The 109,924-nt window shown below is 37.5% G+C and overlaps 1 protein-coding gene, 1 long non-coding RNA gene and 1 other non-coding gene across 5 annotated transcripts; 1 reads left to right on the top strand and 2 right to left on the bottom strand.

The window, feature by feature from the left end:
- Nucleotides 1–10,233: 10,233 nt before the first annotated feature.
- On the bottom strand, nucleotides 10,234–108,205 carry LOC116275289. 3 transcript variants are annotated; one of them, XR_004184290.1, is made up of 5 exons: nucleotides 106,349–108,205; nucleotides 105,227–105,387; nucleotides 54,298–54,376; nucleotides 48,328–48,396; nucleotides 10,234–10,312 (listed from the first exon to the last, which is right to left on the bottom strand). It is a non-coding gene; the product is annotated as an uncharacterized LOC116275289 (long non-coding RNA). The 3 variants fall into 3 exon arrangements; XR_004184292.1 differs by lacking the exon at nucleotides 106,349–108,205 and adding an exon at nucleotides 105,676–106,320; XR_004184291.1 differs by lacking the exon at nucleotides 105,227–105,387 and having other exon boundaries at nucleotides 106,349–108,197.
- On the top strand, nucleotides 40,127–68,047 carry LOC116275288 (patched domain-containing protein 4-like). Its single transcript, XM_031667114.1, has one exon. The coding sequence runs from the start codon at nucleotides 44,849–44,851 to the stop codon at nucleotides 46,379–46,381; it is 1,533 nt and encodes a 510-aa protein (XP_031522974.1). The 5' UTR covers nucleotides 40,127–44,848; the 3' UTR covers nucleotides 46,382–68,047.
- LOC116275622 lies at nucleotides 100,789–100,952 on the bottom strand. The gene has a single exon (XR_004184725.1). It is a non-coding gene; the product is annotated as a U1 spliceosomal RNA (small nuclear RNA).
- Nucleotides 108,206–109,924: the final 1,719 nt, after the last annotated feature.

Here is a 109,924-nt window from a genome sequence, read left to right as displayed (position 1 = left end):
ACAGCGCGAGACTCTGTCTCAAAAAAAAAAAAAAAAAAAAAGATAAGGAGAAAGAAACTGATGGGAAATGCTATTTTATATAAGGTTGCTGGGGAGGGGGTCTTCGTGAGGAAGCAACATTTGATTAGAGGCTTGAATTAATTGAGTAAAAGGAGAGAAAAAAGTTAGACTCAAAGGATTGTATTTGCATTCTTAAAAACATATTACAACCTGCTCTCAACTGGTTTTGAACAAAGTCTCAGTGAAAATTGCTTAGAAGCCCAAGGCCAAAGTTCTTGAACCTGTTGTTTTGAGCTACTAGTTACAGAATGCCTGTTATGGGTGGAGCACTATGCTAAGTGCATCACATCCCTCATGTCTGTAATCCACACAAGTCTATAAGGGAGATATTATGTTCCCCATTTTACAAATGAGATAATTGAGACTCACAGAGTTTAAGGAATCAGCCCATGATACTCGAAAAAAAGTGACAAGCTTGGATTCACTCTGGGGTCTTTACCCACTTGCCCTTAACCTCCACACCTACTCCCTCATTTTGAATGTCTCTGTGCCACTGAGTTTCAAAGTCATCTTAATCTTCACTTTGATAATAACCCGAAATAGCCTATTAGACATCCCTCTCTTTCTCTCTCCTCCTTCGTGTTCGCTATAAAGTGAATCTTGACTCTGGGCTTTTCCACGTAGTCGTGACTCGGTTACACTGGGCAGCAGCAGGACAGTGCCGGCCAGCAACGGCCTGGATCAAGTTTCTGGACGAGCAGCAGAGACAGCAGCTCCGGAGAAGGGTGAGGCTCATAAGAACCAGCTGGCAACATTGACCAAGATAGTGAATTCCATGTAGAAATAAATCAGGGAATAAAGGATGTAGCCAGCAAAATGCAAAGCCCAGACAGGTAGAAATATTTAGGGCAGTGTCAATAAGTACTGGAAATGTCAAGGGGAGTGCTGACCATCCAGAGTTACTTTTTTGTTCCCCATTCATATTTTGTGAGTATTGTTAGCCTCAGCCAAGCACTGTGAAGTGTCGCTCAGAAAGCAGAGGATTTTAAGGAATCACTGCCCCTAGCTGGGACAAGAAGCACGTGCCAAGAGAACTGAGGTGACATTCACCATTCACCTGAGCTGATTCCAGAGAACCTCTTTAACCTATGCAACTAAGCATTCTTACATGTTCAAACTCATTTTTATGTCCAACAAATGAAAGTTCAGATGAGAAAAACCCAACAAGGAGCCTATACCGTTTACAGTGGTTTTATAGTCACCATTGTCATTGACATGAAATATAAATCACCAACTTGACATCATCCATGCTCTTTGCATTTGGAACAAGAAAAGAAATCAAATGAAGGGCACAGAAATCACCCTGTAAGCTTATATCAAGTGGAGAAAACAATAATAACATCAGTTTTATTCTTAACCTTAAAGACATCTGGTTGGAAACGACATGGAGGTCTAAGCAACATCGATCTGTGCAACTTAAGTTTCTTTTTATATGTGAGGACTCTGGAAAAATAAAATATAAAAAGTGCTTAGTGCTATAACTTGAGTAAGGCCAAGAGCTCTTTGATTGTGTTGGTGGAAAGAGTAGTCAGACTATAAGAATTCCTAATGAAATACAGTATATAATATACTTCCAAATTCCAGAAATTAGAAAAAAGAAAGCCTGTAAAGAAAATGAGACTGCACTGCCTAAAACACATAGGGAACTCTTTTTATCAAGTATTTTGATTTTCTCTTTTATACTTTAAATTTGAAGAATATTTTAAATGTTATTTTTATAATAACATATTTACCTAATGACTGACAGAAGAGTCAGTATATTTGATGAATTTTCCAGCTATTAATAATTTCTGATATCATTTTCTCTCTATACTCCTGTCCAGCACTAGTCAGTAAGACATCAGCACAAGAGAAAACTGAGAACTCAGATAAGAACGAAATATGTACCAAGCGCTTCAAAAAGCAAAATAAATATCCAGAGAGACAAGCTTTGGTAACTTCTACCAAAAACAGTGTCAGCAATAAAGATATATGCATTCAGCAATGGAATCCCAGTAGGACTCAGCAGTAATTGGGAATCAGGCACGTAAAAAGAGTCCATTTTTAGGCAAGGAAAACGAGTAACAAAAATAATACTCGATACTGAATCCAAGGGACTGAGCTCTGAGCTAGGGAACCCTTATATGTTTCCTTGTATCACAGAGTCCTGTTGCAGATGAGCTGAGCCTGCTAAAGAATGACCAGCCAGCTGTGAACATGCACAGAGAGTTCATTGAACAAGGGCACCCAGTCAAGGGAATGAAAGGGATTGAAACCAAGCCCAGATTCCACCTGCCAAGTTATATGATCTGTGTGGCTCTGGATCCACCTGGAGGAAGGGATACCTTTATCTGGTCCCCACAATCAGCCCTCTCACCAAGTTGTGAACTGATGGGAACTGCAGCCACTTAAAGAATCACCTCTTTCTAATTCCCACAAAGAAGCCAGTTGGGCCAGCAGGGGGCTGGTAAAGGAAACTAGACATTCATATCCACAATGGGAAGGTGGTGGCGAAGAGGGAAAGGAATGGAGATGGTAAAAAAGGAAAGAGTCAGAAGGAAGAGTGAAGTCAAGACACTAAATCTGGAATTCAATAAAATAAGTTTACTTCATGATGTCTTCCAGCAACTACCTTGTATTCAAGGAGTCTCTTAAAACTGGTGTTCAGTTGAAAATGAAAATTTGAATTTAATAACTACATTAGTTAAAATTAAGCTTAGCTATGAGTAACAGAAATCTACAAAATAGTAACTTTTTTTATTTTTATTTTTTTAAAGACAGGGTCTTACTCTGTGGCGAGGCTGAAGTGCAGTGGTGCGATACTACGTCACTGCAGCCTCACACTCCTGGGCTCAAGCAATCCTCCCACCTCAGCCCCCCAAGTAACTGGGGCTCAGACATGCACCACCATGCCTGGCTAGTTTCTTTTCTTTCTTCTTCTTTTTTTTTTTTTTTTTATACACAAGGTGTCTTGCTATGCTGCCCAGGCTGGTCTCAAATTCCTGGTCTCAAGTGTTCCTCCCACCTCGGCCTCCCAAAATGCCGGGATTATAGGCATGGGCCTATTTTGCTGCCAGAATAGCAACTTAAACAAAATAAAAATATATTCTTCTCTCAAGTAAAAGTTTGAATGTGGACAATCCAAGGTTGGCATAGTGACTCCTCTTCTGAAACCCAGTGTGATTCTTGGCAGCCAGCTACAGAAGATGTCCTTGTCTTCATGGTCCAAGAAGGGGATGAAGTCATTGTGTTCATATTTTAAGGACAGGGATAAAAGGAGTGGTAAAGGGCTCATGCCACTGTCTCTTAAAGAAATTTCCCAGAAGTTGCTATACTATGTTTCAACTAATAGGGCATTGTCTAGGGCTTAGTCACATGGCCACACCTAGCTGCAAAAGAGGATGGGAAATATTGTCTTATTTCAAGTGGCCTTAAGCACAGCTGAAAATTAGGGGTAGCAAGAGGGAGAGAATGGATATTTGGGTAGAAGATTAATAGTCTTTAATAGAGAGACAAAAGCTGATTTTTAAAAACAAAGCCAAAGGACAAGATCATTTAATTAACAAAAGATAAATATAAGTGGATAGCAAATAGGAGGGTGAATGTGTAATGCACTATTAACCAAAAGTGTAAAACAAACCAAAGAAATGGCTCTTTCTCCTATCAAATTAACTCTTAAAAAGAAAAAAATGCTGAATAATTTATAGAAAAGTGTCAGAGTTAATAATAACTATCTTGAAGCAGTGGTATTACAAATTTATTTTTGTCATAAGATCATATTTTATATTTAGAGTAGTGACAATAATATTTTCTTTAAATGTTAGCCAGTTGTTTTGCTTTGTTTTTTGTGTGTGTGTGTGTTTTTTTTTTTAATCGATATCTCTTTGTTTAGCTGTTGCTGCAGACAGCTTCAGTCCTTGTCTCAACGGCCTAAGCTGACAGTGTGGTAAATGGAATTAGACTCCAATGATCACCTTTTCTTCCTTCCTCTTTCTATAATCTCAGCAATAATCAGCAGAATCTATTTAGCTGTTCTCAAGAGGTTCCCAATTTCCTTATCTTATCCTTTTCTTTAACACTTGGGTGGCAGCCATCATTCTCTTAGGAATGGAATTTTACCTTTTTTAAACCTATATGTCTATCCGTGAGCTAATTCTTTACACAAAGTGTACTTGTTTGTCCAGACTTATGTTTTTCTGACATTCTTCTCTAATACAACTGTATGGGTGGATCTTTGTAAGTGTTGTGGAGCAAAGCAGTACACATTGGTAAGGGATAGGCATGTTTATGAGAAACAACCAATTCTGTGGACAGGATTGTGACTGCAAATGTTGGCTGAATCCACATCCTATATTGGATGATAATTTCAACTTTTATCTTGAAGTCTTCTTTCTCTTCTGGAATACAGATTCATGCATCCAACATTTTCATTTGATGGAAATTAAGTATCTCAGAATGTATCCAATTCAGAATACAATGCTTAATTTCCCTCACTCTGCATATAATTGCTAATTCCCAGGTTTCCGCATCTGGACCCCCACCCTACAGTTAATGAAATCACAAGCCACACAATCAACTCAGGTAAAAATCTAAATCATCATCATATATACATACACATTTTCTGCCTTCGCTAGCTCCATCCTATCCTCAGTAAGTTATATTTGACCCACTTTCAAATTATATCCCAAATCCAATCTCTTCGCATATGTCTTGTGCTACCTTTGGTCCAAGCCACTATCATTTCTTGTTCAGTTACCTCACTAGCAGTCTGTGTTAGTCAGTTTAGGCTGACTGTTTAAACAATCAATACTCGAACTTCCAGCTTAACACAGTAAAGGATTATTTCTAACAGGGAGGCTCTGCTCCATACAATCATTCAGGGACAGGGTTCCTTCAAGCAGTGACACCACCATCACCTAAGTCCTCAAAGTACAGCACAATCACATGAGGAGTTGTAGGGTTCAGGTCCTATAGTGGCCTCTCTCATTTCCACCCACATTCCATTGGCCAGAAGTCAATCCCATGACTCTACCTAATTGCAAGGCAAACTCAACAACATAGCCTTTCTGTCTGACCAGGAGGAAAATAAAACATGTTTTGGTGAAAACCCAGCATTGTTTTTGTCAGACATATATCCTGCTTCGACAACAGAATGTCTTTTGGAAAAATTAAAAATCACAGCCTAACACTGCCCTGTTTAAAGCCTTTTAATAGTCGTCTTCTGCGATTACACAAAATGCAAACTTCTTATCCTGATTACAATATCCTACATGATCTGACACTTCCTTTTATTTATAATTTTCTCCTCTCTCTAAGCACACTCATGGCCTGGGGCTTTGGTAAAAACCAGTCTCTCTGCTAGAACTCTCTTCTTTCATATCTTTAGATATTTAAACTCCTTCTTGTCATTCTGATTTCCTAATTGTCAGCTCCTCAAAGAGGCTGTCCATAATCAACTGATTGAAAGTTCTCTCCTTACATAATCAATGGCTCACTGTCTAATTACTATATTTTGTTTATAGCATTTATTATTATGAAATTATCTTATATATTGTTTTATTTTTATTATTTTCTGAAGCCCTTCACTCTGTTAAGAGCAGGGATCCGGTATGTTTTGTTTTCCATCAAATTCATCATTAGAACAGAGACTGATATATGACAGGCTTAAAATACCAATTCAATTTGTTGAATGATTGAATACCTATTTTAGTTGAATGTGAGTTTGGGTTCAATGTCTCTAAAAGAACCCAAAATAATGGTGCTTATGATCAAAGCTTATTTCTCTCTCAAGTAAATAATTTGGGTATAAGAAGCCCAAATTCAAGCAGTCCCAGACAATTATACTGTCTTCACAGAGCTAAACTCCTAGATCCCTTCAACCTCATTGCTTGGCTATCACTAGGGGTTTGGTCTAATCTAACTAGTTCACTATGGCTCACACCTCATCCGTATTCCAGCCAGCAGATGGGAGAAAATAGGATCCAACCTTCTTTATCCAGGACTCAGAAGCTGAACATATCATTTTCTCTTACATCTCATTGCCCAGAATTTAGTCATGTGATTACACCTAGCAGTTAGAGTACATGAAAATTTCAAAGTTAACCTATGTAACCATTTTAGCGTTGTACCAAGATAAAAACTGGAGTTCTGTTATTGTAGAAGAGGGAATGATATACTGGGAGAAAACTAAGTCTCTTCCATAGTATTTGAAGTGATTTTTTTTCCACTTAGAATTTTATAAGGGAAAAAGTCCACTGAAAAGAATTGAATCTACAGTAATGAATGACCACCATAGCATCTGGAATAGCTAAATATGTCTATAGCTAGCCAACTACAAATATTGTGCAAATATTCTAACATTACCAATCCTTTTCTTTTAATTATCCATAATATCCTAGCAAAAATGGCATAGGTCAATATCTGACTTATTTCTTACTCAACTTTTTTGGTACTTGATTGTCCTGGTTCTTGCCTCTTACTCCAAGATCCCACACCATTTTATTTCCCCAGGTTGATCTGGATTTTTTTTCCTAGTTTAGAGTTAATAGACTAATTGCAAAGAACTCAATTTCAGGTTGGATCTTTAAAATACACAGGCATTCTATCTTTACTACATTTACTTTACCAATAGCATTTCTATTGATTTAGCTGTTCTTGTTCTCCTTAGAAATACACTAATATGCACAAAATGAAAATTCAGAAAGGGTGGCTTTCTAGTGCAAACATGAAATTTTTTAGGTCCAAATGTCTGTGAATGCCCTCTGCAGCTGCTATTGGAGGTATAAAAAAATTCCTAGGATTTTGTGTGGAAAATATAACATCTGTGTTGAGTGTAAGATAGAAAACATGTACTTAGAAGCTCTTTCTTCTACTGATTTCTCCCCTCTCCTCTTGGCAAATCATCTTCCTAGACCCATCCATCCCCCAACCACCTCTAGGCTCTACTGCTTCACCAACTTAAGTTTGACGTTATGCCTGGAGATGAAATTCTGCTCAACTGCAGTTTAAATTTTTCTATTTCTTGTACACTTTTTCATGGTTACAACTATATGATCCAACATCTTGCTACTGGGATTTTTTTTCTATGAGGGTCTTTAGCACTATCAGGATAGAAATCAACTGCAGGTATGTCTATCTTCAAGAAAGTATGATGAAATCCCCAGAAATATTTTGAACTTCCAGTAACTCTACATAAGAGACATACATACTGTACATTCATTTGGCAATTGTAAGATTTCAATCCTTTTTTCTCCAGTGAATGTCTCAATTTATTTGAGTTTGAGGAAATTTATAAAAGTATGTGCATAGTAGAATCAAGTGTTTTCTTCAAGATGGTTCATGAGCTAAAAGGGTTATGGGATACTTAAAGAAGGAATAGTAAAGAAAACATTTCAAGACTAGCATGAGGTGGTTTATAGTGTGTTTGTGTTTTTGAGCATCTACCTGTTTAGTAACACACATGTTTTGTATATGTGAGAGCCATTGTCCATTTCACTGATCATGCATTTTCATCAACCTGACTTTTGTTATTTAGACTGTGTAGGGTGACTGATGATGCTTTCAGTTCTAAACCAGTTTAAAACATGACCTTGAGCAATTTACTTACCTTCTTTGTGGCATAGGAATTTTGAAAGGAATGACTGATTCTTTTACTCTGATTCTTTCAAAACATAGTGGTTGTTTTGCCCAAAAGTAGTGTTATTGAAAAAAATATAAATTAAATTTTGAAAAATATAACTATGTTTTAGATACAAAAATATAATCAGATTTTGCTTTGCCCAAAAGTAGTATTATTGGAAAAAAGATATGAATTAAATTTTGAAAAATATAATCATGTTTTAGATACAGTTATCCACTATATGTTACTTTATATTATAGTTGTAGTTTAGAGAATGAATCTCTAAAAGACAAATAAACAACTTGATTTTATTTAAATGAAGATCTTATTAAACCAGAGAATTTCTTTAAAAGAATAACTGAGAAGTACCACCCCAGGAAGTTGTAAATGTAAAGTTGTTTTATTTTTCTCTAATTATTTTCTCCAACTCAACTTTAACATTTTGGACAGATTCTATAACTTTAGGTGAAAAACTTTTTAGTTATTACAATTCACCCTGTTTCACAATAAGTCATCAATTTCCTGGCCCATTAGCCATTATCAACTAGCCTTGTAGGAGGAGGCATGTTATATTCCTCCGGTTCTAACACCTTAGAGTGTATGTGTGTGTGTGTGTTTGTGTGTGTGTGTATGTGTGTGTGTGAACTGGGGGTGGGAAAGAAAGTTTGGTTCAGGGCTGCCTGTTTCTGCCCCATCTTCTAGGTCTAGCTCTTTCATAATTGGGAATGGAGATAAGAGGGGCAGATCTTCCTAATCAACTGCTTATTTGTAGGTGGTGGGGAGAGAGCCTTTTCTTGCTCTGGCTCAAAATGGTCCATCCTGCTGCTGGAAGCCTCAGCAGTTGTGGTAGTCTTCGCCTGGATGACAGGAGTGGTTTGCTGAGGATTCCCTCAAAGAGGGTCAGCAGTACCAATGCTTGGATTCTGGGGTGGGGTATAACCTCATTTGGCCAGTTTCCATCTAGGCAATTTGTGTCCTGCCTCCTCCATTAACATTTCTGCTCCTTCACTGAAACTAGACAGACTGCTAAGGTCCTTTCCCATCTACTGAGAGAGCCACAGGGACCCAGAGGAGAATATCAGCATCCTCTTATCCTGAGCCACACTACACAGTCCCTTCTCACTCTGCTGATGTCAGGTCCTCTAGCAGCCTTCAGCACTTTCTGGGACTGGCAGACCAGAAGCAGCCGTCAGTCTTTGTTCACACTCACAGCTTCAGGGCATGCACACACACCACACTCTGTCAAGAAACCTCTCACCATCCACTGGGTGATAACACTGAAACAGGATTCAGATTCTGCAGCTCAGAAATCTTTCAGCAGTGTGCGTAAAGGATTCTTAGAGTATCACCACCCAGTCCACCCTCACTCCCCCAAAATTCCTCACTTTCTCTTTTGCACTGAGACACTCAATGGTTTCTTTCAGCCTTTGTTACTGATTTTATGAAGTTAGGGGTGTTCTCAGGTACTTTGTGCTTCTTTGTCCCAGTAAGGGGCAATGCTGAGGCAATGCAAAAAGTCCTAGTCTATGTTTATAATAAGGATGGTAATTATAAATGTCAAGAACTGTAATTTATTATCAAATGTATTACAAATAAAATAGCATTACAAAGAAACTAACTTCCAGGTGTGTCTTTTAGTTTTCACTCTTTCTCAGCTTCAGTTTTCTTATATGCAAAAAAAAAAAAAATCTGTCTTCTATATTCTGTGAGTCTCTTCTACCACCTGAGAGCCTTTTGGAACTTTCCACCATTTTCTTCAGAGCTGATGTAACCACCATTAATCTGTGAAAGATGCTTAGGACTTTCAATGCCAACCAATAATTTTTCTCTCTACCCAGGAATTGTCAGCATCTTGAAGTGATCGCCATAAAGAATTTTCTTATACTTTGTCATAAACTTGAATTCTGACTATGCCTCAATAATGGTTAATATTACAATATAAACCTAATACATAAATCAACATACCTTGCAATGTAAAAAAATGCTGACAAAATAAATATGTCATTTTCTTAAATAAATAAGTGCTTAAAGATTTAACATCAGCTTTTACAATCCATATTGACAAGCATTTTGGAGAGCCTGAGGCAACCCTCTTTATGGCTTTACTTTTTAAAGCACAGAAGTAGTAAAAAGCCTGTGACATTTAATTAGGTTTCTTTTCCATGGAATTACCACTGTAGACCTTTCAACATGGATGGTTAATCACTACCTCAGGCAGACATATTTTATTGCCCCAACTTTGAAATGAATTCTAATAAAGTTTCAGGAAGTAGCTTTGGAGAAATTTGAAAAAGTTGATGAAAGAGGAGAGGAGAAAGAACATTATGATAAATAATAGATCATTTTCATGCTCCCTTTTGACTGATTTACACGGTACTCGCTCTTTTATTTCTTCTTTCTTTATTGATTTACTTGACTGTATTAATCAAGGTTCTCCAGAAGAAAAGAACCAATAGGAGATGGTACAAATATAGATAGATAGATAGATACATACATACATACATAGACTCTATTATATATAAAAATCTTTTTCTATATTTTAATTATAATAACATATTAATACTAATTAGAGAGAGAAAGATTAACTATAAAGAACTTCTCACATGATCCTGGAGACTGAGAGGTCCCATAGTATGTCTTCTGGAAGATGAATACCTAGGAGGGATGATGGTGTAAGTTGAAGTCCAAGTATAGGAGAAAATGATGTCCAAGCTCAAAAACATTCAGTCAGAGACAGCAGATTCTCCCTTCCCTTGCCTTTTGTTTTACTCTCACCTCTACCGGATTGGATAAGGCCCATCCACATTGAGGAGAGCAATCTGCTGTACTCAGTATACTAATTCAAATGCAAGTCTCATCCAGAATCACCCTCACAGACATGCCCAGAACAACAGTCAAGTTGACACATGAAGTTAATTGTCACAATGACAGTAAGAAAACACTTAAATGTCTGCTAAAACAAACACAAAACATACTGGTAAAGAAAACAAAAAGATTCTATCATCCATGCAGATATTTTGTGTACCATAATACTAAACATAAGGATATTTGAATGTATTTTGTAAATTAACTAAATTTTCCCGCTGTTATTCATATTTTTGGTATGGCATAGCCAGATCATTTAACAATAACAAACATGAGAGAAAAAAAATCACTATTATGTTAACACTTGTGCATCACATATATTCAGAAATAGAGTCCAGCAGTCTGGATACAGAGTTTGCCAATATCTACCTCAGAGAAAACCTGCATCAGAATTGCCTAGATGCTTGTTAAAAGAGCAAGTTTCTGAACTCCAACTCAATCTACAGAAAAATGTCTAGAAAAGGGACATTAGAATCTACATTTTAACAACCTCTGCAGCATCAGCCTCCTCCAGCATTCTTCAGTTCCAGCATCTCCGCTCATAGACTTTTTCTTTGAAATAACTGGAGCCTCGAAATGAGAAGCGGTTAGAAAATAATTTGGGCTCTGTTTGTTTTTGTTCACTGACCCCACTACTTACAGTGATAGTGCTTTTCAAAGGGGTTTCAACTTCTACTTTTACCTACTCCAATCTAACCCAGAATATATACTATTTTCCCCATTGTGAATCAATACTTTATCTCATCAAGCACTAGTTTGCCCCGAAAGTGCAAAACCTTTACTCAAAATTCAATCATTTTCTTTCTCTGATTTTTTACCAGAGTGAAAAAATAAGTTATGACATAAAAGAGAAACACATTGTTTCAGTTTCTGGAAATGAGGATTGGGATTGCAAGTCACCCAAATCGAAAGAAGTTAAATAGTGTGAGATACTTGTCCTCATTAGAGGAAATAAATATGACTTTTTCTTGGTGTGCAAAGTGATATTCCATGAACCTCATTTTATAGTGCTCCCCATTGGGATACTGTCATTATAAACAGAATATTATTTAATCCTCATGAAAACACTATGAGATTAGTACTACTGTTGAATTCCCATTTTACAGATGAAGAAAACTGAAGCATAGAAAGCTAAGTGCCTGGCACAAAGTGACACAACCAATATGAGGTAGGGCCAGGACTGGACCCAGCACCCAAACAGAATGACAGAAACTCAAGTTTTTAACAAATCCAAACTGTAAAATTGGGGATAAATTAGCTTTTAGCAGTACTGGTCACTCAGAACTAGAGATGACTGTCTAAGATGACTTTAAGAGAGATTCTTACTCTCATCTTGAGCAATCATATGGGGAAGCAAGGCAAAAGATAGACAAGCTAGACTAAAAAGAACATTTTAAAGATTATTCAGAGGAAGAGGAGGGAGAAATAGGAGTTGCTCAGCATTTCCACTGAAATTCAAGTCACCAAAATTTCCCATTTTGCACTCTGTGCTGTTCTTGGAACAAAGCCTTGCAGATAATATTTTTTTAATGTATGGTTCAATGAATTACATTATTTGACAAGATGAAGGGTTTATTTTACCTTATATTATCTCCCTGCTATTGTTACAGTTCATCAATTATTGATCCCAATAATAATGTCACTAATTCTTATTCATTTGAATTATTAAATGCCTGAAAAAGAAAACATTCAAAGAAGGTGTGAAGGAAAGTAATAGTGAAACTGAGGAAATGGAAATATGGTTGGTAACAATGAAAAGCATGTAGAGAGGAGAGCATTAAAAAGCAAGTGTAACTATTTTGGCATTTAGGTTTAGGGGACGCAATGGTCAAGGATACCAAAAGTCTTGTAATGCATTGGCAGAGTCCGGTTTTACAGAATTCTCCTACTCAAAATGTCATAACCTGTCCAACTGAGAACTTCTGGCCCAGAATTACAGGACAAGGTATCGTAAGTTTTTCTAATTTCAGAAACTTATTCTCCATTGGGATGGGATTTGGTGGGGGATGGATTGGGAGTGGGAATTGCTTCTTTTTCTAGATCAAGAAGGTGTCTATTGTCTAGTTGAGTGAAGGATTTGTTTTCTGCTTTGGTTTTCCAGATCTGCTGCCTTTTGTCCCTTGAGCAAAACCCCACTACCATCGTCACAGATGCTGCAGGGCAGTGGCTAATAACTCTAATCAAATAATCAATTCTCCATTCTCTTCTTTATCAGCCTCAGAGCAACATTTGACACAATTGATCATGCCCTCCACTTGAAACACTTGTGTCACTTGACTTCTTGTTGCCACATTTTTCCAGTTATTTTTCTACCTCCCTGGATGTTGCTTCTCAGTCTATTTCATTGAATCCTCCTCCACTATCAACCTTCTAAATATTGAATTGCTCCAAGGTTTAGTCCAAGGGTCTCTTTGACATTTACCCTCTAGATCTCATCCAGTCTCCCAGCTGTCTATACATTAATGATTCCTAGAATTCATCTCTAGCCCAGTCTTCTCCCTGGGACTCTGGAAATACATGTTTAAATGCCTACTTGACATCAGAATTTAGATGTCTACTCTACTGGGCATCTCAAATTTAACATATGCAAAATAAAATTATTGGTTCCTGCCATCCTCAGAGCCCTTTCCATGACTATTCCTCATAAAGTCTTTACCAACTCAGTCAATGTCATCACTGCCCATGGGGTTGCCAAGGCTCAAAACCTGGACATCATCCTTTACTCTCTTCCTCCAACTTCATTGCACTGTGTCACACAAAGTCCTATATGGAAAAAGAATCCACAGTAAATGACCCAAAAGAAGAGTTGTGATGTAAAGAAATAGTAATAAAGGAGTTGGAAGAAGCAGCATAGAGATTAGAAACAAATAGGAAATTGCTAAAACTTTAGTGCTTGAGGGAGAAAGTGAGACAGCCTCACCAGAGCACAAGAGCTGCCCTTGGGTAGGGAGTGGTAGATTTACATAGTGGCTTACTTAGAGAAGATAGGTGGCTTATCTAGAAGAGATGCAGCCATTGTAGGATACACTGCCTGAAAAAGGAAGAAGAGAAAATAAATACTCTGGATTTTTTTTCTCCCCTTGCTCTCCAGTCTCCTGTTAGTTCTTCCCTTTGATATTTAGGTTTGGGGGACGCAGTGGTCAAGGATACCAAAAGTCTTGTAATGCATTGGCAGAGTCCAGTTTTACAGAATTCTCCTACTCAAAATGTCATAACCTGTCCAACTGGACATAACCTGTCCAAAGCTAGCTGGGGACCAGAGTGCAAGGAACCTTCGGGAATATATTTTCCAGGGGAAAAACTGGGAATGGATCCAAGAACAGTAAGCAAGTGACGACCACAAGCACTAATCATTCTTTGGCTTTATTTTTATATACAGATACTTGCTGTTGTTGTTGATGATGTTGGATATTTGTCTTCTCTATTAGGTAATGAGCTTCACTAAGAAGATGTGCTTTGACAATTTTGTTCTCTCCTATATGTCTGGTGCCTAAAACAGTGCCCGACACACTGCACCGTGAATAAAATAGTGAGGAGAAGGAGAAGGCGTAGATTTTAACTAAAAATATTTAGAACATATTCTTCTATCCAAAGTCTCAATGAGGGTGTTATTGCTTTTCAAAACCCCTTAATATCTTAAAATCATATGGTTATATCTTACCAAGAGAGGAGACTACACGTCTCTTGGAATGATGGATATTTAGAGAGTGGATACTAAGATTCAGGAGGGAGGGCTATAAATGATGCCATACCAGAGAGTAAAAAAAATGTAGACTCACAAGGAGTCAGTAGCTTACAAGGGCTATCATGATTTAAAGAACCAAAAGAGTTTCTAGCAGAACTGAAAGAATGTATTTTTCTAACACATTCTTTTTATTATTTATATGGCAATGTATAGCAAGAAAAAATTAGCTTAGACTGGAAAACTGTTTCTAAACGGTTTTATCAAGGTGATTCCATTATTTAGGGGAAGATAGGAAAAAAATAAACACTCAAATGAGAAATAAGACTCTGCTTTTATGAACAGAAATATACAACATAATATGGCTTCCCTCTGTGCTGTGTTTGTTCAAGTTACAGAGGGCTAACAGACACAGGTTTGAACTAAACTAATGAATTCTCCATCCTGTGGAGGTGTTTTGAGTAGCTCAATACGGCAATGGACACCTTGAGTAGGTGAAGCAAGAGGTAAACAGTGTCTCTTCTGCTGGTCCATTATATCATAAAGGGAATAAATGATAAAAACAAAACACCAAAATATTAGCTAATTAAGGAAGATGACATTATATCAATGTCTACAACCAGGAAAGTCCTAGAGGGGAAAGAAGTGCTTTACACATCCAATGAAGAGCAATGGTGGTAGTGCCAAGATCCTGATTATCTCCTACTAAACTCACTGCTTTTGGTCAGATTTTATAAACGTTAATCAGTTATTAATGACCTCCTAAAAACAGCTGAAAAGAAACACATTTATATAAATTTAATAGCAAGTTATTACAAATTCCTCCCCAAAACATTGAAGATATAAACTTTAGATACCGACCCTGACATTTCTCATGCCAAACCATAGCCAAGGGCTATGATGTATAATGTTGTAATGTCAAGAATTAGAAGAGAAGGTCAGAAGGGAGTGAGGAAGAAAGGAAAAAAGGAAGGATGGACTTTGTCAAGAAAATCTAAAAGAAGCCAAAAGAAAGAAAAAATAAGACCAGGTATGGTGGCTCATGCCTGTAATCCCAACATTTTGGAGGCCGAGGCAGAAGGAGCATCTGAGGCCAGAAGTTTGCAACCAGCCTGGGCAATATAGTGATACCCTGTCCCTACAAAAAAATAAAAATAAAAAAATTATCCAGGGTGTGGTAGTCCTAGCTACTCAAGAGGCCAAGAGAGAAGGACCACTTGAGCCAGGAAGTCAAGGATACAGTGAGCTATGATCACACCACTGCACTCCAGCCTGGGCAACAGAGCAAGACCCTGTCTCACAAAAAGGAAAAAAGAAAGACTGAAAGAAAGAAGAGAAAGACAAAAACAAAATTGGGAAGAGATAGAAGAATGAAATGGATTGCAGAAGGAAATCAGACCAATGAAGAAAGAAATGAATGAGATTGAGATGTCTGAGTTCTATCTGCAGTTGGTTGATAGTGTAGGATTTAGAGTGGGAGGAGAAAATGGCTAGCGTTGTTCTTCCACTGAAGTCTTTAAACACAGTGATTGTTGATGTGGCAGAGTGAGCTTGTCACTGACAATCCAGATGTTTCTAATCCAAAGAATGCCAGAAATGAATCGCGTGCCTCTGGTTTTATTTGTTTATTGTTTTCTGAGGTGATCATGGAATAGCCTGTCCTAAAGAAAAGATGTTACAAATATTTGGGATCAGAAAACCAGGTGCTATTCAGTTTGCTTTGTTCTACTTAGCTTCCAGGACTTAGTTTCAAACCGAATACATGCTTTGAGGGAAAGATAAAGAGGTAGCTGAAAAATAAATAAAAATTTGATTAACACAGAAGGAGAATAGCTCCTTGAAACGAAAAAGAGTATATAACTCCACGTCGCAACCAAGTTATAAGTGCCTGACTAAAATTTGGAATGAGTCTGTATGTCTCCACATGGCCTGTGTATGTGCATCCAAGCCTATGCAATACATGTCAACATGTGTCTGTGCAATTCGCTTGACCTCACCCTGACTTTTTAGCTACTCCTGTAGCCTCGCTGTCAAGATCTCAATAGGTCCCTCTACTCGAAGGAGTAGATCAGAGAAGTCAATACTAGGTAAGATCTTACAAACCGTTTAATGTAAAATTCCAGATACAAAAATTGAAGGTCAAAAAAGTTAAGTAACTGCTTCTTTCCCATTTGACCAGAAGGAAGTAGATCATTTTTTCTTGGAGGAGATACTGAGCCAGATCCTCCCATTACAATAGCTGTGTTTCCCATGTGGAGAGATGGCCCACTACTTATATTCTGAGGAATAGTGTGTATTTGTGGTTCTGATGTGATAAATGCAATGCCTGCCAGTGCTACAAGGCAGCCGACACCAGAACCTAGCAGGGTTAAGGTTTACGGAGTTCAGTTACTCATCTATATTGCCACTGTTAACCTCTTGGCCCAGTCAGTTCATTGTTAGTGCTTGTTTATTCATCTGTAAAAAAGCGGGGAGATAGTGTCACTGGCTCGTTTCAAGGAATCCAAGACATGAAATAATAAAGAACAAAAATGGCATAGTGATTGAGTTTGAACTATAAGCTATTGAATCATCATTAGACAATTGAGGGTAACAAAAATATTTGTCATATGCCTTATAGTAATTATTTTCTTAGCTAGTTTTAAAACCCTGACATCAAAATCAAAGAAAGTACTGCATCTTAATACTAGAAAAATTAAAATCTTCAAATTTTTATTCAATATTAATAATGTTTTGAGCATATAACTTTTGTCTCTACTTTAAATATATTAAGAAAATGTGCATTGCATTCTTAGTGGTTTATGATGATATCATGTGAGCAAAACCTTTCAATTTCTCCATTTTAGGTTAGCATTTGGTATTTATATACTAATCTACAACATATCATATGAAGAAAAGATTTAACCTAATATTTCTCAGAGATTGGAGAGCTGGCATGACTTTGCAGAATCTATAGTCTCTAGGTGTTTGATGTGTATTCTCTCTGGTATTTAAACTACCTCAAACTACAATAATAACTTTTATCTCAGGATTACAGCTCATTTCTAGATTTCTTTTGACCATCCTGACTAAAGTAGCATTAAGCCCATATATTAGTGTGAACAAATCTTTCAAAACATAATTTGTGGTTTTAATTTTAGTAAATATATATTATTACCCACTGTATACCTGGTAACCTGTTAAGTAGTTTGATATTTCATTTATGCAATATTCCTGAGAGGCTTTTTAAATGAGCAAACCATTATGTCTTTTCTATTTACATCATTATTATTATTTCATTATTCCATATTGTAATCTCTTCAGATGGATCATTAGCCACCTACAGTTTTACATTTACTCTCAAGGAAGAATCTTATTAAAATGAATATTTCATAATTGTAGTTAGTAGGAATGATATGGGCCCTAGGCAGCTGAATTTATAGTCAGGGCATAATTAGATACAACCAAAAGATTTGGTGACTTACATTTGTCATTTCTGCTAAAAACCATGACATTCCTTAAGAAAACATTGGTAGAAACCATGATGAAATCTCAATAAGATGCGTTAGTGAGAGGTGGTGACTTCCAACCCAGAATAGATTGACAAAGAGTGGCATGAGGGAAACTGACTTAGCTCTCAGGCTCCTTTGGGCATTATGTTCAGAAGGACCCCCACAATGGGGTAATATCATATTTATATCAGCTGATCCATTCACTAGAGTCCATTCATTGCAGAGGCCATGTGGAGCAGAATCAGCTGTCTCTGCTAGAGGCATTAGTCAATGCACATGATGCTTGAGTTGGAATCACGACTTTGAGTTCTAGGCAGGGAAAGGGAGACAAAATCCCAATTCATGGGCAAGAGCTGGAGGGTGAGGGGCAGACTGAGAATTGATTGATGGCCATTGGAGAGTTCAGTGCTCACCCCAATAGTAATAGTAACTGGACATTTGGAGCACCATGTTATAAGACCATGTTATAGATCCTAGTTTTCTTTTAGCTGAGTCCCTCTATAGACTCATCATGGAGGTTCTGGTGTGCCTTTTGGGGCTGTGGTTCCAATGACAACTCAGTTTTCACAGCCTTTGCAGTGTTTTTGGGTCTGCTTTGTGTGGGGGCTAATCAGAGGCCAATCCATAGCTTGGGCAGTATTCTATACTGTAACTCTTCTCAAACGTTTTACAGTGTGAATTCTAATCAATTTCATGTAAGGGTTACTAAGCATCGGCCCATATAAAGGTTTAAAGAAACCCTTTCTCCAGCTTCCTCCTCTCCAAAATCCTCCCCTTCTAACTAATTGGCAGAGGGAAAAACATAGCTTGAGGTGGAAGTAGGGGAGTCCAGGTTTCCCCTACAGTCTGCTGACACCATCCTGGCTACAGGGGATTCTGAAAGCTGTGTGCTCTCTTGCCATGGGTGGAATTAGAAGTCCAGGCTCCCTGCTCAACCTTCTCCAGCAGCAGAGGGGAATAGAGGCAGGCATGTTTTTTTTCATGGTGTTTGGCTGGAATAGGGTGACTATTGTCAAAAATATTGGTATCCTGCTGGACCAGCTATTTTCTGGTCCTTTGGTGATGGAGAGCAGACTTTTAATAGGACTTTTTGGCTGTGCCTTTTGGCATTTCTAAGTCATGGGCTTCTCCAGTACCAAGCCTAGGGGGTATGGAAGGCAAAAAGAAAACAAGGCATTCATCCCGTGCTGTTAAAATCCCTGGCTCCTTAGTCTCTCTACTCTCTTCATTCCTCCTTTCACAGTTTCTTCTTCTTGTCTCTTGTATTATGGCCAGGGTTTTATAATTATATTTAGTGGGAGATAGAGAATGAAATGAGTCTTTTCCATCTTGCACAAAACCAGAAGTCTCACACTATTTATTATAATGATTAACAAAGCCCATTCTACACAGTGGTTGTGCGTCTGGGACCCTGGACTAATGTAAAATAATACCAAGACCATTTGGCTGCAGAATCTCAGGAAATTTTACTGGCCTCATGAGGAGGCAGCCTTCTACTGAGAAAAGTTTTCTCTGTTCCAAGGTACAGTCGTTTCCAAAATCCCTTCCCACCAATTCCACTGGGCCACTAGAGACTTGTAGCTCCATCCAAGATTTAAAAACAGGTTCGTTTCAGACGGTGTTCTATGTGGAAAGAACAAAATGCAGGCATTCTGCTGATGTATATCATTTAAAATGGTCCTACTTTGAAAAACAAAGATGGGAGAAAGCATGTCAGGTTGACATTTCCTGTCTGTTTACTAAACTGACTTATGATTAAGTTTCTGCATGAGTAATAATTATATCTCAATAAACAACAATATAGTAAATTCAAAATAACTCTATAAGTGGTGTCCCAAAAAGTGAAGGTCTCACTTCTGTAAAGTTAGTGAAATGATGAGAGTGAGCCTTCTGTGGGAAACTGCCAATCCCCTTATATCCAAAATGTGCAAAATACAAAAATGTCACCGCAGGGATTTCACCATAACTACCACTTATCTAACACCGGTATTATGTCAAGATACACACTAAGGATTTTATCCTGGGTAGAAGATTTTGCTATTCACTTTCTATAAATGGAGAAATTGGGTTTTAGGGAAGCTAAGAAATCTGCCCACATCATGTAGTCTGAATATAGAGGTGCAAAAAGAGAAAATGAGAAGATCTAGATTCCAAACCCTTTTCTTTAATCAGTACTCTATCCTGCCCCACCCCTCAAAAGAACCAGAGTATATGGCTCATGGCCTAATACCAGGCTTCATCTCTTGAATGTGAGTAAAGTTTGCAATATGGCTCATGCTGAGTGAGACTGATCAGACAAGTGGAAATGATTCCAGCTTGGAGGGCAAGGAAAAGACTGAGGCTTGGCAGACTCTCTCTCTAGCAGCAGGAAAACATCCTTGAATAGTCTTCACTGTGTGCAATGACAGCTGTGAACTAGCCTAACTGAAACTTCACCACAGCTTGCTTTTTATTTTTTGATTTAACTAATATTCATTAAACTTTTAGTGTGTATAGGCACTCTTGGAATGGCTGGGACTCCACAGCTCTCATAGAGATCCAACCTGAATTGAATAAGACAGGGTACATTTGTGAGATCCTGGACTTCTGTGCAGTATTTCAACTTTATTTGGAATCTTCATTTCTTATTCTTGGCTTCTTTTCACACTGTGAAGCCAGGCACAGATTGACAGATAGGAGGAAAGTTGATGGACCCCCAGGGGCCCAACACACAACAAGCAACAAGCAATGGAGTCCAGCAAGCTGCTAGCTCAGTGGGGGACACAGTTGTCCTGGCAGGCTGTCTGATCATGGCCTCAGGAGGGGCTGGTGGCAAGCCGTAGGCCAACTGCTAGCAACAAGAATAAGTGTAGAAAGGAGCTCAGGTTGAGAGATGCAGTTGCAGAAATTGCTGTGCTTGGAAACAATTAGACAAGAGTTCAGTGACATGATCAAGGACTTTATCCCAGTATTTCCCAAGCCTTTACTGTGTGTGATGTGTCGATGTATTGTGCACATTGGGGATACAGTAATAACTAAATTTCCTCACCAATCAAGCTAATAGAAAATTTCCTTCCTTTGGGCTCCACTAGTTCCAAGTATTCATATAGAATTTATAATTTATCATAGTAGGCTACGTGTAACAAGTATTTGCATACTTTTCTTACACTTCAGAGCTAGTTTATTGAAAGCACAGGGAGTTTTCATTTCTCTTTGCTACTCCCAATATAGAACCAAGAATAATATTTAGTTCATAGTAACAATAAAGTTTGCTAAATTAAACTATAGACACAAACTTAGTCTAAGCCACCATTATCATCTACTAAGCCACTGCAAACCAGCTCTTGACTAGTCAGTCCCTGGACATCAATTAGTGGCCCATTTCAATTCATACTCTTTACTGCAGCCAGAATGGTATATAACAGGTAAAACCTACCATGTTTTTGCCTATATCCTTCAATGACTTTGACTTACAATAAAATTAAAACACCTTCACATGATCTACAAAGCCCAGTATTTTTCAAACAACTCATCATCTCCAGCCGCATTCTATGACTGTTTCCACATTGCTGTCAAAAGTCTATTCGTTCATTTATGCGTGTGTGTGTGTGTGTGATGGCTGCATTTTCTTCCTGGTTCTTCTACTTCGAATTCTCTATTTTACCGCCTTTTCACATCATTTCTTGTGCATGAAATAATTCTTCGCCATCTTCTCACCACTTCACGTCTTAACTCAAATGGCATTTCCATTGGCCTCCTCTAATGTAAACTATTTTCCTTGTTTTCTCACCATTGAACTCTAAGCCTTTTCTTCACAGCATTTAGAGCTTTTGTAATTTATACTTACTAAGGGTTTATGTATTTGATACCTCTCTAGCACATTAAACTTTGAAATGAAAACATTGCTAAATGTTTTCAAAGAATATTGAGTGAACGTATGAATGATATTCATTATCTCTTATTAAAAACTAATCATATTTTCATACTGAACCATTTACTAGAACCCAGAAATAATCCTCTTTACCTTCTGCAAAGTTTGTACACAATTGTAATGGTTTGCTCCTGTGCTATTTTGCACATAGGAGATAGTTTTACTACTATAATCCTCTTTCCAGGACATTCTAAGTCAGAGGTGGGCAAACTTTTTCTGTGAAGAGCCAGATACTAAATATTTTCAACTTCACTAGGCATATGGTCTATGTCACAACTGCTCAACTCTGCTATTGTAGGGGGAAAGCAGCCATAGGCAATAGGTAAATGAATGAGTGTGACCATGTTCCAATAAAATTTATTTCCAAAACAGTCCACAAGCTGGTTTTGGACCACCGACTCTAGTTTGCCAACCTCTGCACTAAATGCCTAGAGACACAGCTTTAGATAACACATCTATAATGCCTGGGTTATCCTAACTGGCACTGACTCTTCATCACTTTTATCCCTGCCTTCTATTCTCATGATAGCGACCAAGTTGATCTTATCTAATGGCCTCCCATCTTACTCCATGCAAAATCGAAGGTTCTTGCTGTGATTTACAAGGCTCCGTCTGCCCCTCACCATTATCTCTCTGAGCTCATCTCCTATCAATCCCCCCTTCTTTCAGTCCACTCCAGCCACACTGGCTTTGGGCCGCTCCTTGAACATTTGAGGCAGGCTCCTGCCTCAGTGCCTTTGCCCTTGAGGTTTTCTCTATCAGGAATATGCTTCTTCTGAAGACATTACAGCCAGCTTCCTCCCTTCTTTCAGGCCATCTTATAAAAGTGATCTTCATGGTGAGACCTTTCTTGGCTGCCCTATCAAAAATCCACCACGCATACCCCAGATGCTTCTAACCCCTCTGTTCTGCTTCAGTTTCAAAATTCATCAATATATAACATATTAAATACTGTGCTTATTTATCTTATTTATACTTTGTCTTTTTCACTAGAATGTAAGTCCCATGAGGGCAGGGACTTGCTCTGTCTTGATTATTGCTGTATTCTTAATGCCTAGAACTGTGCCTGACACATAGTATACATTCAATAAACATATATTGAATTAAATAATGAATGAATGGGCCAGGCATGGTGACTTACACGTGTAATCCCAGCACCTTGGGAGGCCAAGGCAGCCAGATCGCTTGGGCCCAGGAGTTTGAGACCAGCCTAGGCAACATTTCAAAATTCCATCTCTACAAAAAATACAAGAAAGTCTGGCATGGTTATGCATGCCTAGAGTCCCAACTACTTGGGAGGCAGAGGTGAGAGGATCACTTGAGCCAGGGAGGTTGAGGCTGCAGTGAACTGAGATTGTGCCACTGCACTCCAACCTGGGTGACAGAGGGAGATCTTGTCTCGAAAAAACAAAAAGAAAAAAATGAGTGAATGAATGAATGAATGAATGAACAGATCATCTCCCCCTATAGACACCTCTGTACCTGAACCAAGATACTATCACAAGTAATTTTTTCTTTTCTTTCTCTTTTAATATTCAAGAAACTAGTCAAGCTGAAAAAAAGTTTGTACACATTGTACTCATCTTTGTGCTCAAAATAAGAATACTTCAGAGTTGCATTTTGGCCACTTCTTTCCTTCTAAACTATCTCTCTCCATTGACAGGATAGATTTGAAGGGAAGGAAATTAAGTTACAAAACAGAGACAAGATGTACCTTTTTCCCTCAAATAAATGCATGCACAAAAATTTGATATTGAGAAGTTTTGCTTAAATTATCTGTGCTGACCAGACCTTCAGTCCTGGGTCATCATGATGCCAAAAGCTCTTTTTAGAGAGCTCCAAGACAATTTATTTCATAACTTTAAAAGGAAGCTATTATATGAATGTATGTTTACACTTCGGAACAAGGAAAACCATCAAAATTTTTAATATTCAAAAGTGTACATGGGTTATTTATGGGCATACAAAATTGGCTCAAGGTAAGACGTATTTTACAATGACCCCTCCATGGAAAAGGAAAGATTAGAACATGAATTCATTTATATGTAATTCAAAGGAGACCACAGTAGTTGAAATTTTTAAAATTGGTTGCTTTGTTCGAAATGGAAGTGAAAACTATTGCTAATTAATCTTCTAATTGAACTTTTCACTAAATGTCTCCCATTTCATTATTAATTTAAATCGTTTTCACCTTTCTGGGTTCTAGAATCATTTCCCTTACATGAACTTTCACATTTATGTATTTCCCTGAGCTCTTGTAGTTTTACCCCTGAATTTTATGCAGTACCTTGAACATAGTGGGTAGGGACACAGATACCAAATTTCCTATTTTAAAGTGCCTTCAAAGTATCTTGAATTCTTATTTAAGTATTGCTTGAATATATACCTTCACCCAGTGAGACTGTAAACTCCTCAAAATAGAATGTATCTGAACCTCCCTCTCTGTAATTCCTCAAAACCCAGAGCATGTGAGTACTGAGTAAATACCTGTTTAACTTGATTTTTTAAAAAGAAATATTGACGTGTATCAAACATTTAAGAATTAAAATAATGTAATTTTATAATATTTAAAATGTTAAGTATTGTATTGTCTAGTATTGTGAGAGGGACATGAAGATGTTGATTCACCTAGAATCAGATAGGTTATTATGTGATTGCTGTTGTTGTTGATGATGATGATAACTCTTCAGTCCCCCAGTGTTTGTACTATGCTAAGTGGGAAATATGCGTTAGGCTAGAAATATAACATTACTTTTGCTACTGACTTGCTTATACTGTTTTTAAGGCATCAGTGGGTTTTCTCCACTGAATTTACCTCAAGCTAGAAACAAATTTAGTTTGGAAGAAAGAAAGGAGAGAAGGTGGGAGAGAAAAAACTAGAGAGAAGGAGAAAAATGTCACATTTGGAAGATTACATTTTAAGACTCCCTAGAGTACAATAAAATCATCATCATCGTCATCATCATCATCACCACCACTACCATCAGAGCAATCCGAGAGTTTAGTCTAAGACACTATCTCTCTGTTTTTTTGGAGGATAAATATCCTCCAGGTATTTCTTTCCTCCCTGTGCTTAACAGCTGTGTGTCTGTAACCCATACTGTCTTTTCTATCTCCCACCTGGCTCCTCTAATGAGAAACTAAATTGATTTAAATCATATGGAAGCATTATAAGTACTATTTAGTGATGAGAATAAATTGATTCAAATCATGTAGGCACTTTCCTAAATACTGACTGATGAGGAAGTTTAGATGTGTTGTAATTTATAAATAAAATGAAGGAGGTTACCTGGCAAGATGTGAGAGGGAGGAACAGTTATTGTATTCGAGATTTAAAGGAAAGAGTAATGAACACTTCCCAAATAATTCTATGAGATAAGTATTACCCTGATACTAAAACCAGACAAAAACATCACAAAGAAGGAAAACTACAGGTTAGTATCTCAATGAACTTAAGTGTAAAAATTCTCAAAAAATACTAGCAAGCCAAATTCAATAAACAAATGAGGTTTATTTTATAAATGCAAGAGTGGTTTAACATTTGAAAATCAATTAATATAATATACCATCAATAGAATTAAGGTCAAAAACCACATGATCATCTCAATAGACACAGAAAGAGCATTTGACAAACTCTAACATCCTTTTATGACAACAAAATAACTCTCAACAAACTAGTAATGGAAGGGAACTTGCTTAATCTGATATAGGTATCCATAAAAACCCAAAGCTTATCTCATATTTAATGGAGAAAGAATGAATTTAAAACTTTTGTACTTCAATGAATACCATCAAGAAAGTGAACAAACAAATCACAGAATGGGAGAAAATATTTTCAAATTATCTACCTGATAAGAGACTTGTATCCAGAATATTTAAAGAACTATTACAGCTTAATAATAAAAAGACAATTCAATTTCAAAGTGGACAGAGGATTCGAATAGACATTTATTCTAAGAAGATAAACAAGTGGCCAAAATTATATTAAAAATACTCAAAATAATGAGTTATTAGAGAAATGCAAATCAAAACCACATTGAGCACATCATATCCATTAGGATGACTAAAATCAAGAAGTAAGGCAATAACAAGTATTGATGAATTAGGATTGGAACCCTTTACACATTGCTGATGAAAATGCAAATGACGCAGCTCTTTTGGAAAATAGTCTGACAGTTCCTAAAAATGCTAAACTTAGTGTTACCATTTTGATTCAGTAATTGCACTGCTAGGTATATACTCAAGAGAAATGAAAATATTTATCCACAGAAAACTGTACAAATGTTCATAGAAACATTATTCATAATGGCAAAAGGTAGACACAATCCAAATGTCCATCATCTGATGAATGGAAACATAAAAAGTGGTATATGCATACAATGGAATATTATTCAGCCATATAAAGGAAAGAAGTGCTGATACATGCTCCAACATGGATGAACATTGAAAAGATTTTGATAAGTGAAAGAAGTCATGAAAATGTACATAATTGCATGATTCTAGAGATATGAAATGTTCAGAGTAGGCAAATATATAAAGAAAGGAAGTAGATGAGTAGTTGCCAAGGATTGGTGGGTTAGGGGATGAAGCCAGGGAATGGAGTCACTGCTAATGATACAAAAATTATTTCAGGGTGATGAAGTATTCTGAAATTGATTATGGCAATCACTGCACAACTCTGTAGTATACTAGAAACTTTTAAATTGTTCACTTTTAATGGATGAATTGCTCGGCATCATATCACAATAAAGCTGTTAAAAACAGAAGGAAGGGGTTCGCCTTCCATTACTTTTTTTCTTTTTTTTTTTTTTTTTTTTTTTTTGGCGGGGTCTGGGCTTTTTTGCCCTGGTGGGGAGTGGGCGGGCGTCAGTTCACTGCAAGCCCTGCCTCCTGGGTTCACGCCATTCTCCTGCCTCAGCCTCCCGAGTAGCTGGGAGTACAGGCGCCCGCCACCTCGCCCGGCTAATTTTTTTTGTATTTTAGTAGAGACGGGGTTTCACCCTGTTAGCCAGGATGGTCTCGATCTCCTGAACTCGTGATCCGCCCGTCTCGGCCTCCCAAAGTGCTGGGATTACAGGCTTGAGCCACCGCGCCCGGCCCATTACTTTTTTTCTACTTCATTTGCAAACCTTATTAGGACAACATGCGAAGTTATTTCAGCAAATACCTGCTCGCTAGACTCATTTTCTGTCCCCAGTAAAATGAATTCAAACTCAAGAATCTTAAACAGCTGTACAACATTGCATCTATGTTATGGAGCACAATAGAGGATTACTGTTCCCACAGCCATCTCACAAATACTGTCTCATTCGGTGCCCGTCAGGGGAAATATTTGTATTCAATCTGTCAAAAACATGTCCTAAGCACCTACGATAATCATAGTACAGTGAAAGCTCAGGTGTTTGGGGAAAAAAGAGACATCAGACGTTATTTCATGGAGTTGGCGAAATAAGTGAAATGGCAAGACCAAGATAGGAGCAACTAAGAAATATCTAACTATGCATTACGTGGGAAAATTCCTGTGAGAATCCCAGGATTTGTGGTGGATGTGATATTTTATAGCCTTGCTATTGAAAGAAGAGTTTCTCCTAGACCTGTATCTGCTTTAGTATCTATCCCTTGCCTCTGGTAGGAGCAAATACTTTTCCACTTATGGATACTTCTAGTCTTCTCCCTGAAGAAAGAGTGTAAGAGGAAAGCCTTCCATTTCATCATGAAAACCAATCACTGGATTTTTCTCCAGGGAGAGCATAACCCCTTTCATTGGAGAAACAGAGAGAATCTGACACTCAATGTCCCCAAAACCAGTGGGGACTTAAAAAGGAAGGACACTTGCTTCTTTTCCTCCTCTCTCTTTTCTTCTTTCCCCTTCTCTCTCTTTCCTTTGTTCTTACACCTCTTCATTTTCTCACTGGTGGCATGACCTCTCTCCTCTTGCAAGGGATGCATCTCTCTCTGAAGTGACTTTGATTTTAAATACTAGTCATCTACATCAGGTTGGGGGATAGAAGTATACTTCTATCTAGTTTTACCACAAGCAAACTGATCAATTCATTGCTGCTTAGCTCAGGTCTTTGTGTTTACTTTATTTACAAGAATCCTTGAAAAAATGTGAGTGGTAGCATGTAAACATTAAATTGTTGCTGAATTTCCAGCATTACTCATAAGATTGTCTTTTGCTGGCCCCATGCTTTCATTCTTGTTCAATGAGTAAAGTTCCTAAACACAGTATATGTTTTATAGTTTTGAGTAATTACTGTGTAGAGGAAATCACTGAGAAGCACAGGATCGGGTCTAATAATGGGAGAGGTGCTTTTTATGCAGAAATTTAAAAATTAATATTACACCAGAAGTCTCTGGAGGTTACCTAAAATTTTAGATATGGGATTATGATAGTTTAAAATGCAGTTTTTAAAATATAGAATGATGTTTTGAAAGGATGAAATGATGGCTGGGTGCAGTGACTCACGCCTGTAATCCCAGCACTTTGAGAGGCCGAGGCAGGCAGATTATGAGGTCAGGAGATCGAGACCATCCTGGCTAACACGGTGAAACCCTATCTCTACTAAAAATACAAAAAATTAGCCAGGCATGGTGGCAGGCACCTGTAGTCCCAGCTACTCAAGCGGGTGAGGCAGGAGAATCACTTGAACCCAAGAGGCAGAGGGTGCAGAGTGCCACTGCACTCCAGCCTGGGCAACAGAGCGAGACTCTGTCTCAAAAAAAAAAAAAAAAGAAAAGAAAAGAAAGGATGAAATGATAACAGATATAGAATAAAAAACTGCAGCTTCAATGTGGTATATTTATGGCATGTCTATTAAGTTAGAGATGTACTCTCACTAGTCATCGCATAAATATTGTGTGGCAATCCATCATCTCAATCAATCAACTATCCTCCTTGCTGGGCTTTTTGTAGTAGAGAATACACCAAAGAAGCTAAATAAGAGTCAAGCTGTCATCCTTATAAATAAAAGCACAGTGTTTCCCAGAGTCTTTGGAAAAGCTGGAATCGAGACCTTATTTGGGACCAGAAGCCAATGTAGGAATCTCCACCTAACAAATCCAAAATCCAGATTTTCTTCCCTCACCTGAAGGGAGAATTAGGTCTTAATGGCATCTCCCTCCCCAGGAATTACTTAGCAGCCAAGTACATGGAGGACTGTGGTTTGCCTCATAAATTCAGTTGCTGTTGGAAACAGAATGCCAGAGACCAATGTTAAGAGACGGGTGACTGGCATCCTTTTACAACATAGGACCAGGACTGCCTCACGCATGGAATGAGAAAGCTGAGAGCAAGCCTTGGCACTTCTTACTTGTCTGTTATGCAAGTAGTGCAGGAGACAGAAATGAGATTCCACTTACTTACTGTTTTAGAGGAATAGCAGCCAACCTATTGATAAATTGTGGCAAGGGGTTATCAGACTCTCATCATCAGATCAGCAGTTCCCAGTGCTTGGAGAAGAATAGTTAAAGAGTGAAAAGAAGGAGTAGAAATGTACTCTTTAGCACTCCCCAAATGAAAGTGGAGTAGGGGGTACCCTCTTCGTGGAAACACAGGAATTAGAGAACAATCATCTTGATCTAAAAATTCTCGAACACCAGAAAACATGGGAGCTCAGAGGCACACATTCATTCCTCAATTTTACAAAAAAATTTATATTTACTGAGTGCCAAGTACTGACGTAAGAAAAGATGATACAGGAATGATGGCAAGACACAGTCATTGCCCTCAAGACTGATCCTCAAGGAGATCAGTCTCCTTACACTGGAGTAAGAGTCTGATGATTTGGGTTTTGGTTCTGTCTACCAAAAGAACTCTGTACATTTGCATGTCTCTGATTCTTCCGAGCCTCCATTTCTTAACCATTAAATGAGAGGAGAGCGTAATATGCCTGCCTCACAGGGAGTTAATGGGATTCAGATACAGCGGTGTTCCCCAGGATCCCTTTGTGTACATCTCCCCGTTTAGTGGGTTCTTCCTTTGTACCTAGCCTACTTTATCAATACCTTAGGAAAGAATATGAAAAACTCATTCACCCAAAGAAATAAAAAAACTACTGTGCTTGTAAAATGAGTCTTCCCAGGAGTATTTACATTTTCATGGAAGATTAACTCCTAAAATTGAATATGGAAATAATTTTCACTTATACACTTCCATGTAGTAACATCTTTTCTTAGCATTAAAGTGGCAGGCAACTCCACTAACAAATCAAACTAACGCTTCTTCATGGAAAACAGTGATCTGGAGAAAACCTATTTTTTAAAGCATTTATTAGTTCATTCATAGACTTGGTAAACGTATCCAAAAAGTATTATTAGGATACTCTGCCTCATAAGAGAGAAGCGGGTTTCTTTCCTTTGAGGATCTCCACTGTTGGTGAAGACAGAATTTGTGCAGTACTGACTGGACCACATCTGTCGCAGAAATCATCTCAATCATCGCATTAGAAGAGAGTGTCACTACCCACTACAGTACAGAAGATGAAAGAAGTGTAACAATTCGCAGCATGTAAATGTTCATCTCTCTCTGCCATCTTCCTTAACTGTAGTTAAGAGATGATCACAAAGTTATCATCTGCTACTCCCCAAAACCTCAGTCTGCTTTTGAGCTTAGCAAGTTTATCTACAAAACATCTTAGCACTAGATTCAAAAATATTTATTTAGTGCCCATTATCCCCATGACACTGCTAGGTACTGAAGGGCAAATGAAAGACACAGGCTTTGGTTTCAAGGCACTTTCACTGCTATATGACACTCCAAGTGGAATCCTATGCAGATGGCATCTGAGTAAAAGTTAAAGTAATGAGACGATTGACCTGGAGTAGACGGAACATACCATGCTACTATCTCCAGTATCTGAAGTATGGGTATGTGGCAAAATATTTGGCATACAAGGATACAACTGGGAGCAAATTTTGGAAATTTCAAGGTAACGAATTCCAATTCTAAATATGGAAGAACTTTCCAAATTCTAGAAAATACCTGTGCAGCTTATGTACTTGTTGGGCACGTGGAAGGAGGATACATATGTTAGGGAAAAAGTTGAATGTTCTCTCAGGTAGCACCATGACTTGCATATGGTAGGTGCTTAATTAGTATCTGCTGATTTGTTGTTTGATTTCTTTGAAAGGCAGGCTATCTTATTGAAGTTTCCATGTCAATGTTGAATAATCTACCTCTTGAGAAATCTCAAGGAGTATCAAAGAGAAAGTTTACAAGCTGCTAACATGCTTTTATCGGCTCTTTATTTAACATTTCTAAACCCTAGGTTGTTGTCAGTTAATTATAAGTGAATATGATCTGAAAAGAAACGATGTGGACCTGTTTTGTTTTGCTCTGTAACTACTGGAAAAACCCTAGAGTTTTTTATAGTTTTAGACGCCTTCAGATCATTTGTCTAAACTTTCTGGTAGTCACAAGGCCAAGCTTATCTTTCCCTAAGGTCCAGTTAGCTATTTTATAATCATAGCTGTCTGGGTGGGTCTTCATTTGACTGTTTCTTATTATTGTTTCTTTTTTTTTTTCTTTTTTGAGACAGAGTCTCACTCTGTCGCCAGGCTGTAGTACAGTGGCACAATCTCAGCTCACTGCAACCTCCATCTCACAGGTTCAAGTGATTCCCCTGCCTCAGCCTCCCCCAGTAGCTGGGATTACAGGCATGCACCACCACGCCCAGCTAATTTTTTTTGTATTTTTAGTGGAGACGAGGTTTCACTATGTTGGCCAGGCTGGTCTCGAACTCCTGACCTCAGATTATCTACCTGCCTCAGCCTCCCAAAGTGCTGTGATTACAGGCATGAGCCACCACACCCAGCCTTTAGTATTGTTTCTTGATGAATCTTTGCCTAATGCAAATGAGCAGGACAAAGTCCATGGACATTATCAAGATGGAAAGAAAGAATAAAATTTATCACAAGAGACCAATAAATATTCTGGCATGTTATCATGATTGACTTCATTTCTATTGATAACTTCAAGAAAGAATCTTAGAAGTGTATTTTGATATACTGCAAGTATATAGCTAAGATCCCAAATTAATGTTCATCCATAAATAAAAATGATAGCTAACATTTATTGACTGTTTAGTGAGTGCCAAGGGCACTTTATACAGATTATCTCATTTACTATACTCTGCAACACAGTAAGATAGGAGTTTGCATTCTTTGTCCTGCATATGAGGAAGACTACATGGAGCAGTTTCTTGTTGAAGGGTATCTAGTTGGGAAGTAATGCATATGGGGACTGAACCAGGCATAAAAACCAGAACTGGTGCTCCAGACCTCTCTGCCATGCTGCTATCTTCCCCACACCCTATCCTCAATTCCCTGACTTCAAGAATTAACACCAAATATTTTTTGAAAGAACTTCTGTTTATAAATTTATGTTGTAATAAGGCCAAGGCTAAGCTGTGGACTGCTGAAAGGGAACTGACTGCAGCAAACGATGGCCTTTTCCATTTGAAAGGAAGCCTGGACTGTACTCGTCAGGAATAAGTTCAATTGACTTCTGCTCCTGTCACTTCTGAGAGAGTCCTCTGGCCAAGGTCTTCCTGCCCCATGGGCTGATAGAACTCAGCTGGCTGCCCAGCAGCTCGACTGTGTTCTCCTCCTGAGTGTGACTGGTTTGCTGTTATTTGCAGAATAAATTAGAGACAAGAAAGCTCTCTTTCAGCTTCTCCCTGCTAAATGAAACCAACTCTATCAGCTTATTCTGAATAAGAACATACATATAAGGAATGCCTCAATTGGTTTAATCCAGTTAACTAAACCCTTTGTTAACGAGCATTTTTCCACAATTAACTTCTAAGGACAAAAAAGGCAAATTTCAAAATAATCAGAGAAGAAAACTTTAAAACTCTGCTCTAGGCCTGATACACATTCAATTTAAATCCCTATGCTGCTACAACTATATAATATTACTCACTAATAGTTAACATTGAAGGGAGCACAGTAATTGTGTACCAGATATTTGGACTAAGGGACTCATGTATGTGTGTTTCCTTTAACACAGCAAGTCTTTGAAGCAGACACTGTTATTCTCTCTTTTGCAGGTTAGCAAATCGAGCCATGGAGTAGTTCATTTGCCCATCTAATAGATAATAGAGAAGAAATTTAAACACACATAGCCTGATGCCTTGACCCATATACCACATTGCCTCTTGATTATTAATGCATGAGAGAATGATGACTCCAAAATATATTATTCAATATATGGAGCCAGAACTGGGAACAAAATGCCTGACTCCACAGTGCATTTTTTTCATTGCTACACATACAACCTTTTCTTTTTCATTTTGTCAGGACTCGATACAGAAGAGGTACAAAAGTCTAATGCATTTTAGAAAGATCTCTAATAGCCTGGCTATGGTGGCTCACGCCTATAATCCCAGTACTTTGGGAGGCTGAGGTGGGCGGATCATGAGGTCAAGAGATAGAAACCATCCTGCCCAACATGGTGAAACACTGTCTCTACTAAAAATACAAAAATTAGCTGGGCGTGATAGCACGCGCCTCTAGTCCCAGCTACTTGGGAGACTGAGGCAGGAAAATCACTTGAACCCGGGAGGCGGAGGTTGCAGTGAGCCAAGATTGCACCATTGCACTCCAGCCTGGTGACAGAGGGAGACTCCATTTCCAAAAAAAAAAAAAAAAGGGGGCTGGGCACGGTGGCTCACGCCTGTAATCCCAGCACTTTGGGAGGCCGAGGCGGGTGGATCACGAGGTCAGGAGATCGAGACCATCCTGCCTAACACGGTGAAATCCTGTCTCTGCTAAAAATACAAAAAAAAAAAAAAACCAAAAAGCTAGCCGGGCGCAGTGGCGGGCGCCTGTAGTCCCAGCTACTTGGGAGGTTGAGACAGGAGAATGGTGTGAACCCGGGAGGCGGAGCTTGCAGTGAGCCGAGATCGCGCCACTGCACTCCAGCCTGGGCGATGAGCAAGACTCCATCTCAAAAAAAAAAAAAAAAAAAAAAGATCTTTGGTAGAGTTAATCAACCAATCAGAGTTAAATCAAAAAGGAAGTTCTGGTTGATTAATTTAATGATTCTTTAATGATCAGAATCATACTTTTGGTTTAATTGGTTTTCCATTGGCTTCAGGGTATTCTGTTCAGAAAAAAATCAGCTGTGGAATGTTTTTATTTCATCTTCATTAGTAAGAAAGGCCACAAAACATTCAGGGATACTCGTAAAAAACTTGTCCTCTGAAGCATTATGCTTTTATCAAACATCTGTGCTACAACTTTGAAGATTTTTCTCTTGAATCATATTTAGTAGAAATCAAAACTGTGCATAATCTAAGTTTGCAAAGTCAGATTCCTTCCATTTCATAAATACATCCTAATGACTGAATCAGACATTTTAAAAACATTCTCCAGCTCTTGATATCGTAAAAATCCCAAGTCAGCATCCATTTTACTCTTTATAGGATAAAATATTTCCAGAGCTTACAATTAATGAACTTTTAAATTCGGGCATATGGATGTGATATGGTTTTCAAATGGGACAAAAAGAAGTTATTAAACTTCAAAGTGATGACATTTTACCGTATCTTACTGGGCAGCATTCAGGAAATGTCCTTCAAATGAAAGAATTAACTTTTATTCCTTAAATGTGTGTAGTTCAAGAAATGCTAAGATTGTCACAATTGTTATTTCTGCAAGTTCTTATATTTATTATTTTCTTTTTTATTCTAGGTCTTAATTTTTTAAAGTGTATGCTTGTATTTAGTTTATAAACTACCAATTCCTTCCTCCTGACAGTTGTAAGATTTTCAACCCCACTCCAGATTATTCCATTAATTGCTCTTCTCTGCCTAAAGCAATGAATTTTTAGTTCTACATGGCTCCTCCTCCCTTCTCCTATGTTAATATTCATGTTATCATCTTCTTAGAATATCTTCCCACTTCTCATATGCCCAACTGGCCTTCTCTTTTCAGTGGTAACACAACTAACATATTACCAGGAAGCCACCCCTTTTAAGTGGTGGCATGATTTGGATATTCAAATCTTTCTGGGCTTAATTCTCACCCAATGTTCCTGTTATAACTCCTATATTCAAATGAGACGTACTTATAAATCAGCAATGATAACAAAAGTTTTAGTGCATTTTATTTTCCAAAAATATTTGTTATAAAATACCAGCATCCTCCAGCCAGACCACCAAGAATACTACTATCATTGAACATATTTAGGTGTATTGACTAATTACAATAAGGAAAAACCCACACCATCAGGGACCATGGAGTATTTTAGGAAGAAGGTATTAAAATGGACTTATATGATTGTTGCAAATGTTAGATGATTTGGAAGAGAATTCAAGGGAGCATGGTTGTTTACTGTTAAGAAGAGAGGGTAGTTCTGTGACTGGTTATCTTAATAATAGTTATCTTAGTAATGATTATACCTAGATGGAGAGAATACTAGAGTAAGCGTAAGCCGTGATTGGTAAAGAAGTGGCAATTACTACTATCACTTTTGACAGGAAGAGATTTGGTCCATTTTATGTTTTGGACAATGCTTGTGTTTTGTTCAGGCTTGGTTCTGATCATGGAGGGGTCTTGTTTTGTCTCGGTTCATCCCGGTCATAGAATGGCCTTGTCTGATGCTGTTCTGTGAGGTTGTCTGTGGTTGAGAAGATGACACTCAACACAGCTGGGAATGCCAGAACAACTCCTGGCAGCACCATGGCCTGCTTGACAGCACCCAGCCCTCAGAGGCTGTGTTTCCTTCCTCAACCTTTTTTTTTTTTTTTTTTTTTTGAGATAGAGTCTCACTCTGTTGTCACCCAGGCTGGAGTGCAGTGGCATGATCTCAACTCACTGCAACCTCCACCTCCCAGGTTCAAGCAATCCTCCCACTTCAGCCTCCCAAGTAGCTGGGATTACAGGCATGCACAACCACACCCAGTTAATTGTTTGTACTTTTTTTTTTTTTTTTCCAGCAGAGACAAGATCTCACCATGTTGGCCAGGCTGGTCTCAAACTCCTGACCTCAAGTGATCCACCAGCCTCAGCCTCCCAAAATGCTGGGATTACAGGTGTGAGTCACTGCGACTGGCCCCGTATATTCATTTTCTAAAACTTGAAAAGCATGGAAGGTACAGAGAAGAAAATTAAAAACTTCCCGAGAGTGGCTGTTTAGCAGGGAAGGGGAGAGAGCAGGAAAGCAAGCCATCCTGTGTGTGCTGGCTCCGCAGTGGTGCTTCATCTTTTGGCAGCACCAAGGCCCTGCAACAAGGAAAGCTGAAAAGAGAGCTCCGGGAATCTCCCCCCAAAAAGCCAACTCAGCTGGGGCAGTAAAGACATCAGTAACCAAGCTGCATTCAGAAGCTGGCATTCCAAGTCCCACAATTTGGAACGTTCTCCATGGCAATTGTCCTGCAGTTGCCAGCACTGTGGTTTTCCATTCAATGTAGCACTTACTGTGTTCCAAGCACATGTACTAACTTATCTAAAATGCCTAACAATCTCATGAAGTACATCTCACTGTCACCCTTTCTTACAGATGAGGAAACAGATACATGGAGGCTTACAAAAACTGCCCAAGGTCACAGATCTAGGAAGTAGGAGATATGGGATTTAAACTCAAGCAGTCTGTTCTGGGGGAATGTGCTACCAGCTACAATATCAAATAATGTTAATTACCAAGTTTTGCCCACTTTGAGTATGAAAATCTTGACTGCAATTGTCAACAAGTTTTAGGACATCCCCATCTCCCATCTCTATTGCCATTTCTCTTCTCTCTTTTTCTCTCTCTTCTCATATATATATATATATATATGAGCAGTCTCGGCTCACTGCAAGCTTTGCCTCCCTGGTTCACTCCATTCTCCTGCCTTAGCCTCCCAAGTAGCTGGGACTACAGGCGCCCACCACCACGCCTGGCTAATTTTTTGTATTTTTAGTAGAGACAGGGTTTCACCGTGTTAGCCAGGATGGTCTTGATCTCCTGACCTTATGATCTGCCTGCCTTGGCCTCCCAAAGTACTGGGATTACAGGCATGAGCCACTGCGCCCAGCCCTACTCTCTGTTCTTTACTCTGACCCATTCTGTACTGGGATGGGAATATTTCAAGAGAAGTCACTTCCTGCTTAAGGACAAGATGAAGCGAGGCCCTCCCTCATTGAAAAACATTATCAAAGGTTTCCAGGTAAAACCATCATACGTATCCCTGACAGTAGCAACTTAGAGAATTCCTGTTGAACACCCTCTACCCTTTGTGGGCTATAAAAGAACCAAGAGGTAGACGCTTTGGCCATTGTCTGAATTGAGCAACCTTTGGGGCTTGATAATCATCTATTTACTTTAGATGATACTAAATTAGAAGCAGTCAGTATACAAATACACATTGATCATCACCTCAAGACCTAGACATTATGGGGATGAGAAAATATCTAAAGAGTTCATCATCTTTTAGGCAAATTTCTTATGAACCCGTTTCTACCCTGTCAAAGAACAACATAGATCAAGTAATTTCATTTCATATTCCATTCTCTGTTAGACATCCATAGTCCTGAACCAGTCAAATTAATGAATAATATGCTAATTTCCCAATTAGGCATAATTGACATCTATTGCCACCTCTACCAACGTGAACTGAACAGAGGAGGAAATGGGAGAAAAATTCAGAATCATTGGGTGACACTCAGCAAGTTTCCTTCTCAGTAAAATGAGGCAAATAATATCTATTTCACAAAACCCATTGCCGAATATAGGGCTGTTAATAATAATTATTGTAAGAACTAATGATAAATAGTAACATTTATTATTATTAAAGTTATAATGTATATTTAATTACTCAATAAATTTTATAAACAAGTTATATAAAATATATAATTCTATTAATATAGAGAGTAAATTTCATAAAATACAATATAAATTAATGTATTTATATCAATTATACCTATTATTGTTAAGCTAGTATCATTACAGTAACTATTACAAGAAGAATGTTTTCAAATATCTTTAAAATTCCTACATGTAGATCATGGCCAATTCAGTTTTAAAAACATTTATTGAGGGTTTACCATAAGCCAATAATTAATATACAAAAGTGAAAAAGGCAAGTGCCTAACCTGGCCAGTGAGGAGTTTCTGGACTGGATAAAAGATGGGCCCACCAATGGGCAATCTCAGTCTAGTGTATAGTAAGTATTGTGATTTGGGTTGGAATACAGAGGAGAGACGTCTAAGCTGGTGGAATGGGGGTGAACAGGGCAAGCGGAAAGTGTTAGAGATGACACATGTTCGAGTGGTGAGCTTATGCTTGAGATCATGCTAAGTAGGAATCAGCCAGCTAAAGAGAAGGAACAATGGATAAATTATCCCACATAATGCCAAAGACGTGAACAATAACTTAAAATACTGATGCATTATCCAGACTTTTTTTCAGCTGCTTTGCTGGTCTGAGTTTTCAGTTGACTGTGATTTTATTTTTTCATTCATTATTCATTCATTTAGTTGGTGCTGGGATGTCATAATCAGGGGTGATTTTCACAAACACAATTATTGAAAATGTAGCTAACCAAATGCAGAAATAACTGCTAAGGGAAAGTAGTAAGATTTCTTTGGAACAGGTCATAAAAAGGAGTATTTTTTTTTAACCTCTATTTCTTACGTCTCTGATATCGGTGTCAAGTTTTCACATCGTGATTAACATGTTCAAGTGAAAAGGGATATCCACTAGTATGTCTTTGGAAGGCAAATGTAGAGAATTCTAATTCTGCTGATTAAAATAAACTAGAAACCACAGATCATGCTTATTAAAGCAGTGTAGCAAAGAAAAACTCAGTAGAGAGCTTTAATTGAGTCAGTTACAACTAGTTTCGATTGAATTTGATCCTTGTTAAAAGTATTTTCTTTGGAATTGTAGGTTTTGGAGAGGTTGAGTGTAGGATTAAAATAGCAACTCTAAAAATTATATTGGATTTGTAGAACAACATTGCTCTGGAAAAAAAAACTTGCCAGCACCATGGCTCGCGCCTATAATCCCAGCACTTTGGGAGGCCAAGGCGGTGGATTACTTGAGGTCGGGAGTTTGAGACCAGCCTGGCCAACGTGGCGAAACCCATCTCTACTGAAAATACAAAAATCAGCCAGGTGTGAGGGCGGGTGCCATAATCTCAGTTACTCAGGAGGCTGAGGCAGGAGAATTGCTTGAACCCGGGAGGCAGAGGTTGCAGGGAGCTGAAATCTTGCCACTGCGCTATGGCCTGAATAAAAGAGTCAGACTCCGTCTCAAAAAAAAAAAAAAAAAAAAGAAAAAAGAGAAACTTCTCTTTAGGCCTAACTAAAGAGTCACCAGAGAGTTTTCCTACAGCAGCATTAGATGCAATTACAATATGGAAGCTCACATTAGAAGAGTAGGAGTTTGGAAAAATGTTCTTACAGGTAGGCTGGAGCTGGTTCTCAGAGAAGATCCATCTTACTTTAGAAGTCATCTTTATGTGTTGGAGAATGATCACTAGAGGTTCAAATGGAATTATAACCAGTTCTGAGTGCTCCCCACCTCAGTGAAGACTGATATCAGTTTTGTTTGGTAACAATAATTTTTTTAAATTTAAAACATTTAAATATTCACTCTGGCAGACCTGCACTACCATGACCATGAAGAACTTTCATGATCTTTATCCTTTTCATATGGCGCAATTGCAAATAGCAGAACTTACCAAATCATTGTTAAAGGGGGATATGTTAGCAAGCTGCCATGTATGTTTTCCTTATTGTTACACAATGCTTCCAATGGCTTTCACTTGGAAAGAGGTCTCCCCATCAGCATCCCATCAGACTTGTGGAGCACTCAAAACACACACACACACACACACACACACACACACACACACACCCCTATTATTTCTATTCATCTCCCTTCTTGAATTTTTCTCCCAGTTTTTCCTCTGTCAAACTCTTTTTTACCCTTAAGAATTCTCTCTCTTTTATTTCAAAAAACTTTGCCAAAGGAAATATTAGTCATCTAATAATATCCCGAGTGAGTTACTTATTATATTATTCTAATACAGTGTGCAAATATGTACTAATGTAATTTAGGGAAATCATGACCCAAGTGTGGCAGTCAGATTTTGGAACATTAAGTTAAAAATGTACTTTGGACAATAGTATACCAGCTCTCTATACCAGCGAGCTAATCTCTACTGAGGGAAAAAAAATAGCAATTATAAACTTTAAATACACAACTACCTCTTCGTAGTTCACAGGGGTTTCTGTCTCTATTCATGTTATCCCATCAGCCTAGACTGTCATTAACATCATCCTCTGCCTAAACCTTTTGAAGCTTTCCCTGATCCCTCAGAAAGAATCAGCTGCATTTTCACAGTACACGGCATACAGCCCTACTTAGTAAGAACAAAATTCCTCTTTGTGTATTAGCTAACTGCATGTAAAACGAGTCCAGAACTTGAATGGAGTTGTTCTTAAAACAAGCAGTGGCCTCAGGTGAGAATTAAAGATTTTGGTGGGAAAATGATACAGACGCAAAGAACAATATAATGTAATTCTAATCATCATTCAGAGGGGCACGTCACATTTATATGTGATCCATGCATCGCCTGAATTGGTGGGCCACCAGTGTCTTTGGGGTGGACACTGGTGTATCAGTTTGAGGTGGATGACTTGAATTGAATTAAGACTCTCTGAGTAAGGGTGGAACTTCAGGGAGTAAAATACTATTCGAAAAAGCTACAGAGAAAGTTGGGACTTCTTTCAAGAGAGCAGATGCTCAAAAAATGATTCCAGCCTCAGAATGGAAACCAAAATGAAAAGTAAGAAACCAAGACAGAAAACACTGCAGAGATTGGAAAACAGACTCTCCATGGTTGACTGGCCTCTGGACAGAGTGGCAAGAGTAATCCTAAATCCCACTTTTTGGTTGGTAGCAATCCAGTTCTTTGAATTAGTTATATAGGTAGTCACCTATCTGAATAGATGGCTAGAGAGATACAATATATAGATAAATATATACATACACACACATACTAACATACATAAGCCTGGAAGATAACAAACAAATGACTGGAATAAATACTTGAAGTTGTTAACAGCAGTTTTCTGTGTCGTGGGATTATGGAATAATTTGTTTCACCACTATTTTTCATCTTTCCCAAATTTTCCTTGGAAATGTGTCCTGATTTTATAATCAGAAACAGATAATTAAGTATGTATGTGTGTGAGTGAGTATACTATTTCTTTTTTCTTTTGACTAAACCAGTGATTTTCAACTGAGGCCAAATTTGCCTCACAGACAGCATTTGACAATGTCTGAAGAAATGTTTGGTTGTTGCAACTGTGGGGTGTGCAACTGTCATCTAGTAGGTAGTGGAATGGTGCTAAACATCCTCCAAAGTTTGTGACAGTCCCCAACAACAAAGAATTATCCAGTCCAAAGAGTCAATAGTGCCAGGTTGGGAAACCTGGATTAAACAAATGAAACTTCTATTAAACTTTTATCTCTCCATACAACTAATTCCACTGATACTATACACAGTTATTTCTTATTAATTAAGGTTATTTTTAAATCTAAAATCCTAACAATATCTAGCATTTTAATAAATACAGACATTCTATATGCATTAGCAAGAGCTTAAAATAAATAAGCTGTTTTTACAACAGTATATTTTCTCATTATGTGACAATAAAAGTAATATCTACAAAAAGAAAAATCACTGACATATTGTCTTAACTCATGCTCTTGCTTCTTTATTTTTAGGGAAGTATTGATGGCTTTGTTACAAGTGCCAATATAATTTTTTAGGCATATATCCCTATTTTAAAAGCAGTTGCATTCGAATCTATAATATTGGTCTCAGAATTAAGTGAAAATGACTTCCTGGACAGACAGTTGTTGAAAAGATTGTGTTTCCTGTTTACCTTTATATCTTATATATCGGCTAGCAAAAGTTCTTCTATAACAAACTCTAAATAAATATATATTGGATTGAATGAAAGTAAATAGTGTATAGCTCTTCTGGATATGGTCGATATTTATATAGGTATAAAGCTGTATAATAACTTTTAGAATAAGTAATAAAAATAATCATTTTTGGATCCATCTAGAATCAAGAATTAGAGTTTATTTAATTCAATAAGAAGTTAATGGTCATCTTTGGGGCATTACCAGATGTCCTGCAGAGTATAAAAGTAAGATAAAATGCATTCTCTAGCCATGAAGAATTTGCAATCCAACCAAGAGATAGAACATATCTTGAGAGAACCATTTAATTCCAGAGCAAAACAGCACATGGTTGAGGGCCAAAAAGAGTGACTAATTAGTGCAATAAAAATTTAAGGTATATATATATATATATATATATCTGACTGGAATCATTAGAAATGGATTCACAGCAAAGAGGAGAATTGAACTGACCCTTAACAGACCAATGAATAGAATTTTAATATGACCAGAATTGAGGAAAGTATTTTAAGGGACAGAAAATATCATAAACGAAGCTAAGAAGATAAGACTAATCAGGAACATGCACACAGGGCAGTGAAAGACAATTACCTTGGCTGGGGCAGGCAATAAATTTGAACTGCTAGTAAATGGGCAGATTATTGTGACAGTCAAATGAGTGAATATCAGTAGGAAAATCCTATAAAATTCTATAAAATATCAAAACATATGAGTAGAATGAAACATACCGTCTCCAAACAAAGTTTGGAAATTGTATTTTCAGTCTCGACCACATTTAAAGTGATTACCTAATCTAATATGGTTTAGTATCATCTTCCTACACCTACAGGCCTTTGTACAACATAAAGCAAAAATCTGGCCTACATAATGTACCTAATGTTCCATAAAAATGACCACTATCAAAGGCAAGCCAAATTTAGCTGTAGCTCTATGTAGCCTTTCCCCACCTTGTGACTACAAAGATAGCAGGAGTCCTCATTTCTGAGGAGAGGTGCTCTCATTAAATAATTATTTTAATTACCTTAACCCTTATTCTAACATTGTGTTTTATCGAAGGGAATAATAGAGCAAGTACTGTATTCTGTCTCTTCAAGGAGTTTTGCCGAAGATAGGAATGAACAATTAACATTGTTAAGAATCATTAGACTAAATTTAATACACATATGTTGAGCTCATGATAAAATGCAAGAAGGAACAGTTCATTACCTCCAAATGGAAAAAATAAATGCCTTTTACCTAAATGCAGTTTACACGAACCTTTCTACTTGCTATGATAAACTTATCTTTCCTGATTGGAGACCCATAAGAGAGAGCTTTGAAGAATAAATAGGCTTTACATTTGAGGTAAAAAGAATTCCAATGCCTAGCTTCCTTTAGTAACTATTAATAATTAATAAAAACTACCAAAAGTTTGGCCAATGTGTCTTTAAAAATCAAACATTTGCATTAAATACACTTAAGTCTGCAAATACTACAGCTATGAAGCAAGAATTCTTAGATCATCTTAAAAGAGGTTTTCGGTAAATGTTAGCTGACCTACGAAACGTTGTTGGTTAGGAATGGATTCAGCTGCAAGTAACAGCCTTACCTACAATGGCTTAGCCAAATGGAGATTTGGTTTTCTTAAAAGAGAATTCCAAAAGGAAGCAGACAAGAACTCTTACTAGTGGCTTCATTATACTATTTCAAACAAAGTGTCCTCTGGTTTTCTAACAAGTATCCTTAGATGACTTTCAGTTACATTGCATTGTCCAGAACTATGTCATGTGAACCACCTCTAGTTGAAAGCTAGGCTGGGAAATAATATTTTTAAGGATGTACATTGTAGTCTCAAATAAAAGAAAGAGAAGAATTACATAGGTCAGTTAGCAAAAGCTATCGGCAGTGCAAATTCAGAGCGACTGCAGTAAGACCCCAGCTATCATATATTTATTAGAGCACTACTAAGTAAATTAAATTTGTAACACCTAACTCCAATATCTAAGTGCCACACAGAAATCCATGTTCCAGGTTTTCATAAACTAAGTCATTTTGTGCCTTTCAGGTATGTCTTTGTCTAATGGATTTCTTGGAGAACAGCCCAAGCACAGCTTGTATCCATTCACAGAAAAGGTTCCTATGTAGTATTGCTATGCCCACAAGGGCAAGAGTGATCTATGAAGATTTCCACTCACTCAGAAAGCTACCAATTGACATATTGTGGATGGTCCTTGATAGGTCCGATTCAGGGAAGTGAAAAAAGGGAAAATTGCAGATATGGTATAATACCTTTATTTACCCAGCTGCTTTCTTCTTTTGCTAGTAAGAAAGTGGTAGCATCTTAAGAGCTGTGAAATTCCCCAAAATTACAGCTCAGTAGCTACTAGAGTCTGGTATACAGTGGGTGTTCAAGTAATATTTGTTGACTAGGCCTTTTGCCTACTTACTCTTATCAAAAGATATGCAAACATTGGTTTAAAACAAGCATTCTTCATTTACTTTAATGAAGCAGTCAGAAGTATTTAGTCAGCATCCATCTCACGTGACTCAGAGCTCTATGAGGAGCCCAAAGGAAGTGCTTGCTAAGATTTTCACCCCGAAGGTCTTGCCCTGTCTTTTACGTGATGTGGCAGATTTTTTTTTCTTTTCTTTTTACTCAGATCCGGAGCTAATTAATCAAGTCTGTGGAAATTGGTTTCTAAGCCATTTGGCCACCAAAGAGATTATCAACATTATAAAATCAGTTTAGAGCCATTTTTAAGTGTTTAACATCCTTTTAAATCAGCATATAAATCAGCTTGAAACAAAAGTTAGGAACTGTCAGTCAATGAATCAGCTAACCAAACACTTGACATGATGTTAAGGGTCATTTGAAGGCACACAAATAACAGCCCCTGCCCTTGACAACTTACTGTCTATTTAGGAAGACAATATGTGTTCAGGGGAAAAACTCTTGTAATAATGTAACATTATATTTACAATTTGTCATATTAATAGAACAGACAGTACATGTTTCATTTTTCCCAGAATATCAATAAATTTGGGCTTTGCTAAAGTGAAACAGGGACCGAATGTATCCTGTCCATAACTCAACTTCTGAGGCCCTGATAGGAGGATCACAGCCCTTTGAAGATTAGAGTATAAAGTGCCATTTAGCATACATAAACTATAAGGAATTCACTTGAGCCATAGGAGGAAATAAAAATAATTATTATTTTCTTTTTTTAAAACATTAGGTCATGGAACTAAAGGAGTGTTTGAGCTTCTGTCTGGATGGCGGAGAACCAAAGAGAACTTGCCCTTCAAAGACAGGATAGCAGATGCCTATTCTGATGTGATGGTCACCTATACCATGACCAGCTCCCTGTACTTCATCACTTTTGGCATGGGTGCCAGCCCATTCACAAACATAGAGGCTGTGAAGGTCTTCTGTCAAAACATGTGTGTCTCCATTCTGTTGAACTACTTCTACATTTTCTCCTTCTTTGGCTCCTGTCTGGTCTTTGCTGGCCAACTAGAGCAAAACCGCTACCACAGCATCTTTTGCTGTAAGATCCCTTCTGCAGAATACCTGGATCGCAAACCTGTGTGGTTCCAGACAGTGATGAGTGATGGGCATCAACAGACGTCCCATCATGAGACAAACCCCTACCAGCACCACTTCATTCAACACTTTCTCCGTGAACATTATAATGAATGGATTACCAATATATATGTGAAGCCATTTGTTGTCATCCTCTATCTCATTTATGCCTCCTTCTCCTTCATGGGGTGCTTACAGATCAGTGACGGAGCCAACATCATCAATCTACTAGCCAGTGATTCGCCAAGTGTTTCCTATGCCATGGTTCAGCAGAAATATTTCAGCAACTATAGCCCTGTGATAGGATTCTATGTCTATGAGCCCCTAGAGTACTGGAACAGCAGCGTCCAGGAGGACCTAAGAAGACTCTGTAGTGGATTCACTGCTGTGTCCTGGGTGGAGCAGTACTACCAGTTCCTGAAAGTCAGCAACATCAGTGCCAATAACAAAAGTGACTTCATCAGTGTCCTGCAAAGCGCATTTTTAAAAAAGCCAGAATTCCAGCATTTTCGAAATGATATCATCTTCTCCAAGGCTGGGGATGAAAGCAATATCATTGCTTCTCGCTTGTATCTGGTGGCCAGGACTAGCAGAGACAAGCAGAAAGAAGTCATAGAAGTGTTGGAAAAGCTGAGGCCCCTATCCCTCTCAAAGAGCATCCGATTCATCGTGTTCAACCCCTCCTTTGTCTTCATGGACCATTACAGCTTGTCTGTCACAGTGCCTGTTCTGATTGCAGGCTTTGGTGTACTCCTGGTGTTAATCCTGACTTTTTTCCTAGTGATCCACCCTCTGGGAAACTTCTGGCTAATTCTTAGTGTCACCTCAATTGAGCTGGGCGTTCTAGGCTTAATGACATTATGGAACGTCAACATGGATTGCATTTCTATCTTGTGCCTTATCTACACCTTGAATTTCGCCATTGACCACTGTGCACCACTGCTTTACACATTTGTACTAGCAACTGAGCACACCCGAACACAATGTATAAAAAGCTCCCTACAAGAGCATGGGACAGCCATTTTGCAAAATATTACTTCTTTTCTTATTGGGTTAGTCCCCCTTCTATTTGTGCCTTCGAACCTGACCTTCACACTGTTCAAATGCTTGCTGCTCACTGGGGGTTGCACACTTCTGCACTGTTTTGTTATCTTACCTGTGTTCCTAACGTTTTTCCCCCCTTCCAAAAAGCACCACAAGAAAAAGAAACGTGCCAAGCGAAAGGAGAGAGAGGAAATTGAATGCATAGAAATTCAAGAGAACCCAGATCACGTCACCACAGTCTGAGGGGTATAGACCAATGGATTATTTTTCTTTTCCAGTATTGCACAATGATGCAGGGCAAGTAAAGCTCAGACCTCAGCTGCTTGGGCTGGCCAGGGGTAACAAGGCAAGTCAGATCAAGAGTGCATTATTCATGACACTTCAAGGTGTCTGCTTCTTGAGGGGGGAAGAGGGAATAAAAAAAGAGGAAAAAGTTATTTGCAACCTTGTTCTCCTCTAAAAACAAGTTTCTGGATGTAATCTGAGAGCTCTTCCAAGGAATGGATGAATCAATGGAGTGTTAAGATAGAAGGCCAAAAGAACCAGCTGCTTTTAAAAATAAAATGCTTAGGAGTGATGGAGAAGCAAGGAAAGGTGTCCTTCAAATAGGGGGAAAGACACAGGAAATGTGCCATGGCACTTTTCATGCTTGTTTTTTTGAACAGGTTGGTCAAAGGAAACCTATGCACTTGGGAAGTACATATTTAATACTGTCTAAACCAAAGGACTTCCCAATCCATTTTATGTGTACATATATATGTATATATCCCATATATACATATACTTAGACTTGTCTTTAATGTACATTGACGTTTATGTGGAGGGAGGTGTCCATTTGCAGATAGGCTGGCCTTTCCCTAGAAAGTCAAATCAACCTTAGCCAAATATATAGATTCATTAATAGCCATTCTAAATCAACCCAAGTGTCTCAGCAGTAAGAGTGCCATTCAACTGTGAGATAAGGAAAATAAACAGAGATGTGAGTTCATTAGATTATGCATATCATGTCAGCAGTCATCTAGACTTTTGCTTTGGATGACTTCGCAAAAAAAAAAAAAACACAAAAGGCATTTGAATTAATAACCACATGGACAAGGTTTACAGTTTTATATTAGAAATAAATAGCTGATATGGATTTTCATTGGCTTTTACTGTGTTTGGAAGGCTGATATGACTGCTTTCACTGAGCTCACCCAACTGCAAATGAGCACTTACACAGATTATCCATACATGTGTCTAAGGGTGCACAAGTATGTGTATGTGAGTTGGGATACTCCATAGTTACACTGTTATTTTAAATAGGGAAAATAACTGCTGTGGAATATAGTTAATTAACACAGGAGAAAGGAGACATAACTAGGAAACTCATAGAGCGAAATAGAATAAAATGGACCATACCCACTCATCACATGCCATTTACTGGTTCTTAGTGTAAGGAAACTATTCTAATCCTATAACCTCTAGTGAATTCCTTGCATTAGTATTTGGAACATAACCCAGGCCATGATCAGTACAGTGGTGGTCACTATACCTACTGCAGTATCATTTGTAGCTTCTTGCAATAGCGTTGCTCTTGTTACCTGGAAAGTGCTCCTCAGTTGGCCCACCTCCTAGGGTGATCACAGCTCTCCATGGGTGGCATATTAATTGTAACTGCTGCTGAATTATTTCTCACACAAAAGTACTGAAGTAAAGGTTTTCATTAAGTTAAAGTTTAAAACTACTTCCAAGCAGAGGGACTCAGCCTGTTGGGTGCTTACTTGGACTAATGCTGTGCTTCCTGTCACAGAAGATTACTAGAAAATGCCTTTTCCCATGCCAAGCAGTAACATAATTTATTTCCAGGTAGGACAGAATAAATGTCCAATGATTATAAAATCTGCTAGTAAGCTCTTTTACCTAGAAGAAAGCTACTGTTTTCCATCAACTTTGGTTCTATGTTTTAATCAAGTTAATAATAATATCTAAAATAACGAAACTCCTTGACTCAATTATGTTCAGAAAAAAGATACAAACAATTCCATTCTTGTTATAGTCGCTGGAAATGAAGTTGATAGACTAATGAAGTAACAAAACAAGTGTACTTAGACATATAGCTTTCCAAGATATAAAGGGGAAAAGGAATAGACCCCAAAAGGAAAACATTTAAGTTGTATTTCATTTATTAAATGGAGTTTGTTTTGTTTTACCTTGAGATAATTGGGTTTCAACAGGAAATGATGTATGTCTTCTCCATTGTGTCAATTTCACTGCAATATCTATAGATTTAAGCATGGAAAATTATTACCCATAACCATAGGGTTGTTGCTTTTACATTATTTGTAAAGTCATGTTACAAATACTCCTAACCTTTTGCCTCATGAACTGCTGTACTAGAATGAACTGGTATTTCATACAACTAGCCTCCAGACCATTATCTCATATCCGAAGTAGAAGTTTCTGAGGAGGTTTTTGGCTTAGGTTTCGATTTTTTGTTTGAGTGGGGGTTTTGTGGTAGGGGGTGCAGGGAGGAGGAGAATTCCTCTTACAGATTACTCATCATTTGTAAAGATTTTTATTTTTTGGCATCCCTTTCAAAATACGGGAGATAATCACTGAGAAAGTTAATTAACTATCACTCCTTCCCATTATGTGCCATGCTTCACTCATTCACCTATGTTTTAAAAGATTGGCTATTGGGGTTGGTTTTTTCTTGGTTCCTATAGACATTCTGCATGCAAAGAAGATTGGCAGGCTGATTTACAGAGAAAGAAGCAAGCACGCCAGTTGTCAAATGCACATGGAGGAAATGGCGTATGCTGCCAAACACCGAGGGCAGATCTAATATTATGTCTCCATCCAGATAATCTGTTTGGATAGGGAAGAACAGTTCTTCTTTTTTAGTTTATGTCTTCAAGAATCAAAGTGTCTAAGATAAATATGAATTTCTCATTGTTCGAGTGACTAGAGGGCATTTTGGAAGGAATGTTATCTTTTCCAGGACATCATAGTACTCTTTAGAGAACTGTAGCAATAATTTACTGAAATGGAATTATTTGTTCTGGAAGAATTAATATACCACCTAAAATGTCTTATCTCGGTACTAGGAAGTAATTTAATCCTAAGAAGCATCTAACAGAGCATCATCTGACCTCCCAACCTCACTGTGAAACAGATGTTTCCAAGAATTCCATTTCCTAAATACTAAGATACATCCTAAGATATGAGATCATGATTTGCAAGTCACCCCCAACCCCAACCTTTTTTGGTAGCTTGTGTGCACCTCTCCCTAGTTTTTCAAGTTTACACTCATTGTTTTGTTCATTTGTGAGGTACTAATGCCATTCAAATTAGGAACTTATCTATTGTCAGCAGATGACCAGTTAACTCCTAGAAGAGAAGAAATTTGTGGGAAATATGTCAACTTTGTGTAATATTTTATTTAATTGAAACATGTATGCCCTTAAAGTAAGATGTTATAAAGTTTGAAAAAACTACTACTTTTCTATATTTAAACTGGAATGTGAATTTATTTCCTTCCATCAGAATTTAAATTTGAATTAGAAAATGCCATGTGAACTCCACTCTCTTTGATGTTAATAAACTTCAAAGAGGTACTCACCTAAATTACAGAAAGAGATCAGCTAAAAGTTAGATTCTTAACCACTTATGGTTAAAGGTAATCATACCTTAGAGTTAGACCAGGCTTAATTCTTTTTAATGAAAGTCATGTTTAGATGTCTTCCCAGGAATTCTTGCAGTGACTATGAACCTCTTTGAAGGTTGTGCATGAGTATTCTGTGAAAGAACTATACTCCTCTATTGTTGTATCATGTAAGTGGCTCTTTCCTATTTGATTCCCATTTATTTCCACAGAATTTAGGTTTTTACCTTGTGAGGTGAGAAGAATAATGATGACAAATGAAGTTTTATGATGCTATTATAGTTATTCTTGAATGTTGAATTCAAGAGAGTAAAAGCTTTGTCCATTTTGTAATTATCGCACTTTCCCATAATAAGCTAATCCTTCTAGGCTTGTGGTTAGAGCTAGGGATTAACTATTGCCATTCAGAATTACATGTATTTTTATAAGTTGACTGTAAATATCATAATTACAGTCACATATTTTTATGATCAAATAGTTATGAATGCACGGCACTATGCATGCATTGTTATTAATAGTGCATAGGTTATTAAAGACACTATTTTCAGGGTTATTACAACTTTTATTAAAATTTCTTACATCAACTATTCATAAATGCCTCATGGCTTTTGGTCTTAAGGGCCTAAAGCCTACAGAAAGTTCCATCCCCAGGTAAGCAATTTAAGAATTGCCTTCCCTGGGTATCAGTAACAGCCACCTCTTCTAGAATGACCTTTGGAAAATCTCAGAAGTGAAATCTGGCTTCCAGGTAAAGGGCCTAGCATATTCTGTATTGGTTAGTCAATAAACATAATTTTATGTCTTGTGTTTGCTAATCTTATGCTGAAGCAGAAAATATAATGCCATGAGACTGGCATTGAGATACTGTCTCTTAGAGATTGGAGAAGTCAACAATTTGCTTGGCATCCTACCACAGGGATCTTTCTGTTCAGTCTGGTTTGTTGGTGTCTGTGAATGATATTGGCAATCTTTGCAAAAGTGAATCTGAAAACTGTTACTTACTCCAAAAGAGCCTCAGAGGCACTTTTCTTCCCTTTAAAAACAAAAAACAAACAAACAAACAAAAAAGGGTTTTAGCTCTTTCTGTATTACCAAAATTTTGTGACAATTTTATGACATTGACTCAAAACATATTTATGGCTGAATTGGTATGCCCTTGCTATTTCCCCATCTTCAATCTCAATATAAATTTGAACATCATCACTGTGGTGCAGACCTTTATGCTAATATTTTAAATCAATGATCTGCAGATATATTGTATAGGGAAAAATCAAGTTTTTTACTGCTTTGTCTACAAAATAACTGCAATGATATTGACTCAAGTGAAAGCAGCAAAATCATAAGTGAGGGCAACAAAGCCACATTGCATGAGGTCCATCAGAGGAGGGACTGTGTATGGGTATAGTAGCAGTAAATTACCTTGACTTCTCAACTAAAGGACCAAGATTAATCCACCATCATGTTTTACTTAGGGAGCACAAGAGGTGGTGTTCTGTGTTTGAAGTGTTGTGGAGTTAGATCAGGCGACATTTGAAATGGCACTGGAAGGATATTGAGCGATGAGCCCACATCTCAGAAATCAAGATGTCTGTAAGTAGGTGTGATAGAACAAGTGGAATAATACCACATATTCTGTGATTTAGAATACAGTAGAGAGAATCATGTAGTGTTGCACAACTACGGATTCTCAACTGCTAGCAAACTTGATCATAGGCAAATACATTGCACTTGAAGACTGGGTTCTCACTTGTCAGATTCATAACCTAATCTTTGCAGTGGGAGGTGCTCCTGAATTTCCAAGCACAAAGGAAGAGCCATAGACCCTTTGTTAGTGAAAGTGAAAAGCTAGGGAGACTCTTTGTAAAGAAGCTTAATGTAAGCACCGAGATAAACTTCATTCATTCCCAGAGTGGCTCTCATCATTGACTGGATTTTGTGAGTCTTTGAGTCATAATGAACGCTTTTTATGATACTTAATTTCTGATACTTTTTTCATACTTAATGAGGACCTCTCTATTGCTGATAGAGAAGCCACTTGCTTTTCTCATAAAATGGAAAACAATTCAAAAGAGCAATATATAGGGTTAAGAACATACTTATAGTATAGCTTGCTAGTCTACAAATCACATTTTATGTCTTCTGCATCTCTAAAGATGTCAAAATTAAATTGGAGTGTACCTTAAACTGAAAACATCTATAAGGCAGATATTTTTAATATAATGAAGTATTTATAAAGAAAACCATCACTGATTTTTCACTATCTTAAATTACAGAAAGCCAGCTTCTACTATTTTTCCCCAGTTGAAAATTTCCCTTAAGAAAGATCTCACAGGTCATGGTAATTATAAATCTTAATAATCAGAAAGAAACTTTAGGAACAGAGTAGGAATCATCCACTGATGGTGTGTGATTCCTGGTGTGTATGTTTTTATTGAACTTATCTGAGCTGAGGTTTTTAGAAGTCATTTGCAACTGAGCTCTGGTTTCCCAACAGCGAATGGCATGGTCCAATAGAGGAGCATTATGGTTTTCTTTCCCTCTATTGCCACAGTTCGTAGAGTAAGCACATTACCCACAGGGCTCTGTCAAACCAGTGGGGGAAAAAAATCTACTGCTTTGGAAGATTACATTGAAGAATTTCCTAGGAATAAGTAGGAGAGACTCTCATGGATGAAAGATTAGTGATGTTTAATAAAAATGTATAATTTTCAGTGCTATACAAATTTATTTTATATTTTCAGTAGAGGCAGTCTACAGTATGTTATGGGGAGCATTTAAATTATCTAATGCAATATGGTTACTAGAATCTCTCCCTGGATACTGAAATACCTTCTATCATTTTATCTGATGAATTCACTGGTTGTTGCTAGCAACACTGATAGAGCTGGGGGGTAAAAAAGAACAGGCCATCATATTCTTGCATCTCCTGGTACAGTCTGTAGCATCTATTTTCAAGTAGAATAACAAAATCTGGCATCTTTTCTTCACAAACATAAATGTGCTACAAACTGATAAATTAGACCTTAAACTGGTCAATGCAAATATCCCAAAGTTTTAGTAGAGTTTAAGCAACAACTTTATTATACTTTCCTGTTAATTGTGCATATTTCTCAGCAATAGACTTTTTTGCTCTTAACTAGGAAATCTGTCACAGATTGAAAAGGGCAGAGATCTCTCCAAGCTACCTCATAAGGGTATTTAAAGACAAAATAGCATACAATCTTTGATTAAATGGCAATATAGTAAAGCCACAAAGCAATATTATTTATCACCTTTCCTTGATGCCTATTCACTTTATCAAATTAGACAAGGCAAAATGTAAAATGAGCACTGCTATATGCAGTCCCACTTACACATTCTGGTTAACGTAATATTCATTAATATGAAATCTCTCAGGGCAGTTGTTAGTTGTTTCTCTACAGATATCCCAGAGCACAAAAATTGACTCAGAAAGAGAGTAATCTGACTTTGATTAGAGGCAGCGGTCTACCTAGTAAGATGCACAAATAATCTGTGAATAATTTCAGAAAAATTCCAAGTGCATTTCACTTATCACTTTTCTTGGAGGAAAAAAATCTGTTTGTGTGTTTATTTGTTTGTTTAATTATTCTAGGCAAATAGAAAGAGACAAAGTTACCATTATTTGGCATTTTACTTAAGTTTTCTTTTCCTCTGGAAGGCATTGCTATTATTTTCTACTAAATTAGGGTTTTTAAAACACAAGTCACTTACGGAAACATTAGCATCAATGAAAAGAAAACTCCTAGGGAGAAACAGTCTTCACCCATGCATAGACAAATTGTAGAAATGAGAGTAAAAGTTGAGCATTTTTACTTTTTTTCCTAAAACAAAAACCCACTTGTCCTTAATCCTAGCTAGATAGAATACCAATTTCTACAGCAAAGAAGGATGACTAAATGTATGAAACTATGAAACTTTGATGTATTAACACAAACCTCATGGCAAACCACCAATTCCAGATGTCTTTACCCTTAAGAATATTCTTTCTAAAATACTCTATTACATGTAGCTTCATCCCATTCATGAAAACTGCCTCATTTATCACTCTCAAAATAGTACAAACAAAGCCATTATAGGTTTCTGCTCTGTAGTTCTGTACCTTGGGCTCTACAACTAAAGCTACCTTATTGAGGAAAGCTTAAAAACGAATTGTGAACAGAAATGTCAAATCTAAAAAACATTACCCAAGTTGTATTTCCATCCAAAAATATCTCCTGTGAAATAGAAGACTGCTGTGTGGCCATTTTAGATCTCACAAAGAAGAAAATATTTTAAAAGTACCTATTTTGGATCTTACTAAGAACCCAAACCAAAAGTCCTTCCAAAGTTTCCAATTCACCTGAATTTGGTCCATTATCAAAATTTACCTCTACTTTGATCAGTGAAAAAATAATTTGCAAACTAGATTTTTCTTAACTATATAAATAAAGAACAAGTTGTTTCTCATAGATTTGCATGTGTAAACACACATTTAATAATTAAATGAATCTCCTACCTCAGTCAAGGGAAATTATGTTACAAATATTTCCTTGTTCGGTTCTTCGGTTCATCATTGTTTTCATATTTTGGACACACTGAAATACAATAATTTTAGTTAAATTGCTCAGAATTTCTCTGCATAACAAATCTATTATTTAAAGCTTAAAGGTAAAAATTTTAAGAAAAATAACAATTAAATCTTAGCTACTTGGAAAAGAAAAGTCATCAAAATTGTATTTACTACAGTGCCTCAGGCAAAGTTAAACAGAGCATTTCTGGCTATCTTGACTTTTTGTTTTAACAACAACAAAAGAAATCTAGTTCCATTAGTCACAATAATAGAAATAATTTATATATTAAAATAGCGATAAATTATACAGGTGTATATTCTAGAGTTCTTAGGGTCAAATATGAGGTCTTTTAAAATCACAATCTCAAATGCTGTAAACGCTAGGTTATTCTTAAATTCACCACACTTTTCTTCATTTTTTACTGTTAGTATTAAATGTCCCACAGAATATCGTAATATGCAACTTATTCCTCTAACCTCAGTGAGAACTTCGAGCGTGCTACGTTTTCGGGAAAGATTTTTCTAGGCTAAGAATTAAACTTCCTAAACAAACCATCTTATAGCATCACAATGTAAAGTAACATAATCTATGGTTTTTTTAGTCTTTTCTTGAATCACAAGTTCTAAAACTTATAATGTAATTGTTTTATCCTTTAAACATTCAAGAATACATACATTAAAAGTAATACTGCAGTAATATATATCAATTATCTCTCCATGGTTAAGATAAAAGATTCTGAAGCAAATACAAAATGTCTTGGCATTCCTGAGAGATATTTTTATGAATCCCTAAGTTCACAAATATCTCTAAAACACAAAAATTACTAAAGTATTACTAAAAGATTCAGATAGCACTTTAACACTGCTTAATAATTATGTTACCTACAAATCTAAAGCAATTTATAATCGGGTCAAATAAATTCTACCTAAAATGTATCACTGCATTACATTGCATTATTGTAGTAACATTACATTAACTATAAAAATACTTGAACCAACATTTTTCTCACCATATGAGAGCTACAGAAGATGGAGACAATGAGTAAGCCAGCAGCTCCTCAGTGGCACCCAGAGATTACTCACAAAGCACATCCCTTTGGCTGCACACTGTGCAGTTCCAAGCCAGGGCATAACTAAAACCAATCATGTTAAATATTGAAATATCCAAGTCCACTGTATTTTGACGAATAATGTGGTGGCATTATATGTAATGCATAGATAACCAACTTTCAAAATATTTAAGGTCACTTGATGCCAAAGTTATACTTAAACAATTTAATATTCCACAACCCACTTCAAAAGCTTTATCTTTGCAAAGTTCTCCTCATTATTGATGTATAATGAGGAGACGAAAGAAGTCTTAGTAATATTTCCATTTATATAGTTTGCCATATGCTTTCTTAAGAACAGGGATGCCTTTATGTCTTTCATGGAAATGTTTGGACTTATTCAATAGCCATTTTTCTGTCCAAATTTAGTATTTTAATTATTAATTTTACTCTGCTTTTTTCCTTTGTTTAAATATGTTCAACTTTCATCATTTCTAAAATAACTTTTCTTTAGAGTAATTAAAACATGTTTTCTCCTTTACATAAAAATAAGCATGGCTAGAAAGGAATTAAATAAGAATTTAGCAAAATTAAGTTGGACATGGGGAACGTATTTGCAAATACTAAATAAAGTTTGCAAAAGTACTATTTATTGTCATTTATATGTGCTTCAAGTTGAAATTCTCCACTGATTTTATTTTTAAAATGGCAACTGACATGGCAAACTATGAAGCACATAATATCCGTTTTGCGGATGTTCAATAATTATCTATTCAATGAAGAAAAATATAAAAGACTTCTCCAGCTTCTCAGTTGCCTGCTCATGACCTAATGAAAAGCAAGTTATTTAATAATTTCAATCTTTGAGGGCCCATATTCAAAAGCTTTTGTTGTTGTTTTGTTTCATTTTCTAGAATTTTCCTATATAGCCAGTTACGTAAGAGTAAGGCCCCATATAAAGGAAGAATTTAAGATTTGTTGATAATTACTGTCCTTTCCTATAAGTTGAAATGCTAGAGCCTAGAGCTATATATATATTGATAGTAAAATAAAGGAGAATGTGATCTGACATAAAGAAAAAATTAAGAACAAAGGTCAGTGAGAAAAAATTTTAAAACAGATCTAACACTGTTGAAGAAGGAACTAAACAACTGAACTAACACCTTTTTGTTTTATTTGGTTTCTGTTCATCAGTTTAGTTTGGCTTTTAAAAAAAGAAACACATTGGAAAGTTTCAGAAAAATCCTGACATATCTAAGTCTCCAAAAGTTTGTTACTCTTTAAAAAGATAGAACTAGAAATTCAGTAACATTTTAGGATCAAGAGTTGATGTAGATGGGTTTCTGAAGTACCTCTAGATGGCTTGGGATTGTACCTATTTACTCACCACATATTTAGGAGCACCTATATTGGTCTCTGTGCTGGGCTCAGAAGAAAATATCACTAAACTCTTCATAGCTCCTGACTTTGAGCTATGTATGATCTATTGAGGAAATTTGCAGGTGGAGCATTCAAGGAAAGTGAGGAAGGAATTATAAACTAATCCACTTTGAAGAGTGGGTAAGATTCTAATAGATGGAGATGGAGGACGGGCACAGCAGTTAGGGAGAAAAAGTAAAATATACAAGGGCAGGAAAGCAGGTTGTCCAGGATGAAGGCTATAGCAGATGAGATGATAGGAACCCAGAGGAGAGTGGTTACAGATGGGAATAAAAAAGGAAGCACCTATTGTGAGTGGTATAATAAAGGATTGTCAGGATATGGGGAGTTATTTGGAGCTGGGAGAGGGGTCATAAAGAAAAAGCTCTTTTTATGATATATTCTTGGGCTTAAATGCAGTGAATCGTTTACAACATGTAAATACACAGTCTCCATTTTTGAATTTTATCTGTTAAAATCCAGGATCCCAAAACTCAGCAATATCACATGAATTTATAATGTCTCTTGTTTGGAAATGTAGTGGTTTCAAGAGCCAGTTTAGGGCATGAGTTTGAGTCTCCTGATGATGGAACCCTGTCCATGTTCTAGCACAAAAGCCCACAGCCAACTGGCCACCTCATATACACCTGGTGTCCCTCAAAGTGCTGAGAGTAAGAGACTGAGATGGATTGCTTGGAACCCAAACTCTCCAGAACACACAGCTCAAACTAATACACTCCAATTAACTATCTCTGTTAATATTATTTTAATTAACAATTCAAATAATACTTTCCTAAGCATAGGTATTATTGTCTCTGATTTATAGATTGTTTCAAGAAAGAAAGCATTGTAAACACGTACTATGTCCCTATGGTACATTATATTATCTTTTCATCATAAATCAGTATGAAAGGTGCATGTATAGAGAAGTCCAAATGCAAATTATATGTGATGAAAAATAACTGCATAGATTTTCTCCCTGTCAATCCTTTTCTAAATGTAAATTTTAAGACAATGCATTTGTTAAAATGCTTAAAACTATTTTTTTAATTCACTTCCTCATGATTAACTTACGCTTTCTTTGAAGATCACATAAGGTATATATGCACTTAGATTTTAAGCATAAACCTAACCGATTTATACACTAACCTTGTCCTTTTTAATAGTTAAAGTTTTAATTATAATAGTGGTGCCCCCCAAAACCAGCAATCAGATTACAAAGATGTTTGGAGGAATATATTTTAATCTTTAAACCTGAAAAAAGCATTTCCTAATTATGCTATTTAGAGTTATAGATAAGGTTGGAGTTAGCCTGGGGAGGCCCCATTTTCCAACTGGTTTGTGGGAAGGACATCTGTTCACAGAAGTAAAATAGAGATAAATCCACCAACCAAGTGGGTATAGGATACCATGGTCAACAAACACTACTCTAAGAGACATTTTGGATAACCCTAAGAGTAACAAAATTAGTGGTCCTCAAAATTTGCTGTGCTTTGGAATGACCTAGAGAGATGTTTAAAGTCTCAATGCCCAGACTTCATGCCAGACTACTTAAATCAATATATCCTGTAGTGAGACCCAACCTCAGTACTTCTGGGAGCTCCCCTAGTGATTTCAATGTGTGGCTCAATTTGAAAAACAGTGTCTTAGACAACCAACTCAACATATTTAATCCAATAAACACTGATAGAGTCTTCTATTAAGTGAAGTTTTAAAGAGTCAGAAGACAAAAGCATCTATGACGTCTATAACTAGAATATAAGCCAGAACTTGTACAGAGTCCAAAAGGGGGTATCTAGAGGGTAGAGAAATGGTTTCTAGTAGAGCCAAACCTGGTAGGAGTGTGTTGCATCAAGATAGCACTTAAGATGAGGTAAGATTATTGGCCTGAGCACCCCATGGGACATGACCAACCTGAGCAAAGCCATAATATGGAACAAAAGCACAGAGTATGTGCCTGGGTCAATGAACTCAATTTAGCTTGAGTGTACATTTCCAGTATAGGAGTTGAATTTGTACAACCAGAAAGTTTGATATAAAGACCTGCAAACATCGTGCTAAAGAATGTATGTTTTATTTAATGAACTGAAATTACTTTTTATTATTGTTATTATTAGATTAAAAATTTAGAAGCATTAATCTGCAGTGTTCTAAGTGTAGGTTAGACTGGAGATGAGAGACCTGAACCAACGAATTAAGTTAGGAGACTGTTGTTATCATCAGCAATGAAGGTAACATTGGCCTGAAATAGAGTTGTGGCACTGAATATAAAAAGGAAGAAATAAATACATTTCACAAAACTTATATCCGTAAGATATCCTGAACACTCAAGAACTTTGAGTGTCTAAAACACAATGATATGGTACCCTATAATTGAATATTCACATTAGTGAATTTAATGTGGTATAACAGTAACCAGTTATTAACTCTGTGTGATCTATTTACTACAATACTCTAGTGTACAGTTCAACCATCACATTCCTGTGGTTTTGACATGCAGCGTGGCCCATTTTTATAAAATTTATAGAGCTTTACCACAAATCTTCAGGAAATCTCTTTATCTTTACAGAATGGTTGATTTGGTTTTCTGCATATCTAACTTGGGGAAAAATGGTTTATATTGCATTACTTAAATTCAGTAAATAAAAGATGAGTCAAAGAGGAAGAGACAAATATCTTAGGAACATAAATAGGTAGTCTAATCTTTTGTACTTTTCTCCATGTAAGATTGCTGGATACTGGTATATATAACTCTTATCTACATGCACGTATTATAGCTAGAGACACTATAATAATATCTAGATTAATCTACATATATAAACATCAATTTAATTAGCAAATAATTCTTGAGATTTATTTGCATTTCAGGGAATTTAGCAGTTCAGGTGATTTATGCTTAGAAACAAGATCACTGTTCCTCCCACAATCAGAGATCTGGTCTGCAGTCATCTTCTATGAAAGTTTTGTATAAGGCACATGCTTTTATTCTACCACAAAGGTGTAGTATTGCAATGTTATATCAGCACTGGGCAATAATGGATATATATGTAAAATGTAATTTTCACAACATATCCTTACACATAGTTACACATACATTGAATGGCCTGTCTCTAATTCAATACTTTTCCTACGAAGTAATTTTCCTGTCAAATATTTCACACATACATGTTTTTTAACATTAGCATTAAAATGACCAGTGAAAATAATTCATACGAATTCTTTGTATTCTTCTACAGTCATATAACTAAAATATGTGAGGATGAGGAAGCAGATAACAACTTGAGAAAATGTAAAAGAGTTGGAACTTGGAGCCACAGTGCCATGCAATGGGGCCACACAGCAGCTTGATCATCTGCATAGTTTTATGCAATGCCCTTTGGGTCATGGTTTTCACCAGGTAACTTACTCCAAAAAAAGAGTAATTATCTATTAACCCCTTTATTCACCAAATTATTCAAGAAGAATTTTAAACATCTTTTATGTGACAGACACAGAGAGTGTAAATGCAAAGAGAAATGAGAGGCAGCCACCACCCATCAAGGATTTTAGCAAAGCAAACTAGTAGGTGAAATAGCTCTCTCTATATATAAAACAAAAATAATGAGTGTCATTTATAGAGCAGTGATTCTCACACTTAAGCATGTATCAAAATCACCTGGAGGGCTTGTCAAAGCACAGCCTGCATATCCCCACCTCCAGAGGTTCTGATTCAGTAGATCTGGAGTAAGGCCTGAAAATTTACATTTCTAACAAGTTTTCAGGTGATGCTAATGCTACTAGTCTGAGGAACCACACTTAGACTTTGAAAATCTCTGTAATACAAGTTTATGAACAGCAGCAGGCATTCTGAGAGTAGTTGGATTAAATCTGTTCAGGGAAGAAGGTGAGGACAAAGGTCAGCTTCTCACCACTAGGCCTGAAACGCTGCATAGTTGAAGAGTGCAAAGACATTCCAGGTTGAAGGAAAGAAATTACCTGAACTAAGGCCATACCTGACAAGTCTACCTGTTGGTAGAACTCATCTAGAAGACTTTTTAACCTCTTGAAGGGATGGCCTTAGTAATCTGTATTTGTAATAAGTTTCTCTAGACAGTCTTTTCGTGAAGAAAACTTAGGAACATGGAACTGAGGCATAGAGTATAAAAGAATGTATCATTTTCAGATAAGTCCTATTATAGACTGGTTTAACTAGAACCACTGTATACTAGAACTAGCACTCCATGCTAGAACTGGATTCATATAGGACATGAGTTAAATTTGAATTTCCAATAATCAGTGAATGAAATTTTTAGTACAAGTATGTTTCATGCAGTATTTGGAATCTACTATACTAAAAATACTTGTTTCTCTGAAATTCAAATTTAACTGGACATCTTGCATTTTTACTTGCTAAATCTCACAACCCTAAGAATGTAGGGTGTGTGTCAGGTGGAGAAAAGAACCAGAAATAATGAGACTGAAACAATATTATATTATTAGGCTAAATAACAGTAAAGTGCTATTTTTCTTGAGGGATATGCAAATGTAGCATGTAGCTAATGAAGCTCAAATTTCTGAGCCCATTGCTTATGTAAGTCTTTTGAAGGCCCTAGGACAGTCTTTAGCAGTATATTCTCATCTTATGTTTATATAAAATTTTCAAATGTATGATATTTTTGTATTATTTTCCTTAAAAAGGGACTCCAAAAACGTATACACTTCAGGCTCAACAAAATTTTGATCTGCCCCTGCATGTGGGACCACATGAGTATCAAATACAACACAAAAATGATATTGATAAATACCAACTCTTAAGTAAAAAGTTAAGTACAATGAATGCCCAGAGAATTTGAAGATCTTTTTGTTCCTATATCATCACGAAGTGCTACTTGAAGTTCAAATGGCTTCAACACTGGCAAAATGAAGCCTATTCTTTGAATTACCCTCGACGTGTGAAAGTAATGTTCCAGTAGCATAAAGACAGTATTTCATTTCCCAGATATAATTGACCATGGGACATTATGTTCATGGGGCATCTTAAAGAACTAGTGCTCCAGGGAGCAAACATTGATAATGTAGTGTTAGAGAAGCCTGTCTTTGTTACTGAAGCGCAGATGAGTATTACATTTCCAAAGGAAACAGTATTAATGGGTCTGTGTGGAAATCAGTTCCTATTTTCCAAACAATATTGCTGATTTCTAGCTAATAGAGTAATTTATAACCTAATAAAAGAATAGAATACTTAAGGAAAAATGATTCATCAACATGAATTTCAATTAAAATAATACAGAACTAATTTTTCCCTTCTGTTCCAGTACAAATTCAGAGAATGAGAAGTAAGTAAATGGAAACCAAGTTAAACTAGACCATAAATAATAAAATATGAAGAAAAAAAATGCCAAATGGCCAGGAAGTCAAATAAATACACAGGTTGATATTTTATTTTTCATTCTTTTGAAAAATGATATAGCATTCTAGAATAATTGAAAATTTTTGATGTTGAATAAAAGACTTGAGGAAAGTTATTTCCTAGAGAACTTTAATGAAAGGAAAAGGGGAAAACGGCCTACAAAAAAAAAAATGTAGTATGTGTTGAAAATGGTTGTAAGCAGATCTTTGGTCCCAACAGCACAGCTATTAAACTATGATATACGCCAGACCCAAGATGTTAAAAAAAAAAAAGTGGGGGAAGGCCATGATGCAACAAAAGTAATGATTGGCAAAACCAATAATTCATTAAAAATCCATCAGGCCTCCTAAAGGCCAACTTGGTCATACCTATACAATAAAGAGGTGTTGAAACTCCAATCAGAGTTACGCACAATATGCAAGTCAAATATCTCTTACCAAATATTCCAATAGATTTTCTTTTTGTATTAGATTCAAATACTTAAGAGTACTGGGTTATGTTCAATAATAGGAAGTCAAAGCTAAAAGTCGACAAAGAGAATAATTGATTGGAAGAACTTTTTCAATAACAGGAAATATGGGCAGTTACCTAGGAACTAGGAAAATAAAATGACCTGATGAACTAGCCATATCGTTCATTCATTAATCCATCCAACAAACATGAATTAAGAACCTACAAGGTGCCAAGTGATGTACAAAGTCCTGTGTGAGGGACAAAGAAGTTCAAATTGCTCAGCAGAATATCTTAATGTCTCATAAAAAGAAGAAAGTAACTATTTGCTTTCACTGAAACATTTGTTATGAGACATTGGCAAAACTAGTTATTATTTGCCTGCTATTAACCTAATTAATCTATTAATCTAAAAATTGTTCAAGATTCTTAGTTAACATGTTTTCCATAACAAATAGAAGTTGCTATACTAATTTTTTTGTTTGTTGGACACAAATGTCAATGAGTACTAGACGTGTTTTGGACAAAATGGTAAGATAGGAACGCAAGGATGCCTAATGATTGATTAGCGTATTAAACACAGAAGATACAGCCTTGAGGGTATACACTTAAACAAATTAGTGAATGTAATGTAAACAGGTTCCCAAACTCATAATTTTACCCAAAGAAATAAATACTAGTAAATAGAATAGTCAGGCAAGAATTGAGACACTAATAACATTTTTAAAAAAATAGTTTTATGAAAGAACATCAGCAAAGAGTGTTAATGAGTCATTTTCTACCCTGTTGCCACCTCTTCTATTTAGCATAGCAATGACTAACACATATTTAGAAGGATGGCCTAAAGAAAAGAAAAATCATAACTAACTAGTTTAGGTAAAAAGAAAAATTCATCTACAGATGGAGAAAAACAATCTTGCTCCTTCTTCACACCAAGTTCCAACATGTTTGAAATTTAGCACTGAAGGGATTGGGAGATCTCAACAATTAGACTGAGATTGAAATGTTCCACTAAAATAATGATTTGAGAGGCATCCAGGGGCACCTTCTTTTCTTCTTCACTCAACCTCAGCATGGAACACATCAACTTTGTTTCTTAGTTGAACTATACTACCTTAGATACAGAACTGATTTTAAAAAGTATATGAAATTATTTCAAGTCTAAAAATCATAAAGAATTTATTTCAGGATAAATAATTTTATGTGAGTATTTTATCGTCAGTTCATTTGTAACCTAATTACCTTGCTTAAGTAGATAAATCCCAAGCAATGGGTGAAATAAACTAGTAGACTAGTGGGTTTTTAACCCTTTAGCTATGTCTCTCAAATGTTTATAATCTGTGCTCCACTAATAGCTCTGACCCTGCTAGGTAACAATACTATAGGAAATTGGAGATATGAGTTTAGAGAAAAAAAAATCATAAATGAAGATAGACATTGTAGAGAATGGGCAGTAGTGCTAATATAAAGAAAGAAAGAAGGCTGCATGGATGGGGTATTACATTTTCTGCAGGACAGGAAGAACACATCTACAGATGTATAGGTATAACCTCTAAGTTGGGATAAGCAATGACGTAGATTACTAAACAAAATCAGATCATGTGTCTTATCCAGAGTTCCACCTTAATGTTTTTGTTTTCATGGTTATATTCTCAAAATTAACTGAATTTATTTTTAGAGTCATATATTTCTTTGTTTGTTCTTAATTGACAGTTTTATATATTTCTTTCATTTCTTTCTAGATTACCTTGAGTTTAATATCATGTGCTATACGGAATGAAGAAAAAGCATGATGTATTTTCTGCCTTTAAATTGCTTGCAATCTATTTAAAGATGCTGACAGAGGAAATAGTCACTCACAATAAAGCATGAGAAATGATTGCATGATTCATACTTTAGAGTTAAGAGAACCTAGGTATAGGGAACTATTGGCATTAAACGGGAATACTTCAAAAAGGAAATGCAGCTTCAAATAGGCCTTGAAGAAGGCATTCTATCTGCCTAAACAAAAGATCCATCTCTTCACAGACTTTAACTTGGGTGGGAGATTCATGAAAGAGGGGAAGCCCTACCCAGTCTGTCCCCCTGCCTCCTCTCTGACCACTTCTCCAGCCACTGCCCCCTGTTTTCTCTCTGCATCGACCACGTACCCACTTTGGTCTTTTGTCATTGCTGTTCCTACCATGCTGAATGCTTTTCTTCCCCCAGTTAGCCACAGATCTTCCTCCCTCACTTCTTTTTGGTTTCTTCTTAAATATTAAATAAGTGTGCATTAGAGAGACCTTTCATGATCATCTCATGAAAATATAGTAAATCTCCTCCCTTCTTTCCTATTTGTCGTGGGATTTGTTTATTGTCTGTCTGTCCCCAGTAAATTGAAAGCTCTAAGGGGGCAGCGATTTTTTTTTTCTGCTCTGTAAACTGCTATAAGCCCAGCACCCTGGAAGAGTGCCAGGCACATGTTAGGCATTCAATACATATTTGACAAAGGAAGGAAGGAAAGGAGGGAGGCAGGGAAGAAATTAGTTCAAAGTGTCAACCAATTTCAGGTGAACCTTGAAAGCTTCAAGTGTTTCAATTGCAAACTGATATTAGATGTATCTCATTATCTAGTAAGTCATTTTAAGGTAGACTTACCGATACCTTTGAAAGTTGTTTGCCTGTGAATTCTTTGCTAGGTAATATTAACATCTACTCCTGCACTCACTTAAATATTTATCAGTAGCTTAAACTTTAACAAAAGCCATGGTTTCCTTTGGCAGAGCAGGGACTGTGCTCATATCCTAGCTTGTCAATGGAAAGCAAAAGAAATACAGCTGAACAAGTGAAAGATTTTCATGGCAGCCACATCCTTAAATGGGAGCAATTGCTAAGCTGCTGCTTCTCAGGCTTAAAGAAGTAAAAGATACTGCCCCAAGTCATTTTCAGCTGGAATTGTAAGAGTATGCACACAAATACACAAAGCTACCCTGACATAAGCGTGAATAACATATATTATCTGATGCTCAGGAACAGTTCCTTCTTCCCTCAAAATGAATAATTTATTGGTTTTCTACCTGCTGTTTCCAAGCTCACATTAATGATTCATTGATTAGTCTCAAAAACGGATGCTTGTAATTAAATCGTAGGTTCTGTAAGATCATTAACTGGTTCTCTAATGACTGAAAGAATTAAGGAGAAGTGGGGTAGTTTAAATTCATAGATTCAAGGATTATAGGAAGCATTTTCTGTACAAATGTGACATTTGCTGTATTGTTTTCCTTTCTGAGAGAAATTTCTCACCTTCTAAATTTTCATTTGTATGGAACTTGTTTTAGTTTTCTTAACATCAGCAGTTTTATTATTTATTCCACCCACAGAAATTCTGACTCAGATGGCTAGTGGAGTGTAGCCTTATTACTTGTCTTCAGATTTCTTATTGCTTTTTGTTTTATGCCTTAGTTTATCCTTATTAGACTCTCTCCAAAATTATGGATAATTTATGTTGGTCAAGTAACATTCTATTATCTGTGGTTAAAAAAAAATGCTTTATTAATTATACCACATAAGTTTCAGCATGTGCAAAGTCTTCTGAAAGTATTGTAAATGATAGTTGGTTGGGAGACGTGATAACTTTTATTTCCATTAATGTTTACATTTCTGCCTCATTCTCAGCTGAAATTGTTACTTATAGTTTTATCCACTTGAATCTTGAAGTTAAGGTAAGCTGAATATATCTAATTGTCTTTCATACACATTACTTTGTTCTACATAAGAAATTTATTTATGGAGTAAGGTGAATATGATAAACTCAAATCAGATTTTCTTCTGTCTGCCTCTGAATCCAAAATTGGGGGTGCCTGCTACAAAACCAAGTATGTTTATGAAAACCTTCCCTCTCCTATAATTGCTGGAGTATTTATTCAGAGCTCTCACTTGCTGTATAATTTCTAACCAAACACTTTCCAGGGAATATACAACAAGGAAGTACATGGGCAACATTCAAATTCAAATGTCCATAGATGGTGGACTTTTGCCACTCTTTAGCTTAGCAGCTAAATCCACTGAAATGTTTCAGAAATGTTTGTGTTTGGGATTTGGGTTTGAGATGTGAAACAAATGACATCCTTAAACATGTTATTGTTAGTCTTCAAGGTACATTTGAGTACCTTGATATAGAATTATTTATAATTACAGCTTGCTCAAAAACTATTATAATGAAATTAACTTTGGGATGTAGATGTTAAAGTACCAGCTTGTAAAAAGAATGTTTAATGGCAACCATTTGTATGTTTAATACCTGTGTGCTCAATGTAGTGTCATCTTTACTTGATGATTTACTTCACAATGTTTTCATTCCTGTTCCCCAAATGAAAATAAGTAGTCTATTAACTAGTTTACAGCTTAGTTTTGGATACTATTGCAGAGACACAGGAGCACTTTTAACTCAAACACTATGGCTTACCATAGTTTTGTGGTGGGATGAAATTGAGTTAGCACTGCAATGCAATATTGAAAAAAATCAGAATGCAATAAAGAAATGTAGATATCACATGTGACTACTTCATGTACTACCCAGGCTCCTCATTTATTGTTTGAACACAAGGGTTAGTTTTTTTATATTGCCGAAAGGACACGGTCAGGAAGTCAGTGTGATACCACCTTGCTGCAGGGCAGAAGTTTTAAGAAGCAAGATATTTTTTAACGATGTACTATGACAGGATAGAAGTCATCCCCTACATGAAACTATATATTCGCAGAAACTTTGTGTTGTCAATGTGCATCTGTTCTTACTAGTCTGGAGAGAAAAAGATAAGATTTCTAGTTTTCTGCTGATCCAACACCATTTCCCATAGGCAGCACGATACACCAGCACACAGTTAGCAGCACTTTGAGACAAAACTGTTGAAAGAAACAGTGATTATTCTGAAAACATGTAAAGCAACACTGATCATAAGTAATTTTTGTTAGGTGGGACAATACTATCTCCTATGATTTCTTGTGTCTAAGTTTTCTCTAAAAGATTATTTGGGCTGGGTCAAGAAGGCTCAAATTTCCCTAAGCAACCTTGATCATCAATGTCGTCCTGCTTCAGCTTTTGGCAGTTTTGATTCATTACTAATTATTAATATCATTATTTAAATACGAATATTGTCCCTTCCCATTATGAAAAGCTATGACAAACATATATGGATTTATATAAAGGTTGACGACTATATGCTTTTTTATATTAGAAAATCACGTGAAAACAAAATTAATCTGATGAATGCTGTTAATTATTTTAACTTTTTTATTAGGTATAAAATGTTCATAAAATTATTCTCTCTATAACTTACCAAGATTTATTAGCTTGTGTAATTTTTATAATCAGAGGAGTCTGGTTTTCTAATTAAAGTTTTGTCAAAGAAAATGAATTGTGTGTCTCTTTCCTTCCTTGGAAGCATACAGTAAAAATGCCAAAAACGCAATCCAGGTTTTCTCTCCTTCACTATGTGGTATGCAAATGAAATTGTATGGGGCCAACACACCTGGATCTGGGGCAATTTTCAGTTCCCACTACTGGCCTGAGGTAGGGTGGTACGGTGGTGGAAAAAAAACTTTATGCATATCTGAATACCATTAAAACAATTTAAAACCAGGAAATTCATGTAATTAAAAGCTGATTATACTGGGGTCCTAATCATGCTTTCTTAAAAGTCATTTTTCCTGTCTACTTTCAATTTGAGAGAAAGTGCTAACATGATGTCCTAAACATTATCAGCTTTCCTCCAGGAAGAGCTGTCAAGTCTCTGAGCCTCATAAGCCTTAATTATGCCATTCCAAATGCCAAATGAAAAACACTACTATTACTGAAAATATAATCACTAAATCTCAAAACCCTGATATCCTAGGAAATAATGACAAGAACAATCAAGGGAAAAGCACTAAGTCACATACAATGTCACTGCCATTGCTGACTTACCTAAAAAATGACAACCAAAAAGAAAAATATTATCAAAAATAGCTATTATTTGAAACTTTTATTCTCAAAAGAGCCCACCTTACCAATTTGCTGGATACAAATTGTATGGGATAAATTAAAAGAGTGACAAGCAAGAAAACTATCTCCAAAAATATCAACTTCAGGGCCATGTTTCATTGTCATTTCACTCCTTTGATCTTGAAAGCTTACTAGTTCCCTTAAGAGTTCCCTGTCAAGACGCAAAGGTCTCTTGAAAAAGTAATATGGTAGGTCCATAGTTGTGAATCCTAACAGCTCAGTTATCATTTATTCATTAACAATTTAGCAGGGATTAGCAAAAATGGGAGTTGGCTTTTTTTCCTCTGAGGGATGATTTGTTATGCTCTAATTGGAAAAAAAAAAAAAAAAAGGAAAGAAAAGAAAGTTTAGGATGAGAAAAATTTTACTTCCTCCTTAATTTACCAAAACCCAGAATTTCTTTAAAAAAAAAAAAGTCAGTCGAATGTACATAATTTTAACACAAGGGTCACATGTCTTAAAATACCCAAAACTGCATGGTAATGCCACACCACGCTGTCAGGTAGATATTTTACTATAAATAACACTATTCAAGCTATTATTTACTATTACGTGCCATACCTAAGCATGGAACTGTCCATATGGGCTTATAACCTCAGTTTATAACCTCTGAGTCTATGCATCATGCCTTATACATTAAATAGTCCACACGTCACCAACAGTCTAGGTATGAATGCTAATCTAATCTAGGCTAAACTAGGCTCTCTGTATCTTAATAATTCAGGACGAATGGAATGTTTGCCATAGAAAGGAGGTAGTTGTATCTTCCTTCTGTATTGTACAGTAATTCCTTGTGTATTGTACAGCAATCAGTCTGCAGCTGAAGTTCTGTGACCAGTTCAGGGCAAGCTGCTTCCAGAGTGTCACTGATGAGCTGGAGCATGTTCAAACAGGATAACCAGTATAATGAGGTGTCTGGAGATCGTGTCATCTGAGCAGTTGTTGAAAGGGCAGGAAATTTTCTTTTCTTGCATTTTTTTTCTATAAGACAGGAGTCCTCAGGGGAACAAGTGAGCTCTCTTCAAATATTTGAGGAACTGTTTTGTTAAAAATGAGTGAGATTTATTCTGATTAGACTAAAAAGTAGACATAGATATCAGATCAATATAGGGAGGAATTTTTTTATTGTACATAACTGCTGTACAATACAAAACGGAATAAAAGTGGCCTATTGGGCAAAAAGGACCTTGACAATTGTCATTTGGTAAACAGGCAATTACAGTTTGTTGAAATATGAATCTAATAGTAAAGAGAAACCAGTAAATATCCATGTCATCTCAAAAGGATGTGATGAGGACTACATATTACTAAAAATTCAAGTCAGGGTGGGAGAGAAAATGAATATATAAGCAATATGCCCATATAGTCAGGCTTTCAGAATGCATTTGAGATAATATTATCAAAATCTTACTTGCAAATTGCTCAGGCTATACATGTTGCCATTGTTGAAAGGCTTGACAGTATCAACAAATGAATAGAAATGAATCTTGCTGAAGGAAGGTGTCATCTGCAGCCCCTGGGAGTCAAACATTGTTTTACATCTTCATTATTGATTCAGAACAACAGATAAATGAAATCTGCAACTGATAATAAAGCAGGCAAAGCCCCCAAACCTCACAAGAGAGGAAAATCAGAAAATACAAGCATAAAGATGTTAAAGATGCAAGCATTAGAAGGACCTCAAATGAATTTGGCTCAGAAACACACTGGGAAATTTACCAGAAACTCGGATTTGAAGTTGCAGTTAGGAGAAACACACACAAAAAAATAGTTAGGCTAACAGAGCTGAACAAAGACATGAGAAAGCAAGCTGAGAGTGCATTTGTAATATTTATAAGAAATAAATAGGCCAGTGCTATTTGGGATGACTTGCAGTATAAAACTGAGAGATGAAAATAGTTTTTAGATACCACTGAAATGGAGAGGGTTGGCCATTTTTAATCCCAGAAGGGTTTGAGACAAATTGGGAAGATCAATAGTGAGAGAAAAGATTGGAAGCAGTTAGGTTAATACACATACAAAAATAGGCTGCGGCTCAGGAAAAATAGAGCAGTGACACACAGTGGCGATGCAAGTCAGGAGGAAAATAATAAATCTCAACTTGGGCTTAAAATCAGTGAGCCCAAGATATGCAGCATTTGCTCAGCCTGTTGGGTTATCATAGTGATAGGTGCTTGAAAAAGCAACTGACAGCATTTCTCAAGGCAGAGAACAAGTGTCATTGTCCCACTACCATGAAAACTACAGGAGATAGAAGGGCATGCTGTTTGGTATAAACCAGTGTTTCTGAATTTTCAGCTGCAGAGCCTGTCTCCAAAGGCCAATGCAGAAATCAAACATTTACGGTAGATGAGCGCAACGGCTCTGAGCTCATGAGCCTATCCCTCAGGCTCCCTGGATAATTTTGAAAATCAATGGTAAGTGAAAGGGCAGAGGATCTCTTTTGCTATCTCCTTTGTTTCAAGCACCTCTAAGTGGCTGAAGACAACAGTTAGGCTTGTCTACAAAATGAATGAATTCAATTAATGACATCTCAGGCTCCTTCCTTCCTTCTCTGGTCACAGTAGGTATGGCCTCTGCAAATTTAGCAAATGAAAGTCATGATATCCTAACTGGTACTAACTGAACTATGCCAGAAAACCAGACCTTCTTCCTACGCCAGCTTCCACTTGTGCTCCAATATTTACTGCCCAGCCTTCTATCCAAGCTGCAAACATCTAGTTTCTGCTTGCACACATCTTATAGTGGGAGGCTGACTCCCTTGTGAGGCAACACATTCTGTTTTTAGACAATTCTTAGTAAGTTCCTCCCTACTTTGATCTGATATCTAAGTCTACTCTTCAGTCTAAACAGAATAAAACTTACTCATTTTTCACAAAGCAGTTCCTCAAGTATTTGAAGAGAGCTCACTTGTTCCCCTGAAGACTCTTGCCTTATAGAAAAAAACTAAAAGAAAAGAAAAGTTTCTGCCCTTTCAACAATTGCTCAGATGACACGATCTCCAGACAGCTCATTATACTGGTTATCCTGTTTGAACATGCTCTTGATCATCAGTGACACTCTGGAAAGCAGCTTGCCCTGAACTGGACATAGAACTTCAGCTACCAGCGGATTGCTGTACAATACTGAAGGAACATTTATTACCTCCTTCCTGCAGCCTAAGGTCATATTAGCTGTCTCTGCAGCCACTTCACACTGTTGCCACAAGCAGGATACCGTCATCACACAAGGAGAGGATTATTACTTCTCAGCCGCTCTTCTGCTGTCTTCTTACTGAGTAGACATCGAGAACTCAATCCTTTGTGAGGTACTAATATGAAAGAGGAAAGGAAAATCCCTAGGTGTCCATGATACAGTCAGTGCCTACGTTTTCAAGAAACCAGCACCAGTGCAGGAGAGAAGTTATTTTTTGCCAGCTTCTCTGACTCGAGCCCTATGTAACATCCTCCAAAAATTTGATCCAAAAGCAATTTCGGAGTCCACTGCTCTATCAGGAGTAACTCATTTATTTACTCAGGCAGTCAATGCTTATTGGCATCCCCATCTATCCTTTCATATTTGGGGAGTTAATTCCTAATTTGGACAACAGATTATCATTTCTAGGCTGTGGAAGAGAATGAGCGTTAGGCAAATCCTACCTTCCTTCGATTTTTATTTACAAAATTTTGTGTACAAAATTGCAGTGCATTCAATCAGTTCTCTTTAAAGCAGTACTGTATGCTCCCCTTCCTTCACAGGAACAATTATTACTCATCATACCTGCTGCATCTAAAACATAAAAGGTATGTTCTAAAGTGCATTGTCCTCGATACCAGAAGTCATTTTCCATCTCACCTGTGAAGAGCTTCTCCTTGCCCATGATGCCATTGGCTTTCTGGAAGCCAGGTTAGTCTTCTGAGTCTCCTAAACCTCTGTGCATATGCTAACTGTGTAATTTTCAAGCCATGGAATATTTGGCAAGTTGCCTAACTTCTCTGATTTTATCTGTGAGGATAAAATCAGATAAAAATTTTATCCTCACAGACAAAAATACGTTTTATCATAATCAAGTGGCCAAAACTCATTATATGTTTACTTCTTTCTTTTCTTCTTCTACCTGGAATTTTCTGAGTGTGGTTTAACCAGGTGACATACAGGTGTCCTCATTACAGTCTTCACAGATGAAAGGCACTAGCTATTATGGAATTTCAGGTGTTTCCTTCACAGGCCTTCTGCAGCCTTTCCTCACCCCATGGGCTGTAGAATATGGAGAAACACTTTAGCCACAAGAAGGCCAGCTTCCAGGACTACTCATTCCTTCCCAAGTCTAGAATGCTTCCAGGTTGAAATGTTTGTTCAGTCTTTCATTCAGTCATCCACATGCATCAATGATTACTTGAGCAGTTAGTCCATAATGGTCTCCAGGATAAGCACAGGAGATATGAACCCTCTGCCAAACAGCGTATACTTTAGCAGGTGAAGACCAACGTGGTTTTGAAAAGTGCTACATGAAATCATATGTTATTTGTTTAGACTGGAAGGAGATTTAAACATACAGTTAAAAAAGTTTTATGCTAAAACTTCCATAACATATAACTGTGATGCCCTACGCACTATATTTCTTCTCCCAAGTTCCTATTAGTGCTGGATATCTAGAGTTTTCTTTCTCAGCCATTTCCCACGGTGGTTTGCATATAAAAGTTTTGCCTTCTTTAGGGCCCTTTCAACATTTTGCTCTTCCTTCCTAGAGAGCTTTAATTTATCCCTGTGCCAGGACCTCCAAATTCACCTGCAGAAGAACCTTCTGGCTACCAGGCTCCACTCATGTCAGAAGACAATTGGAGATTATGTACAAAGTCCACACAAAGTATGAAAGAGCGCAAAGGAAAGAATATTTACTTCTAAGTGAGTGGAAATAGAGTGTGAGAATAAGAAAGATGTCATAGAAAACATTTGTAAAGTAGATCACAAATCTCTTTGTGAGGAGAGAGACCTATTTGCTTATTTGCCGTTGTTTTCCTTGGAGCTTAACAGGGTCAATGAAGTGTTCAGATACTAAAGAAGATCGAGACATAAAATTTGTCTACATTTTCAGGCAAAGAGAAAAGAGAAAGACTCTTACCCAGAAGACAAGGAGTTCATGACTCTTCTCACAGGAAAGGTCGGGGAAATTTGCTGCATTCAGAGTCTAGTTAGAATAAATTTTGTATAGCCCCTGACACTTGTCCCACATTGCTTGACCCCCCACTACCTTGGCCCTTGGCAGAGAGGACTATCCCAAGAGTTAAAGTTTTGTTTGGTGAGCCTAGATTTAAAAGTTAAGACATTATGTGGTCTTAAGGATGCTTCCCTCAGGCTATAATGGAATCCAGTGGGCCATCATCTGTCACTCAAAGTAAAGCGAAGTATTATTTGGATTTAAGGTGTCCTTGCATGCATCTTTTGTTCTCACCGACACCAAGTTTGAAGTAGAGCTCAGCACATCTTTCCATTTCTCAGAAGAGAAAAAAAAAAAATCTGCTCACATCCAGAACGTTAGTGAATGTAGGATTACAGGGAGATTTAGGAAAGGAGATGAAAAGGTTTTATGCTCAAAGTTTCTTTTTTAAAACTTTTTATTTCCATAGGTTTTTGGGGAACAGGTGGTATTGGGTTACATAAGTAAGTTCTTTAGTGGTGATTTGTGAAACTTTGGTGCACCCATCACCCAAGCAGTATACACTGCACCCAGTTTGCAGTCTTTTATGTTCAAACTTTCATAGCAAATAACTGTGATGCCCTCAGTAATGTGTTTCTCCTCCCAAGTCCGTGTTAGTGCTGGACACATGGGGTTTTCTTTCTCAGCCATTTCCCACGGTGGTTCTCATCTGAAAGTCTTGTCTTCTTAAGAGCTCTTTCAATCTTTTGCTCCTCCTTCCTAGAGAACTATAATTTATCCCTGTGCCATGTCCTCCAAATTCACCCGTTCTTGCTCAAGCCCAGATGTAAAAAAGAATCTTCTAGCTACCAAGGCCCACTCACCTTAGAAGGCAACTGAAGGTTATACATAATATTCACAAGAAATGTATATTTATTTCATCACACATTACTAAACAGCATTGAAAGTTTGTTTGACAAAACTTTCTTCTTTCGGTATTTGTCATTTCCACATTTCCGATTTTCATTATTTTACACTATGGAACTTGAAATTTGAAATATCTGGATTTATTTCAAATCTTATATCTGCTTCTCTCCTACTTGAGTGTGACCTTGAGAAAGATATTTAACCTCTTTTTAAATTTTTTTTTCCCAAGGCAGAGTCTTACTCTGTTGCCCAGGCTGGAGTACAGTGGTACCAACTCAGCTTATTTCAACCTCCACCTCCTGGGTTCAAGCAATTCTTCTGCCTCAGCCTCCAGAGTAGCTGGGACTACAGGCATGTGCCATGATTCCCGGCTAGTTTTTGTATTTTTAATAGAGTCCAGGTTTCACCATGTTGGCCAGGCTGATCTCAAACTCATGACTTCGTAATCCACTTGCCTCAGCTTCCCACATTGCTGGGATTACAGGCGTGAGCCACCACACCTGGCCATATTTAACCTCTTAATGTCTTGGTTTCCTAATCTCTTAAAAGTGTAAATGTATTGATTCTATGAAAGTTGTTGAGAGATTACTATCTACTATTTGTGCACTTATTCATTCACGAAATATTTATTCTATTTATTCATATTAGTGCTTATCGGTTTGTATGAAATAATTAATGTAAAACTCTTAATATAGAGTTTATCGTGTTGAGTCAGCCATTACCGTTATTACTACTATCATTTTTTCATTTTTGAAAAAAAGTCTAGAAAAATTTCCTCTACTTGGAAAATGTATTCCTTTTGATCTTTGAACTTGTATTCATCCAGCAATTGCCTTCTGTTTTTCGCCCCATTTATTTCTGCCTCAACTTTGAGGAAACCAGGTATGTTGAGCTTTTTGACTACTTGAATCTATTACTCATCTCATATTTTCAAAGAATTGGAAGATAATGACCTTTATTTAACATCAACACTGTATTAATTATAAAGCACTCTTTCTTCAGTACCTTAAAAGTATAAGCCAAACTCTTGTTATCACTGAGTTGGGGATGTATGGGAGTTGAGGTATCTTGATCAAGTTCCAAATTGGCTGATTTTATTGTCCATCAGTAGAATGAAGAAATAAAATATTTTACCAGTTTTTATAATGAGTAATAATTTAAATAACTCTTAAAAATTCAGTTTGCATTTTCCTTTCTTACAACTTAATCTTCTCATTATACTCATCAAGTCAACCCAGATGATGTTGGCTAAAACAGAATTAGCTTTCCCTACAGATCCAAGCCCAGATAGCAAATCCCTGAAATAAATAAAGTATTGTGGTTTTAAACCACTAAGTTTTAGGGTGGCTGTTATGTAGTAATAGATAACCAGAACACTACTATACTATAATATCTAAAATCATGAAAGGCAGAGTATCAGGACTGGAAAACACTCTGGAGGCTAGCAACAGAAATCTTTTTACCTTTCATAAATGACCTTAGTAGACTCAAAGAAGTAAAATGACTTGCCTATGGTCAAAGAGATAGAATTTACACAACCAGAACATACATAATTTGCCTTTCCTTTCCATTATTTAGGGCTTCCTCCTGGGCTGTCTTTATTTTTCATGTCCTCCTTTTTTTCTGGAATAACTTTTACTTATTTGAAATATTTTTCTTTCTAAAATAATTCATGACTTATTTTGATTCATGTTAAACATTTATAAAGGGATAATATACTTGGTATATTTCTTTTATGGTTTTTTTTAACTTCAGTGATCCGTAGTTACAACTTGTTCTCCATCACCTATATCAAAGCCAAAACTTGTAAAAGAAAGTTTTTTTTACATAGTTTCAAGGCATTACTTTTTTACCCTTAAAGTGGAGCCATGAAGCTGAATATTCCTGAGAAGGAATTTATAACAAAAAGGAAATGCCTGACCAGAGAGTGAAAAGCTCTTTCTGGGCCAATTGAAGTGTAGAGACAGGCAAAGGTCGAAATGTACAGGAAACGTGTCCCAGCTTCCCTTCATCGTGCCAAAATCCCACTTATAGAAAGCCATTTTGTATATGTTAGGGAAAAACTGAAAGCGAAGGAGTTTCTCCTTTGTTCTGACTTGAAACCTTGGGAAGAGCATGCTGGGATAACAGGCTCAAAGTCAACATGGAGCACTTTAGCACAATGACGCAGCTAGGGAAAATGACCAGAAATAAATGCCTTTCTCTTCACAACCTTCATAGGGAGTGCAGGGACAAAGAACCTGCTGGGCCTTCAGAATGGAACCAAGGGACACTGAAGGAGCCAGTAGATTGAAGGGACCTGGAAATCAGGCCCAAATGACATAGAGAATTCACTACTGATAACAATAGGCAGGACCACAGCCTTCAGCAATCTGTGTCAGATGGGACAATTTGTACCTCAACAGTCACCAGTTCAAGGGCCAAACCATACCATCCATCCCATAGCAAAGACCCTAGAAGATCCAGACTGAATGAATCTGAAAGCTCCTCTACTCTCCCCTTTATGTATTTAGAAGCCTTATTGCCAGAAAGGAGAAAAGGAATCATCTGCAAGACTGAGTACATAACCAAAAAAAACCTGATTATCTCAAAGACTATTTAAACCAACACTGATAGTGAGTTCCATTTACTGATCATTTCACTGAAATCAGCTGTATCAACCACAAGAGACTGATACATCAAGCCCAAGTGTTCTGCTTTAGAGTGAGGCACCAACTCATGAAGAACACTGGCAAAACTAAAAGACCACACTGCAGATCAGCATAGTGGTTTGCCTCTTATTCCTCATGAAAACTAAAAACAAACAAGCCATTTAAGGTATACAGATGGCATATGCCCACAACAGCAAATACGATCAGACATGCAACAGCAGATAAGAGATGTCAACAAAATTTTGGAAACTTGAAAGCAGATGGACATTTAGTGACTGGTCTAGAAGACTAAATAAGACTGAAAACTAAGACTACAAGGAAGCAACTACTGAGAAGCACACCAATTTTCATCACAGAATACCAGAAAGTTTCAGAGATTGAATGAGCAGGTTATCTAGAAGCTGGTGGTATGACTGGATCAAAAAGCAAGAGTTAAATTACTCACCCACACCCAAGCATCCTCCAGTAGACCAGCATGGGGCCAGTGGAAACTGAAACAGATGACGGGCCTAAGTTCACAAGACTCCACATAGGGTTTACATGCTTTTTGTCTTGTGGGAAAGAAGGCCATTGGAGGTGGGAACAACTAGAAGAGTGGGAATACATGAAAAGGTGAAAAAGAGAGGACTGTGAGGAAGTCATGAGGACTGAAAGGAACACAGAAGAGGGGAGTGTGGAGATTCATGCAAGACACCCTCCAAGGACCTACTTGACAAGGTCCTGTATACTTGTGTGGGGGAAAAAAAAGGTATAAGATAGCTATACCAGGCACCATCCCCAGGCTTTTGATTTTGTAGTGTTTCAAAGCACTGGTTGAGCATCCTTAATCCAGAAATTCAAAATCTGAAATGCTTCAAAGTCCTAGACTTTTTGAATACCAATGTGATGCTCAAAGGAAATGCTCATTGGAACATTTTGGATTTGAGATCTTCTAATTAGGATACTCAACTGGTAAGTATAATGCAAATATTCCAAAATTTGAAAAAATCCAAAATCTTAAACACTTCTTCTCCCAAGCATTTTGAATAAGGGATATGCAACCTGTATTAGCTTGAACCACATGGTAAAATAATGTATTAAACCTCCACTGGGTCCGGAGATAAACTGTCTTTGGTAGATGGAAGCAGCTCACTAACCCCAAACTCTGTAGTTGCCACACTGACCCTGGCCCACCCCATTACAAAGTGGAAGAAAAGGAATAGGACTAAAGAGGAAACAACTACAAGTTCAAAACCTTGAGTTCAATTCTTTTGACAAATCCCCAGAAGGTTGCTAACATCTTCCCCTGCAGATCAGAAAGAAAAGTCTCTGATCCAATAATTGTACTATTAAAGTTATGATAGTGGAGTAGTTAAATACAAACACAGAGATTGGAATCCCTAAACATGGTTTTAATCCCTGCCCCGATACTACCTAGTTATTCATTTATTTACCCAGCAAATATTTAATGAGCATCTACTACATGCCAAGCATTGTTCTAGGCAACCAGAATGCATCAGTGAAAAGATAGACAAGGTTCCTGCTCTCATCAAGCTTACATTCAAAGAGAGACAATTAATGAGGAAATATATTTTGAAGAAAAAGACAGTCATAATTATCGTTAGAATGGAAATAGAGTAGAGTGAAAGAGAAACTTAGAAAGAAGCCAGAAAAGTTCTCTTTGTGAAGATAATAATTGACCATGAGGAAGTGAGGAAGCCAGTCACACAAAATATCTGAGAAGAGAAGAGAATGGCAGGAAGAGACAATAGCAGGAGCAAAGGCTGTGATACAAGAAAATCACGAGGAAGGCCAGCATTGCTAGAGTCCAGTGAGCAAAAGAAAAGTGGTATGAGAAATATTGGAGAACAAGGTACCTGAAGAACTTGAATATTGTTCTAAATACAGTGAAAGTCCATTAAGGGTTTTATGTTCATGGTTGACATGCTCTTTTAAAAAAAAAAAATCAAATGATTTTTAAAAATATCAATTGGATAAAGAAGGAGTTGCCAGCAAAGGAAAATGAAAAGAAATGAACAGTGAGATGCATGGAAAACTTGGAGAGTCAAGTGTCAAAAGACAAAGCCAAGAGAAGGGAAAAAAAAATGACTCTCTTGGTATAATGCAAATTAAAATCTTGAATGGAATGAGAAAAGAAACATATGCATTAAATTTTGAAAGATGGGAGTCATTGGCAAATACGAAAATAGCATCTTGAGTGGAGTGGGAGAAAGCAGCCAGACTGCGGGGGCTTGAAGTGAGCTTGAAGAATGACTGGGAAATGAGGAAGTGGAGACAATGAGGGGAGACAACCCTTTCAAAATGTTTTGCCTTGGCCAAGAGCCAAGAGATGAGGTGGTAGCTCAAGGCGCTGTAGAATCCTGGAGGAAGGAAAAAAGAATGTCAAGTTGTATGCTAGTGGGAACTTCCAGTTGAGAGGGAGAGGCTGATCATGCTCAAGAAGAGATGTAGACCTTAAAAATATGCAATAAAAAAATAAGAAAAAGAATGGAAGAGGGTGTGCAAATTCAGTTGCACATTGTTGAGAAGAGAATGGACTCGGGGTATTTCATACATTGTAAAGGTGGGGGGAATGACTGAGAACATGTGTATATGTGCATATATAAATATGTAAGTGTGAATCTGGCTCAAAATATAAGGAAGTTTTTCTCTATTCCTTTACATTTTTCAATTAAGAATGTACAAAAGGAGATGGGAGAGGGGAAAGTTTGAGGAGAGAGAAGAAACTAGACTTTTTTAAAAGTGGGAAAGTGCATAAGGCAGGTACCAATCTTATCTCACAACATTATTGTACAGCAAATGTAACTTTCTATAATCTTTTATAATGGAGCATAATCTGCAAAACTCCACTTCACTAGGTGATGGAAGCTTAATGTTAGCCAATTTGGGAGCTTACTCTTTTCTTAAAGATTATATTTGATTTCTAGTGTTGGCTGGGGCCTTAAATAGTGCCTGGGCATGAGGGTTGTGATGTAGTCATTATCAAAACCACTCTGGCATCCACCAAGATGGCTTTGTTCCTATTCTGTCTTGAGTCTTGAACTCACAGAGATCATCTTAAAGTTGTTCCTGGTCTCCAGTTACAAAGCTCTTTCAAAGCCAGTTTACCCTTAACTAACTTTGTTCCACTATGAAACATGAGATTATTCCACTGCCAGAAGTAAGGATTTTAGAAGTATTAATGTCAGGGATTGGGAAAAGGGACAGACAAAAGGTCATTTGATGTGTGGATATTAAAGAACTGATAGTTCAGGCTGTTAACTGGCTCATTTATATGGATATTACAGTTATCATAAGTGATGACAGAACTAGAGATAGAGAGGAAGATAAAAAGTCAGAAGTCAAAGTCTTAAAGGAAAGAATGCAGGACAGGAGGCCAGTAGTCAGCAGCAAGGTTAAGAAAAAATGATAAAAGAGTTGAAAGCACCATGTTTCAAAGGACCTGCATTTTTGCTTTGGGGTTTTTATTTACTTATTTGTTCTGAGACAGGAAAGAAGAGACATGGTTTGGAAGCAACAGTTGAGAGCCAGGGATATGCCTACACCATTTTCTGGCCTTGAAGTTTATGAGATGTGAGAAAAAAACAGGGACTTTATTTGAGAGAGTCGTGAGAGAACCCTCATCATCAAAGGAAAGCCAGGTTAGAGAAAAGGCAAGGATGTAGAGGGACCATTCAGAGAGCCATTTGAAGATACAGAGAAATAAGCAAATTGCAGTGGAGAGAGGAGACTAGAGGTTGGATAAATCTACAAGTTGCACAGAGTAGGGGAAGATGAGCATCCAGTGTTCTATGGTTTGAATATTCATGCCCCTCCAAAATGCATATGTTGAAACCTAGCCCTCAAGGTGGTAGAATTAAGAGGTGGGGCCTTTGAAAGGTTACTAGGTCATGAGAGCTCCTACTCAAAAGGGATTAGTGCTTTTATAAAAGAAGCTTATTGTTTCCTTGCACCATGTGAGGACACAGTGAGAAGATGCCATCTATGAGGAAGAGGGTCCTCACCACACACTGAATCTGCCAGTGCCTTCATCTTGGACTTCCCAGCCTCCAGAACTGTGAGAAATAAATTTCTGCTGCTTATAAGCTGCAACGTCTAAGATATTCTGTGACAGTAGCCCAAACGGACAAAGACACAGTTGATAAAAGATGACACGAAAGGCATGGATGTATGACCATCCCAGAATTCTTCAACTCCCTGATCCTGAATTACTTCTGTATAAATTACTCTACTATGGAAATTACTTCTGTACATATACTTTTCATTACACATAGAGTAATAAAATGTATATGTATGTAGAGTAGATGTAAAAATTAAAGTACTGGGGAATATTTATATGCTCAAGCCTGTAAAGAGGGGCATAGAATCAAATAGGGACACCCCAATCAACAAAATCAGAACAATCTAAGAAAAATGTTAAGATAGAATAAATGTTAAATCTCAGATGTCCAAGGGTGTGGACTTTCAGTGGGAAGAGTGGACAGGAAGAGCTTTGATGTATACTGCCTGAAGGCTCCTGAAAGGTGGAAACTTACCTGGGTCTAGAAACCTAGGTAGAATTAATACAGACAGAAGAGAGAATATTCCAGGTACATCAATGTTTAATTTTTTTTTAATTCCCTTGTCACTCCCTTTTGAGGAATAATGCTAAGCCTTCAGGTTCTCTTACATGTGATTCTTTCCCCTGAGTATCTTGGAATGATGCTCCCTTTTATTATCCCCACATTTTCTCAAGATCTACTCTCCAGATCTACTTAGTTCAACACTTCAAAGCCAAAGAGGCTTCTCTCCATGATCTTTCAATATCCTAACATCTACAAGAAGAGTTTTCTTTCACATATCATCTTTTCAACATACCCCTCATTTTATTTTTTATTTTTTCTCTTTAGATAAGGATTTTCTATTAATGCATTCATATAGTTTGATGCTGTATTTATTATAAAAGGCAGGTGGTACCAAGTTATAAAACAACAGGGGCTATACAGGAAGAAATAAAAATCTTTGAATATTCTTTTCAGAACTTGAGAGTCTTTTCATTTTTCTCTTTTTATAGCATGTAATTAAAAATAACTGCCTCCTGTTTAGAGCTCACTGTGTGCCAACCACTTACCTAAATACTTTCTATATTTTATCTCACTTAATCTGCTCATAAACCCCAATGAGGCAAATATTAACTGTATCCCTATGTCCCTGCTAAGAAATTGAGGTTAGGTTCAGAGAGGTTAATTAACATGCCCAAGATCACAAATCTAGGAAAGGGTGGAGCTGAGGCTTGAATCAAGAGCTGAACCATGACCATTTAGTGTCACTACTTGTTGTGAAATATAAGCCCCTCTTTGACACCTATGAGTTAAGTGAATCTAGGCACAGGCTCTTGAATCTATAGACAACCAACATCAATTTTCCAGAACTTCAAGGCTCTGTACTGCAGGCCACAAAAGATGACTAGAATGATTGAAGGATTCATTGAGGAAAGTTCATGGAGAAGCCACTAGTCTTCTGAATACAAGGGGCAATATGTCACTCAAACAATTGCCATGAAGATAAAAAGCACTGGCCTCTCTCATAATTTTTCTAACTCTGAAGCTAGTTGGAAGGAAACACCTAAAATTAAAATTACCAACAAAATTTTAGGAGGAACATTTGGACTCGGCATCTGAACTCATGCTTTCAAAGGCATTGCTGTTATAGCATTAGGCTCATTCTTATTAGCAGAATTTTTTTTAAAAAATCTAGCTATAACAGGCCCCAAAACTTTTGGATCTCCTGTCTGGCAGGCAATTTTGCTTTCTTAAGCATTTTGATAGGTCAACTTTGCTCTCCTGCCAAAAAGCCTCTGCTGAGAACACCCCGTTATTAGTACAAATCTAAGGAGCTATCACCCTGTCCTATTTTCAATTGAACTTGACCTTGGAGAAATATTAAAAATGACTTGTTTAGAAAAGAGAAGAAGATAATTACTTCATTCTCCTGCCTCTGTCAGCTCTTCCTAATCAGAGGAATTTCACACCAAGAGGAACCTGTAACATAATGAATTACTAAAGTGTGAAATCTACCAGAGGAGGTGTGCTGCTGTTCCACCATGATGGGGCTGAAAATGTACTACTGTAAATAGATTTTTATAAGACATCCCCTGTCATTTTGCCAAGTGAGATGAAGTAATTTCCCCATCACTGAATCTTTAGATTTGGACTTAGGAGGAAATCAAGAAAATGCTTGGTTCTATTTTTAAGAAAAATTTGTTATTATAGTTCACCTTCAATTTGATCTTCAAATTTTATGAATGATATTACTCACATTTTACAATAAAAGAACAAGAAGGTATCAATTTTACTAGCCAGATATCATTTTAAATTTAATAAGAACTAATATTTTGTATTTGGGATTCTTCAAAGTGTGTTCAGGTTCCCTCTGGGGAGAGCTGGATGTTTCTGTTTATCTATTGGGATCCTCCACATTTTACATGTATCAGCCTCAATTCAAATTCATTTTCTTTTGCTTTGTCACCAAGGGCAATGTCTCATAGTCACAGACTCTATTTTCTTCTTTATTTAGCATATCTAGTCAGTCCTCTGCTCCCCTCAATTATTTTAAAGATGTCTCATTCTGTCTTAGTCCATTTGTGCTGCTATAACAGAATGCTACAGACTGGGTAATTTACAAAGAACGGAGATTTATTTTTCCACTGTTCTAGAAGTTGGGAAGTCCAAGATCAGGGCACCAGCAGGTTCAGTTGTCTGGTGAGGGTTCTGCTTTCAAGGTGGCACCTCATTGTTGCTTCCTCAAGAGGGGAGGAACACTGTGTCCTCACACAGGAGAAGGCAGAGGGTAAGCTAGCCAAATGCTGTGAGAAGCCTCTTTCATAAGAGTCTTAATCCCATTTATGAGGAAGGAGCTCTCATGGTCTAATCATATCTTAAAGGCCTCACTCTCATCACATTGGCCAGTAAGTTTCAACACCTGAATTTTGGAAGGGACAGTCAAATCATAGTACACGCCTCCCCTTTCACTCCCATTTCCAGTACTACCACCCTTCTGGAACTGGTCCTTGCAATGACCTTTATATGAGGGAAATCTGGCTCTTCCAGTCTGCAGTGGGTTCCCGTTACCACCAGAATAAAGTATCAGTGCCTCAAAATCACTTATAAAGCCCATGGTCTGGCCAAAAGTTCCATCCTCAGCTTGATCTCCTAACTTCCACTTCTCCCAAATTCTGTCCCCATCTTCAACAGTTATGAACTGCTTTTAGTTATTCTTCCTTGCCAAGTGGCCAATCACTATGTTCTCTCTCACTGCTGCATCCCCACCTTCACCCCACTCCTCCATCCCTTGCCTAGTTTCCCCAATTGCTGTCACCCCATAGGTCTGGTTCAAAGCTGCTCCTGTAGCCTCTGTACTCCCCCATTATAGGACGTTTCCATGTTATCCTATTGCAGACTTGCTTATTTCTCCACACAGAGGAAAAGAAACGAATTTTTGTGATGGATGTTTGTTTTTTCATTACATTTATTCCTAAATCCTGGCTCATTGCCAGATTAATAGCAAGCCCACAATATGTCAAATAAATAAATAGATTAAAATTCATTATCTAACATTTACCTAAAATGCTATTACTTGCCAGTTTTCTCTCCACATTGCTTGGTGTTTGTTTTAGGCAAAATAATGGTCTCAAATATCTCCATGTTTTAACCTCCAGAACCTATGAATAACTAACATTGCAAATGGGATTAAGGTTGATAATCAGCTGACCTTAAAATAAGACTATTCTGGATTATCCAGGTGGGCCCAATGTAATCACGAGGGAATTGAATGGGAAAGAGGGAGACAAGAGGATCAGAATGAGAGATGTGACATCACAAAAAAGACTCCACCAGCCATTGCTGGCTTTGAAAATGGAGGAAAGGAACGATGAGTCAAGACCTGTGATCAGCCTCTAAAGCTGGAAAGTCAAGAAAATGAATTTTCCCCTAGAACCTCTAAAAAGGAATGCATCCCTGCTGGCACCTTGATTTTAGCCAAGTGACTATTGACCATTTCAGACTATTGACCTCCAGAACTGTAGGTTAAAAAAAAAAAGTATTGTTTTAAGCTACTTTGAAAGTTGTCAGCATTAAAATGGAGTCATTAATATTAAGAAAATGGTGACAGGCTGGGCGCGGTGGCTCATGCCTATAATCCTAGCACTTCGGGATGCCGAAACAGGCAGATTGTCTGAGCTCAGGAGTTCAAGACCAGTCTGGGCAACATGGCAAAACTCCCTCTCTACTAAAAATACAAAAAAAAAAAAAAAAAGCTGGGCATGGTGGCACACGCATGTAGTTCCAGCTACTCAGTAGGCTGGGGTGGGAGAATCATTTGAGCCTGGGAGGCAGAGGTTGCAGTGAGCCGGGATCATGCCGCTGCACTCTAGCCTGGGTAGCAATGTGAGATTCTGTCTCAAACAAACAAAAAAAAAGAAAATGGTGACAAAGAGAGCTGAGGAAGGCCATGAAGAGAGGCTTCTTATGCCTGTATATCTGATTTAAAAAAAAAAAAAATCAAGCACTACCAAAACTAATGACCTTGCATAAAGGCCTTCCACAAAAAAATACTTCTGCAAAAATATCTGCCCAGTAACTCCCTGTCCAGCCTTGGACTGGCATCACCTTTGTTACTGATTTTTGTAGACAAGGATAATTGCTTCAAAACAATTATGTAAGTTTTCTCATTTTTAATTTTAAAAACTATCAGGCAGGTGCGTTGGCTCACACCTGTAATCCCAGCACTTTGAGAGGCCAAGATGAACAGATCACTTGAGGTGAGGAGTTCAATACCAGCCTGGCCAACATGGTGAAACCCCATTTTTACCAAAAAATAGAAAAATTAGCCAGGCATGGTAGCACATGCCTGTAATCCCAGCTAATAGGGAGGCTGAGGCACGAGAACAGCTTGAGCCTAAGAGGCAGAGGTTGCAGTGAGCGGGGATCATGCCACTGCACTCCAGCTTGGGAGACAGAGTGAGACTTCGTCTCAATAAATAAATAAACAAATAAAGAAAGAAAATAGATAAAGTAAAAACTTTCATCTTCCTTTACCTCCCTGAATATGCTCACAGTTTACTATGACATGTGTATTCTCGTTGCAATGCTCTATTCCCAAACAAATATATTTTATTTTAGAGATTCTCTCTCTGTTATTTAGGTTGACACTAAGTTTGTGGCGATTTGCTACAGCACCAGTAAGAACCTAATACAGTCTTCCATCAAATTTTCACCTTGGCTTAAGTTATTTTTATGTAGAAATGTTTAGCAACTTCCCCAATCCGGGGTAATGCTTCTTAATGGTGTGTGTGTGTGTGTGTGTGTGTGTGTGTGTGTGTGTGTGTGTGTGTAGGAGTGGGGCATAGGAGGTGAATAGACATCAGATGCACCCCAAAAGTTCTTCCAAAATCTATCATTTTAAATAAAGCAGTGATAGAACAGTGTATCAGAAAAGATTTGGAGGATATTTTTCAAAATACTCAAGTCTCCCTCTACACACAAACATACACAAAGAGGACCACTGCTCTAGAATCTGTGACTGTTGACCTTGTAGTCCTTGAACTGCTACAGTTTCCTCTATTCAGAGAAGAAAATGTCTTACAGTTCTCACAAGGATACTCAGGAATGAAGCCCAAAGCCAGGATGGGAAAGAAAGGAGTACTATTTCCAGGTTTGGGGGTGGGGATAAAGAGCACAGTGAACTAAAATGGCACAAACTACCTTGGAAAATAGTAAGAATGCAAGCGATTATATGCTCTTTCTATTTTAATAAACTACATTTCACCAACAAGAGATTTAAAAAAGACTTCAAGGCTGATGGAAATTCAAACATTCCTAGAAATGGCAACTGCTTACTCACCTCAAAAGCCGGCTGTCAGGACTGAACTGGTCGGGGCCCTCAGAGACCAGAGTTCAAAGCACTCATTTTGTAGATGAGGAAATCAACATTGAGAGGGGGACTTGTCCTAGTCACACGTTTGTGGCAATGACAATTTTAACTCCAGTTTCAGTGCCTTCTGTCTCTACCCCCACTTTCTCTCAAATCACAGGTGTGGGGCAACACATGCAAGTCTCATCTTCAAATGATGTGATTTCGATCCCTAAAATAAACCCTGAACTTCCAAACCTGCACCATCAGAAAGCCAACTGAGGACCCTCTGCAGCTTTCAGGAAGTGCACTCTCTCCAGTGACTACTTCAGATTTAGTAGTAGACAATAAAGAGCCAAAAAGGATTTCTTAAAAGACACCACTGGAGGCCAAAGAAGCTAAATGATAAGGGATTCCTTCCATTTGGAAGAACCAGCACTACCAGATGGAGCTGATTAAGGAATTTACTTCACTGCTTGAGTTGGGAAGTATCAAAACACCTGCTGAGTTGAATTTGCTAGATGCCATAGCTCTCTGTGATTCAGTACGTCCCTTTCTGCACTTTTCTGAGGGAAAGTCTTTATAGTAATTACCCAGTTCCTACCCTCACCATTGTCTATTGTGTGGAGTTGGGGATGAGGGGTAACAGACCATAGGATGACTCACCCAAATCTGATAGAAATGACTCACATCACCCTGAACTTCTGGGCCCTCCCAATGCAATTTACCTGATGGGACTTTGTAGTTGTCTTTCTTGATGGGAATGGAGCAGGTGATGAAGTATGTTCTATCAGTGAGAAGAAGGGTGCACGTAGGTATTTGGCAGGAAGAGAGATAAGCCATGGCAGAGGCCGCTATATGTCTCTCGTTCTCTCCTTCTCTCTCATAATAATTAAATTTCATGTTTTCACCATGGGGTAACATGCCCCTCAACAGAATAAAGACAACTTTTCTTAATCTGTGTCATAATTAGATGTGGCCATGTGACTAAGTTCTAGCTATAGAACCGTGAAATAAAATGATACATGAGACAATGAGACCTCCAAGTTGTGTCCTTAGAACGGATATGCTTTTTCTCCTTTCCACCCTCCTGCTCTCTGGATTGTGGAAATAATGGGAGGAGCTGGAGAAAACCACCTTGATCATTGAGATGGATGCTACACATTGACAATGGCAGAGCAACAGGTGGAAAGAGCCTGGATCCCTGATGAGTGAATACATTCATCATGATAGCACTAGACCACTTACCAGGGAAATAAACTTCTGACTTATTTCAACCACTATTATTTGCAGTTTCTATTTTATATATTGTGAGGGGATTGTGAAATGAGTTGATGACTATACCTGCAGGCCTGTGATGTTGGTTTATAATTAAGAGTTAAGCAAAATAGCAAAAACTATAATATGATTGAGTTCCAAAATATCATGTAAACTGGATCCCTAAACTTTTTATTTAGAGTCATGGCCCCTTCTAACAGTGTTAAAACAAGTAGAAATACAGTCATTATTTAGATATGTAGATCAAGAAAGTGGAAAAAGAACAAGCCAAACACTAAATAATGATGGACCTACAATCAGAATTTTTAGAATTTAGTGCTACTGATCACAACCTCATTTCTTCTAATGGCAGCTTCATCCTGAGATGGTCAAGAAGACATTAGATAGTTTTTACCTTTACTGTGATATTTGCAGTTGTACACTACAATGACTAATACCAAATTCAATCATTAAATGCAATGATATTAATTTAAATGTTAGCTTTAACTTCTTATGGCATCACTTCTAAAAATTTGTCATACAAATAGTCATATGAAAAACTGCAAAAACATTATAAACAACTTAAATGTCCATCAATAATAAACTAGTTTATATAGTCTGGCTCTGTGTCCCCACCCAAATCTCACCTTGAATTGACCTTGAATGATTATCTGAATTGTAATCCCCATGTGTGATGGGTGGGACCAGGTGGAGATAATTGAGTCATAGAGGCAGTTACCTCCATGCCACTGTTCTCGTGATAGTCAGTGAGTTCTCACAAGATCTGATGGTTTTATAAGGGGCTCTTCTCCCTTCACTCTGTACTTCTCTCTCCTGCCTGTTTGTGAAGAAGGATGTATTTGCTCCCCCTTCTGCCATGACTGTAAGTTTCCTGAGACCCCCTCTACCAGCCAGGCAGAACTGTGAGTCAATTAAACCTCTGAGTTCTTTACAAAGAAATAGCCAATTTCGAGGAATTTCTTTATAGCAGTGTGAAAATGGACTAATACACTGGTTGAACAAATTATAATATATTCTTATAATTAACAACTATACAATGGATAGAAAGAATGAGGATATTGTATGTATGAATATAATTACCAGGCTAAAATGTTAATTGCAAAAAAAAAAAAAAAAGCGAGAGTTGTTTTAGAAATTTAATCTATTTACCAAAGGGTAAACAAATTATATAAATGAATTATACCTATCAGTCTAGTAATATGGATTGCCTTTGTGCTGGGAAAATGAGTGGAGAAGGGACAGAAGTGGCTGGGAGAGTTTTCACTCTAGATCCTGAGGTAGCTTTGGGAAATCTCAACCATGTGAATATATTACCTATTCAAAAAGTAAATCACATTTAAATCATAAGGATATTGTGCAGGCTGTATTGGATGGAATTTAATGTACTTCACAGTGATTACCCCATTTGGTTTGAAGTACCAAGGGAGTAGGAGGTATTTTTGTCCTTCCTTTGTAGATTATGAAGATCAGGCATGGAAGGGTGGAGCACTTAGTTCTGAATCAAGACCAAGAGTGAACCCAAACACACATATGGGACTCAGTGTTTGGTGAAACAATATGACTCAGTGAGTAAAATCCAGGCTCTGACAGCAAATGGCTGGATGGAAACCCAGCTCTGTCAATTACAAAACAAGTTCTTAATTAAATCTCATTTTTTTCATCTATAAAATGAGTGATAACAATAGTATCTACTTCATACCCATAGGGTCTGTAAAGATTGGATTAAATAAGTATTGTCGCACTTCTAGCATGTACTAAGAACTTAATACATAACAGATATTGTTTATCCCCCTCATTATATTTTAACAACGACTTAAAAAGTCTTGCACTAGTATTAAGAGTTAATATTCTCACGGGTGCCAACAAATAAAATAAACAAAAGAACAATCACTGTGTTATGTGTTCAACAAAACCACCTCATTTTCCACTTGGCCACACAGGAAGACTCATTTTTCCATACCTTGGTATGGTTGGGCTGGGATATATGGCAGTTCTGTCCAATGGAGAGTGGGTGGAAGTGACAGATAAAACATTCCGGTATGACTTACAAAATCTCACTGCTTGAGTCTCCATTGTCACTTCCCCTTCATAGCAATCTTGGAGATTGCATGCAGATGATGAAGATGTCACAAAATGGAAGGAGCCCGACCCTGTAGGATTGCGTGCACAGAGTCCCTCTGCCCACTGGCATTGGATTGCGATGCAAGCAAGCAATAAACTTCTTTTTTTTTTTTTTTTTTGCCGGTAGAGATGAGGTCTTGCTATGTTGCCCAGGCTTGTCTTGAATTCCCAGGTTCAAATGATCCTCTGGCCTTGGCCCTCCAAAGTGCTGGGAAGCACCTCTAGTAATAAATCTTGAAGCAACACAGATTAGGGGTTGACTTGGAGTTTTTCATTTGATTGATTGATGGTATTGGTAGAGCAGAGCAGAGCCTTTGTTTTACATACCTTTGTGAAATAGCGCTACTTGTCAGTAACAAAATGTTAAAAGGTTTCAAATGTTTTCACCTCATGAGAGTGAAGAGACACTCATACTCTCATGAGTAACTCTCTTCCATGTTTTCTGTTTTTATTGTTTCTTTCTCAAATGGCCATAATATGGGATTGAGATGTTTGCTATGGTGCTGGATTTATAGGACAGTGTGTCCCTCTAAATTTCTGAGGCCTTTGTTGCAACATGCACAGATTGCCTTAAATACTTAGAGCCAGTAGGGAAAACTAGCTCTTCTAACTAGAAAATGTTACCTCCTAAGATGAAGGCATAACAATAGAATATTTATTCGTTATTCCAGTTTTTAGAGAGTGAAATTCAGATATTTCCTTTTGCTTAGACAAGGAAATAAGTAACATGCTTCATAGAGATATCCTGAGTTTCTTGGATAGCTCCCAGTGCTGCCAAATGTTTAGAAATATTCCCAACCACTGAGCATTTTTACCTAAACCTTGTGGTTTTAGAAAAGTCCACACAAATCACAGTTATGGGCAAATGGAGAATTACTGAATTGTGTAATTTGGCTGATCCCTTTAACGTAAGGTACCCTTATTTTAGTTCTGTCAAAGCCTCTCATTTATTACCCACTGTGTTGCTGAATCTTTAAATTTAAAATAAACAATGCCAACAAAACCAGAATGACTCAGAATGTCAATGCAGTATATTTTCTTTATTGAAAAAAAAGTGCACTTGAATAACACAGCTGTGACTTAAAAAGAAAAGAGAGAAATTATTTTAAATGTGTGGATAAAGAGAAACTGACAGAGATAAAAAGAACCTAACCCATTTTTTCCTAGTGCAGTAGTCAAATGTGTCCTTCAGTTTAACACACAACTGGGCTAGAGAGAATGAGTCAGAAACTGTAACATTTTCTGAGTGTTCTCATAGAGAGTACTTACAAATGCTGTGTACAGGTTGACTTGACAGTTTATGCTTCTAGAAGTTTCCCAGACAATATTAAAAGTTCTAACCATCTACAGGAAGAAATAATTGGTGGTTTCAAGGACATTTTTACAACAATAAATACATCAAGAAGTTCAGTTGCTATCACAATGAATGAAAAGCTTAAGCGATTCTTTGCCTTCCCATTGCTTAGAATGTCCTTTCCATCTTGGGTCACTATTTTACACAAATCTATGAAGACTGAAGAGGGAGTAGCTGATGTACGTTACATACTCATGATTAAACTTCGACAGCACTTCAGTTGGCATTGGCTATGTATTTTCTCAAGTTTAAAAGACAAATACAAATAATACACTAAATTCTTTTCTGCATTTCAAAAAAGATATTGGAGTTTGCCATTCATTTCTGAAGCCCTGATGAACAGGTAAGAGGTTTCTTGGCCTCAGAATATAGGTTCATATTTCTTGCCACAGTCACCATCATTACTATGACTGTCTGCATCCAGATTATTGGGACTAGCAGATTTGTTCCTGCCCTCTTTAAAAGAACAACATTTTTGAGGTGCAACATATCCACTGATTTTTAGCATCTATTCAACAGGTTTTTATACCCATTCATAGAGAGCAGAACAATGTAGATACTCTATATACTCTATAAACTCTGAACCATACTCTCTGAGGCCAGATTCATCTGTCTATTTATTTACCAATACTGGGGTGGGGATGGGGGGTTGTTCTATGTTTTACCAAGCAGCAAGTTGAATGCTTGCTTTAGGGAACTTCAGTTGGATCTTAGAGATGGAAGCCCAATGGGAAGGAAAGAGTTCCAGGAGTAGTATCCAAACCCTGTTGAACTTGTAATGAGAATTGCTCACTGTAACATACCCTACTAGGAAATGATAAAAGCAGTTTACTTCTGACCTTTCTGTAAATAAAACTGATTATCACAAGAGAAAGAAATACCTAATTTTCCCATTTGAGAGAACTCCAAAAATAATGCAACAACTCACCACATGGGTTTCAAATTTGTTTGGTATTGTATCTATGCATACACATGTATACGTAAAGATATACATACATACATATATATGTTATATAAATGAATGAATGAAGAAAAAAGAAAGAGAAAGAAGGAAGGAAGGAAGGAGAAAGAAAGAGAAAGAAAGAAAGAAAGAAAGAAAGAAAGAAAGAAAGAAAGAAAAAGAAAGGAAGAAAGAAGGAAGGAAGGAAGGAAGAAAGAAAAAGAAACAAAGAAAGAAAGAAAGAAAGAAAGAAAGAGAAAGAAAAAGAAAGAAAGAAGAGGAGAGAGTGAGAGGGAGGGAGGGAAGGAAGGAAGGAAGGAAGGAAGGAAGGAAGGAAGGAAGGAAGGAAGGAAGGAAGGAAGGAAGGAAGGAGAATGAGAAAAGATTTTTGACCCAAATTCTTCCATGGAGTGGTCAAATATACAATGTAGCTATAATGGTGTTTGTTATTTTATAATTTGGATAGCATACTACCTGTCAAAACCCCCCAAAGTATTTTTTGAATAAGTAACCCTCGGCATAGTGGGATTATATCCCGGTGGATTTAGACTGCAGTTTCATCTCTGCATGTGAAAATTATCTTTCATTTCAGCCCTTCCCTGTGTTATATTCACTAGACAGAGGTAGCAGCATGTCTGGAAGTGAGACAGCTATTCCTGCCTAGGCTCGTCTTGTCCAAACGTGTACCTGTTCCAGAGGTTCCTTCTTTATCATTCCACAGAATACAAACCAGACACATTGCAAATATATTTAAATATATTAAATCCCTGGTTCATTCTGCTACTTATTTTGCTTGTTCATCTGCCTCTGGGTCCTTGATTTTCTCTTTCTATGCCCTGGAAGTTAGGGCCGTATCTCTTTAGTTTGATTTCCTAACCTTTGCACCATACAACCACATGCTCACCAAGATGTATATTGAATATACCTTGATGATTACAGCTTCCCTAAGGATACATAAGTCGCTGTTGACATGTCACCATGTACCTCTCTCTATAAGCAAAATGAAGGAGGAAGGTTGAGAGAAGTCCCATGGCCTAGCATTTAGTATTCTTCAGAGAACTAATTTTCTAGAAATAAATGCTTCTAGGTATACTTCTCTTGGTGCTCTTTTTTGACCTCCACATCACTCTAGCCCCAATGCTTTAGCCTAGATTTTTCTGTATTAAGATTGAAGCCAAAGAGAATAGTTACGGTTTTCTCTGATTCTGCTGAAAAATCTCAAGCACTTTGAGATTCTCTGGTTTTGTTTTAAGCATTTTTTTTCATATGTGTGAATAAGGAGTTCTGTGGAAAGACTCATGTCATGCTGCGAACACTAATATTATATTGGAGGGAAAGTTATAGATTATGTTTGCCTTTGTACATCTTTGTGCAATATTGTTCTAATTGTTTCCATGAGATTGTATCACTATTTTAATTTGCAAAAATCAAATAAGAACTTTTAGAAGTCTTCTTAGTATTTTTGTAGTACCTCTAGTCTCTTTAGGGTGAACTAAACTATGTCTACATTTTCTCTCATTTTTACATTATAACATAAGAGGCAAACTTAATTATGTGGGGAAAATTTTCCCACCAATAAATCAACTTGCCACTCAAAATATTTGCAATCTATATGAGGCTTGCTCTGAAAAATAACTGAAGCTGTTACTTTTGGGGATTTAGCAACGGAGATTGTCAAATTTTCCCTGAATAGTATGGTGACAGTTACTGACAACAGAACTGCCAGAGCCTATTCTAAAGCCAGAAAGAATTCCCACCCCTTCCTTTCCACCGTAACTTAACTCATCTTTCACTGATTTATCCTCTCCACCTCTCCAACAAATTACATGCTGCATTCTTTCACTGCTAACTTCATGTGGCCCTGAGACTTGCAGTCAGGCATCTTTTTCACTTTGGAAATAATATATACCATACCTTCCTATTGAGCAAGTAAGTACTGACTTTTACCAGATCTCCACAAATCCCTTGGAGAGTTACCCTCAAATAAGCAAATTTCAGACACTTCTTCCTACCCATGCTATACTCTAAAGCCTCCTTTTTCCGTAATAATATTATCTGTGAGGAGTAACAACCATGCTTGGGATATTTTGCAAAACATCCAATTAACCTCCAGTAGATAAAGCAGGTGGAAAAGCCCTGAACCATGAAGTCTACTGCAGCTCTATTACTTACTTTTTGTGCTACCTGGGATGTCTTTGGATGACAGCGGGCTCTTTGAGTCTCAACACCTCCAGGAATGAAGCATGGATAGGCTGACTGACCTTCCTGTGGCACATGAGTGCTTTGGACATTAACTGATTTCAAATTTTGGTGTTAGCAGGAGTTCCCTGGGAGCACAGAATGAGCATTTTTCACTCTGGATTATCTCAACCTAATTAAACCTCCCAGAAAAAAAAAATTAATAACTCTTATATCACAATGACCACTGCCTACTAATATGCATACTTGGAACAAGGAACCAGGTGGCCAGATGAAGAAAAAAAAAATCACCTTTCCTTCTTCCTAGAGTCATGGATTCCAAAGCCAATATCAGTACATCTCTTAGGTTGATACTTAGGTTGTGATTGACTCTTGTGTTTTGCCCTGGCTCACTGCTCTAGGACCGGCTGACCTTCTTCTCATCAGTAAGACTGTTTCAGAAGAGCAGGTCTTGTGCTTGCACACCTAGATATGTCAACTCCTGCAGAGGCTCTGTTGTCATTTGGTGCTGCCTTTCTGCTCTGACTTTATTGCTCATATTTTTTAACCATATTATTAATAGTCATTTGCCTAGAACTTTGCAGATTCATCTATTATTTGACCACCAGAAAATATTTTAAGAATTTATTGTTAATTTCCATTTTCAAATAAGCAAACCAAGGCTCAAAGACATCAAATTGGTTTCCTGAGGCCATGTTGTCAAAGGTATAAAAAGTGATTCCTTAACCCCGGTGGTCTGATTCCAGGACCAGCTCTCTTTTTGCTATATCATGGTGCCTCCACATATTTAATAATACATTTTAAATTTTTACCTCCCTTAATTATGAGAGTAGATATAATAAACAGTGGGATCATGGTGCTTTACTCTGTGTCTCTCCTCTTTTAATCTGTCTGGAGACATTTATTTTTAATTATCTACAATGAATGACTGCTTATTATATAATTTTATGGTCCAGGTCTAAAACCTATTACTGAATTGCCTTTGGTAATTATAGCATGTGGAAAAAACCTATCACATTTACTTACCTTGACCTACTTTAATGAAGTGATAACACTCATTATTTGCAGCTATACATCCAAATGTTCCCTATCTCCATGCAAGTTTGTCTCAGCCAGAATAAATGCCCAGTTAATCAGAGGTGTTTAGTTTGCCTTGCTAATAATGCTTGTGCTTAATTCTCTGTAGTTATTACACAACTATCCTTCTTCCCATAATATCTTTAAAAATAATTGCATCTACATTTTAATTTTTGCATTTTTTGACTCAGGGAATAATATACCAAACATGTCATCTAGAAAATAAGACATTGACCTTGACAAGGAACGTGAGATAGATGGTAAATAACCACTCTTCCACCTCACCATTTGGTCCTCTTCCCAGCTATATCATGGATACCTCCACTGAGGAATCCCTGAGTGGTTCCACAGAGCCCCTCCCATCACTGTTGGGCCATGAACCAGAGCTTCCAAAACAGCCTGGGGATAAGTGCATATCAAAATGAGCACTGGCAGGGTTTTCCACGGTGTAAAGAAGCAATGGACTATGATAGTAGTTCAGTTTTGTCCTAAGAAAACTGAATCTTTAGATTTTCCTTTCCTACCTGAAAATATGTAAAACGTGATATAAATGCTAAGAGAAGCACTAGCCTTGCCTCCGAAAAATCCTGAAAACAGTATTAACACCAATGGACTCTCCACTATCAAGTAACTCCGGATTAACGCAGTCTCCCTTCCCTCCCAGTTCTTTGGTTCCCCGGTTTACACCAATCAGAACAAGCCAGGAGTTGGGGGCATATCCTATTTGTCAATGCAATATTCATGGTGCAGCCAAAAAAATTGCCCTGGACATAAATATCTATTCTGGTTCCAGCTCTGTAATGAACTTCAGACCTCTGGCAAGATATATATCTTTTCTGTGTCTTATTTGCTGAATTAAAAAAAAAAAAAATGCTTACCCTAATTTTTTTGAAAGGCATTGGGAAGTTTAAGCCAATAGAGGTGAAAATAATCTACAAAGCACAAAACAATTTTCCTATGGAAATAGAAAATATTACTAAACAAAGTTCTTAGCCTAATGACTCTGATCATGTATGCTCTGTTGTGTTATTGTTTCCCTTGTTAGAATAAGAAAATAGGAGTACAACATTATTGATTCATAATATTTTCTACTTCCATAGAAAAAAATTGTTTTGTACCTTTTAGATGATAGAATGTACAAAAGTTGTTTTGTACCTTTTAGATTATTCTCACCTCTATTGTCTTATATAAACTTCTCAGTGCCTTTCAAATCAGAAAGTGGAATACCTTAAAGCCACAGAGGATGCTCATGTCATCAGATATTGTTAATATCCCTTCTCCAACTGCATAGCATGAGGGTTGGGAACTCAGGTTCAAGGGTCATTCAGACCTTGGAGAAAATCTTGCCCCTGATGTGACCTTTGCCAAGTTATTTTCTATTTCTGAGCTTCAATTTATTCATCTGAAAACGGGGTAATATATTCATCTGTCAATCTCACCTCACAAGATTGTTATAAGGATTAAATGAAGTAATGCCCATAAAAAGCATTTAACAGCAAACCTGACACATAGTGAGTGCCTGGCCAATGTGGTAAATACTGTCTCTTAACATTTCTTCCTCACAATGTAAATAGACTCTCCTGGAAATAAAGAATTCCAGACTCAATTAAGTTTGGAAGACACTGCTTTAAATGCATTCTTAGGTGAAGAACCATTAATGTATTCACACATGGGACAACTCTTCAAGAAAGAGAGATGATATCTAACATTTGCCTAAAATATTTGGAGATTAGAACACTTTATTTTTGTAGTGGCTTTGCAGGACTAGGTTTCTGGGGATCATGCTTTGGGAAATCTTGTTCTCACAAATCAGATATTCATAATATTTTCATGAAATCCCAGGATCTCATTTGTCTCAAAATAATGGGGAGAGATGGGAAGAGAAAGAAGTGGATGAGTGTCAACATGAACCACAATAGGATCACTGTTGAAGCTGGATGATGGGTACATGGGAGTTCATCATAGGATTCTTTCTCTTTTGTACATGTTTGAAAAATTCCATTAAAATTTTTAAAAAGATATTAAACAAACCAGAAATATATATATATATGTGTATACACATATATATGTATTATATATACCTGCATACATGCTGTGTCTTAATACATGCACCAAACTCTAAGAGAAATGGCTAATCTCCCAAGGTCTACAGACCCACTCAAGCAAAAGTAAATTATCTGTTTCTTTCACTAACTTGGCAGTGAAGCTCTTCTCACACTTCGGAGCCTAATGAGGTCACCTGTGGTGATGGCAGTCAAAGGCGAACCCAGCCGGGTCATCCAAAGGCGAGTATCATCTCTACTCATAATCTCAACTTTCTTCCCTTCTTCCCCATAAAGGCTTTTACAGAAAAAATAATAATAATGGAATAGAAATTATATTTTTAACTTAATTTTTTTCTCTCATATTCCTGCCAGATGTGCTACTACAGTCAAAATCAACCGAAGGTTTTGACAGGAGGAAAAACAGAATCAGTTCCTGAATAACAGAGACTTGAATCACCAAACATTCAATAGATGTGGTACAACAGTAGTTTTGACTTGAAGACTCGGGTTCATCTGTCATTTTAACTGAAGCTGTCTTTTGGGAATGCCAAGGTTTCTAGCTGCCAGGGAACCCAAAGGGACTTGCAATTGGCCTAGAACCCATTTCACTTGCCAAAGTACCTAATTTATTACAGTAAGAAAATTCTCTCTCCTGATAACAACAAAATCAACTGTCACTTTTTGGGTTTTTAGACAAAAATTCTCCCTAACTTCTCTCTTGTTCTAAATGTAATTATTTTAACCATACCTCATTACTTTTTATTATGCCCAATTAAAGGTACTTGCATATTTGCATCATGTCTTTCAAGGTTTAAACTCACTTTGAAACATTAACAAAATCCTATTGTTGTTTATTTAACCTTTAGAAAGTTCACAGATAGCTAACCTACCTGTCACCAAGATTTGTGTTTACGCATTAGGCATCTCCCAGCTGGACCATTTCACAGACTCCTGGCCGGCCCTTCTCATTCATTCATTATGTGTTCACAATTCACTCAAAATTTACAAGATGCTTAAGTTTGTTTCCATCCTCTAAAGTTCCCCTTTCCGCTCTCCCCTTGGCCTGACATAATGACTTTCTTTTTTACGTAAGAGTTACCTTTAAAATTAAGGTAGAGTCTTCTTACTTTGTTTCTGTTGTATAGTTTCCAGCAAAGTAAAAAGAAAGAAGGTAAAAAGCTAATTTATGGAATTATGGGGATAATTTTGATCTCATTTTTACAAAAAAAAATAATAGATTCAAATTGTCCTAGCTTAACCTCTTATTCTTCAAAGACTTTTAAGAGTTTAAGAGGAAGCATCCCAAGGAGCTTTAAGCAGAAAAAAAAAAAAAAAAAAAAAAAAAAACAAGGAAATAATTCAATTTCAAGAACCATACAGTTTCTGCCTACATGGAATTCACATCTGGGAACTTGCAGCTGGGCTGGGGCAGTAACCTACATATTAACTGTAGTAAGAATATTCGGGGCATAGAAAGCCCACACTATCCTCACTGAAACTGGAGCTGGCCTGGAAAAACTTGAGAGCGGCTCAGATGCTGTGGTAAAGGCATCAGGGACAAACTCTACTGATGATGCTTCTTATCAGTAAAAGATCCCCTGCACTGCTTTCCCAGTCATTTTCACCAATCCACACTCACCTCTGCCCAGTACATTATCTGCAACAGAACAAATCAAATTACAGATGTGGAGTTTAGCTGCTCCAGTTAGAGACACAGCCTGATCTCCTTGAATCAGGCTTTCCAGGCTAGCGTTCACAAGCCCCAGTTCAGAAGAAAGTGAGGTCCTTACTGACTAGACTGAGGTGTGCACTGCAGGATGCTGAAAGCGTGGGTTTCTAGCACTCTCTAGTTGTAACTCTGCCACTATACTAGAGTGAGATAACTCAGCTAAGATACTTGGATACTCCTAGGGTGCATCATTGTTTTGATATTCCTTGTGAATTATTTTTTCCTGACAGGGTGAGTGGAGTGGAGGCGAGAAGTCAGAAACATAACATTTGTAAGCTAATTTCTCTGCATGTGCCAGACGCTGTGTAAGCACTTCAGATGCACTCTTCACAACCAGAACATTTGTTATTCCCACTGTAGAGAAGAAAAAATTGAGTTTTAGGGTGAGGCACACAGCCAGTAAGTGGAGAAAGTCCAAAACTAAATTCAGAGCCTAAACATACCATACACACACCAAAAGAACCGGGATTGCAATGGACATTGTCACTGAGATGGCTTCTCCCAGAACATGCAGAGTCCTCTTTCCAGGTGCATCCTGCCCTGTTCCCTTCCTGGATGTTCTAATGGCTGCAATTCTAGTTCAGGGTCCTTTCTTACCTATAGAATCTCCAAAGTCTCCCAATACATGTCCTTGTCTTCTACTCCTAAGCATTGCCTAGAATGAAATGCAACCTCCAAAGACTAACCTGTAAGGCCTTGCAGGATCTTCTCCCTACTCACCTATACTGCCTAATTTTCTCCCATATACCCTTCTTTTTCATTTTTTAAGATTTTTTTTTTTTTTACCAGAGGAGAGCATGAACACAGTCCCACACTACCACAAATTCTGCAGTAGAGTTTCCCATATTTAGAGGTGTCTCAGGGGTCAGTACATCCAATTTGCAATGGATAAACCTTGCCCTGGGAAAGCAATCTTAGGAATCGTGGTGTCTCCCCTGACAGGTAGTTATCTTCTCCTTACATACCCTTCAATCCATCCAATATAAACTTTTGTCTGTCTTCCAGGTATGACTCTGCTAGGGCTTCCAGTTATGTCCCTCTGCCTCCTTCTATGCCTGAAAACTTAATCTGTTCTTTAAGTTTTTGCCCAAATAGTGCTTCCTTGTTGAAGCCAGACTATCTCTCCAACCCCTGACTCTGTCTTTTCTGTTTAAGTATAAGCTTCCTGAGGTTTAAATTTGTGTCTCAGTCTACATCAATATGCAGTCACACATTGGGTCAAGGCCACATAACTAACCAGAGTCAGAATTCAGTTCTGATGACTGTCTTAGTTATGTTCCTTTCAACAAGTATGTGGCTTGGGGCTTTGCTGGGATCACAGCAGGATTTTATGCTATTTTCTTGTGTTATTCAGAGCAGCCAAGGCAAACTGTATCCTCCTCAAAGGTGTGTCCTTCGAAAACAGGAGAGGAACGTCTTATCCTACTTTTGGATTATCTAGAACAGATTAGCTTGTGGAGCTGTGAAGACGGAAGATGTCGTTTGGAGGATTTGAACAACATAAGTGTGGCAGGATAAAAACAATCAACCAAATAACATTTTTTTACAATATAAAAAAATACTCTAATGATGTTCATTCATGAACAAATTTTTATTAGCTCTCATGGCCAATCTGCCTACAGAACAGACTCTGTAATAGAACTACACTGCCCTTCTTGCCAGACTCCACGGCACTCTCATTTGGCAAGACAATTTCAAACACACCCTGTTACATACCAGCCTCTTCATCTCAAGAAATACAAATTCCAACCTACTACTCTGGACATGCCTTTGAGTTTCTATGGAACTAAACTGGGCATCCATTTCCAAAGTGGCTGGCATGTTTCATTTCAGAGTAAAAACTGGGGAATTTATTGAGCAAGAATCTAAATTAATCTAGGAGAAAAGATAGGAAGAGTACAGTTTTGGGTGTGAGGAAAATATTCTCTATCTCGTGTCAATAGCCTAAGTCATATGTTTTTCAATAAGGAAAGGCATTTCCTTTCTTCTTGCTAGCCACCATCCACACTCAATTAATAACAAACTCTCGTCCATGTTTATTTCCAAAGTACTTCCAAAATCTAATTACCCTCTCTCTGCAGCCCAGGTACCAGCATTCAGACATTTAACAGACCTTGTATGGATGTATTTTCCCCCGATTTCTCCTTAAAACTATCCTTCAATGTTTCTCAAATTGTGGAGTGTATAAGAGTCACCTGGAATAAGAATCACCTGCTTTTTTTTTTGAGACGGAGTCTCACTGTCACCCAGGCTGGAGGGTAGTGGCGTGATCTCAACTTGCTGCAACCTCTGCCTTCTAGGTTCAAGCGATTCTCCTGCCTCAGCCTCCCAAGTAGGTGGGACTACAGGTGCGTGCCACCACACCCAACTAATTTTTATATTTTTAGTAGAGACGGGGTTTTGCCGTACTGACCAGGCTGCCCTTGAACTCCTGACCACGTGGTCTGCCCACCCTGGCCTCCCAAAGTGCTGGGATTACAGGTGTGAGCCACCATGCCCGGCCACACCTGCATTTCTTAAATGCAGATTTGTAGCCACTATTCCACAGACAGTCAGATGTATGAGGTGTGAGTGGGGCCCAATGATTTACATTTTAACCAGCATCCCATGCAACCCTAATATAGGTACTTCGAATGCTACATTTTGATGAGAACAAGGACAACATTGGCCTGAAACTATAGGATTTAAAATAAAAATCTTAAAACAATTTACATGTACTAAAATTGCTCACATATTTTTCCCACAGTCAACTGGAAACAGTGAAAATTATTGACCGTGATGATATCAGTGTTCAAAGACCTTAGTGAATTGACTCCTTTCTGTCTCTTACCCAACTTCTCAGAGCCTCCAGAATAATACTGTGCCAAGACATTCAGTGTGCTCTTCCTCACAAAGCTCTCTCTGGTTTTGAAGACCCTCCTAGAATTTTTTTCTGACCAACTTCCATCGGGGATTGCGTCTTTCAGCAATGTCCCTGGGTTCCATCCCCTCCCACACCCGTGTGGCTTAGGAGAGCCCTCCCTGTGCAGCTTCTGTCATAGCATTCCCCACAAGGTAATGAGACCATCTACAGCTGACCCTTGAATAACACTGGTTTGAATTGCACAGGTTCACTTATATATGTGGATTTTTAAAGAAACAAAAGGTAAACCAAGTGTGCCTGCCTCGCCTGCCTCCCCTTCCACTTCCTCCACCACTTCTGCCTCTGCCATACCTGATGCAGCGAGACCAACTCCTCCTCTACCTCCTCGGCCTACTCAATGTGAGGACAATATGGATAAAAGCTTTATGATGATTCACTTCCATTTAATGAACAATAAATATATTTTCTCTTTTCTATGATTTTCTTAATATTTTCTCTAGCTTATTGTATTGTAAGAATACAGTATATAATACATATAACATAAAAAATATGTGTTAATCGACTGTTTCTGTTCTTGGTAAGGCCTCTGGTCAATAGTAGGCCATTAATAGTTAAGTTTTGGGAGAGTCCAGAGTTATAGGCAGGTTTTCAACTGCATGGCTGATCAGTGCCCCTAACCCCCACATTGTTCAAGAGTCAACTGTACTTTCTTCTTTGTTTTTCCACCACACCGTGATCTATTTTCATATAAGGAGCATGCCTTATTTTTTGCCTTGCATCCTATATAGGAAACACTCAATAAATAATGTCTATTGGAATTTATCCTCAGATGCTATCATACCCCCATACAACTGGTTCCCTTATCCCATAAACCAAGTTAGGATTTGGTGCGCTTGGTCTAGGACCTCCTGACTCCCTTAAGAGGAATAGAAATCAGCTCTAATTTCTCATCTCAAGTGTAAATCAAGCAAGGAAATAGAATTATTGTAAGAGACCTAGAGTGGGAGTTTAAATCAAGCGAGATGAAAGAAGAAATCTAAATACAGAATAAATCGGTCAACCATATAGCAAAGTACTCAGAGTCACAGGCTTCAGAGGCAGACTGAGAAAGCTGGAATCCCAGCTCTTCCATTGACAGGCTGTGTAATTTTGGGCAGGCTGCATAAATTCTCTGTGCCTCAGTTTCCTGATAGAGGACAAAGAATAACCCCTAGGGCTGTTAAAACAAGTAAAAAAGTAGAGCAGACTTCAGCAAAGTTTTCCCATAAAGGCCAGAAAGTTCCTATTTTAGGTTTTGCAAAACTGACAGTCTCTCTCTCTGTCTCTCTCTCTCCCTCTCTCTCTCTCTCTCTCTCTCTACTCGAAAGGAGAAGCGGCTATAGACAATATGTAAACAAGTGGGCATGGTTGTGTTCCATTAAAACTTTATTTACAAAAACAGGCAGTGGGCCAGATTTGGCCACAGGGCTGTAGTATGCTGACTCTTACATAAAACCAATGCTTGGCATATGTTAAACTTAATATTGTAGCTTTTATTATTTTGCTTGTAGGAATTTGCTTCCCAGAAAATAACTCAAGTTTCCAACTTTAATCACGTTCTCACTATAATGAGAACACATTTTACCTATTTGTATTAATTGGAATCCTGTATTGATACATGCTTTATTGAATCATGTATTATACAGCTCATTCTGTATAATGAGCTGACATCTAAGACTCACTACCTCAGAATATTTCCTCCCACTCCTCACTTATGTTTGCATTAGAAATAAAACCAGCAGGGTATTTTCTGGAATAATATCACTTCCCCTATAATTTCAACCATTCTGAAGCACAGAACTTAATTTGAGAAACCTGTAAGACACTATAATGGGAAACATGCCAGCAACAGCAGCAGCCTGACTAATGCAAATGGTTTCGTTCATTTGAAAATCATTTATATTGAATGATGAACTGTTAATTAATAATTGTATTAAACTAAATTAAATTAAATTCTGCTAACACTGAATGAAACCGAGGCACTAAACTACTGAATGTGGAATAAATTACTCCCTTTCTCCTCTCCAGTATCACATTTCTACTTATATTGTAATGTGTATATATATTTCTAATTATACTGTAATATATATATAATATTCCTAATTTTCAGAATTACTTAGAGATTTCTGACCAGCAAGTCATGGCATTGATGCCACTACTCAGGAAATTTAGGGTGTCCTGGGGTGAGTACAACAGTCACATATTCTTCTTGTGATTCTTATTGTGCTGCTAAATTACAAGTACAGTTACTTAACCACTTCTGATATTTGCTCCAGGAGCTAAAAATAATTTAAAAAAAAAAAAAATTTAAAGAAGCCACACCTGCCTCCTTTTTGTACCAACTTTTGCAAGCATATTTTTTTTAGCAGGATTTGTCTAGAAGAAGTTGTTGCTTTCCTCTGCCCACACAGTCCTCAGTCCTCAGCTTATTAGATCTTCTAAATGCCTGTCTTCGTTTGCAGGGCTTGGACCAGCAGCAGCTGCTGCAACCCAGAATGAGACAGGAAATTCTCTTGCTTATTAACGGTCTCAGACACTCACATTGCCTCCACTCTCCCTCTCCTTTCCACCATATTTGCTCAGCCTCAATACACTCCAGTTGCTTTAAACCCTTGTCATGAACACCTTTGAGCCAGTCATTTCTTACAGTGAAGTCTACATAATATCCCAGCTCCCAGCTGACCTGACTGCTGATTTTCCATGCCTGCCCAGGTACCTCATCTAACAATACCGAAAATAGCTCAAAAGAGGTGGATAGGGTCATCTCTCACCTTGGAACACTTTCCCATGCTTTGGAGAGACATCATCTTTGTGGAGTGTGTGGTTTCATCGCCATCCTGAGCTAAGAGCCTCATCTGTGCCCCACACACAGGCTCAACTGCAGATTGAGATTATCCTCTGGATGAATGCCCTGCCAAATCCCCACTGGTAGTGAGTTTCTACAAAACGCTAGCTTGGAAGTGTTTGTACAATGTTCAGGCCCAGTCCTATATTTAGAGAAGAGTGCCTGATTCTCCACTCTCTGGAAATGTCGTGAGTAACTTGCTGCTTCAATGCTATTATTCTTCTTCACTTCCAATCATTTAAGTCATTTTATCAGCCTGGTCTCACACATGGCTTTGCTTCTACATGGATGGAATGTCAGACTGTGTAGATTCAGATCTATTCTGAGCAGTTTGAATAAATCCCACATGCTTGCTGACGAATTTGGCTCATTTTTCAAATGTATTAGGTGCTTTTTCCCCCTCTAACAAATTAGATTTTATTCTTTGGGTGTATATATATGTGGATCGGGTGGCTATTGGAAGTGAATGCCACTTTCAAAGTAGAAAATACTTAGATAAGTGTAACTCTTGGTATTAAGGAAAATATCCTTCTTTCTGAACAAATTAGCTCTAAGTAGTCAATCCTAACATAGCTGTATGCGAAGAAATGCTGACTCACCCAAGAGCTTCATTTTCCCCTTCCCTGGTTTCTTGAAGAGGTCAAGGGGCCTTTGTCCCTAGTGTTCCACTGGAGGCTGTCATCTCAGAATTCTCCCTGCAAGACAGCTGATGCCATAATCTCCCTTTGTCCTGAGGGTGAAACATACCTTAGAGAGTGTCCTGCTCACAAATCCCCAGTATCCAGGGATACTTTCAAGACTCCAAGTCCTTGCTCTTATACAGCTGCCCACTGATTATGGTACCATTTCTCAGGACACCTCTGACTGTGACCACATCCAATGGAAAAAAGACTTAAAAACACATTAGTCTTAACAGAATCATTGACTTAATCAAATTCAATGGGCAGGAAAGTCACCTTGTTAAATTACAGATTCTGATTCAGTAGTGGGTCAGGCATGGGGCTGAAGTTCTTTTTTTCTAATGAGCTCTCAGGAGATACACAAGCTCTGGGTCTGCAGACTACATTTTGGGTAACAATGATTTAAACCACTCTATATACAACAACATCATACGCAGATATTAATGAGTTTAAATCCCAGATGGGCCTCCAAAATGGAATCTTCTCTGCTTTCAATACACTTTTATGTATTTAAAGTCAGAATTAGAGGTCTCGATAATTGAGAATTTCTGTAACTGGCATGAAGCTCAGTGAGAATTTTCTGTTTCTGCCTGCATTCCAGAAAAAATCTATGGTAAGGAGTTGTGTTCCCATCTCAGCAAACTGTCTAGTGGAAGGCTGAATATCTCGACCCTTTGGTGAAAGCTAAATAGGCAAGGTGCTCTGGCCCCCTTCTCCACTGCCAGTAGGTCTCCATGATGACTCCCACCGGAGTGGAGTAAATCTCTATTCTCCTTGGTCTCATGCACTACCTGGCACCTCCAATCGTGGCTCAAAAGGGCAAATATCTCTCATAGCATCAGTTCCTAACACTACAAGTTTCCTGTGGCAGAGCTACCAGTTGCTATTTCCACAGAATCTTGGTGTGTTTCTCACTTTCTCAAACAGATTGAACATCTCCCAGATCTATGGTGACCAGACATATTAAGAAATGTCCTCCTACCTCCTCAAGAACAGGATTCACTCCTATCACTACAAAACCCACTTGGAATAATTACCTATTTCCTCTAATAGTGATGATAACAATAGTTTCCTTTTATCTGATATTTTCAATGGGCCAGAACTGTCCTGAGAATCTTACAGATGATACATGAATCACAACAAATCCTAATGAGATGAGACTGTCCCTATTCCACAATGAGGACAACCAAGGACACTGAGAGATCAAGTAATATGCCTACACAGCTGGCAAATGACACCACCTGAGTTTGAGATCAGATCTGCTAATTCTGAAACTGTACTCTGAACTTCTACGCTGTGCCTCCAATGCTCTAGGTACTGTTTAGAAGAAAATGTTCTAATCCACACTGCCCCAAATCACTTGGCCAGCTCCATTTTGCTGTATCCTGAAGAAGAAAACTGACTCAAGAAATTTTCCCTTGCTTGAACCAAACATTCAAACACCCAGAGATAACAGGAGAACATTGGCCTGGCAATGATTGAATTCTGCCCTAGAAGACCTTGCAAAAGCCCCATAGTTCTCTCCTCATCAGGGGAACAGAGACATATGCAAATCAATTCTCAGGACTTCTCCTGATATTTTGCAGTTTCTGTCATCAAAGTAAACCTATAGGTCTTCATCTAAAAACTACCACACTTAAAGGTATTTACAATATATAGAAAGGTCAAAACTTTGCCAAAACCCTCAAATCCCTAAGGAACTAAAAACACATTGTCCCCTTCTTTTGTATCTTCCAAACATTCAGGACAGTGTATACTGCAGGTGCTTAGAAGTGCCTGAATGCAAAGCTGAATGAGTGAATGCAGTATTTGCCTATGTAGATTTGGCCAATATTAAAACCAAACTAAAACAAAACTAACAAAGCCCATGTATACCTGAAAGAATTTTTTCTCTCACATATGTTTTAAGTAATAGTTGTCTGTCTATTCCAGACCTCGTGGTGCATGTGAGGGTATATTTGTCAGGCTAAGGAAAGAAGGTTCAAAGGAATTGAGAAAATCAGTTTAAATGATAATGGTTTGATTCAAATTTCTTAAAGTATTTTTAGAATATATCCCACGTAGTCCTATAACCTGATGAACAAATATGTTGAAGGTTAAATCATTTAAAAATCATTGAGGGTCACAGTGGTGACCAGGGATTTTACAATACGGCATCCACCAATAACATGAGGCTTTGAGCAAAGTCTGTACTGACTGAGGGCATGCCCTTAAATGTGTTTTCTTAGGAAATCCCCTGTGGGGTCTTATATTTATTGCCTTTTGCCCCATGATAACAGAATGGTCAACCCTTTGACCTCCTGGACAATGAGGTCTGGCTCCCTCTCTACAAAATTAGTTATTGAATCAAAGACTGATGCTATCTCTGCTAACCTTTTCTCTTTAATGACATATATTTTCATTCTATATATAATGTTCTCTGACGTTTTGGCAGCCTTCAAGACATTTCATTATGCCGGCATCATTGATCCCCGCAGCAGCCTACTCATCAGCTAGCTCTGACTCTTCCTCTTTCCCCCTCCTTTCCTTGTCTTTTCTCCCTCATTTGCACTAACTTAATGGAAAAGCATTTCTATTCGTAGACTTGTGGCTCATGTTGCTAAAGGTCATTAAAGGCAGTGGTGGGAAATTAAATGAGACAGATTTGGGTAGTTACCATTTCAGTTCTAAATAAGCATAATGCTTGATTCTCAAGACAATTACATTTCTAAAAGTCAAAAACTTGGATTTTACTGTGAAATATATTCTTATTGCTTCATTCTACTTGGAGGAACTTAAAATATATTTATATTTTATTATGATTCTTGAAATCCAACTTTTCAAGTTAGTAGGGCATTTCTACTCTCAATTTCCATTTTACAAATTTATTTACTCATTTATTTGTTAACAAGATAGGTCATGTTTAAATGAAAGTCCAGGGATCCAGGATTTTACATTCTTGATTTAATATTCTAGCCCATGTTTCCATATCTCCCCCAAGTCATTACTTGTTTGATTTCAACCATTAACTTTCCAAGTGTCCTTTATGCATCAGGCACTAGACCAGTTATGAAAACCCAAAGGAGAACAGGCATAGCTACAAGCTCAAGGATTTTGCAGTCTTTCTCATAATGCTCCCAGACATAAAATGCAATATATCTTTTTTTAAGCTAAAATTGAATTTGCAGATGTGTTTGAGGACTGTACAGAGCTTTCTCCAATCATTGGAAGCCACTGGGGAAATAAAACCCACTCAGGAAATTATCCACTGACAGTCTGGTGTACATGAGCCAAACTTCAAAGACTCCTTGCTTTTTCTTCCTCCATTCTACCCCAAGAACCACATCTCTATCAATTCTGGTGCCTCCCAGCTCTCAGAGTATTACCCAAAACAATGTAGTACCAAAGCATGGAGGACTTAAATCATATTTTTCAAATTGATAGCAGACATTAACTCAAGGATCTCCTCCAAAGCTCCTACAATTTAAACTCTTTTTTTCCTTTTCACTATGCCAA

Source organism: Papio anubis, chromosome 6 (genome assembly GCF_008728515.1).
Source record: "Papio anubis isolate 15944 chromosome 6, Panubis1.0, whole genome shotgun sequence".
NCBI lineage: Eukaryota > Metazoa > Chordata > Mammalia > Primates > Cercopithecidae > Papio > Papio anubis.
Note: the sequence above shows the minus strand (reverse complement) of the source record. Positions and strands in the feature narration are given on the sequence as shown.

What these genes read in the sequence shown, in the direction of transcription:
- LOC116275288 (XM_031667114.1), top strand. Translation starts at nt 44,849, where the DNA reads ATGGTCACCTATACCATGACCAGCTCCCTGTACTTCATCACTTTTGGC.